We start from the raw sequence: 141,708 nt of genomic DNA, 5'->3' as shown, positions 1-141,708 counted from the left end.
AAACAAAGACTCTGTACTGGGGCGCCCGGGGGGCTCAGCGGTTGGGCGCCTGCCTTCGGCTCAGGGCATGATCCTGGAGTCCTGGGATCGAGTCCCACATCAGGCTCCCTGCGTGGGGCCTGCTTCTCCCTCTGCCTGTGTCTCTGCCTCTGTGTGTGTGTGTGTGTGTGTGTGTGTGTGTTGTGAATTAATAAATAAAATCTTTTTTAAAAAAGTGTTTAAGTAAATAAAATCTTTAAAAAAAAAACAACTCTGTATTCCTTCCATGGTAACTCCCCATGGCTCTCTCCCCTCTGCCCCCAGGAATCTGCTCTACATTCAGTCTCAACAAGCTTGCTTATTCTAAGGATGCAATGCTGTCCTTTTGTGTCAGGTTAGCAGCAGGGTTCTAAGGTTCACTCGTGTGGTCATGTATCCAAATTTTATTTCATTTTAATTAAGGCCAAATAATATCCCTTTGCACAGACACGCTGCATTTGGACTATGCATTCATTCACTGGGGGACACTTGGGTTATTTCCAACTTCTGGCTATTATGAATAATGCTACTATGAACATTGGTGTCCAGATATCTGTCCCTGTTTGCAATTCTTTGGGATATATCCCTCTGAGTGGAATTTCTGGGTCATATGGTGACCCTCTTTACCTTTGTGAGGAACCACCAGACTGGTTTCCACAGCAGCCTGGGCTAAGTATTCTTCACACCTCATTTCGTGGAGCTCTGGCACACGACCCCGGGGCCTGGCCCTGCCACCAGCCCTGGTTCACAAGGGAGGACACTGAGATTCAGACACGTGAGGTAGAGGCTCCCATGTCCCTCAGCTAATAAGTGAGCTGTGATGAAAACCCAGATTGGATTGGGCATGATGCTCCGTGAAGTGGCTCACAGGGAGGCTGTCCCAGAGAACATCAGTCATCTTCACTCTGTCTTCTTCCCCTAGGACCCCCACCCCCCGCCCACCCTGGAACCCCCCACCCCAGCCCAAGAGAAACTCATTTCCATTTAGCACCAAAGTTGTGTTTTTCCTGAGCAATTGGTTTGTCTCCATGCATGGACTTTGAGATTGAGTGAGTGGCTATGACAGACTCCCTTTGTGCCACGTGCTAGAAGCTCAGAACCAAGGGGTGGTCCTCCACAGCAAGAGTATAGTGGTGGGGAGCCCAGATCCCTCACAGCAAAAGACTTCACGCCATGTAGCTTGAAAGTGAAAAACTCAACTAACAGAAATCTCTTTAACACTTATTCTCTCAAAACAATACTCCCCTTGTTAATTTTTTTAAGAACACTGCCTTTTCAAATATATATCTGGATCTTTTTCACATGAATATCTTATTTGGTTTACCGTAACTCTCCTTGTTTTCAAAATGTATCACTTTTCAAATCGACATTATAAGGGCCTCTCTCCCTTCTGCATCCCAATAGGATTTCTGGAAAGAGGTGGTGAGTGTGTATGTGTGTTTATTCTGTGCATGAAATTGTGTACTGTACCCTGGTGTAAAGAACCTATAAACGGATGGGATAAGAACAAAGAAGAGTTATCACCTGGCCATGGCTGGTGGATGCTTCCTGCATTTCTCTGTCTCCAACAGATGACGAAAGCCACCTTCCAACTTTCTGAACCTGTGATCTTATTTCCAGAACAGTAGATCCTTATGGTCTGTATTTTAACTTCATCCCTGCCTCCTCCGTGTTCCCATTCTTGTGTTTCATTCTTCTTTCCCACACCCTGATTTTCTGCTCTGGTAGTGCATTAATGCATCCTTGGAAATTGCCTGAGATCTTTTCTGCCCTAAGGCAGAAAGCAAATCCAGCAAGCCGGCCTTCCTCCTAAGGGGCTGCTCCTGGGCCGGGCTCCTTGCTCTTCTGGCACTAGCCAGAAGGTGGCACTAGGATGCTCCCAAACGTCATACCAGTGCCAGGGCCCAGTGACCCCAGGTATTGAGTAGACCCTGGTGGCCTTGGAAAGGGGCTGTTAGAGGGAAGAGGCTGGGCCAGAAGACAGCTGAGAAACAGCAGCATCAATTGGCATCCTGCAGGCTGGGATGCTCTTCCAGGTCAATGTCAGGAGTGATGGAAAGAAGGAATAGATGGGATGTGCTCCGTGTCTGGCACACAGTAGATCCTCAGGAAGTGTTCATGAGGTCCTGGAGGAATGGGTAGCTTTGCTCCTTAGAGGACCAGTGTCTGGGGCCCAACCCGGGACCATGCTGCCACCCCGTATTTGTCCCCTGGTGATGGGATGCCCTCTCTCCCTGAGACAGACCCTCCCTTCCACGGTGAAATTCAGGGGATGGAGAGAGGTGGTAAGAACAGCAGCAGCTTGCCCCACTTCCCCTTGTCCTCCTGCTTCTTCTCCCAGAAGAGGAAACCAGCGGGAGGGGCGCTTTGTCAGCAGCCGGGCATCCCCAGCAATGAGCCTCAAGGGAAAGAACTGATAGAATTTGAAAACTTAAGTTTACAACCACTGCTCCGGTTAAAAGCCTGGACTTCGGGGTCCATCAGAGCTCAAAGAGGAGCTGGCTTCTGGATGTTGCTGCTTGGGGACTTTCTGACCTGGGGCAAATTACCTACCCACCCTCCACCGCCAGCCTCAGTTTCCTCATCTGTAAAACAGAGAGAAGAATCATTGTATTGATTCCATGAATGAATGTGAGTAGGGTGCTCAGCCTGGCACCTGAGCTCCTGTCCCAATCAATGCTGCCTAACACTGTGGCTACCTTTCTAGGAGTGACCTGGGACAAGCCCTTTGGTCCAGGGGAGCCCCGGTTTCCCTATTTGAAAAATGGGGCTACAGGTAACTCCTTCCCTGGCTTGTTGGGAGAATGAAGGGAGCCAAAATGTGTCTGCCCTCTGGACAGAGACCAGGACCCAGAAGATACCCTGTCACTGTGGCTGGATTGGGAACCTAAGAATGGATTGGGCATTGAAGAAAGTACTCTTTCTAACTCTTAGTAAATGTCCCCTCTAAGTGTGTGCCCTATGCTTGAATGCTTCCAGTGATGGAAGGCTCACCACTTCTGAGGAAGCTCTGCCTCTTTGATCTCTGTTAAGCTCTGGCCATGACAATGCCCTTCTTTTGGTAGGGCTGGGATTTATCACCCAGTCGTCTTCTAGCCAAGAGTTGAATGTATTCCAAACCTTGATCTCTGGGGGCCATCACTAACCCCTCACTTCCCTTCCCCATGACTTCTGCTAAATGGATTAGTCCTCCAGCCTTTGCAAAATTAGATTCTGGATCTGGCAAGCAAGAGAATGGGTAAGATACAGCTGAAGCATTCCTGTGGCTTGGAGGGCAGTTAACTGCTTCCATGCCAGGCCCGGGGTTGTCCTGCAGAGCTGGTGGCCAGTGTGAGAGGCTGATTCTGCTGGGACTGGGGACATCCACAATACACATCATGTTCACGGAGCCATTGTACATGTTGCCATGGCTGTTGGATGCCCAGGGTAGCACCCACTGCAGATGGGGAAACGTACTCAGGGCAAGTGGTCAAACTGGAGGCTCTGTCTGTAGATGAGTTTATTTAAGTCAAATGTTTTCTGAGCCCTGACTCGATGCCAGGCCCTGAGCTGGGTGCTAGGGATCCTACAGAGCACAAGACAAAGATGATTTTGTGCTCAGCTAATGTAAGTAAATACAGAGAGACAGAGAGGGAAATAATTTATCCTCCCTGGGAGCTGGAAAGATGCCTTCACCCACCCATCTGTCTGTCTGTCTATTCATCCATTCACTCATCCCACACATATGTACTGAGTGCCTAGAACTAGGGGTTACCCAGACTTCAGGGGTTCCCAGAATTAGGACCCAGTGATGGGTAGAGTCATCAGTTACGTTTGCTGCTCAGCATCTTCTTTCTTCTGGCTCCTTGATTTGCCTTTGGGGGACCTGGTGCCCCAGCCCATGTGCTTCATAGCAGAAAACTCCATTTCCCATCCTGGGGGTAGAATACATGGTGTAAGCTAAACCCATCAGCGCTGTCCATGATTCTGGCCATGATGATCAGTTCAGGGATGGACCCATGACCTAGAGGCAGGCCGATCAGGACCAACAGGGCTCTTTCCCAGGACTCTGGTTTGAGATAAGGAGGAAGAGCGCTGTCCCTTCCACCAGACTGTATGCTGCTGTCACGGGAGCTGCTGGGGGTCACCTCACAGAGCTGGAAAATGGACCCAACTCCGGTAAAGGAGTTAGGGGTCAGCCACGTTGGGGATATTGTCCTTAATCCACTTATGCTGCGGCCAGACATGTACAAGATGTGAGCCATTTTTTGTGTAAGCCAGTCTGGGTTTTGTGTCATTTACAACAGGAGAGGCTGCCTGATTGAGGCACAGTCCTCCTCTGTGCTGACCCTGGGAGGGCATCATGGTCTTCCGTTTCTGTTGCCATGTCACCACCTCTTGCCGCTCCTGGCTCTGACCTCCTGCTCCCCAGGATGAGGGACACCCTCTTCAGCCAGTCTCCGGGAGTAGGGCTTCTCAATCAAGTTCAGTTCTCCTTGGGGTCCCTCTGGGCAGCTTAGCTCCACCCTCTGCTCTCACCTCTGCCCCCAAACTTGGAACCAAACCCCTTGTCGCTGAGAATTCTTTCTCAGGCTATTCCCCAAGGATTCTGCCCCTGAAGATGTTTTCTGTGCTGGGAAATGGCCCCTCAGTCCTCACAAATCCCTCTCTCTCTCTCTCTCTCTCTCTCTCAGTCATCCTGCCACCACATCCTCACACAGTTTGCCTCCTAAATATCTCCAATATCTCCAGGCTCCCCTGCGGACCCCATGCCCTGGGGCCTGGACCTCATATCAGCCTCTTCCCACTGGCCTCCTGGCCTCTAGTCATTGGCACCAGTAGAGGTCCATCCTTCGGACCTAATTCCTTAAAAGACAATTCTTTCAACCTCTTGGCTGGGGTAGAGCATAGTGGGCATACTTCTGGTTGTTGGCATTCTGGGAGCTGGGAAGGGGAAAGAAGCCCAGAAGTCCTATCACTCAGGATGCAGGATTACTCTCTGCCATGCCTGATATTTGCAAGTCTTTGTGGCTCAACTCTTCCAAGGAGACATAGATGCCCTAATGCCTGTGTGTATAGCCATCTATGAACCCTGGGAACAACAGCTCTGAGTCCAGACTTCCAACCACACCTGGTCCCTCCATGACCCTAGCCTCTCAGATTCTTCTGGACAAACTGGCTCGGTCACTTTCAGCATCTCCTTTGCAGGGTCTTTAGGCTGTAGTCACAAATGTACTCACCACTTCTCCATTAGCCTCCCCTCTTCCAACGTTGAAAGTTTGTTGAAATCTTGTTTCTGCTGCTGCTTTCCATCCAAATTCTTTGCCATTATGAGTGAGTTATACCTGCTTTGTTCCTTCACTTGCGGTTTATTTGGGTCTGAGTGGGACCAGGCATCCATGGTGGTAGCCAATCCACCACATCCAAGTGGCTCGCAGCCAAAGTCCAGAAAAGAGTTGCCTCTGCCTCCCTGTGTCTCCTGAACACCCCCACCTGGCTTCTGCCCCCGCTACTCCACTGAAACATTCCTCATCAGGTCACTGGTAGCCAAATCCCCCAACTACTTTTGCTCTCTCTTGACTGGATGTGTGGGTAGCATCTCACACTTCTCAACTAGGCTCTCCTTCTGACTCTCTCCTGCTTTAGCATCAAGGGCCACACAGTGTCCTGAAGCCCCCATCCTGTTTCTCCAACCCCTGGCATTGGCCTCTGGGTCTAATCTGCCAGCTTCCTTTCCTTCCATGTCCTCTGAACAGTTATGTTTCCCAGGGTTCCAGCCTCAGTTTCCCTCTCTTCTCACCTTGTAGGGTTTCCCTGAGCATGCTCCTCCCTTGCTATGGTCTCAGTGGTTTCACTCCAAAAGATGCTCTATGCTAACCTCCTGCGCTGGCCCCTCACCAGAATTCCAGACCTCCAACTCCAATGGTCTCCTGGACAACTCTTCTAGAAGGCTCTTCATGTCCAAAGCTGGACTTGGCCTCTGGCTCCTCCCAATCCTGCCCCTCCTCCTTCGCTCCTTGCTCAGGGAAAGGTCACCACCATCTGTCTAGTTGCCCTGAAATGTGGATGCCAACCTGGACCACCCCATTTTCTCAATTTCCACACTCAGTTGGTCACCAAGGCCCATTGCCTTGACCTCTGTGATAAATCCCTGTCTGCCTACCCCCTCTTCATCCTGCCTGCCTACCCCCTCTTCATCCTGCCTGCCTCTCTTTTGGCTGGCCTCCCTGCCTTCAGTCTAGCCCTGGTCAGTCCCCATGCTGCCCATCTCCTGTTAAAATGCAAATTGTATCATGTCCTCCTTTCCTGAAAAGTCTCTGATGGCTCTCCACTATCTAGGATTAAATCCAAATTGCTCCAAGGCTGGAGTTGCCAGATTTAGCAAATAAAAATGCAGGATGTCTAGTTAAATTTGAATTTCAAATAAACAATGACTCGGTGTGTGTGTGTGTGTGTGTGTGTGTGTGTGTGTGTGTGTGTTTGTGTGTGTGTGTGTGTGTGTACTGAGCAATGTTCCCATCTGGACCATTGCCATACACCTAAGGACTTCGCTTCTTGCTACACTTTATCTCGCATCTGACTCTGAGGAGAGGGTGAACTGCTTAAAAATGAACAATAGGCTCCTCTTACCTGCTGTTCCCTCCACCGGAAGGGCCACGTCCCCTTCTTGTCCTGGCCAACCTGTGCTCATCTCTTGGGTCTCGGCACACTGGGGCCCCCTCCTCCAGGGAGCCTCTGAGCTCCTTGATAATGGATTGGACTCCTTTCCTGGGTGACCAGAGGCCCCCGTGCTTCCCTCGTTAGCAGCACTTTACTGGTACCCTGGATTATCATTCAGTTTGCTCTTTGGCTCCCTCCGTGGCAGACAAGGAGTCGCCAGGAACCTTTCCCGGCCCGCATCTGGCCTGGCTGGCGTGGCCCCCCTCATCCAGCTGGATGCTCCCCGGGGGCCCAGAACCTTGGCCAAGCCTCAGCTCTCTTCTCGCTCTCTTGGCCTAGATCCCAGCCTGATGGTTCACACTCCCTGCTTGCCTGAGTTCCCATGAAAAGTGGCCTCCACCCCTAGCTCCCTGCCCGGGGCCAGATTACAACATGCTGAGACAATGGAGGCTCCAAGCCAAACTTCCAATGGGCCTGCGTTAAATCCCCCACATCATCTGCCTATGTAGATCTAGGGATGGATGCTTGCAGCCGAGGCCGTGGCTCTCTCACACTGGGTATGCCTGGGCCCTTTGCAAGGGTGGACAGGAGGGAGCTTAGGCCTGAAATCAGGACACTTGGGTGTGAATCCCAGGTCTAGCGTCTTTCTAGCTGCCTGGAGATGGGGCAAACGAGCCTTAGTTTTCTTGTCTGTAAAATGGATACAATAATGCTTACCTCACAGGATACGCTGTCAAAGAAGAGTACCTAACACATACCAGGACATATAACAACAAAGAGTATGCTAGCTCCGACCTTCACTTGCCTTTCTCGAAGCTGCTGGTAACAGGGCCCAAGACCGGAGCTCTCCTGGTAGGGTTCTTCTCCCAGAATCACTAACCCATCCACCCCACACAGCTTTATTCAGAGAAGAAGGGAGGAGCATCATCAGACCCCCGCACAGGTTCTAGAAAGCAGCTCCACTGGCAAAACCGTCCCCAAATCAACAGCCCAGGTGAATGCAAAAGGCCTGATGGAGCCAGCTGAAGGCAAGATGTGTGAGTAGGGGCAGCTAGACAGGGGACTGAGCCCTGGGCGTGGAGTTGGAAACACTGGGCCTGCTGCCTCCTCCAGACAGTCGCCTCCTGCCTCTTTCTGCCCCAGCCACCCTTCAGACCCCAGCTGAACCCCCCTGCACAGCTGCAGGACCCGTTTGTGGCCCAGCCTCAACCGGAGTGGTCAGGGTCCCTCATAGACATTCCCAGGGCGGGGGGGGGGGGGGCAGGAGGCACTTCCCAGACATCCTCACCATTTAGATCCTTTACTTACTGACACCATGATATATGTTCCAGACTGCAAGGCGGAGAGATCAAGAATGAAAGAAAGGAACAGGGGCACCTGAGTGGCTCAGTGGTTGAGCATCTGCCTTCAGCTTGGGTCGTGATCCCAGGGTCCCTCCTCCAGATCCCTGAGGGAAGCCTGCTTCTCCCTCTGCCTGTGTCTCTGCCTTTCTCTCTGTGTCTCTCATGAATTCAAAAAGAAAAAAGTAAAGAAAGGAACAACATATCAAAAACAGAGGGACAATTTAAAGGTGCAACATATGTGTCATGGGAACACAAGAAGGAGGAGAAAGAGAGAAAGGAGCAGAAGAAATTGTAGAGGTGGGATCCCTGGATGGCGCAGCAGTTTGGCGCCTGCCTTTGGCCCAGGGCGCGATCCTGGAGACCCGGGATCGAATCCCACATCGGGCTCCCGGTGCATGGAGCCTGCTTCTCCCTCTGCCTGTGTCTCTGCCTCTCTCTCTCTCTCTCTGTGTGTGACTATCATAAAAAAAAAAAAAAATTAAAAAATAAAAAAAATTTTAAACAAAAAATAAAAAATAAATAAATAGATAAAATAAAAAAGAAATTGTAGAGGTAATAATGGCTGAGAATTTTCCAAAATTCATGACAATCTCTCGCTGCCTGCCCCTCCAAATGCAAAGGGCAGGAGTCTGTCAGCTTGTACATAACAATAGCCAAAAATGTTTAGGATGACACTGACTAAATGTTTAAAAACATTATATGCACACACCTACACAGACTTCCAGTTTCAATTCCAACACATAAAGAGCTCAGAAGTCATCCCTTCCATCCTCACAATAAGAAAAAGCAAAAACAAACTGCAAATCGCAGATCCATCAGAGATTTGGGGTCACAGGGGAAACCCTAAAACTGGAGAGACAGTTCTGCGGGCAGAGAATCACCCGCAGATTCGCCTCCTTGGGGACAGAAACCGCTGGAGAAGCCGGAGCCGTAACTGGCAGGAGCACTTGGGATAGTAACAGGTAGGTGGCTGGATGCTCCATGTAGACTAAGTAGAGTTAAAAACTCCAAGGGGCCCAGTCTTCAGGCCTCCATGTGTTTGTGGGTTTTATCTCCAGGACCCCACAGGGGCTCACATAGAAGACTGCGAAGACTGCAGAGAAATCCCCTCCTGCTTTCAGGGGCAGCAAAAGAAAAACCATTTTGAGAAATCCACCCAGATGGTTTCGGTAACAAAGGCTTGCCCCCGAGGAAAACTGCTTTAGCAGCATCTTATCTGATCTGGGCAAAGGGCATTAGACAGCTCCAGCCTCTTCCAGCCTTCCGGTCTCACAAGGGTAGGGGGTGTGGCAAGAAATGCCTCTGAAAGTCGCAGTCACTCCAGTCACTCTGTGGGGTCTCAGGCCTGCTAAAACAAAACAAGGCAAAACAAAGAAACAATTGAGATTTAATCATAAGATTATAGAAGGCTTCCCCTCCCAGAAATCTTACCAACATATCAACAGGTATAATAACAGTAGATTACAATGTAGGAAGCCTGCAAGGAGCCTGCTTCTCCCTCTGCCTGTCTCTGCCTCTCTGTGTGTCTCTCATGAATAAATACATAAAATCTTTAAAAAAAAAAATGAAGAAAGATTAAGATTAGGGAGGGCACCTGGCTAGCTCACGCTTGATCTTGGGGTTGTGGCTTCGAGACCCCCATTGGGCATAGAGATTACTTAAAAATAAGATCTTTAAACTTCTTAGGAAATACCAAAGACAACTAGAGAGAAAATAGCAAGGAACTAGAAAAAAACCAGAGCCTCTGGCACCTACAGCTACAACAAACACGAACAACAGTCCTACTCCGGAGCTGGGTTAACACAGAGCTCGCACTAAAAGCCTGATTGGGCACCTGGGTGGCTCAGCCCATTGAGCGTCTGCCTTCAGCTCTGATCATGATCCTGGCATCCTGGGATAGAGCCCTGCATCAGGCTCCCTGCTCAGAGGGGATTCTACTTCTCCCTCTGCCCTTCTCCCTGCTCGTGTACTCTCACTCTCTCTCTCTCTGTCTCTCAAATAAATAAAATTTTGAAAAAAATCTTAAAAAGACAATGGGGTACCTGGGTGGCTCAGTCAGTTAAGTGTCTGTCTTTGGCTCAGGTCATTATCCCTGGGTCCTGGGATCCGGTCTGCCTCAGGCTCCTGGCTCAGCAGGAAGTCTGCTTCTCCCTCTCCCTCCTCCCTTGTTCAGTTTCTCTCTCTCAAATAAATAAATAAGATCTTTAAAAAAAAAAATGGTAACAGAAGTTCTTCAGAAAGAAGGGAAATGATACAAGTGGGAAACTCAAATCTGCATGAAGAAAGAACATCAGAGAAGGTGTTTTGTCATCTTTTATGGAATCAGTCAGGTGTGACTACAAGAGGAGACACAGGAGAGGTCACTCCCAGGCCCTAGAGGTGGGAGGCACAGAGCATATGCATGCAGTGCCCCTTGGGAAGGGCACCAGGGTGGTCAGGAGGGCAGTGCTTAGCCTATGGCCTTCATTCGGGGGGTTCCATGGTGCAGAATGAACAGCTTATGATTGCCTAGTTTGAATAATTTGGGAGGAGGGAGGCTTCGGGCCGCAGGGGTGACCTCTAGCTGCCGGCCACCTGGCCCAGGGATGATTAAAGCAGAGGGATATTGTCTCCTGGGGCTTATGGATGAGGAGGAGCCGGGACTCTGAATTATAGTGTTGTAGGGTGACTTCACCACTCTGTGTTATTTGAAATTTGATTTAGATTCGTTGTGATTGTATATTGCAAACTCTAGGGTAACCACCAAAGCAGTTTTTTTTAAGCATAATCGATATGCTAAGAAAAGATTGATAATGGAAGCATATTAAATGCTCAATTAAAACCAGAGAAGTCAGATAAAGAAGGGAAGGGTTTGTTTGTTTGTTTGTTTGTTTGTTTTAAGACTTTATATAGGGACATCTGGGTAGCTCAGCATCTGCCTTCGGCTCAAGGCGAGATCCCAGGATCCGGGATCAAGTACCACATCGAGCTCCTTATGGAGAGCCTGATTCTCCCTTTTCTTGTGTCTCTGCTTTCTCTCTCTCTCTCTCTCTCTCTCTCTCTATCTCTATTTCTTTTTTTTTTTTCTATCTCTATTTCTATCTCTCTCTGTCTCTCATGAATAAATAAGTAAAATCTTCCCCAAATAGTACTTTATTTATTTGAGAGGAGTGAGAGCCAGAGAGATCAAAGAGGGAGAGGGAGAAGCAGACTTGCCGCTGAATGGAGAGCCCAATGCAGGATTTGATCCCAGGACCCTGAGATCATGACCTCAGCGGAAGGCAGACACTTAACTAACCGAGCCACCCAGGTGCCCCTAAAAAGGAGATTTTAAGTTATATATTTGTGTGTATGTGTGTATTACATACAAAGAAATATAAAGAAAAAACTTAAAATTGCCCATCATCCTATCTCCAATAGATGTTGAAATTATATTTAAAAAATCAGATTAGAAAATGCAAACTGTACAGAAAGCAGTAGAATGAAAGCCAAGGCTCTCTCCCCAACAATATTTCTTCCACTCTTAGTTTCTTGTGATCCTTTCTTGAGGTGTGGAGAACTTGATGCACATAAGTAACTATCTCTTACCGGTGAGTTCTCTTCTTGTTTATGGTTTCTCAGGGCTGCAAAGAACATTCTTTGGGCAGCCCGGGTGGAGTGGCTCAGGGGTTTAGCGCTGCCTTCGGTCCAGGGCGTGATCCTGGAGACCCGGGATGGAGTCCCATGTCGGGCTCCCTGCATGGAGCCTGCTTCTCCCTCTGCCTGTGTCTCTGCCTCTCTCTCTCTCTCTCTGTGTCTCTCATGAGTGAATAAATAAAATCTTAAAAAAAAAAATCTTCTTTATCTTTGTTTTTGTTTTTGTTTTCTTCTTTATCTTTTTAAAAACTCATTCTTAAAAAAAAAAAAACTCATTCTTTCGAAATAAGTGTAAACTTACAGAGAAGTTGCCAAAAAAATAGTCCACTCCCTTTGGAGCTTCCCCTAATGTTGACATCTTGCACGATCGCAGTGCACGATCGCAGCCCAGTTACCAAAATTAGGAAATTAACCTCACACACATGCTAGCCGCCCACGGTTTCCCCATCAATGTTCTCTCTGTGGTGGGATCCAACCCTGGATTCCACGTGACATTTAGGCATGCCTCCTCAGCCCCCTCCACTCCCTGGCAATGCCTCAGTCTTTTTCTTGACCTCAACACCTTGGCAGAGTTTTAGCCAATGATTTAGTAGAATATATCTCCATGTGTGTTTATGGCTGTTTTGTCATGATCAAATTGTGTGTTTTGGGCAAGAATACCACGGGAGTGATATTGTGTCCTTTCTTGGTGACTCATAACAGAAGGTTCATGATCTGGGCAGCCCCGGGGCCCAGCGGTTTAGCGCCGCCTTCAGCCCAGGGCCTGATCCTGGAGACCCAAGATCGAGTCCCATGTGGGGCTCCCTGCATGGAGCCTGCTTCTCCCTCTGCCTGTGTCTCTGCCCCTCTCTCTGTATCTCTCATGAATAAATAAATAAAATCTTAAAAAAAAAAAAAAAAGAAGGTCCATGATCTGTATTCCTGGTGATATTAACTTTGTTTACTTGGCTCAGGAGGGATCTGCCATGCTTCTCCTCCATAAAATGACTACTTATCAATTGTGATCAATAAGTGTCTTGTGGGGAGATACTTTAATACGACACAAATATATATATTTATACACACACACACACACACACACCGCTGCCTCTGTTTCAATCCAACATCACACCAACCTTCCTCCTCATCTGTTTTCTGACCTTTCTCTCCAACATCGTGAAGCCCGGCCCTGCAGTGGATGGCCTTATGTGCTCAATTCTAGTCTGAGCGTAAAGCAGTTTCAGAATGGCCAACCCATACTGCTGTGAGGAATAGATTTACTAACTGGAATACAATCCTGGCGTACAGTTGTCTTTCACCTCCCAAATGTTTTGTCTTTATCCAGTCAAAATAACTTTTTTCCAAAGTTGCTGAAGTTGATTTTTTTTTCTCCCCGTGGCTTTCAGTCTGGTGATGTTATTCATTTGTCCTACTGTCATGTTCATCTGTTACTGTCTGTACATCTGGGGCTCCCCCTACATCCTGGTTGCTTCTATCTAGTCAGTTAATTTGGGGGTTTGTGAAATGTTACCATGGCTCTCAGAGGCAGAGCTACAGAAAAGTAGATGCAGAGAAATGCCACTCGTCCTTTTGCTCCCATCTTGTTTCTATTCCCCCTTCTTTCCACCCTACCCTCATCTACACCCTGCAGATAACCAATCCCATTAGCGCTGGTTTATCCTTACTGTGTTTCTTTTGCTGCTCAAATGAGTAGATGCATGTGTATTTTCTTTCTTTTTTTAAGATTTTATTTATTTATTCATGAGAGACACACACACACAGAGGCAGAGACATAGGCAGAGGGAGAAGCAGGCTTCTCGCAGGGAGCCTGATGTGGGACTCAATCCTGGATTCTGGGATCCCGCCCTGAGCCAAAGGCAGACACTCAACCACTGAGCCACCCAGGGGTCCCAGCAAACATTTCTTTTAGGGAAATTCCAAGCATGAGATTTCTGGTGTGCACTGCATTCATTTCTTAGATCATGCAAATTGCTTCCACCTAGCAGAGTAGGTGCTCAATAAATAGCTGAGGAATGAATGAATTATTGGCTTAAGACTCATTCAAGAGGTGATCTGGGGAAAATCTCTTCATCTCTCTGAACTTCAGCTGTCTTAACTTTATGAGCAAGGTATGGCTCTTCCAGCTCCGATGTTGGAGGACACACAGCCAAGGCAGCGTACCTCTCAGGATTCATCCCACCTCTTGCTGTCTACCACTCCATTCCCTCTCCACAAACAATAGTAAACCAACAGCAAAGAGAGTAATGACCAAGACTATTTACAAATTGCTTGCTGTGTGCATTACTTCATTTCATCCTCACAAAAACCACCTGCCCTGCAGTCTTTTATCATTCTTACTTTGTGGATGAAGAACTGAGTTTGGGAAGTTCAGTTGCTTGCCCAAGGCTGTGTGGTTCTTAATTGTGGAGCAAGATGAAAACTCAGATGTGTCTGACATCTGAGTCCACATGGTTATGCACTGAGCAGAACTTTCTCCTGCTCCCCTGGCTCGTTTCCGTGAACCTGGCCATTAATAGATTGTTGACCACCTCTCCTATGTCCAGCATTTCCCATCTCTGCTGAATATAAATAGCTGTTTTATGCTCAAATTAGTCAAAGCTTCTCTCCCTGAGGACTTCAGCACTGCTGTGTACTCTGTGACTTTCCACAGAGCATCTGCAGGATGCCAAGTTGCTCAAATTTATGCAAGCACAAAACTGTTTTTCCTTTCATCATCTGCTAACGTCCCATGTATTAGTTCTTTGGGCCATATCTTAATATTGCCCTTGAATTTTCAGGGACAATGTGACCCAGATGGTCTGTCTTTGTGGGGTTAATTACATGTTCCTAGGAGGTTTGCAGCCTGGAAACCATCCATGGGCCAAAACGGTGACTCTGGCAGTGGGGATGTCAGGCCCTGCAGAGCAGATAAAGGCATCAGGACCTTCCTGGCCCCCTGAATGCAAAAGGCAGGCAATGCTGCTTCTTTTGCTTCCTGTGGCTGATTCTGGTTCGAGAGGCAAGATTATACTCTTCCCCCTTTTATGTGGCGTGGGGGAATTTGCTCTGGTTTGCAGGCAATCAGAAAATGTCCCCCACTTGGCATTATGAGAACCATACCAAAAGCCCCAGATATAAGGAAGTTCTATAAGAACACCTCTTTTTGATGAGAAATGCTGCCCAGGGCTGCTACCTCCCACAATTCCAAGAGGCACTGTTCATAGAATACGTGAAATACTAAAAATGCTGCTTCCCTGGAGCCCTCACTAGCCCAGTCTCCTGAAATTGTGTCCATTCCTGAGCCAAAAATTAAGACTTTGTTCTGCTGAAAATAAGGCAGAGGGCGAATTTCAAGCAACATTCTGCCTCCAAATTCTTGAAATTCCACCATTTCCTGAAATGTCTTAATAAGAGCTATTACCCCCAAAAAATTATTTTTAAAAATGCAAAAGAAATGTCCCAATCAGATATTTTCAGGAAATTCCAGGTTAAGTAAACTGTAGGAACTTCCTCTGCTATAGGACTTGTCAGAGCCTTTATAAACTATTTTTTTAACATTTATTTATTTATTTATTTATTTATTTATTTATTTATTTATTTATTTGAAACACAGAGAGGAGAGAGAGAGGCAGAGACACAGGCAGAGGGAGAAACAGGCTCCATGCAGGGAGCCCGACGTGGGACTCCATCCCGGGTCCCCAGGATCACTCCCTGGGCTGAAGGCGGCGCTAAACCACTGAGCCACCGGGCTGCCCAGTCAGAGCCTTTAATACACTGAAGATCCTGTAGACCAAAGGGGCAAAAATGAGCTGTGACTGTTTCTCAAACTTACTTTCATTATAGAATTTCCTTTTCCCCTTTTTTGGAAACTAAATAATTCAGAAAACACACTTTGAGAAACCCTGTCACGAAAGAGTGTGTTTCCCCTCCAAAAAGCCAGCTTTCCCCAACCACGTGTAGAAAACATCTTTGTCCCTGTCCTGTCCCTCTCAGCTTAAATCACGTTCCATCCCAGAGACTGTTGGGACCCTAGCATGGCCCAGCCCACCAGCCTGTGGGGGCTGGAATGAACTGAGGATTTGCTGAAGTCTCAGGATGTGTGGTTGCTGAGCCCTGGTGCGATGTTCTCTGCCACCCCTCGCCCCCTCACCATCCCCTGCAACCCCCACCACTTTTGCTCAGGCTTTAGCACTAAACAGAAGTGGGTTCTCCTTCTGAATCTGCTACTCCCCCACCATGTGAATCTGGGTGAGTGATAAGACGCCTTTTGGGGTTCACTGTGCCTACATCCTAAGGAAGCTACAAGACCTAGCCTAGATAAAGTATGTAATGAGGTTAACCTAGTGCCAGGCACATAGTAGGTCTTCAAGCTCTCTGGCTGAGTAATCCCAGCTATGCTACTTCCTAGACTTGTGAACTTGTGCAATATACCTCTTGACCCCTAACTTCAGTTTTCTAGTTACTAAAGGAAGAATAATCGTGCATGTTTCAGCGAGTCATTGGGAAATTGAAAAGATAATGCATGAAAATGCTCTTTGGAAGCTGCAGAGCCCTATGTAGTTACAGTAACCATGGTAACAACAATGCATTAGTGAAATGTAAAGCTGATGTACCAACCACAGGGAGCCCATTCTAAATCCCAGAGGAATTCTGTGTACTTGGCAGCAGTTCCCCCTGGATTGACAACCATTCATTTCACAGATATTTGGGGCTGCTAACTCTATGCCACGTTCCAAGCTGAGGCTGGAGAGACCTATCACAAACTGGGAAGGGGTATGACATTTTGCCCTATTTCCTAACTAATCTGGATGCTGGCAGAAATCATCGGACTCCTGAGTCAGAGACAAAGGGCTTTATTACTCACGGCACAATCATCTGCGTATTTGGACCAGTTCCTCTTTCCCGCAAGTCCCATGGGGGTAGAGTCGCCTAGCTTCAAAATAAACACATAGGGCACCCATTTAAAGTTGAATTTCAGACAATGAATACTTTTTGTGTGTAAGTCTCAAATATTACATGGGACATACTTTTATTTTAAAAAGTATTCATTGTTCATTTGAAATCCAAACTTAACTTGATGTCCTATAGTTTAATTTTTTAAAGACTATATTTATTTATTCATGAGAGACACAGAGAGAGAGGCAGAGACACAGGCAGAGAGAGAGAGACAGGCTCCCCCCGGGGATCCCAATGCAAGACTTGATCCCAGGACCCCGAGATCATGACCTGAGCCGAAGGCAGACACTCACCCAACTGAGCCACACAGGCATCCCTAGATGTTCTATATTTGTTTTTTGTTTTTTTTAAGATTTTATTTATTTATTCATGAGACACAGAGAGGGAGAGAGGCAGAGACACAGGCAGAGGGAGAAGCAAGCTCCATGCAGGGAGCCTGACGCAAGACTTGATCCCAGGTCTCCAGGATCAGGCCCTGGGCTGAAGGCGGCGCTAAACCGCTGAGCCACCCGGGCTGCCCCAATGTTCTTTTTTTTTTTAAAGATTTTATTTATTTACTCATGAGAGACAGAGAGAGATAGAGAGAGAGGCAGAGACACAGGCAGAGGGAGAAGCAGGCTCCATGCAGGGAGCCTGATGTGGGGGACTCGATCCCGGGTCTCCAGGATCATGTCTTGGGCTGAAGGCGGCTCTAAACTGCTGCGCCACCCAAGCTGCCCTGCCCCAATGTTCTATATTTGAATAGGAGACTCTACTCAAGAATGGCATCAAAATGTCCATCTGGTTGTAGTACAAGAGATGAACCCTGAGCTGAGAGAAACCAAAACTTTTATAATGGGCAGGAAGCATGCCTTCCTTTTGATCCAGAGAAAGGTCCTTATTCCAAGGCCATCCATTATACAAACATCCTTGGAAAAATAGTTTAGAACAAGGGGCAGTCAGGGGGTCTGCTTACAAGGCTTGAAAGCCCCATGGAGAACAATCCTGTTTACCAGGATATTACCAGTAATATCCTGGTAAACAGGTGTGGGGAAGAGGAGATGGCTATGATCTCTGTCCCCTGGAGTTAGAATCTAGACGTCACTGCTGATCAGTGGAGCTGAGTTCTATCCATGTCCCTCCCCTAACCTCCCTCTCGCCACCCAGCCATGACAGCGCACCTGCCTGGTGGGGGGAGAGGGGATTGTATGACCACCTAGGTGCAGTTCTGCCAAATAAGTTGGATGAGGATACATGCCCTCTCTCTTCCAGTTCATTCAGGAGGTGTTCGTCTGGTGCCTGCCATGGTGGGTCCAGACACCCAGAGGGGAGGCTACTGATCTAGTCCTTGCCCTCATGAAGCTTGCAGTCCAATGGTTTTGTAGAGGGGTCCCTGAGAAAAATGGCTGCTCCTTTCTCTAAGGAGAAGGCTCCAGTTGTGACGTCGCCACCAGATCTACCTGTTACTCCCCTATCTGCTCCATGTCTCTACACCCCTGCCTTCTCTCCAACTGTAGCAGCTTGGCAGTGCCTCCCCTCCACCTCTTTCCTCCTGCTCAGATTCCACTTGTCCTTGGAAAATTTCAGCTCAAACCCTGCCCCCTCCAAAGACTTTTCCCGGGACAGTGCTTCCTTTCTTCCTGCTCCCACTGTAGATTTCAGCCTCACTCTGAGCACCAACACCCACTGGCTTTATATCCCAAGTCTGGGACTAGACCCGTCGGAGCCTGCACACCGGGGTCAGGCTTTCTGTGCTTCAGGTCAGGCGTGGACACTTTAAAGCTGAGCAATCGGGGATCCCTGGGTGGCTCAGCGGTTTGGCGCCTGCCTTTGGCCCAGGATGCGATCCTGGAGTCCCGGGATCGAGTCCCACGTCAGGCTCCTGGCATGGAGCCTGCTTCTCCCTCCTCCTGTGTCTCTGCCTCTCTCTCTCTATGTCTATCATGAATAAATAAATAAATAAATAAATAAATAAATAAATAAATAATAAAATGAAGCTGAGCAATCTAGGAAAATTACTCTGACTCTCTGGGCTCTGGCTGTCTCATCTGTCAAGCAGGGTCTTAGAGAAGATTCAATAAGATAATTCAGGGGAAGGGCCTGGCACAGAGCAAATGCTCATTCTTTAAGTTACAGTGAGAATGATTATGACAGATCCCTTTCATATTCTCTTTCTGCTGATTCCCCACAATGGCCCTACTGGGCAAGTATCATAATCCCCAATTTACAGATAAGGAACTGAGACTCAGAGATGCGAAGTGATTTGGCCAAGCCCTGCTGGTATGCAAAAAAGCTGGGCCTCCAGCCCTGGCTGGCCTGACTCCAGAACCTGTGTTCTTCCAAAGACAGAAAACCTTATGGGGCATGGGAGCCAAGTGCCCTGGGAATGCTGGCTGTGCCTTCTGGAAGGCCAGGAACCATGAACTCCAAGAGGTGCCGATTTTCCATCCCCAGCTTCTGTGTACAGAACTCGAGTTGTCTCCCTCAACATCTTTTCATGCTGCTCCTCATCTCTATCGTGGAGAGAAATGGGCTTATCCAAAAGCAGAGTGGGCTTGGTGGACATTTGAGCCTTGGTCATCTTGGTGATGGCTATTCACACACACCCCTCCCTCCCAACTCGAGACATTTGCTTAAAAAGTCATTTGAGCCTTCATGGAACTTGGTTCATTTCCTTCCCCTGTGGCTCTGCTGCCGGCTCTGTGGTCTTGCTCCGGAGCCCAGAACACTTGTTTGGGCTGCCCTGAGCTCCTGCTTGCTCAGGGACAGTCAGGTCTCTAAGGTTCCTGAGATGCCAGGAGATGCTGAGAGATTCAGCGTGCGGCAGGACTGGGCCAGGGAAAGTGGGCTTGGCTTGAGCCAGTGGACCCAACTTGCCCTTGATCCCCCAGAAGTCACCAGGGACCAGTGGCCCCCTCTTCTGCTAAGTTTTGCTAAGAAATAGGGACTCTGCCACTTCCAGCAGCAAATCCGATTCCATCTCTGTTCTTCAAGTTCAGTTAAAACTAGCTGCACCCCCTCTTACCCCAAACTGACAGGAAGTCTGATCACCCTCTTGGATATGCAGCCAGGAGTCTTGCCTGTGCTGCCAGTGTGTGGTGGAGGTCACTGCTACGTGGTGCTGCTTGGGTGATGGTCCTCCGCATCTGTAGGCTGTGGCTGACTCACAGCAGGCCACCATGACCCTTCCAAAGAGAGGGTGCAGCTTCATCCCCCCGTGCCAAGCTCAGCCACCAGTGCGCCTCTAAGCCTTGGTATCCACACCACACAAGGCCTGAGCGACAGTGAAAGGACCCTCAGGAGCCTTCCTAGAGGCAGGGTGCTAGCCATGTCACCCTCTAGACACATGAAGGGCATGTTCTGTCCCTTTCTCTTTTGTGGGGCCAAGGGACTTTTCAGGGACGCCAGGATCTTAGAAATGCTCCAAACCTGTCTACTCTCCTTAGTGGGAGGGTGATCAGACCTCCCAGGGGTAAGAACATCTTTCATTCCTTCCTGAGCCAAACAATCTGTGCTCCCTGCATCAGGCATCGGCTCATATCTGCTCAGTGAAGGAGACTTTCCCCCTAGCATCGAGAAAACAAAACTCAGGTTAATAAGTTCTCTCTGTACTGACTCCTCATGCTAATGATACTATCCATAGCCCATAGCCCAAACCCCCAAAACAATCCCAAGAAGTGAACCCCAAGAATTATGGATCCATTTTAGGTATAGACACACTCGTTTAATGAACATTATCATAATCAGAATTGCTCTCACTTGTGGGATGCATACAAAACCTAAGATTAACTTAGGTAATCTACCTATCAGTTGGCTTTACCCATCCTGGAGATCCATAGTTGGAATGTGTCCAACACCATCCACCCTGACTCTCCATACCTATTTCAGAGTCCTGGAAAGTCTAAAGCCTTCTGCAAGTTTCTTGTTTTGTGTAGGTTAAATGTCTTTAACAATTAGACCCAGAATGTAATGACCTAACACAATAGAAGTTTATTTTTTCTTTGCTGATAAGATCTAGGAGGTTCCGTGCTGGTGCGGTGGATCTGCCATTGTCAACACAGGACTCCCAAGGCCCTCCCACAGGCAGGAAGGAGAGGCAGGGAGGGACTGGTGTGGGAGGTTTTCTGGGCCAGGCCTACAAGTGGCACTCATCACTTGCACACACATTCCACTGGCTCCAGCTCCATAGTTTGGCCACTCCCAACTTTGGGGGAGGCTAGGGGAACACAGGGAGCTGTCAGCCCAAGAAGTGGCAGATGGATCCCCATGTAGAGCCAGTGGTCTCTGACAAACCCAGCTTTCTCAAATTCTTAGCTCTGTCTTCCTTATGTGTGGTCTCTGTTTCTCATTGCCTTCACTCAGGAAACTTAGCACTCTTTGATTTACACACACACACACACACACACACACACACTGTTTGTATAGGCACTTGTGGGACTGGCAGATGTTCCTGATGATTGGGGATGCAGAAGGGATGGGGTGGTGGTAGAATATCTGGGGAAGGGGAGCAGAGCTCTCCTTCAGTCCCCCAGCCTTGTGGGCTCTTCCACCTACCCTTTCCTTTCCCTTTCTTTTTAAAAAATTTTAGGGACATCTGGGTGGTTCAGTGGTTGAGCGTCTGCCTTTGGCTCAGGGCGTGATCCTGGAGTCCCTGGATCGAGTCCCACATCAGGTTTCCTGCATGGAGCCTGCTTCTCCCACTGCCTCTGTCTCTGCCTCTCTCTCTCTGTGTCTCTCGTGAATAAACAAAATATTTTTTTTAATTTATTTTTAAGTCTAGTATAATTTACATGTTATATTAGGTTATATTAGATTCAGGCGTACAATACAGAGCTTTAACACTTTCATACATCATGCCATGCTGATCACAGTAAGTACCCTCTTTAATCCCCGTCACCGATGTCACCCATCCACACACACACCCCACCGCCTCCCCTTTGTCAATCACCAATTTGGTATCTATAGTTAATTGTTTTTTGGTTTGTCTCCTTTTCCCTTTGTGTCGCTTGTTTTGTTTCTTAAATTCCACATCTGAGTGACATCATACGGTCTTTGTCTTTCCCTGACTTATTTCACTCAGCATCATACTCTTTAAATCCACCCATGCTGTTGCAAATGGCAAGATTTCATTATTTTTTATGGCTGAGTAGTATGCCATTATATATCTATATCTCCCTCATCTTCTTCATCCATTTGTCAGTTGATGGACACTTGGGCTGCTTCCATATCTTGGCTACTTACTGTAAATAGTGCTACAATAAACATAGGGGCATATGTGTCTTTTCGAATCAGTGTTTTTGTTTTCTTTGGGTAAATACCCAGTAGTAGAATGACTGGATCCTATGGTACTTCTGTTTTTAATTTTTGAAGAACCTCCATAGTGTTTTCTCCAGCTCCCACTCCATTTCTTCTTCTCCCTTTCAAGGCTTCCCTGCCCCAAATAGAGCCTTCCCATGTGTCATGCTGAAGAGGTGCCCACCTTACCACACCCAGCCTGGCAAGTCTCGCCAAGAAGCTAATCAAGTTGTTTTCCCTGAACAAAGATAGTTCCCAGCTGTTATAAGGTGCCAGCTGTTGGGACAACTTTCTTTGTTCATGTCCTTAATAACTCCAGGGGTAGGCATTGCTACTTCACTTTACACAGGAAAAAATACTAAAGAGAAGGAAAAACCTGCTTAATGGAACAGCTGGTAATTCATAGAGTCTTGGCTCTAGAACACTAAGCTGTGGCCTGGGTGTGGCTGGAGAAGGGCACTGCTGTTTCTCAGGTGGTCTGCATAGTTCTAGGCTGTGCATTTCTTATTTGACCTAGAAGCTCTTCCCGTGGTGCAGATAAAGAAAATGAGCATCAGAGATGGAGAAGCAACTTGCCTGAAGTTAGCAGTGTGCCAGGCCACTGTCCCCTGCCCGGGTAGTGTCTACACTTTGGGGGCAGAAGCCTGGAAGTCTGAGTCTTAGCTCCAGCTCTGCTCCTGATAACTCTCTGACCTGAGATAAATCCCTTCCTGGGACTGAACTAACAGAGTTGGATTGAGCAGTTCCTTCCACGCTGATGACTAGGAGGCTGAAATTCCATCTTCATTGAGCCTGCTGATGCTTCTTTAGCCCTATCTGGAAGGGCAGGAGGCTGGGAAGCACCTCCAACCCCTGCCCAGCTCCATGAATCTGTTTTGACTCCCTGTCCACAGACTCCCCCTTTTGCAGGAAAGGAGTTGTAGTTCCTGCTCCCCCTTACCCACATCTCCCCCAACCAAAGTCCCTGTGCAGACAGCAACCAGTGGAGCTACAATGGAACTGCAAAGCAATTCAAAATTGCTTTCCAAACAACCTGGAGGGCTGAGTTTCTGAAAGAGGAGGAATTGGATAACAAAGCTAATTCAAAAGCTCCCTCCTTATTCTGGTCTTGGGGGGTGGCTCAAATACAAGGCTTCAGAATGGCCCATCCCTGGGCTTCCAGTGCCTCTCCCACCTTTGAACAGCCAGAGTAGTCTCTCATAGGGTGACCAGCTCATCCTTGTTTGCCCACTTTTCAATGGAAAACCGAGGATTGCAGGAACCTGCCTTGGTTCCAGGCAAACTGAGACCATTGGTAACCCTGCACTCACTGCACTTTTAATATTTTCTACCTTAATAGTTGTTTGGTGATTAAGAATTTTGCCTCTAGGTCAGCCCCGGTGGCTTAGCAATTTACCGCTGTCTTTAGCCCAGGGTGTGATCCTGGAGGCCCAGGATCGAGTCCCAAGTCAGGTTCCCTGCATGGAGCCTGCTTCTCCCTCTGCCTGTGTCTCTGCCTCTCTGTCTCTTTCTCTGTGTCTCTCATAAATAAATAAAATTAAAAAAAAAAAAAAAAAGAATTTTGCCTCTGGAGTCAGTTGAATCCTGCCTCTGCGCCTTAAATGTCTGTGTGACACCGAGCAGGTGATCTCTCCTCCTGGTCTCTGCTGTGACTGAGATATGCTTAATATTATCTAGTCCCTTGGGTCACAGAGATGACCTAGATCCAGCCTCATGGGTGAGGGCAGCTCTCTGAAAGGGTTGTGTTAAGGTTCTAAAGGAGGTTGGTACTGACAGGCCAGGGGGCATAGGGAGGGCTGATTGAGGCTGCCCAGGGTTGTTGAGAGACACCTGTGGGATGAAGAGCCATTTGTTTGGAGCCTTGATAGGTGAGTAGGAGTTATTCAGGAGGAGAGTGGGGAAGAATATTCTACGTAAAGGAAACAGACTGGGGAAGTATGTGTCTGGTCAAATTTAGCTGAGCTGGAACTCAGCTGTTCCAGCTGAACGTCTTTTGGAATTTCCTCTGGGTTAGAGTTGGCCACAAGAGAAAATGTGCATGAGGTTTGGAAAGTGGAAGTGAACACAGTGTTTATGCTCAGGCCATTAGCAGAGGCACTTGCAGCTCATCCATATTGGCGTAGATGGACTGACTCTTCGTGTATAGGTGTGTGTGTGTGTGTGTGTGTGTGTGTGGTGAAGGGGGAGGGAGAGAGGGAAGGATGTGGCAGCAGCTTTTACCTGCTCCAGCTCCTGCTGGATCTTCTGGTCTCTTCATCTTTTGGGCTAATTTTGTCAACAAAGTCTCCAGCTTCTCCTGCAGGTCAATTCCATGTTGGAAACTAGAGCCTTGGATACAATGAGAGACCAGTAAGGGCTCTAGTTTGTTGTCCTGGGCTCCAGCTTGTCCTTACTCTCCCCAACTCTATAACCTGTCCTGCTGGCCTCAGACCTGGCACTGGATGCAGAGGCCACAGCTGTGTATGAACTGCTCATGTGGCTCTTATGCTCCTATGATTGCATGAAGTCCACTCCTTATAATACATTCCCATTCTCTATCACTCCTAGTGGTCTTGCTTCTCCAAATGAACTCCAGCTGATGCCCTGAGTCCTGTGTGAGTGGGGGTGTGTGATGGAAAATGAAGATAGAGAGGTGGGCTGGCCCCCCTCTGCCCAGACCTTAAAGCCATGAATGTCTGGCCAAGGGTTTACAATTTATCCTGCTATTAATGAGGAGCCATTGAAGAGTTTTGAGCAGGGAAGTGACATGGTCAGACCCCAGATGTTTTTTCCCTCTCCAACATTCTTGGTTCCTATGGTTGTGTATTTATTATGAGCCAAGCCCCTGCCTGGGTTCTGGGAGAGATAGCAGAGGGTCAAACATGGATCCCACCCTCCAGGGGCTCATAGGCACACATGAGTGAAGTGTCTCACATCAAGGAAGGACTCTGAGGCAGACAATGGTTAGAACCACAAAAAGAGAGCTGGCAAAACACTGCATTTCCTCAGCTGGAATATGACTTTCTAAAACATTTCTTCTGTACTTCCCCTACCCAGGGCTGAGTAAGTATATAGCCCTGACTTCTCGAATTGACTACTTTTCAATCTCTCTTTATCAGGAGGAGATGGAAAACTCTTAGGGGCTTATACTAAACAAGCAGAAGTTTCAAGCACTGTCTTTTCTCCTCCTGTCTTCACATGCTCAAAAGTGTGGGCGCATCTGGTGATTAGCAGGAGCTAGGACAGGGGGACCACCGTCTCTGTGTCCCAGGAGTCCCAGCTGGTCAGAGCTGAGATTCTGACACCTTTGTACATGTGCTCTGTTAGGTGACACTCTCCATCCTGCCTTGGGCTCTTTGTACCTACTGATTTACAAGAGGGCGAGGGAGCCTCCCTGGGAAGAGACCAGTGGCCACAATCAAGGCTCAGATGTAAACACGTGTGTGTGGAAGAGCAGGGGGCAGCAGGCAAGGCACTCAAGCCTTTCTTCCAGAAGGCAGGGGATTTAGTGCGGCATAGCTGACTCAGCCACAGGGTCAGAAAGGGGGATACAGGGATTAGTGGCTGTGGTTGGAACCTGCCCTCACCCTGGTAGTCCTCATGGGAACCACAGGAGCTGCCCCCCCACCCCGAATGCTAATACAGCCTTGCTGTGGGGTCTCTAGACTGTGTGCAGCCCAGAGAGGAGCGAGCCTTCTCTTCTGCAGTCACATGACAAGCAGTGGCAGTGCTCCAAGCGAGTGTGAGTGGTCATGCTACAGGCTGAACCTTGATGGCAGTGGAGCCTCAGAGAGGCAGAGAGATGACTGTGCCAGACGATGACTTCTGCTCAGTCAGCAGCAATGATGCCATCAGTATCTCTCACTTTCTAACTGTGAAAGCACTGACCATGGATGGCTGTGACAGGAAGTGGCAGCCAGGACTAACTCATGAGTAATTGTATCACACTCCTTGGGATTGGGACTGCTGCATAAGCAGGTCTCCAACTCAACAGCATTGAAGATTAACTGTTTAGCAGGACGTGATCCATTTCCAGAGTTGGCAAGGCCTGAGAACACTGGATTACACTAAAATAAGATTGGAGCTGGTGCCAGGCAGCAACTGGATGCATGGGGAACTGGGAATCCGGCCTTGTGTGAGGGAAGAGCATGGGATTTGGTAGAGCCTGGGGAGAGAGCGGGGGTGTGGGTGGTGGGCAATGCTGGAGGTAAGAGAAAACTAGTGCTGTCTTCTGCATGGTTGTCCTGGTGCAGAAAGTGCAGACAATCTACAGCGTCAGGGCAGCAGGAAAGAAGCAGGACCAATGGGAGAAAGCCATAGGGAGGCATGTTCTCCTTCAACCCGAGAAAGAATTTTCTAGAGCCAGCGGCCTTCAGGAGAGAGTGAGCACCTAGCTTCACAGGATTCTAGCAGAGGTGGGATGGCTGAAGGATCAGGATGCTGAGGACCATTGGACTCCAGGCTCTCAGTCTCATGAACCAATAAAATTACACTTTAAAAAAAATTCTGGGTACCAACATAAGTTTCACACCAAACAAGGGAGAACATACTTACAGCCTTCCCAAGAGAGAATTTATCAATCACATTCCAAGAACAAGAAATAAAAAACCCAGAAGAATAGACCACAATGTACATCTCCAATTTCTATTCCCACAACAGGCTATGATGAAGCAGTGACTAGGAAGAATCACATCTGGAAGCAACACTGTGGATGAACCTTAGGGACAAAATATCAAGGGAAAGAAATAAATCACAGAGGGCTATACCACCACACTGTGTGTATTAAAGGTTCAAAATCAAGCACAACCAAAAATATATTGCTTAGGGACAAGCAAAACTGTGGCAAAACTATTTTTGAAAAATGAGGGGATTGGAAATACAGCTTTAGGTGGTGGTTACAGCTGCGGGGAGGCCAGGGGCAGGCTGTGGGAGCACCCAGGTGCCTCTGATAGCATCAGACACTTCTGGGGTCTGGTGCAGGTGGCTGAAGTGCAGGTGTTTGCCTTATGACTTCATAACATGACGTATATTTTTGTCTGTATAAAATATGCAATACAAATTTAAAAACCACCAAAGGACATATACAGAATTATACCAAAAAATGCATTTATTTAAAAAAAATTGGGGGGCGGATTTCATGGTTATATCATTGTTTTCTATCCAGAATCCTTTCTTTTTGGGGACCTCCATTGACGATAAACACAGAAATGAAGCTCATATGGCCAATGTGTTCCAGAACTTCCACTTTTGTCTGTCCTTTGCACCATTCCCGTGTCACATGGGTGTTTGAATGCCATTCTGTCATTTACGCAAACACAGGAAGTTGAGGACCAGTAGCTGGGGGGTGGGGGCAGGCTTGGGGGAGGGGCCATCCGGGCTGGCTGGAAAAGCTGTGGAAAATGTGGAAAAATGTGGAGGCAATCTGGAATTTGGAAACCCTGGCAGTGGTAGGAGGGAAGCAGGCAGTGCGGCCCGTGGCCAGGGGAGGGCCGCTGTAAGAGGCCTTCTGGAAGATGGGAGGCCCCTGTGGTGCACCTATCAGACCAGAGTTACACTTTGGTCCTCCTCCAGCCGTGCCCTTTCTGCACAGTGAGGAGTCCTGGGTCTGGAGATTGCCTTGTTCTGTTCTTGGACCACACCCTGGAACCCGGGAGTTCCCTGCCTGGTGGTCCTGGGCCTGCCCCATGACAAGGGAGCCACACTGTCCTGTGGGGCCCCGGGGATGGTGGAGCATTCAGTTTCAGAGCAAGTGTGCCCTCCATGTGAGGGGCTATCTCTCACTCCCTTGCTTCTGACTCTGCAGGAAACCAATTGCCTTGTATGGCCTGCTCTGTGGAGAGGCCCATGAGGCAGAGGGACTCAGGAAGGCCTCAAGGAACAAGGGCGGGGGACGCTAAGACCCTTAGTCCACAGCTCCTGAGAAATGGAGTCCTGCCAACCTCTGCCTAAGTGACCTGGGAGATGGGTCCTCCCCCAGGGGAGGCTTCGGTGGAAAGCACCGGTTGCTGCCAACATTAGGAGACACCAGAGCCAGAGGCACCCCACCTAAGCCACGCCCAGCTTTCTGACCCCAGAAACTATGAGATAATTAGTGTTTGTTGTTTCAAGCCACTAAGCATTGGTATAATTCGTTAAGCGACAATAGATAAGGACTCAAGTGGCTTTCTCTCTTACCTCACCAGCCCTGGCAGTCCATGGTTCCTCTGTCTTCTGCTTTGCTTGCTCTCCAACCATCTCTCCCTCAATTTTCTAGGCTCTTCTGGGGCGGGGGCAGCATGTGTCCATCCCATGGGGACTCTCAGGGCTTCTCTTTGTGCCACCCTCTGACTCTGGGGCTTCTCCCTTGGACGGAGGGGAACAGCCCAGCCCAGAGCTGGGTCCTGGAGGATGCCAGTTCTCAAACTTCCGCAGGTTTGCCCTTTAACTCTGGGGGCCTTTTGAGTCCCCTCCTGTTCCTTCCCTCTGGGTGGCAGGATTGCCAGGAGGCGCTGCGCACTCTCTGCAAACCACAGAAGAGTGTCTACAGCTTCTCCTCCCTAGAAAGGCGCCTCTGGTTCCCTGGTCTCCTGGGCCAGCTGCTTTCACCGTTGCCATGGAAAGAAAGGATTGTCAAGGGAAGCTCAGAGAAGCAGTCAAATCGTGGGAGAGGGAGTGAGACGGTGGCCAGGCCCCAGGCTCCGCTTTTGGCTGGCACACAAGCTCATGTTCCTCATTTCCTTGTAAATGCTCCTCTGAGGCTGCCTCAGCCTTATTTTTCTGTCTTTCCTGTGCAGAAATTGTGGGGTCTCCCCCAGAGCAGATTTTCCCAAAGGACACTTGGAAAGAATGGAATGAAGCTATTGGGAGAACATGACCCTCACTGGAGAGTCAGACCTGGGTTCAGATCCCAAGTCTGCTTTTCTCTAGCCACCGCTATGTGGGGCAAGCCAATTAATCTGTCTGAGCCTCCTTTTCTCATCTGTAAAATGGGTCAAAGCATCTACACTTTAGAATATTTTTTAAAAATGTTTACTGTGGTTAGAAAATTATATATATTTCCCCCTTCCATCATCCCTGATTACCACTCTGCTCCTTCCCGTCTCTTTGAATGTGACTACTCAGAGTTCCTTATGCAAGTGGAATCAGACGGTATTTGTGCAATATGTCTAGCTTAGCTCATGAAACTGCTTCAGGGTGTTTAAAGAATAATTGGAAATATGCGTGTGACAGCTCCAGCTGGAGGTGAGCATGTACTGGGTGCCTAGACATGTTCATGGATGAGCAACTATCAGGACAGCACCATTTGTCTCCCGCGTTTCAAGGCAGAAGGAATAGGACAGAAGGGGAGGAGTCCACCTTCCATGTGGGGAATCTAAGCCCCGGGAAGGGAAGCAGCTTGCCCAGGTCATGTAAGGCCAGGATTCTAGATTGTCCTGTTTCAAGGCAGGCCGTGTGGTTTATGACAGAACCAGGAAGGTTCCCTTGTGCCTTCAGCGCTACTGCCAGTTGTTCTGCCATTGGGACTTCATTATTCTGGGTCTTAATGGTTTTTGATTCTCAGCTTGTTCACACATCTGTCTCTCCTCCTGCCCATCAGCTCCTCAAAACCTGGGCCCATCACTTCTTCATCACTATGTCTCTTGAACTTTCAGGGCAATGCTGTGATCCATACCTCCCGGCATTAACTGGTGTACACGGTGCCATAATAAAAAGTGAGTGTTCGTGGGAAGTGCCTGTGTCCATCAGGGCCCCTAGAGCGGCACCTCCCCCAAACCAGAGGCGTCTTTCCCCAGCCTGCCTCTGCCAGAGCTGGAGAGTCACATTCCTACAGCCGAGGCTGGGTTGGACTGGGGAGGCTGGCACGTCCTACTATGTGTGCCACCATTGCCAGGCCCCCCGGGATGTGTTTATTTCCTACTGAGACTGTGACAATCACCAAACACTTGGTGGTTTATAAAAACAAGTGTGTTAATTATCTCCTCGTTCTGAGCTCAGAGGTCTGATACAGTCTCCTTGGCCTAAAATCAAGGTGTCACCAGGGCTGTGTTCCTTTCTGGAGGCTCTAGGGGAGCATCTGTTTCCTGGCTTTTTCTGGTTCCAGAGGCTGCTTGAATTGCCCTCGTCCTCAAAGCCACTGGGGAGTGACAGTCCTGGCATCACACCATTCCAACCTCTGCTCCTTCCTGGATTCTTCTGCCTCCTACTTTTACTGTTAAAGACTCTTGTCTTGGGCTCACCCAGATAATCCAGAATTTCGCATTTTATTTTTCAGGTCAGCTGACCAACGACCTTAATTCCTCCCATGGCCTCAGCTCCCTTTGCCATTTAACATGACATACTCAGGTTTGGGGGGTTCATTTGTGGATGTGTTAGGTGGCCAGTATTCTGCTGCCTTGTTGCAACAGGCCCCCTTGCAGATGTGGGTGGAATCACTTTCTGTGGCTCAAGCATCTGCATTTTACACCTGGGCAGAGGGGAGGCAGGAAGTGGGGAGTATGAGAAACTCATGGCAGGTGGAGCTGAGGTTGGGGGAATCTCTGGTCGGCGCTCCATGGAGCCTTCCAAAGGGCCTTGTTCACCCATGGCCTCAGCAGCCCTGTCCCCTTCCTCCTGCTCAGAGAAACCAGAAACCTCAGAGAAGGGTCAGGGTGGGCAGCCTCATTAAGGGCCGGTGAATTAAAACCCAGGTCTGAAGTATAAGTGTGTGTTTGTATCAGGAAGGTGGGGAGGTAGACAAGGCACCCCGGAAGAGACCCCCGGGCTTCTCAGGTGGGTTCTCCTGACTCCTGGAAACTTTCTTTTCCCAGAGCCCTGTCCACCCTGGTCACCTGCAGGCTGTGGATGAGCCCCTGGTCATTGATGGAGCTTGTGGTGACAACAGATATTTCTAGGTGTGTCTCTCTGAGATCCTTAAATGCCTTCATCCTGAGTCATGGAGAGCATGCAGGGGGCTCTGCTGGAGTATGCAGAGGAATCCCAGTAGGAGAGCGATGTTGCAATCATTTGGAGAGGAGTCATTTCATTAGAAGAAGAGTTAGAAAGTGAGACTCTGAAGATCGGATGGGAAGGTGCCTGAAACCCTCAGCCTCCACTGCTCTCAGGAGAACAATGAGTGTGAGCCCCATGCTGCACCGCCCCCCCGGCCGTGTCCGACCAGGTCTCCCCTTGCCTGTTTCTGCCTCATCAGCTTGCACTTGACACCACATGCGTGCCCTTCTCTCCTACCCACCTCGGGCCTTTGCACCTGCTGTTCCCTCCTTGAACGCCTTTCCCTCTCTCAGCCCCTTGTTACCTTCGACTTGACTCATCCTTTAGAGGCCAGCTTCATGATCATGTCCTCAGGAAAGTCTTCCCGTTCCTACAGGAGCCAAGATGTCCCCCACGCAAGGCCCTCAAGGGCCTCCTGTGCTGTCTCTCACACCACTTTTCATGGTTGCAATTCCTATTTCTGTGGTTGTTTGTCCTTGGTTATATCTCCTAACAGTCTGTAAGCTCCCCAAGGGCAAGGGCTGCTGTGCCAGCTTTCGCTCACTGCTGCATCTTCAGTTTTTAGCTTCATGCCTGGTAGATTCTTAACAATATTTGCCCAGTGAACAAGAGAAGATGGACAATTGCACTGTCCAAAAGTAGAAGATGTTTCTTTGGAGGGAGTGAGTCCTCCATCAGAGAGGAGCATTCAAATGCAACTTGATATTTGCCTGGAAAGAATATCTGTGTGGGGAGGGGGGCGGAAATTAACCATAGGATGAGTGCTTCAGATGAGCTTTCATGATCCCTTTGATCCCAAGAAGCTAGAGGAATGGGAAAAATGGGATGAAACAGCCCAAGTTGTCAACTCAATTATAAAAATTTTGCTCTTTATTATTTCATTCTTTTCCTCCACTAACTTCCATCTTTTCATCTTAAAATGGGATGATAATAGCTAACTCATACCCCAGCTCCTGGAGTCATCATGTGTACAAAGTAAGATGAGTCTTCCTACAAGGTTTCTTAGAAGTAGGGCCTTGGAGGGGCTTCTTGTGAAACCAATTTGCTGGTCTTGGCTGGTGATCACCTTAATCTGATCCCACGGGAGCTTTAGAGTGCAAATCATATCGTAGAGTCAGTTCCTTCTTGAGACAAGAGGGAGAACTTTCTGTAGCCCATTGGAGGCCGTAGTCCTTGGGTGCTGGGCACCCTAGAGGAGCGACAGGACCTCCCAGACAAACGGTATCCATCTGGCTGAAGTCAAGAAGGGGGCAGCTGTGACCTGAAGAGTCAATGTTCACAGAAGCTAGAGATGGGTGCACCAGTGGCGGAGCGGGGCTGGGGGGGAGACAAGGAGATGTGGGCAGCACTGGGAGCATCGACTACTCCATGTTCAGCATCTCAGTGCAGACCTAACTGGAATCAGCGAAGTCACTCTTGGTATTAGGCACCCCATTTTGCCAGTGAGGATGTGGAGGCTCAGAGAGCTTCAGCTACTTGTCTGAAGCTTCCCACTTCACTCAAGGGTGGGACAAGGACTTGAACCCCGCTTGTCGCCTCCAGATCTCTTGCCCTGTTCATTCCTGCTGCCGGTACCGAGGCTTACCTGCCTGGGAAAGGTCCTAGCCCTGCCACCCAGCAGAGGAGGTGAGAGCATCATGGGAGAGGGACCAGTGGAGTGGGAGGAGCTCCCTCCTTGGGGCTAGAGCTTTGGTATTCTTCCAGATTCTCAGTGTTGAGGTGTGGAAACCAGCTTTAGCTGAGTTCTTGCAAATTAGTCCTTTCTGGTTCCCACAAAGGAAGCAAAAATAACTGAGTGGGGAGAGAGGCTGTCAGGGACCCTTTGGGCCCCCATAGATGTGAAAGGGAAACTAACCAGTGGTATCAACCACCAGTCTTTCCTGACTTGGGGAATGCACAAGAAGCCCAGAACTGCCAGGCTCACCTGCAGGTGTCCAGGCTCACACATATGCACACACGCACACACAGCACACACCAAAGAGGTGTGCTCATGAACCACCCTTGCAGACAAGCTCACAAATGCACACAAGCCCCCACTCCCTCATACTCAGCCATGTAGCCACACACACTGAACGAGCACTCACCCTTCAAATGTATTTACACACCTGTATGAAGACAGCACATGTTCAGACACCAACATGCATCCATGCCTCAGTCCTACCACAAGGCACAAACAGACATATTTAGATGAATATACAGGACTATACAAGTAGCCACACACATGCATAACTCTACAGACTCACTCAGGCACACACATACTCTCTCATATATATTCATTCAATTATCAAATATTGATCAAGCCCTAATATGTGCCAGGCATTCTCTAGGCATGCAGATACATGGACACAGACATACTCAATTGTATCTGTATGCACATCGATGCACACTCAAGCATACACAGAGTCCCAGAGACACAGACACATACACAATCACAAGCATCAAAAACCAATATGACTGCTCTCCAGAATCACACCTGGGTTTTCTTTCTGGCTTTATTGATATAGAATTGTCCATACACCCAATCTGATTCCTCATGTAATTGAATACGACAGAGGGGTGTTGTTTCTACCTCTTGGCTACCTCTCCCTGCGACCCCTCCCACATCCTTTCTCTTTTTCCTACTGTCTCCTCTCCTCCCTGCCCCCGCAAACCCTGTTTCTCTGGTTGGTCTCCTATCAGGGGAGGGGGCCACAATGCTGTTAACATTTGTAAGAAATCAAACCTGAAAATCTTGTGGGCCTGGGTTTCTGTCTTCCCTTGCATTGTTCCAACCCTTTTTCTTTTGTTCATATCAACCCAACTAATTTTAGCTGAGGGGAGTCCCAGACCTGATGACCTGATAAAATCTGTCCTGGAACTCAAAGTTGGGAGAATTTGGTTGGAAAGCTCAAGGGACAAGAAAAGGATCGAGTCTGTGGCCACAGGATGCATCCCTCACTCCAACTGTCAGACCCAATCCCCTTACTTTAAGAAGAAAAGATAGAGGCTAGGAAAGAGGCAGAAACTTGCTTGAGCAAGGGCTTGTATCTGCGTTTCTGTCCATACTTTCTAGGCAGTTGTACCCATGCCAGGCACACTGACCAATAGTCTAATGGGGCCGGATGATGAAGATGATGGTGGCAGTGGTGGTGGGTTGGTGATGATGATGACGGTGATGATAATGGTGATGATGATGGTGATGGTGATGATGGTAATGATGGTGATGATGATGATGATGATGATGGTAATGATAATGGTGATGATGATGGTTGTGAGGGTAATGAAGAGGCTATCAGTTCACATATTGTGCCAGGCTCTGTTCTAAACTCCAGTAAATTATGATTCTCTCAGATGAGGCACCTAAGGCCTGCAGAGGTAATGTGTCACTAGCTTAAGATCCCACAACTAGGGATTCCTGGGTGGCTCAGCAGTTTAGAGCCTGCCTTCGGCCCAGGGTGTGATCCCAGAGACCCGGGATTGAGTCCCATGTCAGGCTCCCTGCATGCTTCTCCCTCTGCCTGTATCTCTGCACCCCCGTTTCGAATAAATAAATAAATAAAATAAAACTTAAAAAAAAAAAGAAAGGTCAACATGCTGCCAACATGCAGATTGCCCTCCCACTGCACACAGGTGTGTGAACCTATATCCTAGGAATAGAGTCTGGCATAGAGTAAACATACAGTATCTTAAATGAATTGTGCCCACTCTGTGCCCACAGAGAGAAGAAAGTCATAGTTGACTCTATGATGGGCAAAAACATCAACATCCTTTAGAAATGATCTGTGGTCACAGCAGTTGATCAGTTTTGTCCAGGACCCCAGCACATGCATTAAACAGCATGGGGAGAGAGCAGGTCCCACAGTCATCATTAAGAACAGAGTTGTGGGCAGCCCTGGTGGTGCAGCGGTTATTTATTATTATTATTATTTATGAATAAATAAATAAAAATAAAAAAAAGTGAAAAAAAAAAAAAAACAGAAGTTGTGTCCCTCCACCTTCTGTAAAAGAGACATGCCGGACCAGATCCCTGGCTACCACCAGTTGGTTGTTGCCTACAGTGACAATGGAGATAGCCCAAGAATGCCTATCCCCCCACCTCATATCTCCCCAAGTTCCTCTTTCAGTTCCTGACATTCTACCCCTTGAGGCTCATTCCTCGGTGTCCTGATAATCAAAGCTCCCACATATTACCAAGTGGCTCACACACCCCCTCTCATTGGATCCTGCAGGGGTAGGATTCCTTGTTACACAAAAAAAGAGACTGATTTTCTGAAAAGGGCAGCATCTTGCCCGAAACCCCAGTTAGTAATAATCAAACCAAGAAGGAGGACCAGGTTTGTTACAATTTGGGACTTTCTGGGATGCGTGGGTGGCTTGGCATTTGGGCGCATCCGCCTTTGACTCAGAGCATGATCCCGTGGTCCTCAGATCGAGTCCCCCATTGGGGTCTCTGCATGGAGCCTGCTTCTCCTTCTGCCTGTGTCTGTGCCTCTTTCTTTCTTTCTGTGTCTCTCATGAATAAATAAATAAAATCTTAAAAAAAAAATAAAAAGAATTTGGGACTTTCTGTTTTTACTGGGACGGCCGTTGGTTACTCTGGCTTCCTCCTGGCTGTGACTTCCACTTCAAGGAATGGGGTGGCTCAGAGCTCTCCTGTGGGATCTCCAGCAAACCAGGTATGGGAGCCGTGGGCATCACAGATGTAAGACAGAAGGCAGAGAAGTGACACTGCCTAATGGGGGACATACAGACCCAGGCACAGAGCTTCTTAGCAGGGACCTCCTGACAGGGTTACAAAGCAGAAACATAAAACAGGCTCTCAACACATGTTTTCTTGACAGCTCCATAGATCTTAAAACCAGCACCTGCAGAGGAAGATTTTAATAGACTTCCTTATTTTAAGAAGGTTTTTTGCTTGTTTTTAATAAAAAAAAAAAAAAGAAGTTCATGCTGACAATAAGTAGAGAAGTCACTTTGGAAGGGGTGGTGGGCGGGGTGGGGGAGCATTCCAGGAGCCTCCCAGTTTTCTGGAACAGGAGGTACAAACGCCCAGGTTTGCAGTGTGCTTGACCTGAGGGACAGCACAGAGAGTGTGCCTGGAGCCCAGGAGGTAGAGGAGGGTGGCAGGAGGTATGGACCCCCGAAGCTGGTTGTGCCCGGGTTGAGATCTGCTGGGTGAGGACAGGGTAGCTAGGGGCAGAGGGAACAGCAGGTTGGGCAGAAAGACTCCATTCCTGCCAGGTTTAGTGACTGAGAATTAAAGAAATCTCTTCATATAATTGTTGATAAAAGCACCCATTTATTTAGTGCCTTATTGTCTTCAGAGTCCTTTTGCAAGAACACGTTATCTCATTTTTTACCTTTACAGATCCCTGGAAGATAGAGATAAGTATCCCATTTTAGATAACTGAGACTCAGAAAGGCTGATAAATTTTTTTTTTCTTCCCTCAAGGTTACACAGCTTGTAGAATGTAGGAAATGAACTTGAGCCCAGACTCCTCCCAGGCTTGTTCAACTACAATTTAATTTTTAAACACCCAAAGATAGTGTTTGAACTTTTTTTTTTTAAGATTTTATTTATTCATGAGAGACACAGAGAGAGAGGCAGAGACACAAGCAGAGGGAGATGTAGGCTTCCTGTGGGGAGCCTGATGTGGAATTCAACCCAGGACGCTAGGATTAGGACCTGAGCCTAAGGCAGACACTCAACCTCTGAGCAACCCAGGCATCCGGCATTCGAACTCTTGAGAAGATCCAGTATATTATCCTTTTTTTTTAGTTGTGGTTTTTAAAAATTTATTTACTTAGATTAAAGCATAGATAATATCGTCTCAAGGAACAACACCCAAAAGTATGAGTTTACAGTGAAAGCTTCCCACCCACACCTCTCCTCCACTCAAATGGATCATCTCTAGGACCTGTTTTGAAGGTTCAGCAAGACACGCTTTTTTTTATATTTATTTATTTATTTATTTATTTATTTATTTATTTATTTATCAATCCCCTAATTCAGTGCGGGGGGTTGTATATTTTTCTTATTGGAGTTTGATATCCCAACATACAGTGCTCATCCCATCAAGTGCCCCCCTCAGTGCCCTTTACCCAGTCACCCTCCCACGTACCTCCCCCCACTCCTCCCACCCACCTCCCCTTCCACTACCCCCTGTTCGTTTCCCAGAGTTAGGAGTCTCTCATGTTCTGTCACCGTCTCTGGTATTTCCCACTCATTTTCTCTCTTTTCCCCTTTAATCCTTTTAACTATATTTTATATTCCCCGAATGAATGAGACCATATAATGTTTGTCCTTCTCCGATTGACTTACTTCACTCAGCATAATACCCTCCAGTTCCATCCACGTTGAAGCAAATGGTGGGTATTTGTCATTTCTAATGGCTGAGGAATATTCCATTGTATACATAAACCACATCTTCTTTATCCATTCATCATTCGATGGACACCGAGGCTCCTTCCACAGTTTGGCTACTGTGGTCATTGCTGCTATAAACATTGGGGTGCAGGTGTCCTGCCGTTTCAATGCATCTGTATCTTTGGGGTAAATCTGCAGCAGTGCAATTGCTGGGTCATATGGTAGCTCTACTTTTAACTCTTTGAGGAACCTCCACACAGTTTTCCAGAGTGGCTGCACCAGTTCACATTCCCACCAACAGTGCCAGAGGCTTCCCTTTTCTCTACATCCTCTCCAATAGTTGTTGTTTCCTCTTGTTAATTTTCCCCATTCTCAGTGGTGTGAGGTGGGATCTCATTGTGGTTTTGATTTGTATTTCCCTGATGACAAGTGATGCAGAGCATTTTCTCATGTGCATGTTGGCCATGTCTATGTCTTCTTTGGTGAAATTTCTGTTCATGTGTTTTGCCCATTTCATGATTGGATTGTTTGTCTCTTTGCTGTTGAGTTTCATAAGTTCTTTATAGATGTTGGATACTAGCCCTTTATCTGATAGGGCTATCTTCTATCTTCTCCCATTCTGTAGGTTATCTTTTAGTTGTGCTGACTGTTTCTTTTGCTGTGCAGAAGATTTTTATCTTGAGTAAGTCCCAATACTTCATTTTTGCTTTTGTTTCTCTTGCCTTCATAGATGTATCTTGCAAGAAGTTGCTGTGGCCAAGTTCAAAAAGGCTGTTGCCTGTGTTCTCCTCTAGGATTTTGATGGAATCTTGTCTCACATTTAGATCTTTCATCCATTTTGAGTTTATCTTTGTGTATGGTGAAAGAGAATGGTCTAGTTTCATTCTTCTGCATGTGGCTGTCCAATTTTCCCAGCACCATTTATTGAAGAGACTGTCTTTTTTCCAGTGGATAGTCTTTCCTGCTTTGTCGAATATCAGTTGACCATGGAGCTGAGGGTCCACTTCTGGATTCTCTATTCTGTTCCATTGATCTATGTGTCTGTTTTGTGCCAGTACCACACTGTCTTGATGACCACAGCTTTGTAGTACAACTTGAAATCTGGCATTGTGATGCCCCCTGGCTCTGGTTTTCTTTTTCAATATTCCCCTGGCTATTCGGGGTCTTTTCCGATTCCACACAAATCTTAAGATTATTTGTTCCAACTCTGAAGAAAGTCCATGGTATTTTGATAGGGATTGCAAAATACGCTTTTAAAACTAATGGCAGGCAGCTTTGGAAGTTTTGGGTCCCTAAGTAAAGTTCTATTTCACCTGGTAGAATTGTTGGATCCTGAGAGCCCCATTTTTTTTTTTTAAGTGAACCCAAGAGCATTGAAATACTTGGCTTTCTCTCTGTTTCTGCCTTTTAAAATTAGATATATGTATCAGAGGCAGGATTTAATATCATAAGAAAACAAATGAGGGATCCCTGGGTGGCGCAGCGGTTTAGTGCTTGCCTTTGGCCCAGGGCACGATTCTGGAGACCCGGGATCGAATCCCACGTCCAGCTCCCGGTGCATGGAGCCTGCTTCTCCCTCTGCCTGTGTCTCTGCCTCTCTCTCTCTCTCTCTGTGACTATCATAAATAAATTAAAAAAACAAAAAAACAAAAAAACAAAAAACAAATGACTTCCAAATACAGAACCAGGTAAAAAGAGGATATATCCCTCTATGGAAATGGTGATTTTTTAGCAGCATCTCCTTGGTGCAATAAAGGACAGAGAGGTTGATGGGCCTCTAAGGAGCCAAGTGAGCCTTCTGTCTCCTGGAGTCTTCAATTCCTCCTGGTGTTGTTTTTGGAATGCTGGTGAGGTCCAGAGCCCGCGGCCAGGAGAGAATTCCTGAGAGGTCTTTGGTGCAAAAAGGTGATTTTATTAAAGCAAGGGGGCAGGATCCGTGGGCAGGAAGATCTGCTGCCCCGGGGGCTTGTAAGGATGGCTGATTATATATCCTTGGGAGTTGGGGGATGTAAAGAAAAAGGGAAGTGTCCTAAAGGTCTTTGTAAGAAGAGCCTCAGGACCTGGGAGGCCTGGCTATTGTCAGGTAAAGGTTGTTTTTCTTTCTAGTAAGGCATTGACGTTAAGACAGTTGGGAGCTTCCTCTTTCTATTACAAGCCCTTGTCCATAGGCTGAAGCTCAGGAAGAAACTTAACTTTGTTTACATTTCCTTTGCCTCTGTTTTCTACATCACCTGTAGGAGGGAAGGTGAGTTAGAGGTCCAGGAGATGGAGTTATGGGTCTCTGAAAGGCTATTGATAAGAATGCTTTTTCCTTGTTTATCACTAAGAATTGGTAAACTGGGGGAGACTTCTGCTTGCAGGGTTGGGATCTTTTTATTTTTATTTTTTTTCTGGGATCTTTATCCATTAACCACTGTGTTTCCCTCCCCTTAGTTTTAAGGTAGCCATGGGTGCCTGGGAAATGTCACACAGATCCCACACAGGGGTCAGGTGGGTGGGGGGTTAGCTTGTGCTTTGTCCTCAGCCAGCCTTCTGCTCCCTCATCACTTCCATCTTATTTATCGTCAACCTGGAAGAAAGCAATTATCTAATGCTAGTTCCAAGTCAGAAAGCCTGCCCTTTCTTCCTTCCTGCCTGCCTTCTTGCCTGCCTTCCTCTCTTTCTTCCTTCTTTCCCTCTTTCCTTCCTGGCTCTCACTTTCTCCTTCCTTACTTCTTTCTCTATTTCCTTCCCTTGTTTTTTCTCTCTTTTTTAGAGATTTTATTTATTTATTCATGAGAGATACAGAGAGAAAGGGAGAGACAACCCGAGATCACAGCCTGAGTTGAAGGCAGATGCTCAACCTCTGAGCCACCCAGGTGCCCCTATTTTCTTCCCTTGTGCCTTCATTTTTCAGAGGTGATAAGGAAGGTGGGAGTAATCCTTTAAACACAAGCTCCATCATGCCACCCTCCCTTCCTGGGGATCCTCCAAAGGCCTCCTTCTATGGAAAGGACAAAGTGACTCCCCGGGCATCCCCTCCAAAGCTTCTCTGCTAGGACTCCAGTTTGACCTCCGAGCCCCAGGTGCTGTTCCCCCAGTAAGTGCCATCCTGCTTGGGGACCTGCTGGTCCTGTCTTCTGAGCCTGTGCACAGGCCACTCTCCCTGCCACCTCCTCCTGGATGCTCCCTGCTCCACTCTACTTACTCCAAGATTTAGCAATTATATTTGCCTTCTGCTTCTCTGGACTCACATGATCACTTCCAGGAGCTGCTGTTAATCACCTTTCCTTCTGGACCTGGGACTTTCTCTACTCGTCTAGGGCACAGGAGCGAATTGACGATAAAACGCAGCTCTGAAAATTCCCAGTTTGTGATTTTGAAGCAATCGCTCCCCCACCTGCATCTCATTTCCTCATCTATAAATTGAACAGCTGCACTGACTATCTCCAGGGGCTCTGGGGCCCTTGTGTTTTGGTTCTGTGAAAGTTTCCCATTTCCTGGGTCTAGTATTTCTGTGGGAAGGTCTCCTCAAACTTTGGGGACTTTGGTCTTGACCCCCCAAACCTACCCTTACTGACATTTTGCTTTCATCTCCCTCATCCCCACCGAGGCCTCAAGGCAATTTTCCCTGCCAAGTACCTTCCTTTTTTTTTTTTTTTTTAAGATTTTATTTATTTGAGAGAGAGAGTGAGAGAGCAAGTGAGTACAGGCGTGGGCGGGGGGCAGAGGGAGAGGGAGAGGGAGAAGCAGGCTCCCCACTGATCAAGCCCAATGCGGGACTCGATCCCAAGACCCTGAGATCATGGCATGAGCCAAAGACAGATGCTTAACCTACTGAGCCATGCAGGTGCCCTTGCCAAGAACCTTCTGGATTTACATTCTAAACTCTGCCTGCCAGGGGTCACCCCCTTCCATGTTTCTGACGGAGAGAATCTGAGGAAGGAGGCACCTTGTCAAGAGAGGAGGTGAAGCCTAGCTCAGCATCTAGAATCTCATTACATCTTCTTCTTCCATATATGCACACCATGTTCCATTCAGTCAACAGATTTCCTGCCAAGTGTCTCGTGTGCCAGGTAGGTGCTGGGGACCCCATGTGGAAGGATGCACGTGGCTGTTGACTTATGGGGCATGCTGCTCACAACAGGTTGGTTATTCCACACACTTGTGAGGAGTGCTGTGAAGGGGACACACAGGGACTCTGACCCAGTGACATTTCCTGCAGGACTCGAGTTGGGTGTGAAGATGGAAGAATATTTGTCTTTTCCTGTTTAATTGCGGGAGCTCCTTGTACTTTCTGCATATCAGTTGTCTCTTAGTTATCTAGATTATAAACATCTCCCAAACTGTGGTTTGTCTATTCATCTGCTGTGGCATCTTTCCCATGTGATTTCCATTTTAATGTGGTCAAATTTACCCATATTTTTCTTTTTTTTTTTTTTAAAGATTTTATTTATTTATTCGTGACACACACACACACACACACACACACACAGAGGCAGAGACACAGGCAGAGGGAGAAGCAGGCTTCATGCAGGGAGCCTGACGCGGGACTCAATCCCGGGTCTCCAGGATCATGCCCTGGGTTGAAGCCCCACCGGGGCTGCCCAATTATCCATATTTTTCTTGATGATCAGTGCTGTGCCTGCGTGTTTAAAAAATTCTTGCCTTTTTTGAGGTAATAATGATTGAAGTAAAATAATGATATTTTCCTGTGAAAGTTTTTTTTTTTTTTTTTTAAGATTTTATTTATTTATTCTTGAGAGACAGAGAGAGAGGCAGAGACGCAGGCAGAGGGAGAAGCAAGCTCCACGCAGGGAGCCCAATGTGGGACTCAATCCTGGGGCGTGATCCCAGAGCTCCGGGATTACACCCTGAGCCAAAGGCAGGCGCTCAACCGCTAAGCTATCCAGGCATCCCTCCGGAGAAAGTTTTAAAGTTTCTCTTAAGGTTTACCCATCTGTTATGTAGTGTGTGTGTGCATGTGTGTGTGTGTTAGGAATCTAATTTTCTTTTTTTTTATGGATGGCCGATTGTCCAGGAACACTTCTTTTAATTGTGGTAAAATTCATATAACATAAAATTCACATTTAAAATAGTTAAGTTGGGGATCCCAGGGTGGCTCAGCGGTTTAGCGCCTGCTTTCTGCCCAGGACATGATCCTGGAGTTCCGGGATCGAGTCCCACGTCGGGTTCCCTGCATGGAGCCTGCTTCTCCCTCTGCCTGTGTCTCTGCCTCTCTCTCTCTCTCTCTCTCTGTGTCTCTCATGAATAAATAAATAAAATCTTTAAAAAAAAAGTTAAGTTATGGGACACCTGGCTCAGTGGTTGTGAAGTGGTCCTGGGATCAAGTACTATATCGGGGAGCCTGCTTCTCCCTCTGCCTATGTCTCTGCCTCTCTCTGTGTCTCTCATCAATCAATAGATAAAATCTTTAAAAATAGATAAATAGGGACGCCTGGGTGGCTCAGCGGTTAAGCATCTGCCTTTGGCTCAGGACGTGATCTTGGAGTTCCAGGATCGAGTCCCACACTGAGCTCCCTGCATGGAGCCTGCTTCTCCCTCTGCTTGTCTCTGCCTCTCTCCTTCTGTGTCTCTCATGAGTAAATAAATAAAACCTTAAAAAAAATAAAATGGTTATGTTTAAGTGCACAGCTTAGTGCCATTTAGTGCATTTACAGAGTTATGCCACCATCCTGTCTAGTTCCGGAGTGTATTGATCAGCCCTAAAGGAAACCATATACCCATTGAGCAGTCACTCCCACTTTGCCCCCATACCCGCCCATGGCAACCATTTACCTACTTTCTGGCTCCAGGAGCCTATTTTGGGTATTTCATATAAATTGCATGTAAATTTCATATAAATTGCATCATCTACTATGTGGCCTTTTGCATCCTGCTTCTTTCACTTAGCATTTCACAAAGTTCATCCATTTTACAACATGAATCAGTATTTCACTCCTTTTTATGACAGATAATACTCCATTGTGTGGATGTGCCACATTTTGTCTATCCAATTGTTGCATATGTGGGTTGTTTTCACTTCTTTGTTATTACAAATAGTGATGCTGTGAACATTCCTGTACCGATTTTTGTCTGCGCTTGTTTTCAATTCTTTTGGGTCCAGGAACACCTTCTTTTCTTTCTCCATGGATTTGCAATATCATCTCTGTCAGACAACTGATTTCCCACACATTTGGGTCTCTCTCTAGGCTACTTATTTTGTTCCATTGGCCTAATAATCCATCCCTATACCAGTGCTCATTGTCAGAGTTTCATGGTATCTCTTGATATCTGGTTGAGCAAGTGCTTGACACCTCCTTCCCCCCACTGTTTTGCCAGAACTGTCTTGGTTAAATCTGGCCCTTGGCTCTCCCACATGAACTTTGGGAGTAGCTTGTCAAGTTCCACAAAAAACTCTGTCGAGCTTTGTTTTGGATGGAGAGGTTGGTTTGAAGAGCATAAGTTGCTACCTTTACAGAGGTGAAGCTTCCCAGCATACATTTGAGTCCTTATCTTCCCACTTCAGGACTTGCGTGGGGCCCTCTCCCAAGCCTTTCACCCAGCAAAGTCCTCCTTCTTCCAGTCTCAGGGTCTGCTCTGTCTTTCTCCCTCAGAGCCCTGGTCATTTGTCCTGAAATCATTAAATAGGTGGGTCTCAGTTTAATGTCGGGGCTGCAGACTCCTCTAGGACTATGAAGCTGACTTGCTTGTTTGCCTCGCTTGAAGAAGAGGGGCTGACACATAGTAGGGTTCCAGTAAATATTCATTACAAGAATGGAGGAGGTAAAGAGAAGAAGGTCTTTGGGTCCTGGAGTACCTTGGCCATACTGATGCAGGAAAGAAGTTAGAGTTCGAAGCTGATGGCCAAGAAAGAATTCTTGAGATGTCTTTGGTGAAAAGAAAAAAAAAAAAAAGGTTTTATTAAAGCAGGGAGACAGGACCAGTGGGGCAGAAAGAGCTGCACTGGGGTCATTAGGAGTGGCCCAGTATATACTTTCAGGTTGGGAAGGGGTCAGGGACAGTGTAATTTTCTAAGGAATTTTGAAAGCAAGGTTTCCAGGACCTTGAGAGGGCTAGCTATTATTGGGCAAAGGTCATTTATGAATGTCTAATAAAACCTTAGTCATGAGACCTTTCAGATGTATATCGGTGGGTCATACGCTTGGGGGATGATTGTCAACACATATCTTAAGTAAGTAAGTAAGTAAGTAAGTAAGATAAAGGAAGTTTCCAAAGGAATTTTTATATGTTAAAGTAGATTTATAGGATGCTGGGAATCAGGCTAAGATTGCCTTTTGCCCTTAGCAAAGTAGTGACATTGAGGCAGCTGGGTTCCTAGAGGAATGTCACTCTGCCTGTTTTTAAATACTTGTCAAGGGGCTCTAAGTAGTAAAGAAATTTCATAAAATTTCTCCTGTCTTTGTTCCTCACATCAATACCTAGGGAGACGGTGAACAAAGTTACTTCACTTGTCTATGCCTTGGCTTTCTTCTCAGGAAAACGGAGATGTGATTAGGGCATGCTGATTAAGTGGGCTCAGGTATGGGTGGAGTGTTTGGCGCAAAGTTTGGGAAATGGTCAGAGCTAGCTAAGTGCCTACCTGACATTCTCCTTCCTGTCCACGAATTCAGTCTCACACTCCTCTGTGATGTGACGCCTGGTTCCAAAGCCTTGTCGCCAACCATTACTCATTTTGGTTCTGCCTCCCCCTTGAACTAGTCATCTTATGCCATTTTGCATATAAGGCAAATGAATCTCAGAAAGGAAGAATGACTAATCTGAGGACTTAAACCTAGAACCCCTGACCCGAAGCCCAGTGAGAAGAATCTTCAAGGTGTTTTCCAGCTCAGATATTGTTAGAACTTAGGTTGTGAGAACTACATGGATCCACTCAAAGCAGATCAAGAAAACTTCCAGACCCGCAGAGTTGGCTTAAGTTATATATTTATCTTATCATTACTGACATAGGGATAAACCTAAATTAAGCATGAACTCAAGTTCCCAGGTCTATAAAACCGTAAAGCCCACACGAATCTTCTAAGGAAACAAAAACAACCATGAATCAGGAAAATCCAAATTAACAACAGTTAATGAACGGGACTGGTGATGTGTTGCTGACATCAGACGTCTGACATTGGGTTTAACAATAGCAGTAATGTTTTTACATTACTGACAGTTTCCGGTGTCTCTGTCAGAGTTACTGTCATTGTTTTCTTAAAACAATAATAACAACACAACAGAACTCGTATATAATCCAGTTTTATGGGCCGAGCAACTTAAACAACGCATTCTCAAATGCAACACGAAAAATAGGAAATAATGCACTTAGTACATCGCTCATTGTATATTTACAATGGTACTCACTACTGATGAGGGGCTACAGATGTGCTCACCAAAGACAATAATGGCCCAATTTATGACCTAGTAAAAGACCCATTGTGCTGCTGCCATGGAGCTCCTCATCCTGAGCTGCTGCGTGGGGTCAAGGATTCAATTCTCCCACCATTTTACTCATTGGACCTGTTGTAGTTTTTGGAATGTTTGTGTTCGTGAGGTCCAGAGCTGATGGCCAAAAAAGAAATCTTTTTGCATCTTTGGTGCAAAAAGGTGGTTTTATTAAAGCAAGGGGGACAGGACCCATGGACAGAAAGAGCTGCTGACCTAGGATTTGTGAGGAGCAACCAGTTACATACTTTGGGGTTGGGAGCAGTAGAGATAAAGGAAGTTCCACAAGGATTTTCATATGCCAAAGAAGACTCACAGGATGCGGGAGGCCTTGCTATTGATGTAGGAAGAGTCAAGGGCAGATAGGGCTAGGCAAGGAAAGATAAGGAAAAGTCTCCAAAGTCAGGCTCCTACCCATCCCAAGAAAACAAAGATAAGAGTAAAAACAACAACAACAACAACAACAAATAAACCTGGCTCCCTAGCTCTAAAATGTTAGGGATCATCTCCCTTTAATGGCTACTAAGTAATCCCAGAAACTCACCAGACTACAAAGAAATATGTCACTAAATAGTCTGCTCAAACCAAGAGGGCACATGAATCTCAAGGCCATGGGCTACCTGACTAGGTTTGCAGAAATCACAGATGTAGAGAAATGTTATGGAAGAGATATTAACCGCAGAGAAGGTAATACCTTGTTTGGGCTCAGGATATTTATAAGAACATCTTGTTTGTTATTATGATAGTTAGGAGTCCACCACGTTTGTTCTAAATATAGACATGATATTTACTAACACACCCTGATATTGCCAAGAAATTTACCAAGTTCCCTGGTCAGTTTCCTATAAAAGACAGAGGGTAAAAGCCCTCAGTGACCACCTTCTCCGGGGACCTCTCTCACTTCTGATAGCTTTCTCTGTATCTCTTCTTAACAATCTATCATTTCACTTACTGTCTGTTGTTCCTGAGGTGAATCTTTGACTCTGAGGAGAGAAGCGAGCTCTTCTGTATTACCTATCATCAAGCTAAAGTTGTTTATTCCCCTAGTAAGTAAGTCATTAAGACAGGTGGGAGCTTCCTGAAGGAAGGGGCATACTCAGCCTGCTTCCAAGTGGGCTGCAGGTTATAAGGACATTAGAGTTTATCTACATTTTCCTTCATTTGCTTCCCACATCAGACCCGTCAGGAAACTACTCTCCCAGGCTCCCAAGAGGGCACCTGGCCCACTGGCAGCTTTTGCGCATCCTTCAAGTATTCAGTGAGGTCTCTATTAAAGTTCTACGTTCCACTCATGGTTTTTGCCCAAAGTGTCGTTTCAATGCATTACAATACTTCAGTTGATTTCTGTCTCTCCAACTGAGGTTCGGCAGCAGGTGACTCTGGCAAAAGTCTTGAATTTCCAGGGGCAAAATGCCTGGCGGGGAGCCCCAGAGTGGGAGTAGGATGCTTCCTGTCCTGATCAGTGCAGGGCAACCCAGCAGGGGCAGCCGGATGTGCCTGTACCGACTTCCCAGAAGGGAGTTGTCCCCCCCGGCGCAGAAAGCACAAAGTCTCAAACAGATGGGGGGCGGGGGGGCAGGTACTTTTTATTAGACAATTCCAGTGGAGAAACCCGGGCTCCTCCCGTGAATGTGCGGGGGCGGGACAGGCGCTGGGCGCCCCAGCTGCCCCGGGGCCAGCCGCGTCCGGAGCTCGGGACCTCGGGGGCTCGCGGGCTCCAGCCCGCCCCGTCGCTGTCTCCGTCTGCGCCCTTCCTTCCCCAGGAAACAAACGGTGGGACGGGACCTCCCGGGCTCTAAGCCTCCCAGCCCCGGCAGCGCGCCAGGGCCACGGCGCCCCTCCCCGCGGGGCGGCCCCCCCCGCGCTCTCCGCGGCCCCCGGCCCCCGGCCCCCGCCCCCCGCGCGCCGCCGAGTCGGCAGAGGCCCGGCCGCTCTCGCAGTCGCCGGGGGGGTTCTTTTTTTTGCTGGTTGCAGGCTTTTTTCTGCCTGAGTGGAAATGAAGCAGACACCCCCGCCGCTCCCCGCTCCCGCTCCCGCTCCCGCTGCCGCAGCCGCAGCCGCAGCCGCCCGCCCCCCGCCCCGAGCGCCGCCCCGCGGCCCCACACCCCGCCCGGCACGCCCCGCGGGGCTCGCTCGGCCGGAGGCGGCCCAGGGCGCGGCGACTGCAGGCGGCCCAGGGCGCGGCCGCGCGGGGGCCGGAGCGCGGGGGCCGGGGCGCGGGGGCCGGGGCGCGGGCCAGCCCCGAGTGCGCCCGGGCTCTGCGGATCAGGTGGGTCCCGCGGGCGCCGCCCGACCCCGGAAGGCGGAGGGGGCGGGGGACGAGCAGCGGCTTTGTCCTTGTCGCGGCGCGCCTGCCCCAGCCCCTGCCCGCATCCTGTGCCTGCCCCACCCTGACGCGGCGCTGCCCCTGCACTCGCGGGCGGGTCCCACGCGGTCCGCGGCTGCGAGGGCGGAAGACCGGGGGCCCGGGGTCCGCGGGTCGGCTCGGTGGGACCCCCCCGCCCCAGGGAATCCCGAAAGGAGTGAGGGGGCCGTTGCCTCCGGTGGGGCAGGACAGAGGATGGCTCTCGCCCGGGACCAGACGGTAAGAGGATGCCCCTGGGAACCGGGCGCCCGGCAAGGCGGAGAGAGGGGCTCGCGAGCCCCTGGAAGTAGCCGCCCAGAGGGGAGTGGTCGGATTGCGGGGACCCAACCAAACATCGGCTTGGGGAAAGTTCAGACGCTTCTAACTGGCAGCAAGAGGGTCTGCCCGCTGCACTAGGTGAAGAGGGAAAGAGGCAGGGTCCCTTCAGCTTTACAAACCACCATCCCTCCTTGGAAATGGCAGAAAAAGAGCTAAGCAGTATGATTGCACAAACTCTTGAAAGGCATCCAAAAACAGTAAAGTGGAAAAAATGGTCAGCGTTCACGGGTGGAAAGCAGGGCAAATGGAGATTTCCCAATCTTCTCGCTGGCGGGAGGGAAGGAGGAGGAGGAGGAAGGCGAGGAGGGTGTAAGCGCTCCTTCCTCCTCCCCCACCCCCCGCCCCCCCAGGAACGGAGACCCGGGCTGCTGCTCTTGTGGCCTTGTTTTGTCGTTTGCACGCCTTCTGGCTCCTGCTGGCTCCTGCGAAGGCCTCGTTGTCTCCTTGATTTACCTGAAAATAGGTATGTCTCAGGAGTCAGGATATGCCCCCAGGGAGAGCTCCGGCCTCCTGCTTCTTAGCTGGGAGACACTTGCTTAGGGGGAAGCCTTAGTTTCTACAACTATGAAATGTGGATGCTGCTCTGGGTAAGAAAACGCTAGTGAGGAGGGGCCAGTGTGTGTTGCGGGGTGGGGACATCGTTATTCTGTTGTACTCCTGTGCCTCTTTGGCTAGCGAAGCAAGCACTCTATCTTGTTCCAAGTCATTGCTGGGTGTACCTTACCTGCTCTAGCAGATGAGGGGCAGGTGAAAATCTGTTATTGTTACAAGTGGCATGTACTCGACAACTATGGCAATAAGGCAGTGCTGAAAAAAATCCCTAGGGCTTATCTCTTATCCAAGAGATTTCAAACTCCCCCTGGGAGTCTTGCGATCCTGGCTCAGGAGCCACCATAGTGGAGGAGGAGAGCCTCCAGGGCAGGGCTCTGACCCCTCCCTTCCTTCTTTCAGACTGGAGTTTCCTCCTAGAAGTTTTTATCTCTTTGTTGGGAAACCCCATGAGCTGTTTTTAGTAACAGATTCCTCAGATCCAGTCTCACTTGGTCATCTTCAGTGGAGAAACTGAGTCAAGATGTACGCAAAGTGATTTGTGTAAGATCTGGTGGCCAAACCTTGGCAGGAAACCTGTGTCTTGAATAATAGGCCAGGAGCCCTTTACCTGCCCATGGTGGCTCTGAGCATCTATTTCTCCAGCTGTTAGCACCAGCTCACGAGGACCCTAACTCCAGGGCCTCAGGTCTACCTTATTACCCTTCTGGGAGAAGAAGCCAAGAATTACATCCTTGTAGATATTTTTAAAGGACTTTTGTGGGATCTTCACATGGGAATTGGTTTTACAGGCTGAGATAAAAAAGAATTACGTTCCCCAGGAGCTAGTCAGCCCCTATCAGCTCAGCCTGGCAGGGTGTGCAGGTCAGAGAGGCCAAGCAACTTGCTCCTGGGCACTCAGCATTTAATTCGCAGCTGGGATTGGAATGCAGCTCTGCCTGACTCTAAGGCTTGTGCTCTTTACATTATGTTATCCCTCATGATGAGGGAAAAATGGCTGATGGACAGATGTCATTCAGATGGGAGCTAGAGTGAGAAGAGAATGGCTGACAGCGGGGCAGCATTAAGTGGGAGACTGGGCATTCATGGGCGTGTGTGGATGTTCATACCATAAATGTAATTGTATTTGAAATGAGTGTGTTTTCTGCCTTGTATTTTTTTCTATTTCATTGTTTTTGGGTTTGTTTTTGTTTTTTTTGTAGATACTTGAAAGTTTTATTTTTCTAATTCTTAAAGTTTAATCTACATACAATAGCATCCATAGATCTTAAATGTTCGGTTCAAACACGTCTTGACAGTTGTTTATGGTTATGTAACCACTACCCAAAACGAGATGTAAATATTTGCATCAACCTAGAAAGTTCCTGTGTCCAACTAATTTTCCTTCTGTCCCTCTAGGCAGCCATTTTTCTGATTTTATTACCGTTGATTAATTTTGCCTGCTCTTGGGCTTCACATAAATGGAACCGTACCATATATCTCTGGTTTATTTCACTTGACAAAGCAGTTTTCAAGTTCACCTGTGTTGCTGCATATGAGTATATGTTCCTTTTTACGCTGAGTAGTATTCATTCTATTGTATGGGTATACCACGGTTTGCTTATTCATTCTTTCGTTGATGAACGTTTTGGGTTATTTCTAAATTTTATTACCTTTGTCCCCCTTTAAATACCAAATCTTAACTGTGAAGAATGTTTTGACTCTTAAATTCATACTTGAAAAGTCGTGTTTTAAGTTTCCATACATAATATCTCTAAAATTTAAAGATTTTTCATGTTTTGGTTATTTCTAATTTGAGCTCTTAATTCTTATAGAATTCTTTTGGGGACATTTGTTTTCTTTTCATTTTATTTTATTTTATTTTATTTTATTTTATTTTATTTTATTTTTCTTTTCATTTTAAATTCAATCTGCCAACATATAGTACAACACCCAGTGCTCATCTCATCAAGTTTGCTTGTTTTCAAGTAGAAGTGAAACCCTTGGGTCACAGGATATATACCATTTTACCTTCCCATAGTAATGTGTGAGGCGTGTGATTATTCTGCACCCTACACGATATTTGATGTTGTCAGTCGTTTTGAATTTAACTTTTAGTGGCTGGGTGATGGCATCTCATACCTTCTACTTTATAATGGAATTTTAAGGATTCTTGGAGAAGAGAGCATAAACAGGAGGCAGAATATGAAACAAGATGGTAGTTTGGAGGCCAATAGTTGGAATTATGACCTTAGGAATAGGAGTTTCTGGGCTCCAGAGAGCTTTCTGCATATCACCTGAGATTTAAGAGCTAGTACTTAGACTCTACAAATTAGGCGAGTTCGTTTCTGCTTAGGGCTTTATTTATTTTTTCAAAAGATTTTATTTATTTATTCATAAGAGACAGAGAGAGAAAGAGAGGCAGAGACACAGGCAGAGGGAGAAGCAGGCTCCATGCAGGGAGCCTGATGCAGGACTCGATCCAGGATCACTCCCTGAGCCGAAGGCAGACAGTCAACCGCTGAGCCACCCAGGCAACCCCAAGCTTATGGGTTTAAACGCTACCTCCAGGACTGTTGTCTTTATCTCCAGTTCACATCTCCATTTGGGGTCTTCGATTCACATATTTAACTGCCCACCGGGCATGTCTTCTTGGACGTCTCAATGACACTACAGACTTGACAAGGCTGGAACACAACTTATAATCTCATATTGGCTTTCTGTCATGGGTCACTGGATGAATGATGGCACCACTAACTAAGAATATATAAAGAAGGACATTTAGGTCAAGGGTAGGGATAATGTATTTGGTTCCATGCTAAATGGTGTGGAGTGGTCTGGGAAGATAAGGAGAGGAAGTTGCACTGAACCGTTAGGAGATAATTGACCTCTGTTGGGAGTAGTTTTGGCAGAATGGAGGGCAGGCAAGCTAGATTGCTGAGACATGAGAGAGAAGGAAGTGGAGGTGGCGAGTACAGAGGCAGCTTTTTCAAGAATTATGTTTGAAAAGACCAGAGGGAGATTGCACTACTGTGGTAGAAAGATGGTGAAGGGAAGGATTTTAGGATGGAAAAGACAAGAGAGATGGAGGCTCAGGGGAAGGACTCAGTCCAAGAGAAGGAGGGAAGGATGGGTGATAGAGCAAGGTGCTAGAGGAACAGGAAGAAATTGGGAGGTTGGCTTTGAAAGGAGGATGGATGCCTCCATTCCTGAGACTGGATGTGAGTGGATGAAAGTGAGAAAGCTTGTCAACAACAGAATTCTCTGTTGACCCTAAATGTGTACAACCTTCATGATCATCACCGTCTGCTCCCTGCTCATCTTGTGTAGTGTGTATCAGTTAGCTTTTTCTGCAGCTCTGCTGCATAATAAACCACCCCCAAATCTCAATTTATGATCACAAAAGTGTATTGTTCATCTAAAATGATGACTGTAGAGCATTTGGTTATGTGGTTTTGTGGTTGAGCTCCAGGTGCCAGCCAGCCAGATCTGCTCCATGTGTCTTCTCACTGCAGGATGAAGACTGAAGGAGCTCCATCTAGCTGATATATATTATTTTCATGGTTGGAGCTGGAGGAAGAAAGGAATGATGTGATACCTTGTAAAGCCTCCACTCTGAACTGGCATGCTATCACTTCTACCTACATTCTGTTGGTCAAAGTCAGTGATGTGACCAAGCCCAAAGTCAGTGGGACAGATGAATGGATATATAAGCATGTTTTGTTTTATTGGTTTTTTTGTTTGTTTGTTTGTTTGTTTTTTATTTTTTTATTTTTATTTATTTATGATAGTCACAGAGAGAGAGAGAGGCGCAGAGACACAGGCAGAGGGAGAAGCAGGCTCCATGCACCGGGAGCCCGATGTGGGATTCGATCCCGGATCTCCAGGATCGCGCCCTGGGCCAAAGGCAGGCGCCAAACCGCTGTGCCACCCAGGGATCCCTGTTTGTTTGTTTTTTAAAGATTTTTATTCACTTGAGAGAAAGAGAGAGAGAGTGCATAAGTTGGAGGAGGGGAAGAGGGACAAGCAGACTCCCTGCTGAGCAAGGAGCCCAATGTGGGGCTCTATCCCAAGACCCTGACTTGGGGCTCTGTCCCCAGACTGAGATTGTGCCCTGAACTGAAGTCAGACATTTTTTATTTATTTATTTTTTATTTATACTTTTTAAACTTTATTGAGAGACACAGAGAGAAAGAAGCAGAGAGTCACAGGCAGAGACACAGGCAGAGGGAGATGCAGGCTCCATGCAAGGAGCCCCACTCAGGACCTGATCCCGGGACTCCAGGATCATGCCCTGGGCACAAGGCAGGCGCTAAACCGCTGAGACCCAGGGATCCCATGAAGTCAGACATTTAACCAACTGAGCCACCCAGGCCTCCCCCCACTTTTTAAAATTTATTTATTTTATTTTATTTTATTTTTTAAAGATTTATTTATTTATTTATGATAGACATAGAGAGAGAGAGAGGCAGAGACACAGGAGGAGGGAGAAGCAGGCTCCATGCTGGGAGCCTGACACGGGACTCGATCCCGGGACTCCAGGATCGGGTCCTGGGCCAAAGGCAGGCGCTAAACCGCTGAGCCACCCAGGGATCCCCTATTTATTTATTTTAGAGAAAGAGAGTGAGAGAAAGCATGTGATCGAAGGTGGGGGGACAGAAGGAGAGGGACATAGAGAATCTAAGCAGACTCCCTACTGAGCATGGAGCCTGATGCAGGGCTTAATCCCACCATCATAACCTGAACTGAAATTAAGAGTCGGATGCTTAATGGATTGAGCCACCCAAACGCCCCAACAGGCACATTTCATTTTATTGTGCTTTGCAGATGAATTGTGTTTTTTACAAATTGAAGGTTTGTGGCAAACCTAGATCCAAAAAGTCTATCTGTGCTTTTTTTTTTTTTTTTTTTAAGAGAGGGGCACAGAAAGTAGTAGCACAGGGGTGGGAGGGACAGTAGGAAAGAGAATCCCAAGCAGTCTCCATGCCCAGCTGAGAGCCCAAGGCTGGGCTCAGTATCATGACCCTGAGATCATGACCTGTGCCAGTCTCAAGGGCTGTACGTCTAACCAACTGAGCCACCCAGGTGCCCCAACTGGCACCATTTTTGCAACAGCATTTGCTCAGTTTGTGTCTCTGTAGCACATTTTGGTAATTCTTGCAACATTTTCATTATTTCAACGAACTCTTCTGTCATTACTTTATTAGAATTGCTGCAATCTCATGATAGAACTTTTAACGGGTGAGGAGGTACTTCTTATGGGCGAGCAAAGAAAGTGGTTTCTTGAGATGGAGTCTAGTCCTGATGAAGAGGCTGTGAAGATTGTTGAAATGACAAAGGATTTAGAATAATCACATTAACTCTGCTGATAAAGCCAGTGGCACGGTTTGAGAGAGAAATAAAAAAACCACTATTTTATTTTATTTTATTTTATTTTTTTATTTTATTTTATTTTTGAAGATTATTTATTTATTTATACATGAGAGACATACAAAGAGAGGTAAAGATATAGGCAGAGGGAGAAGCAGGCTCCCCATGGGGAGCCTGATGCAGGACTTGATCCCAGGACCCTGGGAACATGGCCTGAGCCAAAGGCAGATGCTCAACCACTGAGCCACCCAGGTGTTCTAATGTGGGTAACATGCTATCAAATAGCATCTCATGCTGTAGAGAAGTCATTCATGAAAGGAAGATTCAGTTGATGCAGCAAAGTTTACTGTTGTCTCATTTTAAGAAATTGCCAGAGCCACCCCAACCTGCAGCAACCAGTTACCCTGATCACTAGCCATCAAGATCAAGGCAAGACTCTCCTCCACCAGCAAAAAAATTCCAGCTTGCTGAAAGCTCAGATACTGGGTAGCATTTTTTTTTTTTTTTAGCAATAAAGATTTTTTTTTAGCAATAAAGAATTTTTAAATTATGGCATATGCATTGTTTTCTTAGACATAATGCACTTAATAGACTACAGCATGGCATAAACATAACTTTTATATGCATGAAAAAAAAACAAAAAATTCATTTGACTTGCTTGGTTGCAATATTTGCTTTATTGCAGTAGTCGGGAACTGAACCTGCACTACCTCGAGAGTATGTCTGTAGCTGCTTTTTAGCAGGGAGTGATAGTTAAGAACAATAATCCAATTGATCACATGTATTTGTTAATAACTCCCTGATACAAGTCTGCATTGATTTTTCTCTCTCCAAACTAATCCCCATTGCACAGGCTGCTCTGGTACAGTTGCCCTCTTTTCAGGCATGGTGATGCACTTTCAAGTTGCTGTGTCTTTGTACACATGGTCCTTCTATCTGAGAGCCTCCCCCTGAACCAGATCTATGGCCCAGTGCAGGCAACCCTGCCTCTTTGTTATCCTTGTACTTTGGTGCCATGGTTCTTGCTTAGTTGAGGTGCAGCCCTCTCCACCCAGACCCCTGCTGCTATGACCTCTCTGTTCTCTGCTCCAGGCTCCTGTCCTCCAGGACATCTTGTTCTGTAACCTACGCCTCACCAGCCACCGATTGGGGATTTGATCTTTCCCAGGCTCCCCTCTGGCTCAGGGTAAGGCATGTGTTTCTTTACATGACATCCAAGTTCCTGCACGAGCTGCTCTCTGAACAATTCTTTATTCTCGTCACTCTATCCCTTAGGATTTCTGCAGCCTCTGGGAACTACTGCTAATTCCTGAAACCCTCCCCTGGTTTTATGGCTCTGGGCTTTTCCCCATGGTGCCCGCTCTGCTTGGAACACCCTTTTTACTTCCTCCCCAAATCCACCTGCAGACTCCTCCTTCATGACCCAGCTTAATCATCATCCTCTCTGTGAAACCAGTCGCCCCCTGCATCCCAGGAGTTAGGTGCTACCCCCAGCAACCCCAGGGAACCTCGACGGTGCACTGCAGAAGCCAGAGGGCACGCTGCACACCCCAATGGCTCTCTTTGCTGATCCACGCCGGTAGTTAGGTAGAGGCCGACTGCATTAGTTTGCATCCCTAATGACTGTCAGTCCTGGAGCAAGGCACCTCACCTCTTGGTCTGGGCTGAGAGGTCTGCTCCCAGGAGCTTTTACCTTCACTCCTCAGACAGGGTGGGCAGGTAGCTTGCTTAGTTTGGAAAGCCAAAGCAATGTAGATTTGGTATGTGTACTGAAGGCAAAGAGGTCATCATTTAGTATACTTAACCCAGAATTACTTTTAAAAGTCTTCTCTTTTGAAAAAGAGGAAGTAAAAATATGCCATTTAAAACTCCAGCCAGAGAGCTGTTCTGCTCAACTTGTCCAAACCCAGTGTGGAGGCCACAGACCTCAGCTGCATGCAGTCAGACCCAGCTGAGGGAGATGCCAGGATATGGGCTCTGGCAGCCACTCTGCTAATTTTTATTGCCAAATAGAGTTTCATAAGGGATGGCAGGGTGGAGATCCAGCACTGTGTGCTCCTGTTTTTATGCACCAGGGGAAAGACTGGACCAGCGTTCACAAGTGGGCTGGGTGGTCTCCTGTGCTTCCTGTGGCTTCTCTCTCAAGCCACATGTGCTTGGCAGGTGTCAATGGTAGGAGAAGGCATGGTGCTGCTGCTTGCACCAGGTTCCAACTCGGAGAGTGAGTGATCTTAGGGGGAGGAGGAGAGTCCAGGGAGAGCGTATCAGGGAAGTGAGGGGCAGAGCGAGGTTTCCGGGAGGATGTTGTCAGGAGGGCTGAATGGTGCTGAGAGGTTGGGTGGAATGAGCCCTGGAAGCGATCAGTTGGCTATGGGTTGACAGCAAAACCCCAGGGAAAACAGAAAAATAATTACAGAATTATTATTATTAGAGTTCTCTACAGTAGTTGACAGTTGGAAGAGTGAGGTCATATTTCCATCTTGCTTGAGCAACACAAATGCCCTGTGAGGTTAGCAAGTTAGGAATTCTGCCCCCATTTTATATAGGGAGAAACTGAGGGATGGGGTTTTAATGTTTTGGCTAAAGCCTTTCAAGAACAAATAGCAGAATAGAGACATGAAAGGCCAGTCCTGACTCCCAACAGTGTGGCTTAGAGACCCTGGTGGTGCGCAGGCAGGGGAAGCAAAGGTGGCTCTAGGTTTCAGGGGTGCTTGGTATAGATGCACATCCAGGCCGGGGCAGGGCTGCTACGTGGTGCTGCTCAGACAGAAATCAACCAGATGGAGTGCAAGATAACCTCTGGAAGAAGCCAGGAAAGAGAGGCCAGATCTTGTGATTAGTTCTTAATGAAAGTTTTTTTTTTAATTTTTATTTTTATTTATGATAGGCACACAGTGTGAGAGAGAGAGAGGGGCAGAGACACAGGCAGAGGGAGAAGCAGGCTCCATGCACCGGGAGCCCGACGTGGGATTCGATCCCGGGTCTCCAGGATCGCACCCTGGGCCAAAGGCAAGCGCCACACCGCTGCGCCACCCAGGGATCCCCTTAATGAAAGTTTTTAATTCTATCCCAGGCTGTGTGCTCTTGTCTTTAGGAACCTTGCTTTAAATGCTCACTTAGAACAGGACACTGGAAAGTGTCTGGGCTGAAAGTGAGCTGATCTGGCCACTCCATGTACTGGGGCTGCCAGCGCCTCAGTTTCCCTGTCAGCAAAATAGCCTGAAGCCGTGATCTAGCAAACTTCTCTCTGAGCAACTCTTGCTGTTTTTTTTTTTTTTTTTTTCAACTCTTGCTGTTAAACAGTAAGTCCAAACCCCCAGGAAATAAACATTCAGACTAAAAACCGAAAGGGAGAAGCAGCTATCGTGGCCAGAGGGAGCCCAGTGTTTTTGGCTCCTACTTGCCAGATTGGACACCAGGGACTGTGGTTCTAGGAGATACACCTGTTACAGGGATCCCAGAGCTTTGAAATTAGCTGGTCATTCAACATTCACTGAGCCACCATGAATTCATGCACTCATTTATCAACACATCCAGAATCCGTTGGGCAGCTCCTATGTGCTCTTCTAGATACCTGGAAGGTAGCAGAGAAGGGAGACACAATCCCTGCCCACCCAGAGGCTGGGGTTTGGCTTAGGAGACAGTCGTTAAAAAAACTGACTGCATAGCAAGAGCCATGATGAAGAAGAGCAGGGTGGGTGTCACAGGGGCCTGAATCTGTCAGGGGAGGTGGTCAGGGAGGGCTTCCTTGAGGAAGTGATCTGTAAGCTGAGCCCCACAAGAGTTAGAGGGTGAAGAGGGAAGAGTGTTTCTGGTGAGGGGAAGAGGTTGTAAGAACCAAACATCCTGCTATCCCGTTGGCTGTTCAGAACCTAGACAGCCTTAATGGCTAGGAGAGCAGAGGAGGGAGCAAGCCTGGGACAGTGGGCCAGCTGCCCAGAAGGATGGTATATGGTTGGGGTTGGTAGCATCTGTGTGCAGAACAGCAGCTGCCCTCCTATCTCCTCCCTCAGGGAACCATGAGTCCGCAAGTGGCTGGCCCTCCAGCTGTCCCCAAGAGGAACTTGCTCAGCATCTATGGGGAAGGCAGAGACACTTCCCAAAATCAGGGGCAGGGGTCTTGCTTGGTTCAGTTGGCTAAATCTGTGGATATGTCTACAGTGGTCTTTCGTATAACAAATTTGGTTTTCAGATGTTAACCAGAGCTGTGCAAAGGAAGGGAAAATTAAAATTCCTATGTGCAAATTTAATTGAGTGCTCAGGAATCGATTCCTGAGCATGCAAGTGCTCAGTAAATGTTTGGGGCTGATAACTCTTGAGTGGCACCTGAGAATGTGTCCCTGTCAGAGATCGTCGGTGTAAGCCACAGATGGAGGTTCTAGCTCACAGAGGCAGAAAAGGCGTGCATTGGAAGGATTTCTTTTGTTGCTTCACAGTATGCCTGGGGTGGCTGGGAAACCAAGCTGGCCAGAAGCAGTAGGGTCTTGCCCCGGAGCTGGCTCTAGCCTCTGCTGCTTCTAGAACTGCTGGAACCTGTCATGGGCATCTGAACTCTTGTGCCACTTCTCTAGGATGTAAACCCACTAATAGGCCAGGCCTAGATGACTCTGCTGCATTCTGGGTGCACGTGGGCAGACAGGAGAGTGTTTGGCCCATCTGTTCTGGTGGCCAGAGGGGATTCCTGACACAAAACTGAGAAGCCAGAGTCCACCAGTGTTGGGGCACCCTTAGTGCCACAAGATCCTGCCACCCTAAGGAGAGTCCCAGGGCTGTAGGTGCGGGACAGAGAAGGATCCTGGAGAGCTAGCTCTCAAAGGGGCAGCCTGGCCTTGGGCAACTTTTGAACCTCTGGGCCTCAAGATTCTCAGGTGCACAGTTCAGAAACAGACGTGCCCAGTGGCATGGTGTTATTACATGGGAGCGCCCCTCGTCATTATTATCAGTAGAAGTAACAGTAATTTCACTCAGCTGTTATCAGAACAGTTTTGTCTGCAAAGGAATGAAACCCGTGTGAAAATCTAAAAGTTAGAGGTGACCACACACATTTCTACAGATTCCCTGCAGGGGCTCCTTTAAACTTTTACGTCCCCAGGATACTTACCATAGGACTTCATTGACCAAAATTAAATAAACAAATTAATGAGCGAGTCACCATCTCACAGATCCTTGATAATAAATGCTATTAAGGAGAGCAGTTGTATTGCAGGGACAAACAGATCCTTTTAGAGATCCCAGTCTGGCTTCCTCACTGTGGAAGCCCTAAAAAAGGAAGAGAAAGTTCGGGCCATGTGACTGGAGGCGCCCCCCCCCCCATCCCCAGGAGAGTTGGGGCCACACCACCACACCCTCTGGCCGGAAGAACACAGACTCCCTCAGACACAGAACGCCCAGGTTAGACCTTGACTCGGAAGCACGCTGGTAAATGTTTCATGACTAGCAACTCAATAATTGAAAGACCCTCCTCTTTTCCTGTGGTGTTCAGAGCAGTGATAGGAACAGGGCTGACCCCACACCTGGCATCTTGTGCTGCATCTCATTGATCTGCTTTCCAGGAGGTCATCCTCTCCAGGGCCAGCCAACGAGGGCCCCGGCTACTGAATCTGGTGCTCGGCAGCCTGGGGCAGTAGCCAGACCCCGCATCCATCTGCTTTGGGGAAGTATCCTAGGATTTTCCGCCATCTGTGCTACAGTTTTCTTTTCCTGCTGTGCTTGGCTGCACCTGAGCTTCTGATTTCCTTTCTCTGAGGGATGGGGCTGGATGTGGCTGGCAGGGCCAGTAGGGCTGTCTGGTGAGACAGGGAAGTGATCCAGAAACCAGAGTGATAATAAAAGAACAGCTCACACTCACTGGGCGTTTACCCACTTCAGATGCTGGCTACCCACTTCAGCTCTGCGGGAGCCCTGGCTTTTCGCCATCTAGAAACCCCAGTTTTGGAATTGAGGAAACTGAGTCACCACCCAGAATGAACAGATTAACGGTGTTGAGGTGCTCTTGTGACTGTACCTCTGATGCCTGACTGAGAGTGGTAAAAGGTTTAGAAAGGTTTAGAAATTTCCCAGGGGCCACATTAGGAGAGATCTGGGAACCAGATACAGAAGTTGTGAGCTGGTGGAAATCTAATAGATGCCCTATCTACCTCCCCATGTTGTCTGGATGAGAACCTGAGGATGGGGTGGTTGTGGGTGGGGATGGGAGGATACTTTCTGAAGATCAGAGCCCTGAGAAGAACTCAAGTTTTTTTTTTTTTTTTTTTTAAGATTTTAGTTATTTATTCAGGAGAGAGACACAGAGAGAGAGAGAGAGACAGAGACAGGAGACAGACAGGAGAAGCAGGCTCCATGCAAAGAGCCTGATGTGGGACTCAATCCCGGGACTCCGGGATCACACCCTGAGCCAAAGGCAGACACTCAGCTGCTGAGCCACCCAGGTGTCCCGAAGAACTCAGTTTTTGTTTTTTGTTTTTTTTAAATTTTTATTTATTTATGATAGTCACAGAGAGAGAGAGAGAGAGAGGTAGAGACACAGGCAGAGGGAGAAGTAGGCTCCATGCACCGGGAGCCCGACGTGGGACTCGATCCCGGGTCTCCGGGATCGCGCCCTGGGCCAAAGGCAGGCGCCAAACTGCTGCGCCACCCAGGGATCCCAGAACTCAGTTTTTGAATCAACATGCTGTCTGCCAGCTGGCAAACGAGGAGTCTTCCATCTTGTGGTGAGGCGTGTATGCCCACATGTCCAAATAGTGGTTAGTACCCCAAAGGAGAGGCATAGGGTGCTTACAAGGGAGGGTAAGAATATAACACAGAAGACTTCCCCTGGGGAGTGACATCATCATCAGAGCCTACAGGACAAGGAGGAGGGCATATGGGTGTGAGGGGGTGGGGGAAAGGCTTCTCAGGCAGAGGCAAGAGCATGTGCAAAGGGCTCGAGGCAGGAAGTGGCTCATTTTACAGATGAGGATGCCAAAGCCCAGAGATGGAAACTTACCTAATTTAGTGCCTCAAAGAATTTCCTGTCCCCTCCCTGCCTTTTCTTTAAAACTTTTTTGGGATCCCTGGGTGGCTCAGCGTTCAGCGTCTGCCTTTGGCCCAGGGCGTGATCCTGGAGACCTGGAATCGAGTCCCATGTCAGGCTCCCTGCATGGAGCCTGCTTCTCCCTCTGCCTGTGTGTCTCTGCCTCTGTGTGTGTGTGTGTGTGTGTGTGTGTGTGTGTGTGTCTCATGAATAAATAAATAAAAATCTTAAAAAAAAAACCCACAAAACTTTTTTTAAGGAAAGATGCAAGAGGGAAACAACTAATTGAACAAAGGAGTTAGTGGCAGAGCTGGAATTATCAGGATCCTTTGTCCCTCACCTCTTTTAGAATTTTAGAATTCCCATGTATCTGGGAATTTTAGAAAACCATGTATCTGGCTATTCCCTAACTGTGTGACCTTAAATAAGACAGAACCTCTTTAAGGCTCTGTTTCTTCATCTGTGAAATGGAGCCCACCTTCTTGCTCTGAGGATTTCACACGGATCCCTGTGAAAGAGCTTTGTGCCTGCCAATGTAGGACTTAGATCTGGGGTCCATGGGGCTACTGGGCTCCTTTCCCCTGCCTTTCAAGGCCGCCCCTGAGCTGCACATCTGAAGGATCCTCTTTCCACCCCACTGTTGTATGTAATCTGGAAACCTACCACTTAGTATTAACTACATTAACTACCTTTGGTACCACCACTCTCCAAGCCACCACCAGGACACACATGAATCTTGAACAGGGAACTTCTGAGATAAAAAGGAAGAAGCTTGTGAGTACTTACTATGCGCCCAACATCTCAGTGACACTGTACACTTTACATTTAGCCCCCACAGTAACGCAGAGGGCCCAGGAACCAGGAAAGGTAGACACAGTTGGCTTAGGATAGAGGGCATCTGGCAGGTAGACACATCAGCTGCCCTTCCAACCAATATCCTTTAAATATCAACAGTTATTTGGTGTGAGGGGTGTTGGAGGAAATGGATTTGCACTGAACACAAATGGCAGGCCTTTTCTGGATTCGTAATTCTTTCTGCCTGAGAAAGTATTTCCAGAAGCAGGAGGGAAAGAAATTTACAGGCAAAGTCACTTTCCCAGCTGTCTGTGTGTTAATGTCCTGAAGAAAACACGGGCTGTCCCCCACTTTTCTGTAGTGTTCTTTTGTCTTCAGTTTGCATTTGAACTTTCCCAAGCCAGCCAGCTTCTTGGGAAGCTCTTTAGGGGATTCTATTTTGGCCCTGTTTTTATTTGAAATTTATTTAAATATAGGTGAGAACAACTAGTCTTAAAGAAGGGAAGCACTCTGCCTGTCCTTTATTTTGACTCAGTGGCTTGCTGTATACTAGAGTTGGCATCCTTGGACTTGGCTCCTTTCATTAATTAAATACATAAAGTATTGCTTCCATTTACATAAAAGGCAACAATGCATTTTTGGGAAGTATCAGAGAACTGCCAGATTTATTTAATTAAATAGCTTTTTGTCCATTTTTGAAAGTAATTTATTCTCATTGTAGGATATTTCAAATGTGGAGAAGTGGAAAGAATAAAGTGATGGCTCTGCCACAATCGTATCACATGATTCACCCACTACCACATGAATCTAGTTCTGGCCAGTATTTTTTTTTTTTTTTATTGTTGTGAAATATACATAACAAAATTTACCATTATAACACTTTTTGGGTGTACCATTCAGTAGCATTAAATACATTTACATCATTGTGCAACCATCACTTCCACCCATCTCTGGAGCATTTCCATCCTCCCAAATGGAAACTCAATACCTGTCAGGCAGTAACTGCCCGTTCCCTCTGTGCCCCAGTTCCTGGCAACCACCACTCTACTTTCTGTCTCCAAGAATTCAGCTACCCTAGGCACCTCTTCTTTTTCTTTTTCTTTTTTTTTGTATATTTTTATTGGAGTTTGATTTGCCAACATATAGTATAACACCCAGTGCTCATCTCGTCAAGTGCCCCCTTCGTAGGCCCCTCATCTAAGTAGCATTGTCCAGTCTTTGTCCTTCAGTGTCTGGCTTATCTCACTGGGCATAATGTTTTTAAGATTTTTAAAAAAGATTTTATTTATTTATTCATGAGAGACTCACAGAAAGAGAGGCAGAGACATAGGCAGAGAGAGAAGCAGGCTCCATGCAGGGAGCCCAATGTGGGACTCGATCCCGGGACTCCAGGATCACGGCCTGACCCAAAGGCAGACACTCAACCGTTGAGCCACCCAGGCATCCCAAATGTTTTAAAGATTTATCTCTGTTGAAGCAGGTGTCACAACCCCCTTCATTTTCAAGGTTGAATAATATATCATTGTGTGTATATACCACACTTAATGTCTATCCGTTCGTTCATCAGTGGACACTTGAGCTGTTCCCACTTTGCTGGCTATTGTAAATAATGCTGCTTAGACATTGGTGCACAAATACCTCTTCAAGTCCCTGTTTACATTTATTTTGGATATACACCCAGAAGTGGGATTGCTGGATCATACGACAATTTGATGTTTGAGTTTTTGAGGACCTGCCATACTTGTCCAGTAATTTTGATGTATTAGATCCAGAGTTGAGATTGTAGTCTATGCGCAGTGTGGTATCTGGCTTTCTCATTTAATTTCCTAGTTTATTAACTATTCTTCAAAAATATAGTTTTTTTTTTAAGGTCGTGTATTATTCCATTTAATTACTGTCCACATTTTCCCCTTCCACTCATTGATTACTGCTCTGCAGCAAAATATTTTAAATTATGATGGTAAAATAAATAAGTCTGGTGAGCAGGCTTATGCTGTGTCCATACTTGTTTGAGGAATACTTAACAAAAGTAGGTTGTTGCCTTTAAGGAATTTAAAAATTTCTATTTGGGGATTCTTGGATGATCATGCAATTCAGTGTTTTTTGTTTTTTAAAGATTTATTTATTTATTCATTCGGAGAGAGAGAGATAGGCAGAGAGAGAAGCAGGCTCCATGCAGGGAACCCGACGTGGGACTCGATCCCGGGTCTCCAGGATCACGCCCTGGGCTGCAGGCGGCACCAAACCGCTGCGCCACCGGGGCTGCCCAATTCAGTGGTTTTGAAAGTACGTATAGCCAAGAAACCTTTACTACAAACAAAATAGCACATGGAAGCCTAGTATATGATAGCAGATAGATAAAAAGAGAAGATGATCAAAGAGAGTGTGGATGGGGGCTTAGAGTCCTGCTCTCAAGGTCTCCTCATCTCTGCTCTGTGGTTCCTGAGGGACTTCGGGAGATTCTAAGGTTTTCTAGAACACAGTTTGGAAATCACCAAGGTGACCCAGTGCCTTTTTTTTTTTTTTTTTTTTTTTAAGATTTTACTTATTTGTCAGAAAGAGAGAGCAGCAGCAGGTAGAGGGAGAAGCAGACTCCTTGCTGAGCTGGATATGGGACTCGATCTCAGGACCCGGGGATCATGGCCTGAGCCGAAGGCAGATGCTTAACTATCTGAGCCACCTGGGCATCCACCAGTGTGTTTATTTTAAAGAAGAGAAGACATTTTGAGAGAGGAAGGGACTTGTCTGAGGTTAAGTTCGTTTTGTACTCATTAACTTTTTTTCCCCAACACATAGCACTTACTGCCTGCATGTTGGAATCACTTAGGGAGCTTGTTAAAAATACAGGTTCCAGGGACTCTTTTGGACTCCAAAGCAGTAGATGTGGGGAGAGACCACATCTACTCCACAGTCCACACTGGGTTCAGTGGGGTGCCCCTATTCTATCCCTCTGCATTTGCAAATGCTTGTCCTTCAACTCGAGAGCACTCTTCCCCACCCTCTCACCGTTTGAAGCCAGGTTCAAATGTAGCCCCTTCCTGTTTGAAACCTGGCCACACAGCCCTCTGCAGGATGGCGTCCTCCTTCCTCTGTGGCCCCAGAACAGAACACAGTGCTTCCATCTCCACTTGCACTGACTGCTTTCTTCTGTAGGGAAGGCCTACAGAGGAAAGGCTTGGCTCCTCTACTAGAATATAAGCTCCTTAGGGAGCCTGTATAATTTCTCCATTCCCTATAGCTCTAGGTGTGTGTGTGTGTGTGGGGGGGGGGGTGATTCTTGATTGACCCATTGAATCTGGTACACACCCCATATTTGGAAGATAAAAAATTAGGTAGCCAGCTACTTATGGAAGGTCATATAGCCCACGGGAGTGGTGCCAAGAGTGGCACTGGGTATCCTGAGGTTCAGCCCTCAGCACTGGCCAGCTGCCAAGGAGGACAGCTATCTGGTCTGGGCAGGGAGCACTGGCCCCAGCTGCCTTAACCCTAAGTCTTGTAATTTTCTAAAATTTTCTGAAACCTGGAGAGCTCTACCTGGTTGGTGATTCAGTGTGTCTGTTTAGATGCCTGAAATTTACTTTTTAAAAGTTCAGCATATATAGGATAGGCTGTCGTGTTAGTGCTACTTATTTAGACTGAGCCAGTGCACAGATGCTAAGAAAGCAAGCCTAGTGGGGGATGGCCAGTTAGTCTGCCCTCAGGGATCCTTAGCTGAGGCTGGGGATCAGCCCACATTATACCCAGAGGCAGCTGCTACAAACCCTCCTGTTATTTCAATTTGTGATCCACAACTCAGATGCTTTCCTAATGAGCACACTGGACACACTGGACTTTAAAAATTATTTAATTGGGGAAACAAGTGACTTGTTTTTTATGAGGAATGTTATATGTGGGCTCATACTGCTGAAATCAAAGTATTTATGACACTTAGGTATTTATGATGTACGGATGGGTTAAAGTAGCTAGTATTCATTCCCAGCCCTCGCATGAAGATGGTATAGCGTCCCTTACCCTGCTTACCCTCTGCCAGCCAGAAGCTCTGGGTTCTGTGGGATTGAAGGGGGACAGAATCAGACCTCTGGAATCTTGGCACTTGCCTCCACTGTGAACTCCTTTGGCACCCGGAAAGGCCCATAGATCCTTCTGAGAGTGTTTTAAAATATAAAAAATAGGGGCACCTGGATGGTTCAGTGGTTGAGCATCTGCCTTCGACTCAGGTTATGAACCTGGGGTCCTGGGATCTAGTCCCACATTGGACTCCCTGCAGGGAGCCTGCTTCTCTCTCTGCCTATGTCTCTGCGTCTCTCTGTCTTTTTCATGAATAAGTAAAATATTACAAAAATACATAAAATACGAAATAAATGAGATTATAGAAAAAATGACTCAAATTGAACTATAGTTATTAAAATAGTAATATCAGGGGTTGAATTTCAGCTCACCCAAATGGAAATGTTTCCGCATCTGCAAAATGGGGATGATTACAGAACGAGTTTCACAGAGTTTAGTGAGAATTGATTAATGAGTGTAAAGTGCTTAGAACACAGCCTGGCATGCTGTGCATTCATAGAAAGTAACATTTGCTGCTGCTACTCCTATTATTAATTTTTATATAAAATACTGATGCCTGCTCTTCAGGAATTCACTATCTGCATTGGGAGACTATGTACATACGAGATAATACTTAAAAGGAGAAGTTAAGGTGTAGAAGAAAAGTCTGATAAAGGGCCAAGGGTTGCTCAGAGGGAGTGACATGGCTTCTGGCTGAAAGAGTACCAGGTAGCGGCTAAGCTTTTGGGCTGGCCAGGCTCTGATAGTTCTGGCTCTGACCCTTAACTGTCGGAGCTGGGCAAGCGATATCCTGTCTCTGAGTCCCGATTTCCTTCTCTGTAAAGTGGGGTAACAGCAGAATCTCCTGTTCTGGGTGCTGTGAGCTCCACCTACCTCCTCGCTTCATCTGGCCAATTGGTTAAATCACATGACCTTTATGGCTTGAAGCAAAACCCCCTTCTCATCTTTCTGGCCCACCGTCTGGCCCGTCAGTCCCGAGGTTCAGTGAATCTGACCCATTTCCATCTCTGTCACTGTCTCTGGGCTGATGAATGGGACTGTGTGGCTGGCTCAGTTTAACCCCAGGAAGCCTCCGGTGTTGTTCGGCCACCCTGCGTTTTTATCCTGGTCAGTGTTTCTCCACCCCTTGTCCCTGGCATCTCCTGCTAACCGGGGGGCTCTCAGACTGCACTCCCACTTGCTCTTATCAGGTGATCTCGCTTCTTACTTCATAGGAAATAACGTCTGTAGACAACCACACACTCAACTTCCTTCTCGTTCTTTTGAGATGTAGCTGAACGTTCACCCGTCTTTGGGACTTAAGGAGAAAATTTCTCCAGGACATCAGAGATGTGTTCTTGCCTCCATTCTACTTACCTCTGTTCATGCAAGACTCTTGGTGATGAGAAGGGTGATGGAGGACGGGGAAGAGGGTAGACGAATCCCTAGAGAATCTCCTACTCTGTGTGAGGTGGGCAGTGTATCAAGATGCAGTAGGTTACCTTGCAGCAACAAACACCCCCTAGATGCTAGGGTCCAAACTCATAAAGATTTATTTTCTGTTCTAATTAATATGCACATCCTGGTTCAACTGCTGGCTGTGCCCCTCACTCAAGGAGCCAGGCTGCTAGAACTTACCTTCTGGAATGTACTCCAGGGCACTGAGAAAAGAGAGTCCCAGGGGGGTCTTCCCCTAGCAGTTGAGTAGCTCACTTTTGTTTTGGACAGACTAGTCTAGTCACTAGTCCTCCACCACCAAGGGGACCAGGAGATGAAATCCTACAGTGAGAATGGGGAGAGCTAGAACTAGTTGATGGAATATATCTCCATGGGATATATTTTCTGCTGTGCTAGCTAAGGTGAGCAGCCTGGGTCATGCAGATAGAGCAGCCTGTGGACTTTCCTTTGTGAATGCTAGGAAGCCACACCCAGAGAAAAAACCCCAAAGTCCCTTCTCAGTCCCAGGCGCTAAGCAGAACAGAGAAACACATACCTTGGCATCTCGGGGGTGAACAGAAGCAGAAGCTTGGTGAAGAACGTGGCTATGAAGAGGGCAGGTGAAACCTCCCAAGAGCTAGAGGCCCTAAGCTCGTGGCCAAGGCAAAGACAACAGGGTTGAATTGGGGCTTTCATGTTAGGTTTTTCTTAACAGACTCATGTGATGTGTCCTTAGTGGAGCTTGTGTTAAGTGTTTTTGCTCCATTTCTGATTTTTTTTTAATATTCTATTTATTCATGAAAGACAGAGACACAGAGAGAGACAGAGAGAGAGGCAGAGACATGGGAGAGGGAGATGCAGGCTCCCTATAGGAAGCCCATGCAGGACTCAATCCTGGGACCCCGGATCACGTCCTGAGCCAAAGGCAGACACTCAACCACTGAGCCACCCAGGCATCCCAGCTCATTTCCGAACTGTTTTATGTTTATGCTTGAGTGAGGATGTTTTTTCTGAGTTGGATACCTCTCTTAGCTTCAGCCCATCCATGCTCACCTTTTCCCAGTGACACTTCTGTGCCCACGTCAGAAAGCTTGCCATGGCATCCCCAAATCATTCAAGAACAGTGTCAGGGGAAGGAAAAGACAGTGATGTGGCCATCCCTGACAGAGGCTTCTGGAATTTTCTTGGCCATAAATAAGGAAATTTGGGAAGAGGACCGTTGGCTGCAGCCTCCAGCCCCTCCCTGAGCTCTTTGACTTCCTTGTGCTGTGGTTAAGAGGCTTCCTGTCTTGGAGAGTTGCCAGACATCTGGGCAGCAGCCGTGGTCTCCTCATATTATTGTCAGGAGGCCCTGGATCAGTCGTTTTCATTCCTTAGGGCCTTAGTGTTCTCATGTACAAAATGAAGTAGCTCAGAAGATGGGGGGCATGCTTGAGAGTAGAGTGAATTTGGGTAGTAAGGATATTCCTACAGCCACATGGGCAAGTGGCATGTGAGATTGCTGTCTGATTCCTCCAGAAATCCGGGGAGCTCAGAGTAAGGGAGTGACTGAATGTTGGGGGGCTCCTTTGTTTTTTCTGTCTCATGACATTCACGTCAATCACAGGATGCATTTGGTGACATGATAGTTGGGATTCTGGACTCAGCTTCTCATCAGAGTTACATGAGAGAGAGAGGCTGGCCATCTTGGCTAATCCTTGTAGATCTAGTGGGCTGAGCAGTGCCTGGCACCAATATTGGTGCCAATATTGACACTAAGTCAGTACATATTTAATGAATGAATAAGCAAGTGAATACATAATTCTCTTTAACATTGAGTGAATCAGTGACTTTCAGACTTCTGAAAAGTTCTGGCTCCGGAACTTTTGGAGCAGAAACAGGCTGGAGAAATTCTTGGCTCAATCCAAACACAGCTTCTCATCCAAATTGAGTCACCCTGTGCAAGTCACCAGATTCCTCTGCTGGTGGACAGAGTAGCACTCACCCTGCCTCACAGGCTAAGGAGGCTCCAGCAGATGGAAGATATGAAAATACCTCATCCAAAGGAAGGACTGGTTGTTTTTAGGACCCTGGAACATGGTGGACTCATGGAGAACACAGAACGGGTGATCCTAGAGCCTGTGATATGGAGAGTTCTAGGATAATCATGATTAGGAATTATGTAGCTGACATTGGGTACTTTTTCCAACATCAGGCCCTGTGCCAAGCATCTCCTCCACCATGGTTGAAAAGAAAGGCATTGTTACTCTCATTTACAGAGTAGAAAAACCAAGTCTCAGAAAGCTCATGTGATTTGCTCAAGGTCACACATTTAGTCAATGCCTGTCTCACTCCAATGCTTGCTTTAACCTCTGTGCCATGCTGCCTCCTGCCACTATGATGAGGTGGAAACTGTACTTGTCTCTTAGACATCAGTGAAGATAATGCCAGTTCCTTTTTCCTAAGTACTTGCAAGGGACTGGAAGCATTACAGATACTATTGTTCATCCTTTTAATAGCTCAAGGAGTAAGGAATTATTATCTTTACAGATAGGTAAACTGAGGCTCATAGAGTGTGGAGTGCCTTCTCTAGGGTCAAAACAGCAAGTAAGTGGATGGGACTGGGATATGAATCCAGGCCTGCCTCATTCCAAGAACAGGAGAAGAAAAAGCCATCTCCATTGCTATCTCAATTAAGAGTTGTTTTGCTTTTTTAGCTTATGGCTAGGATTCCTAGAACCTCGTCTGTAGAGATTAGTTTTTGAAAGTCTCAACTTATTACAGGAGACCTAGGAAAACCTAGTTGGGGTGGGGGTGGAGTGGGGAGAGAAACAAGATTTGTTTCTTCAGGATTTTTCAGTAAATTCTTAGTTTTTGAATACCTCCTAGCCTGCAAAGAGGAAGCAGCCGAGGCACCAAGCAGGACAGGTGGAGGGCAGGGGTGGAGCAGATACCCATCTGGAGGAGTTGGGCTTGTACCACCTCTGAGCAGCTCTAGGCAAGACTCTGTACCCTGGAGAGGGGGATCCTAAGGGACCAGCAGGTGGTGACACAAGCTTTGGATTCTAGCTGGAAGGGATCTTGAAGAGGACTTCACTGAACTCTATTTTGTTGAACCATTTTTACATAGAGTGACCCTAGGATTTATCCTCCAGACTGGCACACCTTTGAAAGTGAAAGGGGGCACAGGAACATTAACCTGTTAACTGCCTCACAACAGATGTAAACCAGAACTGCCCTAGGTCAAGCAGTCAGTTATGTCCACCTGAGTTTACAGACCTTTCTCAACCAACACCAGGCAAAGGCTTGTAGAAAGGCAAAGCCCAAGTAACAATAATAGGAGGATGGTATGAAAGAAACAAAGAAACAGGAGACTGACCCTGTAGTTAGAGAGAAGTGCTGACTTCTGCCAAGGGACCCTTGCTCAGGCCAGCCTGGGTAGCCTGATAGCTATAGCTGACCTCTAAACAGCATTTGGCGTTTCGAGGGGCACGTGTCCCTCTCACCGGACTTGGACTTGAAAAGTACAGGCTGTGGGTCTGATTCTTTGCATTCCCTCTGTCCCCACCCCATCCTGATGCAGTCCCAGGTCCTGAGGAAATGCCCTCCAAATATGTATTGCTGGAATAAATCCTGGTGGGCACAGCCTTCCTGAAGTGTGGCAGGGAAGATGGGGTTTTGCTTTAAGGGGAAGGAGTAGGGGGCCTTGTCTCTGAGGAACTGTCAGGTTGGGTGGGGAAGGCATGTCTACATGGACAGGTAGAGCTTATCGGCTGTGTGATCTTGTCTGTGTTACGGACTCTCTGAGCATCGGTTCCCTGTCTGGGAAATGAAGAGTATTGTCATTGATTTGTAGTAAGGTTCCAATTAAATTGTGTATGTAAATGAATGATAGCCTTTATTGTTATTAATGACGTTCTAGGAAGCAGAAGTCAGTTCTATACTGAAAAGATGTGCCTTAAACAATCAGGAAAGTCTAGAGATGGGGCTCCTGGGTGGCTCAGTTGGTTAAGCATCTGCCTTTGGCTAGATCACGAACCCAGGGTCCTGGGATCGAGCCCTGCATCTGGCTCCCTGCTCAGCAGGGATCCCACTTCTCCCTCTCCCCCTGCCCTTTCCCCTGCTCATGCTCTCTCTCAAATAAGTAAAATCTTTAAAAAAAAGGAGAAAGTTCTAGAGATGAAACAGTTCTCCATCTCTAGAACCCTTCAAGCAGAGGCTGTCTGGCATGGATGCTGTAAATGGGGAACACCTTTGGAAGGGAGGCTGGCTATCGAGATGCTGGGAGAGTTGACAGGTTGCCAGTGGCATGAAAGCCAAGGGACTTGAACTTCTGCGAATGAGAGTGACTTGTTTACTGCTCTCGTGTCATCTGGCAGACGTTGGCCAGCCAAGGGAACACACAAGGGTGACAAGACTGGGCCTGGCAGTGGGCCCTGCGAGAGACAGGCTCTGCCTCTGAGAGGAAGAACAGCCTGGAAACCTTCCTTTCTCTCCACATGTAATGTTCTCTTACTGGTTCCAGGGCTTCCCACTGTGACTGCATAGAACTTGCCTCTCAGTGGTTCTGATCTCAGCCAGATAAAGCCTTGGGTGAGGCATACCTGTTGGCTCTGACCCCCTCCCCAGCATGCTCTTCCTCCATCCAAAGGCTGGGACCTCCCCTTCTGTCTCTGGTCTTGGGACCCCCATTGTGGCCTAGGGTCTGAAAGCACCAGCTGCTCTTCTACAGGGGTCTGCAGTCAGAGTCTGTGGCTGGGCTTCAGGGGTACCGTTGACCCCTCAAGCTGGGATGCAGTGCAGAGTAGGAGATGCTAGATCAAGCTTTTCATCTGCCAGGAGGTGGGGGGTTGGAGGGACAAGGTGGGTAGTGTGGAAAACAACCCCACACATGCAGGGATTTGCCTGAAGTCAGATGCAGAGCCAGGAACAGAACCTCTGCTGCCACACCTCCATGCCTGGCACTCCTTGGGATTCTCAAGATACCAGCAACCTTGCCCAGAAACATGTTTGTAGCCTTCTCTTCTCTTCCAGAGGCCAGAGGGCACAGAGGTGGTCAGAGGAGAGCATGGCCCCCAACTGGGACTCCAAATGGCCTCACTGGATTCAGCAAGCAGCCCTCACATTGCTGTATTGGCACTGGATCTTTTCCGGCTTTCACTATTCCTTTTGTTCCTGGCTCCCTGCTGCCTCTTAGAGGTGCCCCACTGGTTTCAGGGCGGTGCCTGTTAGGGATGCCCTGCTTTGACTTCTATGCTTCCTCTGCTTCAGCACCCAGCAGACCTGCCTGCTCTTGCCTGCATGCTGGCAACTCCTAAATGGGACTCCTCCCGGCCTCACTCTCTAGGATGCTGCTGCTGAGCTGGCTCTAGCAGGTTCTTTAAACTCAGTGCATCTAGGATAGAGCTCACCAGCTCCCCCCACTCCTGGCCCTTACATTGATTCTTTAGTATCAGCAATACTATTTCACTCCCCTCCTTCACCCAGAAACCTGGGCACCAGCCCAGAGCAGAGCTTGCAAGCATTGGTGAGCGTCTGCTTCACTGGACTCCTTGTGTATTCATCCTGAGCCCACACTGGACACCCCAGGGTTCACACCTAGAGCAGCATGGACTACACTCATCTTTGCCTTGTTCACTTTGTCCCACTGCTCACTTCTACTGTTGCTCTTAACTTTGCCATCCGTGTTTTAAATAGTTAACATTTATTGAATGTGTAGTTGCCACACATCGTTCTAGACATGTGTTGTAACCTATGAAGATGCACAGAACATCAGTAGATCTAATAAGCATGTTCACTTTAGTACAAAATGTACAAAACAGATAGGGTACAAAATAACTCTATCTGCCCCTAATGTTGACATTCTGGTAGAAGAAGAAAGATATTTCAAAGATAAATAAGGGGGCGCCTGGGTGGCTCAGTCGGTTAAGCATCTGCCTTCGGTTAAGCATCTGCCTTCAGCTCAGGTCATAATCCCAGGCTCCCTGCTCAGTGGGGAGTCTGCTTCTCCCTCTCCCTCTGCAGCAGTGCCTGCTTGTGCTCCCTCTCTCTCTCTATGTCAAATAAACAAATTCTTTAAAAAAAAGGGGGGGGGGCAGCCCCGGTGGCCCAGTGGTTGAGCACCGCCTTCGGCCTAGGGTGTGATCCTGGACACCCAGGATCGAGTCCCACATCGGGTTCCCTCCGTGGAGCCTGCTTCTCTCTCTGCCTGTGTCTCTGCCAATCTCTCTCTCTCTCTCTCTGTCATGAATAAATAAATAAAAAATCTTAAAAAAAAGATAAATAAGGAACCTACAAAAAGAAAGTCATTTTAAATCTGAGAATTTCTCCCCAATGAGGTGACACACTTAAGCAAAGTTGAAGGAGAATGTACTTCATGTAACCCAATTCATTCTATCATTCTCAAGCAACAATGTCTTTTGTGACTGCCCTCAACACATTTAGGATGAAACAAATATTGACAACCTGCAAACATTTTGTCTGTAGGGTTCTTTGTCAAGAACACTTAATCCTCACACCTCTGCAGAAGTAATCAGGGTGGGATATTGACCTGCATTTTTCCCAGCCAGAAGTGGTCTTGGGTACCAAGGCAGGGCTTCCCACACCTGGGCTGCAGCCACCTTGGCCATGACTCTGAGGCCCTGCAATCCTTGGCCTTGAGGTGTGGCTTGTGGACAGCTGCTGAATACTGGCTGCCAGCTCATAGATCCATGGGCTGCCAGGATTGGAAGGGCCCTAGTGACCACGAATGATGAGATTAGGCGGCCTGGCCAGGCCAGGTGTCAAGCTCTTACCTGAGAGTCTACCTCCTTCGATCAGCACAGCTACATGACCCGAGGCTCATTTGCTAGGTTCTCTGCCTCTCAACTAAGGAATGACCACGGGTATGTGCTCCTTTGCTTTGAGAGTCTAAGCATGACAGTGCCGTCAGGGATAGAGGAAAATCATGTCAGATCCTTAGGTGAATTGTCTGCTTTCCAGGTTTGCATACTGTGTCCAGCTGTGGTTAACCAGGTTGGAGCCTGGAGCCTGTCACTCAACTGGCCTGTAGATGGTCCCCTGGAAGCAGCTAGGGAAGAAAGAGCAGCATTAGACTCACCAGCCGGCGACCTTGAGCAAATCACTGAGGCTCCCAGAGCCTCCCTCTGTTCTGACCACTTTGTAGGTGATCCCGAGGATCACCAAGAGAGGCTGTTTTGTAAATTGTAACGTGGGAGACCCCTGTGACCTGAGAGAGGTGCTTGCTTGCGAAAAGGACCAGTTTATCTTAGTGTCCAGCCTCTGTTATCTTTCCATTTCACATTGACCATCGCTCCAGACATCTGGATCATTTAATGCAACAGATCATCCCTGGACCCCTAGTGATGTGCTCGGTGGTGCTTGGTATTGGGATGGGGAACCCAAAAGACGGAAAAGGTAGGGCCCGCCCACAATCCTCTGGCCCTTGAGCCAGGGGCTGGAGAAGATAGAATGCCCAAGAGAAGGCAGCTTTCAGAAGAAAGTTTTCTGTTCACTTTTGTTCTTAACAGTCACATGGAAAAGACACATTCGTGATGAATTTTCACAAAGTGGACGTGCCTTGCAAGCACTACCCGGCCTAAGAAGCAACATGACCAACCTCCCAGGAACTCCTTTGGGCCCCTTCCGAGTCTCAGCCACTCCCATCCTGAGTTCTAGCACCACAGATTGGTTTTGACTGTTTCTGATTTTTAAATAAATGAACTCATCCAGGGCTTCTTCCTTTCTACATTACGTACATGACACTCATGCTGTTGTTAGCTGCTGCAGCTGGCTCATTCTCATTGTCATGTATGGCGTCCCACTAGGACAGGACTGATCTGCTCCGATGATGGGCTTTGGGGTTGTTTCCAGTTTTTGCTGTGTTACAAATGTTCCAGTCCGTGTCTCTTGGTGAGCTTACAGACATTTTTCTTTTGCGTCCAGATCTAGAGCATGGTGACTGGGTTGCAAGCACACCTTTTGTTCAGCTTTCCTAGATTTAAGCACGTTGTTGGGACTTCCAGACCCTAACACCATGGCCAACCAGCTCGTGTCCCCAGAGGAAGGGGTATGAAATTTTGTTAAGAACAGCTATAAGATTAGGCATCCCTTGGCGGGGCCCCTGGACTTTGATCCCTCTCCTAAGTCTGGGGTTTCCAGACTGTCCACCCAGGAGGCATGTGGAACCCCTCCGGAGGGCTGAGATGGGGTGGGGGTGGGGGGTTGCTTTGAGCTGCACTTCCCTGCTTCAGCCAAGGCACTCTGTGTGCTCTGTTTTGCTTAGTGGGGTTCTGAGAAGGACTTCCTGTGGTTTTTTTCTCATTAAGAGTTTTAGCTGTTCGACATTTGAAAATCCACTGCTCTAAGGTCCTTTCCAGCTGGACAATTCTATCTTTAGGAGCAGGAGGTGGGTGTGGGAAGGGTTAAGCATTATTCAGCCAAAGAGCAGGGTTGGGCCTCGGTGACCTTTTAAAGTTCTTATAGCTCGGGGTTTCCATGCGGGAGATCTCGTATCTCGTAACATTCTATAAAAGTAGCGTTCAAACAAAACAACTTCTGAAGTTCAAAAGATGTGGAGGGGAGGCTTCACCTTAAGGAATATCTAGATAGCATTTTGACAAGGGTCTTGAGGACTCTCTCCCCTTCTCCCACCCACCCTGCATTTTTTTTTTTTTAATAGACTCCTCCATTGGCTGTTCCTTCTAGTAGTCACTTGGGGATGTCTGGGCTCAGAACAGTTCCCATTTTTGCCAAGGAGTGGGTGACGTGGGCAGCCAGTGTGTCCCTCTCAAGGGTGGTGGCCTCCCCTCCCCCAACACCAGGCCTAGTTTGGGCCTGTAGTTTCGTTTGGTTAGGGAGGCCTGGCTGCTTGTGGGCCCAAAGAGAAACATCTCTGCCTTGGCATGTAGCTCTGAGTCAACAGGCCTTGATAAACAGCCCATTTCCCAGGGCCAGCGAGGAACAAAGCCCCTGGCTGCTGTGGGATCTCTCTGCCCCCCTCTTCCTGAAACAGCTGTTTATTCTTTTGACAGGAGTTGGAGGGCAGCACCTTCCCTTCCTCCAGCCCAGCCTCCTTCTGTAGAGCGGAGCTCAATAGAACTGTGTTGTTTTGCCTTTTACTCTGCGGGGAGAGAAGCAGATGATGAGGTATGTGAAATGTTGGAATGATTTACTTGGGCTTGGTCGGGGTCACTGGGGGAGCTGTGTGGGAGCAGGAGCAGGCTCCGGCATGGACCCACCTGGGGGAGGAAGCAGGCTCTCCCCTTAACCTCTTGCTGGTGCCCCCAGTAGTTCTGGAGGGAGACAAAGTCCTGCTCTCCCTGCTCTAGAAGCAGGAGCTGGTGGGGTGTTGGCTCAGGGACTTCACTGTAAGTTCTGCTTTATTTTGCTCCTGTTCTTGGCAGAACCTCATGGGGGCCATGGCTGGCTGTCAGGGGCTGCGGCTGGGGTTTTCTCTCTAGGATTCCAGGTGACAGCGCAGAGGCAGGAGGGAGCGGGGCTGGCCTCGCGGGTGGACCTAGAGAGCCCTCCCAGGGCAGTGCAGACACTTCATTTACCGTATGTCTCTTGGGAAAACGCTGGCATGGTGACTCCTGGGCCAGGCGGCAAGGAAGAGCTGGCTGGATCCAGGCTTCAGATTTCCTGAAGGGGATTCAGGAAGAGGCACCATAAGAGGTACTGCAGAGGACAGGTTGTTCCGTCTGTGATGGCTGGAGCAACAGTTAGTCGTGTGTTTAGTCTGAGACCTGACTGGTTTCCTCTGCCTGTTGTTTACTCTGACCCTCATAATGGAAAACATCCCTGGAAAGAGCCTTCTATGCACTTTTTCCCCACACAGATTGTCCCACGCTTCTTCCAGTAGGGAGCGTTTCCCTGTAACGCCCTTCATTTCAGTGGGGGATATGGGATAAAGTGCCCCCCCAACCCTCCCCAGCCCCATCCTCTTCGAAGAGCTAGACCTGGTGGGCAGAGGGTCTGATTTTCAAACTCACCCTCTGTGGGAGCCCAGTGACCTCAGCCTGTGCTAAATCTCGTTCCTCAGCTAAACGGCTGCTACTCTGGGGTCATCTGGGTGGTTCAGCCATTGTGGGTCTACCCTCAGCTCGACATGATCCTGGGGTCCTGGGATCAAGTCCCAAAGGGCCTCCCTGCAGAGAGCCTGCTTCTCCCTCTGCCTGCATCTCTGCCTCTGCTTATCTCTCTGTGTGTCTCATGAATAAATAAATAAAATCTTTAAAAAAAAAAGCTGCTACTCTGACCACAATGAGGGACGAATGAGGTGGAGTGGGCGAGGAAGGTCCCATGGCTCACAGAAGGCCCCTGGAAATGGCAACATGGTGGCCAATGCTCACCAGCTGGTCCAAGGAGAAGCTGGCCCTTCAGTGAGTCCGGCCTGTGGGTGACCAGCTCTGGGGCAGTTGTGACCTAAGTGATGATCATGTGATAATCAAGAGAGACAAAATGAGAGGATGTGTCAGAGACCCAGGTGGTTAGTCCATGGATATGCTTTCATGCTTATTGAGAAGAGAGTGGTTAAAAGGGTGGACATTCCCTGGACCTGAACCCCGTCTCCACCACTTTTGCTGTGTGGTAACTGTCAAATTACTTAGCCTTTCTGAGCCCCCATTTTCCTGTCTTTTAAAATGGGGATGATGCTAGAGAGACTTCACAAGGTAATTGTGAGATGTAGCTGAAAGGCTACTGGTGAAACATTTGGTCCAGAGCCTGGCCTAGTTGAATTGGGGAGCATCCAAGTGTTGGAGGGCCTGGAGCTTATTCCATTTTCAGGGCCCTCTTCAAGAAAAAGAATGCAGAGCTGTGAATCCAATTTTAGCATAGAAGTGAAGATTGGGATATGAGAAGAGAGAACATAGCAAGTAATACACACCGACATAACTTCAGTGGGACTAAATTCCAGGAAGCAACATCCAAATAAAATGATGTGAAAATAATATCACGATGATTAGGATGATTTGGCTACTTAATGCATCTGCCGTCCTCAGGCCGCAGAGTGTCGGACTACCTCTTTATCTGATGATGATTCTGCAGTATCATTTTTGATTGAGACAAAGAATGAATCCGTTTGGTCCCTGGCACAGTTAACCAACATTTCTTTTTGTTACTAAGAGTTTAGAAATGTTTCTTCCAGCTTCCCAACTTAATATTGGTGGTTTTCCATCTGTAGATCTTTTGGGTGTTTCTCCCTCTGAGGACCCAGCTCTTGGACCCTGGGGTGGTGGTGAGGGGTGTGGCACGAGGTGGCTGTGAAGCCTGGATCGCCATGACCCCTGGGCAGGACAGAGAGCAGCATCTGAGTCGCGTCCTTGCCCCTTGGGACCCAAATGGGAGGCTCCTGGGTGCTGAACATGGTCTACCTGGGGCAGGTTGTTACTGAGACCCAGGTGGGCTTGCAGGGAGTGGGGTGAATTTATTGGCCCCACCAGCAGCCCCAGGACAGCCCTCAAGACCGGAATGATTCCCCAGATGGGAGCAGCACTCCTTGCTTCTAGCAAACGTAGGGGCCTTCCTGATCTACCTCCCACCCCAACGGAAGATCAGGCCAAGGTTTGCAAGGGGGCAGGACGCCTAGGCTTCATTAGCTTCTGGGTAAGTGAGCCTCTGCTCAGTGCACGCTGGTTTGTGCCCCCACCATTCTGTTGTCACTTCAAATAATCCACCTGGGTGGTGGCAGCAGGAGCTCCCTGTGTCTACATGAGCCACCTGCATACGATGAGATTTCTGTTTGATTTCTCTTCCATGTCCTGGGTCAATCAGGAAAGACTCTCCTGGAAGGTGAAGTATCAGAACTTGTTTCACAGACAGGGAGACTGAGGCCAGAGAAACTCGTGACTCCGGTTTACCAAACCGGCTTTGTGTGGGAGCTACAGGTGTCTGGTCTGTAGGTCTGCTACAGGTGTGAACCTCACTTCCTCTCCTGCCCACCATGAACACCAGGCACTGGGGGCAAACGCACTGAGTAGTTGTGTCCCGAGCTGGGGGCAGTGGGAAGAGGAGCTCTCATGACGGTCACTGATCGGGGTCGGGGTGGGTTTCACTCCGACTCTTCTGTGTGATGCAACCCTGGAGGACCGCTCTCTCAGATAAAGTCACAGCTATATTTGAGAGCCATGAATTTCAGAACCTCTCCCATGAAGAAGCATCATCATCCCGATGGCTGCCATCTGTGGAGCACTTACTGACCACTGGGTACAATGTGCTTCCTATACATCGTCTCCTTTAGTTCTTTCCAGAGAACCCATGAGGACGGTGCTGAAAGCTCCATTTTATATATTTAAATCGAGGTTCAGAGTACTTGCCTGAGGCAGGTGTCCAGGGCCGCTGATTTCAGGATCTTAGTGCTGGCCTGGGTTACACCTGGAATGCCACGTCTGAACATTACAGTGGAGGACTGAACAGAGTTTTGCCCAAGGTCATGAACACCCAGTTGGTTCCTGTACCCTCCCCTCCCCTGCCTTCCCCTCCCCTGCTTTGTTTGCCTTTGTGACACTTGTCACTACCTGACCTTATCCTTTTGAGCGTCTTGACTTGAGTGCAATAGTACAGAAGCAGCTAAGGCTGGTGGGGAGGATGGGGCTGGGTTCCTGGGGCTGAGGGAGGAATCAGAGGCAGAGAGGAGGATTCTTCAGGTTTGGTTTTCTCTACCCAATTCCTGTTCTTCTGAGATAATGGCTTTTCCAGGGCTTCTGAGTGCTCTGTTATTCAGCTGAGACATTCACCTTTTCCCCCTGACACACGGAGAAAACATGGTCAGACCAGAATTCCTTTCAGAGGGGGAATTCAGTTTGAAAGGAGTACTTTGACTTAGCCCAGGTGGGGTGGAACTCCGAGATTCTCTGAATGGGGTTTGTGTGTGTTCTGTGTGGGACAGGATGGCGGTGGGTAGGGAAAAATTTATGGGCCACGGGGAGAAATCTATCTGACACTTCATGTGGGAACCGTTAAGAGGGCCACGCTCTACGAGGAGCCCAGGGGCCACCCCATATATGGGGTTGGATGAATTCAGGGAACAATACAAGTGTGACAAGAGACAAGAGGGCCTGGAAGATAGTGGGTGGGGGGGATTTGGTGGAACTGGGTGGGCTTGGCTGAATCTTCTGAAGGTGGTGTCCAGGTGACCTGGAGTCCCACTCTCCCACGTGGGTGTCAGTTTTCAGCAGATCCCAGTTCTGCGCTCTACCCCTGAAATGGAGGAATTTAGAAGCAATCCCACATTTCCTGCTTGGTGGGTAAGAGAGCCAACCACCAATTTTCAGAATTATACTGTTTTGAAAATTCTGAGACAGAAACAGAAGAGAAGACTTTTAGACCATGTTGACTGCCAAATGTCTCATTTAGGCCCAGAGAGAAAAATTAAAGTGTTTTAAAAGATCTGTTGGCCACCCTGCCAACCCTTCCTTCCTTGGGGATTTAGATCCAGATTCCAGGAAGCATGGATACGCCCATTTCAAGTGCCTTACTAAAGGACAGTATTGGCTCACTTGTGCAGCCTCCAGTTGTCAATTCTTCAGCAAGAGTCATGACTGTTGGGAGCAAAAAGTAAGTGAGTTTAAGTGATCTGTGAAATCCAGAAAGCAGTGGGCTTCCAGAGTTGCCTCTGATGGGAGTTCCTGGAATTTTTTTTTTTTAAGATTTTATTTATTTATTCATGAGAGACACACACACACACACACACACACAGAGAGAGAGAGAGAGAGAGAGAGAGAGAGAGAGGCAGAGACACAGGCAGAGGGAGAAGCAGGCTCCATGCAGGGAGACCAACGTGGGACTTGATCCCGGGACTTGATGCCGGGACTCCAGGATTACTCCCTGGGCCGAAGGCAGGCGCCAAATGGCCAAGCCACCCAGGGATCCCCTGAGTTCCTGGAATTCAAAAACTATAAACCTATTTGGAAAGGGGATTGGGAGGTGGGTCTGATTTGGGCTCTGCCTGGTGTGTCAGTGTTCTCCACCCTGAGAATTTGGTTGTTTAACATTTTGTGTTTTTTCTACTGGTAAACAATTGGCATTGGAGCCTCAGCAGGTGGGGCTGGTAAAGCCCTGGATGCTTATGGCAGTATTTTCACCTCCTCTGCACACACACAGGGTGTTGTATCAGGGTCTTGGGTTTGGGCTTGATCACGGAAGCTCCACTTGCATCTTCTGAGGAGCCTTTTTTTTTTTTGAAGATTTTACTTACTTCTTTGAGAGAGTGAGGGGTGGGGAGGGTGGAGAGCATGAACAGGGTGAGGGGCTGGAGAGCTTGATGCAGGACTCGATCCAGTGGATTCTGGGATCGTGATTTGAGCCAAAAGGAAGATGCTTAACTTACTGAGCCACCCAGGTGTCCTCTGAGGAGCTCTTAATCAGGCTTTGACACAGAACAGACCTTTAAAGATAAACCTTTAGAGTCCCTGATTTGCATTCATTTGCACTTCATTGTTTAACAACACATTCTTAGTTCTTTCCTTCAAATGTGTCTTGGGCTCTTGCTAACTACCCGGCACAGAGCTATCTCATTGGAGCCTCCCAACAGCCCATGTTATGGACACTGGTAATAAGAACTAGCATTTTTGGAGGAACATTTTTACAGCACCAGGCACAATGTGAAGCATTTTGTGGACCTCGTCTCATATAATTATTTTCATCCCCATTTTAAAGATGAGGAAACCAATTCAATTAGAGATCCACAGTCCTTTTTCTGAAGCCCCAGGGCCAGGTGTGTTGGAATTCAGAGTTTTTTGGGTGTGGATAATATATCATGTATTGTGCAATGCCCCAGTGCAGCGGTGCCATTTAATAAAATACATCAGTGTTTCTGCAAAGAAACATTTAAACAGCCTCCTTAAGTGGGATAAAGATTATAAATAGCTTATCAATTAAAGCCTTGATGCCAATGGAACTATTAAAAGACTATTGGTTCTCAGAGGTTTTTGGAGCTATGCATGAGGACCCGAGGATCTGCCCTGAGTTTAGGGTTCCCAGCTCTGTGCATCAGAGCTGGTGCTCACATCCACACTTCTCTGGGAGTGAAGACGTCTCAGTATTATGAGAGGTGGCCACAGTCCCAATCTAGATATGTTTGCTCCCAAATGTAGGACTTTTCTCTGGTACTTCTCATCCAGGATCCCAGAATCGTGACCTGAGCCAAAGGCAGACACTCAACCACTGAGCCATCCAGGCATCCCTGGTACTTCTCCTCCTTTTGCATCCTGTCTTTATCCCTTGGGAAGCTTTGGTCACCCCCTCATTGAGAGGCCTTCCCTGACCACCCGAATTAAAGTACTTCTTAACCTATTATTTACCACCCAGCACCTTGTTCCTCTTCAACCACAAATTCATGCAGCAATCAAAACCTATTTAGGGTACTTACTGTGTACCGATGGATTGACTGATTGATTGATTGCCTGTGGGTGTGGTGGGGAAAAGCTAGAAGTCAGCCTAGACTTTAAGGGACTAGGGTTGTCTTCCCTACTGAGGAGGGGGCATGTGGTCAGTATATTAAAGGCAGCAGAGCTAGGGAAGGGATGTCTTCCCACAATCTTGAGTCAGGAGGCATCTGGAGCCCATAAGAACTATTTGTAGCTACTCCCTCACCCACCCAAGTCCACAACCGGTCCCATGGTCGGTCACTACACTACTCCTCTGAGCCCCAAAGTGGCCTCTAGCATCCTTCCCCAATTGGGGGAACTGTCAATTCATTAAGTTAGCCAAATTTGCCACTGCACGCCTGCTCAGTTGAAGGTAGAACACATTCCATAACTCTGGTTAAATATTTACGAACTTTTCCCCTTCGAGGGTGGAAGCCTTGCTTTAAAACTGTATCTCACTTTGCATTTATTTAATCTATTTTTCCCATTCTCCTTTTTTGTTTCCCCAGGAGAAAATAATGAATGTCAAAGGAAAAGTGATTCTGTCAATGCTGGTTGTCTCAACTGTAATTGTTGTGTTTTGGGAATATATCAACAGGTAAGTGGGGAATGCTGTATCCACCTTTGACTCGAAATCTCTTACTATCAGCCAAGTCACTAGGTTGAAGTTAAAACTGAGATTAACTGAATCAATGAAGAAGAGATTCCACCCTTCCTGTATGTATCCCTGAGCCTTAGACTATTTAAAACCATTAGCTCTCCAAGTACCTTCTGGCTAAGTTATCTTCCTTCCTGCTATGTCCTCATGTCATGATTTTTGTACCTTTGCCGATCTGGGTGAGTTCTATTTAGAAACCGTGAGACCATATTAAACCCAAAATGTGACTTAACATGATTTGTGTGATGAGCTGTGAAAATTACCTTAAGAAATTTCAGACAGGAATTCCACGAGAAATCCACCCTGAATTTTGCAATTCTCAGATATTTTCAGGGTTTATTTTATTTTATTTTATTTTATTTTATTTATTTATGATAGTCACAGAGAGAGAGAGAGAGAGAGAGAGAGAGAGAGAGAGAGGCAGAGACACAGGCAGAGACACAGGCAGAGGGAGAAGCAGGCCCCATGCACTGGGAGCCCGATGTGGGATTCGATTCCGGGTCTCCAGGATCGCACCCTGGGCCAAAGGCAGGCGCTAAACTGCTGCGCCACCCAGGGATCCCTATTTTCAGGGTTTAAAGGAACAACTCAAAGTTACTGACTTTTGCTGTAAAATACACTCTGAGTTGCTGGTGATTCATCTGTGCCTGGCTGCAATGCTTGGGTGTTTGTTTTGTTTTAACTCTGGAAAGCAAAATGAATTAAACATTTCTGGGTTTTCAAATTCATCAGTGGATTCACTCCAACTATATATGCTTCTGTGCTTTTGAAAAATGCAGCATCTCAGAGATTCCAGCCAGAGAGACTCCTGACAGAAAGAAGTCTCTGCAAACAGCTACAAAAATGCATGATCCCTTTGACTTAAGAGGCACTGGTACAGCTCCGCCTTGATCTAGAAAGTCCATGATGCAACTCTGGGCAGGGAGAGCTGTCTTGGCACCAGTACTGTTTTCATGGCAGAATGCTTTAGTAGCTCCTAAGTTAAAGACGATCACCTGGATTAACATTTGAATTCTTCCAATTCTTAAATTCTAAGTTTTGTTTGTTTGTTTGTTTGTTTTTTAATTTATGATAGTCACACACACACACACACACAGAGGCAGAGACACAGGCAGAGGGAGAAGCAGGCTCCATGCACCGGGAGCCCGACGTGGGACTCGATCCCGGGTCTCCAGGACCGCGCCCTGGGCCAAAGGCAGGCGCTAAACCGCTGCGCCACCCAGGGATCCCAAATTCTAAGATTTGATGAGCCAGCAGGACCATCTTGGCTCCTAAAAAAAGGTCCTGTACCTTTAAGTACATCAGTAGGAGGAGGACACCCCAGAATATGGGAGCTATTATTCCCAGGAATGCAGTGTAGATCTAACTGGTTCTGGAGGGTTATTCTGTTTTCTTTTTTTTGTTTGTTTAATTAATTATTTATTTATTCATGAGAGACATAGAGAGAGAGAGGTAAAGACACAGGCAGAGGGAGAAGCAGGCTCCATGCAGGGAGCCCGATGTGGGACTTGATCCCAAGACTCCAGGATCACACTCTGGGCCAAAAGCAGGCGCTAAACCACTGAGCCACTCAGGCATCCCGGTTATTGTTTTCATCCTGAACAACTTGTTTTAACAAAATCAAGACAAGCTATAGAGTGGTCAGGTTCAAGGGGTCTACAAACCAGAGCTTTTGAATTGAAGAAACTAGGGGTACTTAGTCTTAAGAGAAGAGGATTCAGAGTTGGGTGTAGGGAGTCTGGGATTACTTGGGTACTCAAGGGCAGAGGAAAGTCTGGAGCTAGGCTGTCTGGAACTGCTCCTGTGCCACCAGTTACCTTCTCTGTGACCTTGGGCAAGTTTTTCAGTGATTCTGTTCCTCAGTTTTCTGGTCTTTAAAAATGAGTGATAATAGTACCTGTTTCATAGGTACGTTGTGGGGAGGATTAAATAAGTTATTTTATTTTACTTTTTTAAAAAAATATTTATTCATGAGAGACACACAGAGGCAGAGACATAGGCAGAGGGAGAATCAGGCTCCCTGTGGGGAACCCGATGTGGTACTTGATCCCAGGACCTCAGAATCACGACCTGAGCTGAAGGCAGACACTCAAGGACTGAACCACCCAGGTGCCCCAATAAGTTACTTTATATAAAATATTTAGGGCAATGCCTAGAACTTAATAAGCACTCAGTAGATGCTAACTGCTGTCGTCATCATCATCATCATCTGCTTGAGGACAGAGTAGGACAGGGGCTTTTGACAAATAGAAAGAAGGATCTAGCAGTTGGAAGATTCCCAGCAGAAGCACAGGCACTCCTTGGGGTCCCTGCCCTGAGTTGAGATGCTTGTGCAGATAACATGCAAGCTCTGAATGGTTGATTGTTTAAGCTTGGTGATTTGAATCCTAGCCAGAGCTGTACGTTCATATTTTGGGTGGTTCGCAAAATTAAAATATGGGAGCCAAAGTCCCAAATGTGCATTTTGGCACTGAGTTCCCATAAAAGAGGGTTATTTTGCAGTGCTGGGCACTCTGAACAGTAACTGGAGCAGGTTCTGGCTTTCTCTGGTTTCGCACCAAGACTGGGCACATCATTCTTCAAGGTGAGGAATCTATTGAATGTCTGCAAGAGGCGTAAGAGGCAGCAGATCCTTTGCCACCTCGTGAATTGCCCTGTGGTAGCTTGAGGTGAGCTGAGGGCACTAACCTGAGACAGGTGGACAGCCCTGAGTGAGAAGGGATTTTAAGATAACTAAAGGGAACACATCAATCAACTGGTTAGGGATACAGTGTGACCCAAGTAGATCTCCTATCCTCAAGGGGTTATGATCTAGATGGAGCAGGAAGACATGCATATAAATAACCAGTGCCAGAGGTAGAGCAAGAATATCTAGATAGAGAAAAGGAACCATCAGAGTTAAGGAGGCTAAGATTGTATTTGGCTTGGAGGGGGATCTATTTTTTTTTTTGTTTATTTACAACTGTTTATTGAGCACCTACTACGTGCCAGGCACTATACTAGAATTGTATCAAGAAAGGCGCAGAAGAGATGGCATTTGAGCTGTGTCTTGAAGGATGAATATGTGTGAAATGTCATATACTATAGGGTGGATGTCATTGTGCTGTTGAGATGTTGAAGGATTCTGAAAGAGGAGGGTGAGAAGAGGAAGGAGAGGTTAGAGAGAGAGAGGTGACAAAGAAGCAAAGCTGAATTTAGAAACTGGTGCCCCAAGTGCCAGGTGGCCACCTGAAGGATGGCCTCCTCATTCCCCTCCCCCTTATGCCTTTTGTAATCAGATTCTCCAGGCTCAAATCCTGGCTCTACTCCTTGTTAGCAGTATGACCTTGGGAAGTCACCTAATGATTCTGTGCCTCAGTTTCTACCTCTGTAGGATGAAGAAGAGGAGAACCTACTTCATGGATTGTCATGAGGTAATATATGTCAGTTGCTTAGAATAGTGCCTGACCAAGTATTCGCTATTATGAATATTCATAATATTATGCCTTTTTTCCTTTAAGTAGCCCTTCTTGGAGTTTGAGGTCATGTAGCTGTGTGATTATGGGCATAGGATCTGCCTTCCCTGCTAGACTGAGTGTACGACAAGGACATATAGCCATAGGACCTGTGTCTGTCTTAGCAAACACTGTGCTTCTGGCACTCGGGATGTAATCGTGCTCAGCAAGTGCCAACTGAATGAGTACAGATGGCTCACTGAAGGAGTCATATATTCATTGGCCCAGCCTTCTAGGTGCCTACAGACCATCTCACTGTCTTCATTAGCTTAAGAAATGCCCCCTGAGGGGGCACCTGGGTGGCTCAGTGGTTGAGCATCTGCTTTCAGCTCAGGGCATGATCCCCAGGATCATGCCCTGGGATCGAGTCCCACATCAGTTTCCCCACAGGGAGCCTGCTTCTCCCTCTGCCTATGTCTCTGTCTCTCTCTCTCTGTGGCTCGCATGAATAAATAAATAAAATCTTAAAAAAAAAATAAAAAGAAAAAGCCCTCTGAGACTGCTATAGAAGGTTCTACAGTCATTGCTTTGTTTTCTATGGAAGATAACTCCTTGGTGCAGGGTCACTGGGATGTTCCTGATTAGATGGCAGGAAGGAACCTGTCTATGCAGTTCTATCCTTGGTGAAGCCACCCGTAGACAATGGGACAATGGACAGCAGTTGTCTTTTTTTTTTTTTTTTAAATTAAGGTTTGAGATTCTCCAGTGACCTCTTTCCCACCTCTTGTTCTGAATAATCCTGAAGTGACTAATAAAATTTCTAGTCCCTTGATACCATGGGCTTTATCTCAAAAGGGAAGTAGAAACCTAGGAGTAGTCAGGATGCCTGGGTGGCTCAGTAGTGGTTAAGCATCTGCCTTCGGCTCATTGCGTGATCCTGAAGTGCCGGGATCGAGTCCCACATTGGGCTCCCTGCATGGAGCCTGCTTTTCCCTCTGCTTCTCTCTCTGTGTGTCTCTCATGAATAAATAAATAAAATCTTTAAAAAAAAAAAAAAGAAAGAGTAGTCAAAACACAGGTTCTCAGCTCAGCCCAGGGCTTCAATGATAATGGTTGCAAAATAACTTTCCTCGGGAATTACAAGTAACATACGTTTTTATTTCTCATTTGCTTCCAGCCCAGAAGGATCTTTCTTGTGGATATATCACTCAAAGTAAGTGCTTTGAATTCTGGAGGTCTATGGGATTCTTCAGTGTCCACTCTGGCACCCCCTACAGTCTATTTTTAGCATGGTAGCGGGTGGTGGAGCCCTGGTCAAGGGTGGGGGGGAAAGAGTACTTTCCCAGGGAGGCGCCTGAACTACCCACCTCCCATTCCCTTGACTGGCCTTTATAGAACTAGGACTTCTATTTTGCCCTCACTTCTCATCAAGGGTTTCTTTAAGTGGTATCATTTGGAGAACATTCTGTCCTACTGATGAAAAGAATCAGGATAAATAATCTGTTATGTTGCACAGTATATGTTATATAAAGACACTTGCAAGAAATTCCTTTGAGACAAAGGATCAGGAAAAAAGTCAAGGTCTCCCGATGAATTAATATTTTTTAATTATTATTATTATTATCAAAGGCAGTGAAAACTATGTAAGCCTTCATTTTTTCTATCTTTGACTTGGTTGCCAGGAAGCTCAAAGCAAAATCTTGGGCTTAAAAGCTTGTACTTCCTCAGCCTTCATTTCTGATGTAATTTATTCCCTGGTGTTAAATCCTAGCTTGGCCAAGTTCTCAGCTATAAAATGAACGTAAAGGTAAAACCTTTATTCTTGTGAGTAGCTGGGATGACTAAGATCATATGAAAACATCTACCCGAGTGACTGAAGAAATATTTCTCTTTCTCTTCCCTTTTGTTTATTTAAGTCTTATGTGGTCTCCCTGGGTATGGTAACCACACCTAAGTCATCAACCATCTGAAACACCTTCTGAAAGTAGATGGGCTTTAAAACCCATTTCTTCACATTATGCCTGTTCATGCCTCACCACCTTATTTGTCCAGCCAGAGGCCAGTGCACCCCCTGGTTTTCCCCTCTTTTCCCTCCTCCAGAAAGCCCCCACTTTGGAGAGATTCTCACAATGAGAGAGTATGGAAATTTCCACGTGTGGGTGGCAAGGGTGGCTTCTGATGAGTTTCCTGAGTTTCTGGTTCAGAGACCCCCAGATTTCCTGAGGCTGTCCCTGCTGACCTATATACAACGTGAACCCTGAACTCTAGTTTAGCAAAGGAGATCATTCTTGTAAATATACACTGGTTGTTGTTGTTGTTTTTTAATTAAAAGTACAGCTTGTTAACAGTAATTTTCAGCTTTTATAAAGCTCTTTGATGTATGCTATTTCATTTACTTTTCAAAGCCACCTTCATGGTAGTTTATTATCATTCTGGTTGTCACCGTCCTTATTATATATCTGACTTTTCAGAGGAGAAAACCAAGATTCAGAGAGGGAAAAGGTCCCATCATGGTCATACTACCAGTAAGTGGCATATCCATGACTCAGGCTTATGTATCAGCACTCCCCACCTTGTCATTCCTCTTCTCTCCTCTCTCCCTGCCAGGGCCCCCTGGATGAGTTGAGTGCCGCGGGAATGCCCAAGGGAGGAGAGGTCAGGGCAAGGGTAGGTCCATCTTCCCTCATTTTGCTAGAGCAGCTTCACTTTTTTTTTTAAGTTTTTTTTTTTAAGATTTTATTTATTTATTCATGAGAGACACACACATAGAGAGAGAGAGAGGCAAAGACACAGGCAGAGGGAGAAGCAGGGTTCCTGTAGGGAGTCCTATGTGGGACTCGATCCTGGGACTCTGGGATCATGCCCTGAGCCAAAGGCAGACGCTCACCAGTTGAGCCACCCAGGCGTCCCTTTAAGTTTTATTTTAATTCCAACTAGTTAACATACAGTGTTATATTAGTCTCAGGTGTGTGATATAGTAATTCAACATCTATACATGACCCAGTATAGAGTAGTTTCACTTCTGTCTGTTTTATGAACTGGCATTTTTTGTTTAAAGAAATGTAAGTGATTTTCTGCCATAAAAAGAGTTTAGAGGGCATCCTGGGTGGCTCAGCGGTTTAGTGCTGCCTTCAGCCCAGGGTCTGATCCTGGAGTCCCGGAATCGGGTCCCACATCAGGCTCCCTGCATGGAGCCTGCTTCTCCCTCTGCTTCTCCCTCTGCCTTTGTCTCTGTCTCTCTCTCTGTCTCTCTTTCTCATGAATAAATAAATAAAATCTTTAAAAATAAAAGGGTTTAGAAACCCTTCCTCTCTCTCCTCCTCCCCCAGTTTAGGACTGTCTCATTTTCCAAATATGTCATCTTTTTCATTTCTTAGAAACCCAGAGGTTGGTGAAAGCAGAATTCAGAAGGGCTGGTGGTTTCCGAACTGGTTTAACAATGGGTAAGGCAATAGGATGACCCTCTACATTTGTTCATCTACCCAGCGCTTATAGATAGTCCAAATAAAATGATTTAATAGTCATTCTTCTTGGTCACTCGTGACTTCCTACTGAAGTCATATTAAGAATCTTATTTCATGGTTGGGACTAGGATATTTAAGTTTGGGGATTTTGTTTGGTGTCACTTTTCCATTTTACTTGAGGGTAAGTGGGGCTTGGGCTGAAGTTTGGGCTGTGGGAAAGATGATCACAGCTAACATGTTCATAGAAGGATCATTCCAGCAAGTTCCCGTGCTCCCTGAAATAACCTGAGGGTTCTGGGTCACTAAATTGCTAACTGTGCTGACTTGGAAGGAAAATAAGAAAGTGAGTCCTAAGCCTTTTCACCAAAAGTATGTGTTTATGAATAAATGTATCATATCATGAAACTTTCTCCAGACATTCCCTCACTGCACACATTCTCAACCTGGGAATGAACATGTGTTCACGAGATATTCACCAGCTGTCCTGGTGCCATAGATCGATCGGCCTCTCTGCCTCACACAGCTTACTTTCTTTCCCTTTGTATGTAGGACCCACTTTTACCAAGAAGAGGAAGACATAGATGATGAAAATGAACAAGGAGAAGAAAATAACGCAGAGCTTCAGCTATCAGACTGGTTTAACCCACAGTAAGAAAAAGTGTCCCCCCAGCTGCCCTTGGTGGTGGCGGGGCTGTGTTGGTAACAGTGCCATTGAGAACATTCCTGATTGGGGATATAGAGTCTTAGCATATATCAGCCTTTCACCGTAGACTAGATGAGAAACTGAGAGTCTGAATATTTTGATTCATATGCTTAAGCAACAAGTGATTCTGACTGGTTGTTGAGAGGCAGCAGGCAAATCACAAAATACTGGAGCTGGAATGGGTCTCACTGGTCATGGGGTGTCATGGAAAGTGGCAGCACCTAGAGCTAGAGCAAGAAAATTCTCTCTGAGATTCAGCTAACTCATCTGAAAATTGGCAGTGATGATGAAAAATCTCATGAGGCCACACATGCATTCATAAAGTGATAGTACAACAAATGGTTATCGAATACCTATGTATGACATGCCCACTGGTATTTTTCATACTACCAGTCACTGTCCATTAATGTGTTCAGAAACTAGCTTAATGAGGGAAAGTGAGCTTTCTTTTTTTTTTAAATTGGAATCAAAAAGAAGATCAGGGGGCATCACATGGAGTAGAAGGAAGATTAAGTACTGTGTAGCTGAATTATTGTTTCTGTATATACATGCATGTATTTGGTTGTGATGTAAAATGCATTTCTCATTGAGTCATGCTCAAAAATACTGTGCTAGATGTTGTGTTAGGCACAGGAGATAGAGGAAATCAACCAATTTGGTCATATTCAAGAAGTTCCTAGTTTTATAGGGGCAGGAGATGTGCAAGTAGTATTCATCAAAATTGGGAAGGAGGAGTGGTCAATCTGACTTAAAAGAATGTGGGTTGGGGTAGTTAGAAGGCAGGAGCTGTCCAAGATGACCGTGAGGCCTGAGAGCCTAGTAGGTGGTGGTGTTGACCAGGATAGGACTGGAGGAAGATAGCCAGGTCTAGGGGTGGGAGTAGGTGAAAGGCTGTACTAGGGACGTTTGTGGGTTTGGGTACTTGTCGGGCATCAGGACTGAGATTCACAGAGTGCCTGTCTTAGTCTGTTCAGGCTGCTATAAACAAATTTATTTCTCACAGTTCGGGAGGCTGGGAAGTCCAAGATTGAAACACCAGCAGCTTTGGCGATTGATGAGAACCCTCTTCCTGGGCCATAGACAGCCATCTTCTCTGTCCTCTCATGATGGCGGAAGGGGCGAGGGAGCTTTCTGGGAGCGCTTTCATAAGGGCACAAGCCCATTCACGAGGCCTCCACCCTCATAAACTATGCACTTCCCAAAGACCCTGCCTCCAAAGATCAGCACACTGGGGATTAGAATTCTGAGAGGCACAGACATTCAGTCTGTAGCAGGGACCACGAGCTCAGTGGAAGATGCGTGGTAGAGATGTGGGGCGAGGAGTCGTTAGAGTGCAGATGGCAATGGGACCTGTAGGCCTGGAGGGGGCCATCCAGGCAGAGGACTAAAACAACATCCTATCTGATATCAGCATTTAAAGGGCTGGTGAATGATGAGAAGTCTGAAAGGGGGAGGAAGAGCTGTAGAGGAGTATCAGGAGAGAATAGCAAGTGCTCCAGTGGGAGGGGTATGAGTTCTGGAAAGACTAAATATATTCTGGCAAGCTCTCTTTTCGTTTTGGGGTAAGGGATCACACTAGTGTGGAAAGATGGGAATTTGGGCCTCCACGTGTGTCATTTGATGAGCTGGGCAACAGGGTAGCCATCCATGAGTTTGCCTTACTGGGAATGTGAGAATATGGAAGCTTTGTTACAAAAGAATATTGCTGCTTTGGTAAGCCCCTTAAATGTGTGTGTTGGGGAGAGGGGAGACCTCCACTAGGCTAGGTGGGCTAGATGACCCAGAGATAGTCACCAAGTTCCCTTCTAAGGAGGGTGGTGCATGTTTACTGTGGCATTTATGTTCGCTGAGCGGGACTTTGAAAGCAGGGTGAGGGCTGAGTTACTGTAGACAAAGGAGAGAGACAGATCCTGGCCACCAGCTGTTACTCTCTCTGCTCTCCCCATGCATGGCTCAGCTTCTCCTCCAAACAAATGGCAAACAGATAGGTAAAGAATATCAGTTTGAAGAGGCACCAAATTTAAGCCTTCCCAGGGCATAAAGTATATTTCCTGCATAAATAAATGATGAGATGAACGACTGCCTGAAGCAAATATATACATTTACATAAGTGTATCCTTTCCTGGAAACGACCTACAACATACTACAACATATTGTGTGCACATTTCCAAGTCTAGATCTCTTAGCTTCTGTGACAGTATATCCTCTGGATTTCCCTCCTACTTGTCTGTTCTTCCTTCTCTGTTCTTTATAAGCTCTTCTCCTGCTTGCCCAGCCATCATATATTAGAGTTTCTGAAGGTTCTCATCCATTTCCATGGCCTTAGACACCATGGTGTGAGAGTGATACCCACCTTCCCACCTTCAGCCTGAAGGTCACCTAAGCCCTGACTTGGGTCTGACTGCCTGCTTGACATCTCTCTGCACACGTCTCCCATGACCCAAATGGATTTCCACATTCAATCCTACCTACACTTCTTTTGACTTCCAACCTTAAGCCAGAGTCTGGGATACCTCTCAGATCCATCCTTTCCTTCACCCACCCCACAGTCTCACTGATGTATCCTGCTAATCCTTCCTCCAGAATTCTTCCTGCATTGTGTCCTTCTCTATACCCTACAGCCCGTACTCTTGTCCCTGTTGCCATCAGGTCTTTGCTGGATCATGCTCTGGGGTACTGATGCTTAGAGGGAGTTCGGTAAATAACACAGTGTGTGCACTTCACATCTCTTTGGCCTATGTGATGATTCATAGTTTATCATATTAATACTTAAAATATTCGATTTGAATACTTCCTCTACCCAACACTTGGGGAATCACAGGGAACCCATTAATAATATGTAAAATTAAAAAGTTACCAATAGCCTAGGTAGGTGTGTGTCTGGAGCCCATTTTACCTTGTAGGAAGCCTCACAAACTGACACATGGGTGCTGTGCTTGGAAGAAAGGCATTTTGGTAGCTCTGAGTCTGTCCTGGCACATTTCCCTCTTTATAGAGCCCCATCTCTATGATTTTGGACATCTCTGGCAATTGACAGTAGTAAAGACTAGCTCTTAGGGGGATCCCTGGGTGGCGCAGCGGTTTAGCGCCTGCCTGTGGCTCAGGGCGCGATCCTGGAGACCCGGGATCGAATCCCACATCAGGCTCCTGGTGCATGGAGCCTGCTTCTCCCTCTGCCTGTGTCTCTGCCTCTCTCTCTCTCTCTCTGTCTCTCTCTGTGACTATCATAAATAAATAAAGAAATTAAAAAAAAAAAAAAAAAAAAAAAGACTAGCTCTTAAACATGGGTGGCCTGCCCTGTCTCCCTTCTTTCAAGGAGGAGTGGTGTTTGCTGATTAAGACTCTGATGTACAAGTTCATCCCGGAAGCTGATCTGATTCTCATCTGTCCTCCTCCCCCACCTCTCACTGCCTGCGTTTTCAAGCTGTCATCTGGCTTCTTGGTCAGGGTCAATAACATGTTGGAATTGTGCATGAAATTTAATAATTAACAGCTGGGAAATAGAACATTTTAATTTTTAAGTGAATGTTAATTTTTAAAATCTTTTTTTTTCCCCTGCTTGGAGGAATCTTCCCAGCCAAGCAACCAAACTGGACACTGCTTTTCTGAGTGTCTTTCTAGAAGATGTGGACTGAATAGGGGTATGGTTGTATAGCAGCTGACCACCTGTGGGGAGTGTGAGATTCTTAAGTGGGTAGGACCGAGTCTTCTTTTCTGATCTCTGTGCTCAGCAATGGGTCTGGTGTGCAGTGCAGGGGCTTAGGAAATGTGCAGTGAGGGACTATGTGCACTGGTCTGCCCCTTCCTATAAATCAAGTGCCTGAAGACTCAGATCCCTTCTGCTCTTCTCTTAATCCTCCTTTCTTTGTGAAATGGGGATGAGGGTAGCACCCACTTTGTAAGGTGGATTTTAGGATTAAATGAGAGAGCGAAAGTCAAGTACACTTAGTCCCTGTGCACCATAAATATGAAATAAACACACCTGCTACCTGCCTTCCCCCCACTTCCTGTTTTTTAAAAAAGACTTTATTTATTTAAAGTGTGAGGAGAGCTAGTGTGGGGAGGAGGGTCAGAGAGAGGGAGAGAATCTCAAGCAGACTCCCTGCTTGAGCTGGAGCTTAATATGGGGCTTGATCTCATGACCTGAGCCAAAATCAAGAATTGGACACTTAACTGACTGAGCCACCCAGGTACTTCTCTCTCTCTCTCTCTTTTTAAAGTAATGTCACCTACTTACAACATGTCCAGCTGGTAAACAGTTGCAAGATTTAGTTAGCACGCTGGGTCAGACCTTTAAAAGATCCTTGCTGAGCTAAAACTAAGGATAGCAATGAATGAGGCAGCAACACAGGACAGAGTTTAAGTTCAGAAATGTGGGCTGTAGATGTGTAAGCTGAGCCTGTGAGTGTGTGTGTGAGTGTGTGTGTGTGTGTGTGTGTGTGTGGTGGTTTGTGGTTTGAAATCCTGTCATTCAACAGAGCAGGGGGTTTTATGTGACTAAAATCATCACATAAGCTTCTAAAACCTAACAAAACAAAAGCTCATTATTATTCTGCACTGATAAAAATGTCAGGGTAGCAAAGGTGAGTGGAAATGATGATAAATATGGATTGTAACCCCGGCTTCATCAGCAGAGCTAGTCAATGTCCATATAAGAAGCAATACAGACAGGACGCCTGGGTGGCTCAGAGGTTTAGCATCTGCCTTTGGCTCAGGGCAGGATCCTGGATTCCCGGGATTGAGTCCCACATCGGGCTCCTTGCATGGAGCCTGCTTCTCCTCCCTCTGCCAGTGACTCTGCCTTTCTCTCTATGTCTCTCATGAATAAATAAAAAATTAAAAAATCTTAAAAAAAAAAAAAAAAAAAAAGGAAGCAATACAGAGTGGTAGCTCAGAGCATGGACTCCAGAGTCAGACCATCTGGGTCTGAGAACCAGCTTGGCCCCTTACTAGCTGTGTGACCATGGGCAACTTATTTAACCTCTCTGTGCTGCTCATTGACAAAATAATAATCAAAAGAGCACCTCTGAAGGATGATGCCTTTAGCACAGTGCCTGGTCTCACAGGAAGTGCTCAGCATATGTTAGTTACCAGCAGCAGCAGCAGCAGCAGCCAACTGTGTGGCCGTGGACAAGTTAGCAAGTCTTTCTCAGCATTGATTTTCTTAACTGTGCAAGAGACTTAATATGTGGCAGGGCTGTTGCCAGGAATAAATGAGGAAGTGTATGTGAAGGTGCCTGGCAACTGGTGCTTTCATGATTGAAGGAAAGAAACCAAGAGCAGCTCTTCTCTCTGTGTGGTGTGAGGGCAGAGCTGAGACTCTAGACAAGATGGGGAGGGACAGGGGAGCAGCCTCAAAGTGTCCCCCCCCAAATCTCTGGGGGAAATTCTGCTCTGCAGGGGGAAGGGGGAGGTCAGAAGCAGGGCACAAGTTGGAGCGAGAGAGACTGTCATCTCAAGAATTAGAGTGAAGAGCCTAGTGACAGATGGACAGAAAGATGAGAGTCTAGTGAGGTTCTTTTATACTTTGGGGTTGGGGCTGAGGCTGGGGCTGGGGCTGGGGCCGGGGCCGGGGCCGGGGCCGGGGCCAGGGCTGGGGCGAGGTGAGGTGGGGATTGACCCAGCCTTGCCCAGCCTCACTATGAAAACCCAGCTTTGCTGACGGGATACAGGCAGTTTTGTGAAAACGCACCCTCCACTGATGTATAGGACCAAGGAAAGTTCTCATTGGCTCCATCTATAGCAAACAGATCTCCCCAGCAGCCTTGCCAGGGCCATGTGCATGCAGCCAGCAGGGCCCCAGTGGGGATGCCTAGCCCTTTGTTTTGCCTTCATCATTGGCCTTCTCCCCTCAGTGGATGAAGGACAAGCAGATGCCTAGTGGGGACAGGCCCATTTGTGCTGGGGTTTGAATCTAATGAGTGTTTCAGTCTCTGCTTCCCAGCAGGGGAAGTGAAGCCACTTCCTGAGCAAATGGGGGTCAGAGCTGAGTTCGTGTCACCCTCCTCCTATTGGGCCCCAGCTGCTATACAGCCTGCCTTTCCAAATCTACCCTCAGCTGTTGGTCAGTTTGCTGTCATTCTTGTGTTGCTTCCTGTGTTTGTCTTGGCTTTGCCAAGTCCCTTTCAGGCATTCTAAGCGCAGAAAACATGCCTCCCCTTTGCCTCTTTGCACTCCTAGCAAAGAGGTAACGTGGTCTGAGGAGGGTCTGTGCCAGAGCCCCATGTTCTAGCCCTGGCTGTTGAGGGGCTCTATGGAGTCCTTGCTTTTCTGGGTGACTCTGTCTCCTTGTTTGTTTGTTTGTTTGTTTGTTTTAATAATAAATTTATTTTTTATTGGTGTTCAATTTGCCAACATACAGAATAATACCCAGTGCTCATCCCGTCAAGTGCCCCCCTCAGTGCCCGCCACCCAGTCACCCCCACCCCCCGCCCTCCTCCCCTTCCACCACCCCTAGTTCGTTTCCCAGAGTTAGGAGTCTTCCATGTTTTGTCTCCCTTTCTGATATTTCCTACCCATTTCTTCTCCCTTCCCCTGTGTCCTTGTTTGTAAAATGAATGATAACACCAGAACCCTCTTATATCTGGGGCACTTTTTGGCCTATAACCAAGTTTTTTACCTAGAAATCCCTTTCTGGTAAAAGGCACATTATTATTATTATTTAAAGATTTTATTTATTTATTCATAGAGTCACACACACAGAGAGAGAGAGAGAGAGGCAGAGACACAGGCAGAGGGAGAAGCAGGCTCCATGCAGAGAGTGCAGTGGGACTCCACCCAGGGTCTCCAGGATCACGCCCTGGGCTGCAGGCGGCGCTAAACCGCTGCGCCACCGGGGCTGCCCTATAAGGCACATTAAAATAGCTTTCTCTCTTTTGGCTCCAGTGTCACTCTCTCATCCTCCCAAATCAAGGATTAGGGCCTCTTTAGGCTCAGATGACACCCACAGGGATAAAACTCAAAGATGCCACTGGCTGTTTAGGAAGAGGCCGAGAGGTATGGGGAGGGATCCAGAAGGAAGAAGAGAACTAGGAAAGCAGCAAAAGGGGACAGGGTATGGAGATGTGCAGGTAAGAATACCCTCAGGGCCCCAAAGTCAGCCCTCAAGGCACCTGGCCAGAGCCTCCTGTTCCTCACCCAGAAGATGCTGCCCCTGCAAATGTCATACCACCCCACTGACTCCCTGGGGCTAAGTCAGGATTCAAGGACTGTCTCAGCAGATCACAGCTGATCCCAGTTTTCCCTTGGACAATATCTGCCCCACCTTAGGAAAGCTGGCCTGACTCATGGGGCCTTATGTCTTGTCACCAGGAAACGTCCAGAGGTTGTGACAGTGACCAGATGGAAGGCACCAGTTGTGTGGGAAGGCACTTACAACAGTACCATCCTAGAAAATTATTATGCCAAACAGAAAATTACCATAGGTTTGACAGTTTTCGCTGTTGGAAGGTAAGTGTTCCTAATAAAATTGACCTCAGCTTTTTCTTGTTTCATCATAAGAATGTTTGTGAGGGGCCCCTGGGATTATGGAGCTGGGCCTACCTTGTTTGAATTACTAGATAGGAGAATGCTATCATGGGACGTTTTCCATCTCTGTTCTACTGAGGCCCCAAAAGGGCTGGAAACAAAACAACAAACAGTAGGTGAGTCGGACTCCTCACCTCAAGGTAAAGGTCCCCAGTTACAAGTAAAAATGTCCCTACATCCACAGAGCCTAGGGTCTCTAGCACACCCACAACTACCTCCTCCCTGACCTCCATGGCTTTCTCTGGAAATTCCAAAAATAGCAGTTGTTGGCCCAAATGTGCATCAACCATCCTCCTTCACTCTCAGACCCAGGACCAAGGACAGAAAGATTTACAGTCTAGAGTGATCCAAGTGTGGTGGTTCTCCATGTCTTCATGGGTTCCTCATGTCTTCCTTGACCCCCAGAGATTCAGCTAGCCAGAACTTCCTCTTCCAGAGATTGGGTAGGCAGTCATTTTTACTTGAAATTAGTAGCTGGATATTAGTTTTAAAATGTAACCCATTTTGCTCTTTTGGAGAGTTTTGGGTTTTTTGGGTATTTTTCCAAGACAAAAGCAAAAGTTCGATCTTCCTAGTCCCTCTCTTCCCCCAGCCATGGGCCTTTCCTTCTGTTCCTTTCCTGAAAACCACATGGAAAGTTGATCCCATGGCCTGTATGAAGAGTGTTAAAGGCCCAGGTTGATCTGAGCTTCAGCTCTACCTGCTATAGGGCCTAAAGGAGAGCTCCATGAAGATCCGATGGTTCTCCTAAGATCTCCAACCCAGAGCCTAGAAGCCATCCTTGTCACCATACTAATCAGGTATGGTGACTTAATTAGTCATCTGGGTGGCATCTCTAATAGATAAGTGTGACTCTGGAGTGTTGACATTTTCCTCAGGAGACTGTACTGTTCTGAGTCAGGAGCCAATACTCAGCTAACCTAATCCCATGGCATGAATGTTACAGAGTGATTTGATCTTGGTGTTCCCTAAAAGAACAGAATACTGCCTATGGCTTCACACTGTCTTCACTGTCTAGCTACAACTCTGCAGAACCAAACTGTAAATCACATATCCTGGGGAAAGCCCTATGCTCTCCACCCTGAGGCTTGAGAGGACTGTTTGTGCACTCAGCAGCAATAAATCCTTGTTAAGAATGGGTTTGGACTTTTAGTTAGGAGGTGTGATGTTTGGTTGGCTTTCAAATAACAATGCTGGAAGTCAACAACAGTATTTTAATCTCTAAACAATGCTAAACCTCCGGCAGCTCCCTCCCTTGCCCTAGGATTGTCTCCCAAGCTTCACAGCACAATAGATTTTTCTTAAAGTTTTAGACCACCTAAGAATTTCCTGACAACCAGCTACAGAGCCATGTTGAAGTCCCTGTTTATATTGCTCAGATATCTTCTTTCCATTTAAATAATCAGTACTGTAAATTCTTGGGCTTCTAGTGGCCAGCATTAAAAGCATACTTTATTTTGGTAGTAAAGAAAGGAAATCCAAGCAGTAACCAAAAAGCGAAACAAAGTACCAATTATTATGGCTCACAAAACTTCTTGATTGGCTGTAGCTGTCATCAGCAAATTAAATTCAATCCACATTCACTGAGCAACCATGAGTCTGGGGTCTGCATGAGTTCTGTTAAGCCATCTGACTACTACTATCTCCACTCTATGATCTCCATGGTTTCACAAGGGCATATGGCTTGGGTACAGAAGACACCAATATAATGTGTTTGGAATGAAGATATACGTAGCTAAAATATCACCACCCACCCATTAGAATTGCCCAAATCCAAAACACTGGCAATACCAAATGCTGGTGAGGATGTGGAACACCAGGGACTCTCATTCATTACTGGTAGGAATGCAAAATGGCACAACCATTTTGGAAGACAGTTTGGCAGATTCTCACAAAGCTAAACATAATCTTACCATGCAATCCAGCAACTTTCTTCCTTGGTATTGAGCCAGAGGAGGTGAAAACTTACATCTACATAAAAATCTGTACACAGATGTTTATAGCAGCTTTATTGATAACTGCCAAAACTTGGAAGCAAACAAGATGTCCTTTAGTAGGTAAATGGATAAACTGTAAGTGGATAATCCTTACATTGTAACAACTGGGATATTATTAGTGTTAAAAAGAAATGGGTTATCAAGCCATGGAAAGACATGGAGGAACCTTAAACACATGTTAAGTTAGTGAAAGAAACCAATCTAAAAAGACTGCATACTGTATGATTCCAACTACATAACATTCTGGAAAAGGGAAAACTATGGAGACAGGGAAAAGATCAATGGTTGTCAGGAGTGGGGTGGGGTTGGGAGGGAGGGTTGGATGAACCGGCAGAAAACAGGATTTTTAGGGCAGTGAAAATACTCCGTATAATATTATAATACATAGCAATAGGTACATGTCACTATACATTTGTCCAAATCCATAGGATGTACAACACCAAGAGTGAATCTACTGTAAACTGTGGGGTAATAATGATAGTCCAGTGTAGGTTCATGGATAGCAAGGTATGTGTCACCCTAATGCTGGATATTGATACTGGGGGAAAGCTGTGGGAGGGTAGGGGAGCAGGGGGGTACATGGGAACGAACTCTGTGCTTTCAGGTCAATTTCTCTGTGAACCTAAACATGCTCTAAAAAATAAAATCTGTTTTGAAAAACAAGGACAAATAGTTAAACTGAGGTTAAATCAGAGGCTGTTTGCTTTGGTGTTTGGACGAGTCTTACAGTGATGGCATCTGAAAAATGGGATTGGTGTGTAGGATAATCAGTGAGATGCTTAGAGGATGAGTAAGTAATAGAGAAGGATATCCATATCTTATCACCCATTCTCTGGGTCCCAGGAGTGGCTTAATATGTCCCCAAAGGACCCAAAGGTCATGTCCCTCTTGCATCTAATAGGGCAGTAGCAACATTGGGTATAGTTTGAGGGAAAACTAGTGCCCCCTGATGTTGGTCAGAGGGTACAAACTTCCAATTATAAAATGAATAAGTTCTGGGGATCTAATGTATATCACGGTGATTATAGTTAAAATACTGTATTATATACTTGAAAGTTGTTAAGAGAATAAATAATTTTTTTAAAAGATTTTATTTATTCATGAGAGACACACACAGAGAGAAGCAAAGACACAGGCAGAGGGAGAAGCAGGCTCCATGCAGGGAGCCTGATGTGGGACTCGATCCCGCATCTCCAGGATCATGCCCTGGGCCAAAGGCAGGCGCTAAACTGCTGAGCCACCCGGGGAGCCCCTGGAGAATGTTCTCATCACAAAAAAGAAATGGTAGTTATGTGGCATCATGGAAGTATTAGCTAATGCTATAGTGGCAACCACTTTGTAATATAAAAGGGATTAACACTCTGTGCATCTTAAACGTAAATGATGCTATATGTCAATTATATCTCCGTGAAGCCAGCACCCACTCTGCCTGTCCAGATTCTGAACCAACTGATAAATAAGACAAAGGGCTAAGTAAGGTAGATGATGCGAACATCATTTTATTATAGTTAAAGCTGGTCCTGGGGAATGTGGCTTCTATTTGCAGACCCTAGACCTCCTGGTATTGAACCACGGAATTAGAAAGATTAGGTATCCAGGCTTCCAGATGTGGAGTAGGGCCTGTACCCCTAGGCTTACTTCAAGGCCCCAAGCAGTTGAGAGCACAGGCTCCCTCCAGCTGGCTGGTGGCCATTTCCAAGAGTGAGAGTAGTTGGGGTAGGGCTGCAAATACCCTGTCGCTCTTCCAAAATCAGCAGGTAAGTCACTCCTCCTCTCCAAAGTGGAGCGAATGAATGGTGGAAAGCAGCCAGGAATGTTACCCTATACAATGTGGGAAACATGTCTGGGATGGGAAAAATCATTCCTCCCCTAAACTGCCAAACACAGACAAGATGATTAAAACAGCACGTAGACTCCTGCACAAATTCCATCGGTGACATTTGTCCCCTTCTTCTTTGTTTCAGATACATTGAGCATTACTTGGAGGAGTTCTTAATATCTGCTAATAGGTATTTCATGGTTGGGCACAAAGTCATATTTTACATCATGGTAGATGATGTCTCCAGGATGCCCTTGGTAGAGCTGGGTCCTCTGCGTTCCTTCAAAGTGTTTGAGATCGAGCCTGAGAAGAGGTGGCAGGACATTAGCATGATGCGTATGAAGACCATCGGGGAGCACATTGTGGCCCATATCCAGCACGAGGTGGACTTCCTCTTCTGCATGGATGTGGACCAGGTCTTCCAAGATAGCTTTGGAGTAGAGACCCTGGGTCAGTCAGTAGCTCAGCTACAGGCCTGGTGGTACAAGGCCGATCCTGACGAGTTCACCTATGAGAGGCGAAAGGAGTCTGCAGCATACATTCCATTTGGCCAGGGGGATTTTTATTACCACGCAGCCATTTTTGGAGGAACACCCATTCAGGTCTTAAACATCACCCAGGAGTGCTTCAAGGGAATCCTCCAGGACAAGAAAAATGACATAGAAGCTGAGTGGCATGATGAAAGCCACTTGAACAAGTATTTCCTTCTCAACAAACCCACTAAAATTTTATCCCCAGAATATTGCTGGGATTATCACATAGGCCTGCCTTCAGATATTAAGACTGTCAAGATATCTTGGCAGACAAAAGAGTATAATTTGGTTAGAAATAATATCTGACTTTAAACTGTGCCAGTAGGTCTGAATCTGAGAGACCTGGCTAGTATTATTCTGGCTACTTCCTCAGAAGAGTAACACTTAACTTTTAAACAATACTAACAAAACACCAACACAGCAAGTACTTGCTCTTCTTCTTTATAAGTTTGCAGTATGGGAGAATGAACCTATGGTAATCAGATGTAAATTCCCAGTGATTTCTTATCTACTCTGGGTTTGGGGAAAATACTATCAACTGAACAACAACAACGACAACAACAAAATTGACACAGGCAAAGAAAAAGCCAGAAACACTCTCTACGTGCCAGATAATGTATTGGAGAAAAGGGTGCTAAGGAAGTATTTGGCAACAAGATATAATTATGGTAGGGGTGGGGGTCATCCCCATGACTTCAGTGTCTGCTGAATCTAAAGCAACATCGAGTTGCTTGGCCGCAGCAGAACTCTGAATAAGAATACAATCCACCTGGGCAATTCTCAGATGGTTTCAGTAGCAGTCTGCTTCAGGCCATTTGCTGTCCATGTTTTCCCATCTGGAAAGTGCTGTTTGGCTTCTGTGCAGAAGATTGGTGGAGATTCTCAATGGTTATCATGGTGATGAAGGTTTGGAGTCCAGTGGGTGTTCGGCATGGAGTGAAAACACAGACTCAAAGTGAGTTTTCCACGAAATGGCAGAGAGTGGCAAAAGAGGAGACTGATCACTATGGGCCACCTCTGAGGGGCACACGGCATGGGTCTGGTGCTTAAACGCAGCATGGATCCAGGCACCAAGCGGGACGCAGCGCGGGTCATCTCCAGCCTCCTCAGACCCACAATGACCAGAGCGGAGGGGTCTTTGCATGGAAGATGCTTCCTGTTTTTGCCTAAGTTACATTCACTCTGCCAGATCCTGCAACTTGTGCCTTCAGTTCCTTAGCTAGAAGTGGATGGTGCCAGAGAAGGCAAAGCCCTGCAGTGGAGAAGAGGCTTGCAAGGAGTTATATTTCCCAAACTTGGGGTGCAGGACAGTAAGCCGTCAACATGTCCTGTTGCCACCTACTCTAGCTCTCAGGGCCATTCAGCCCATCCTGCCCCCAAGTGGAGCACTGACATCAAGGAGTAGATTGATTTTGAAAAACTCTGCCATTAAGGAACTTCCTTTTCCGCTGCCCTGTCTGCACTACTGAAGCCTGAGAATGAGACATATTGAATAAAATGGCTAATTGATTGATTTTATATCTCAAGCAGAGAGGATGGCAATGGGAGGCCCAGTCCTCATAACTGAACAGCTTAACATAGAGTTCCCTTCTCTAAGAGAAGCTATGAAATCCTACATATTACTTAAAGTTAAGCGATTCAATGTCAAGGAAGTTGGGAGGCAACATCTACATATGCAGGTATATTTATAGTTTGCTTGTGTTCCAGTTTTGATAATTTTTTTCCCATTTTTAAGTGATTTATTTGAAGAGCCACTGCACAGGCGCCATGTTCAGCACAGTGGGCTTATGTGATAAAATGAAGCCCATGTTTTTTCTACCATTTCACTGTGCCTCCTACTCTTCAATCCTTGCCAAAAAAAAATCTCACAACTAGCAAAACCAAACCAAACCAACAAAAATCCTGAAGACGTGGAGTTTGTAAAAGAAAGTGAAGACCACACATCAGTTAGGACACTCTCTTTCCAGGACTCAACTTCTGAGATCCATTCTGGAGTAGACAATTGAGCATTTAAGTCCTAAACCAAAGAAATGATCTATCTTAAAAGATTTAGGGGAAAGGGTTGATGTTTAACTTTAGAGAGAATATTGATTTCTTTTTGCTTAAATTTAAATCCCAAATGAACAAACTCAAGATATCATTCATAGTTATTCCTAAACATTAAAAAATAATAATAAAATTCCGATTCCAATTGAATAAATTATTTTCTCAGATTCAGGTCTGGTCATGGATTGTGAATTTCCTCCCAAAGATGTTCAGAATAAACAATTACAAAATTTTACATTTTTGGCCCCAAAAAGGCCTGATGTCCTTCTAAAAACGTGTTCACTATTACGAAGATAAAACATGGTTGAGAGTCCCAAACTTTTAAAACAACAAATACTTATGGAGTACTTTCAAAAGTGGTGCATTGGAGTAATTAAGTGCCAGTGAAAGAACCAGAAAGAAAAAGCTTGTCTCTGGAGCCCAGAGTGCGGTGTCAGGACAGAGACAAAATGCCAGAACTGCATCTGGGGGTTATTATTCCTGACCTCTGGGCATTATATGTGGCAGAGGGAACCCCGGGAAAAGGCTGAATTTCCAGCCAAGTCAGGGTGGGTGGATTTGTCACAAATATAAACATGAAAAGTGACTAGGTGAATGAATGTGGAGCATCACACTAAGCTTTGCTGGGACTAAAGTCACACTGCCGGGAGGTCAGCCCAGTACTGGCAGATGGGAATGTCCAAGCTCCTGGGCCCTAACCCTAACCCTAGATTGTGTTCTGTCTGACCCCAGTCCCAACCTTGGCTCCAAATTCCAAGGCATTGAGGACACATGAGTGACACCAGAAAGCTCCCCCATGCACCCAGATGAAATTCTGTGATTTGGAATTCCAGCAGTTGATTCCAGCCTGAAAAATCAGAAGAGCCTCCTAAGCCCAGTCAGCATGTTCCACGGCCCCGTGCACATCCATTCCTGAGTCTGAGCCTCCCACTGAGCATTGCCTTCAACTCAGGCCTCCTGGAAGGTCTCCACCCTATGGGCATATAGGACCCTCCGAGCTCCTGGGTCCTAATCCTAATTTGGGTTTTGCCCTGACCATACCCGAAAGCCTGGCTCTGAACTATGAAGGATGGGGGGACTAGTGAGCGACACCATAACAGTCAGCCAACCCCCCAGGTGGAAAAATTGCCGTTCAAATGAGGGGCAGAGAAGGAGAACCTGAGATGGATTATGGGCTCCCTGAGCCTAGGCCCATGTTCAATGCATGCCTGCACATTAGCTGCAAACCTGAGCCTTATGCTGAGCTTTGTCCTCAACTCAGCCCTCTGGGGAGGTCTCCACTGTGGCAGCAGACAGGACCTTCCAGGGACTTAACTCTAACCCTAGTTTGGGTTCTGATTCAAACCAACCCCAGGGCCTGGCTCTAAATCTCCATGGATTGAGAACATATGTGAGTGATACCAGAAAGCTCAGACACCCACACAGGTTATATCATGCTATTTGGGAAAGCGGCACAGAGATAGAGCTTGAAAAATCTGAAGGGCCCAATGAGACCAGTCTCAAATCCAGTGCCCCCTGCATCAGAGTCCTGCACCTGAGCCTCGCGCTAAGCCTTGCCCTGAAGTCATCCTGCCAGGAGATCTACACAATGCCAGCAGATTGGAGCGTCCAAGCTCCTGGGCCCTAACCCTAACCCAACCCAGGCCCCCAAGCCTCGCTCCAAATTCCAAGGCATTTGAGGACATGTAAGTGACACCAGAAAGCTTGTCCATGCACCCAGATGAAATTGTGTGATTTAGAATTCCAGCAGTTGATTCCAGCCTGAAAAATCAGAAGGGCTTCCTAAGCCCAGTCAGCATGTTCCACGGCCCCCTGCACATTCATCCCAAACCTGAGCTTCACACGGAGACTTGCCCTCTACTCAGGGCAGATACAACCATCTGAGCTCCTTGACCTTAACCCTAATTTGGGTTTTGCCCCAACCACACCCCAAAGCCTGGCTCTGAACTTCAAAGAATGGGGCACTAGTGAGCAACACCATAAAGGTTGGCCAGCCCCCTCAGTGGAAAAAGTGCCCTCGAATTAGGGGTAGAGAGGGTGAGCTCAAGATAGATGGAGGACTCCCTGAGCCCAGGCCAATGTTCAGCACCTGCCTGCACATCAGCTGCAAGCGTGAGCCTCACGTTGAGCCTTACCCTCAACTCAGTCCTCCAGGGAGGTCTCCGTCATAGAGACAAATAGGTCCTTCCAGTCTTTGGGGTTTTAACCCTAACCCTAGTTTGGGTTCTGATTCGAACCAACCCCAGAGCCTGGCTCTAAATCCAGAGGGATTGAAGACACATGAGTGAAACCAGAAAGCTCCGCTACCACCCAGATTGATGTGCCATTCGGGAAAGAGGCACAGAGATAGAGCTCAAACAATCTGAAAGGCCCGATTAGACCAGCCCCAAGTTCAGCAACCCTGGCACCTGAGCCTTGCGCCTGAGCCTCTGGCTAAGCCTTTCTCTCAATTCAGCCTTGCCAGGAGGTCAACCTGATGCCGCCAGATTGGGACATCTGAGCTCCTGACCCTAACCCTAAACCTAATTTGGGTTCTGTCCTGATGCAGTCAACGAGCCTGGCTCTGAATTGCAAAGCATTGAGGACCTGTGAGTGACACCAGAAAGCTCACCCATGCACCCAGATGAAATTGTATGATATGGAATTCCAGCAGTTGATTCCAGCCTGAAAAATCAGAAGGGCCTCCTAAGCCCAGTCAACATGTTCCATGGCCTCCTGCCCATCAACAGTTGTTGGGTAGGTGCAATGAAAATGAGACATACTTAACTCTGTGAACCAAGTGTTCCATGAATGCAGCCTTCAACTGACATCTCACATAAGGAAGTTAGATCCTATCTCCAAAGTAGGTGTGGAGGCGCAATGGAAATACTTAACTCTGAGGAAAATGCTTTCCTTAAAAGTAACTTTCAACTAGCCTCTCACACAAGAGATTTAAAACCTTTCTCAACAGTAGTTGCAGAAGAGAAATGGAAATGTGATGTACTTACCTCTGAGAACCCAACTTTCCCTGAATGAGGTTTTCAAGTAGCCTCTCACATAAGGGAGTTAGAATCGTAGGTGCGGAGGCCCATTGGAAATGCCACATACCAAATTCTGGGGAAGAGAAACCATTCTCTGAATGCAGATTTCAACTAGCCTTCACAGAAGGTAGAGTCTATCACAAAAGTGGGTGCTGAAGTGCAATGGAAATGCGTTTCCTTTAACTCTGAGAAACAAGGGTTCCTTGAGTGCAGCATTCAACTAAACTTTCACTTAAAGGAGTCAGAACTTTTCACAAAAGTAATTGTGAGGGCACAGTAAAACATGTGCTGTGTTTTTCTTAGTAACAACTTAAATGCAGCTTTCAACTAGCCTCTTACATAAGGGAGTTAGAACCTCTCGCAATAGTAGTTGTGAATGTGCGATGGAAATGTGCCATAGGTACTCCTTGAAATGTTTTTTGAAGGTAGATTTCAACTAGTCTCTCACATAACAGAGTTAGAAACAATTGCTACAATAGGTGGGACTCAACATGAAATGGGCTGTCTTGAACTCTGATAATCAAGCATGCCTTGAACGTAGCTTTCATCTAGTCTCACAGAAGGGAGTTAGAACCTATCTCAGGAGTAGTTGTGCAGGACAGTAAAAATGTGTTTTTTATATCTCTGGGAAATAGCTCTTGCTTGAACACACTTTTGGCTAGTCTCTCACATAAGGGGGTTAGAACTTATCTCAACATAAGTGTGGAAGTGGGCTCTCCTTAACTCAGGGAAGTGGGCACTGGAAGTGGGCTCTCCTTAACTCGGAGAAGTGGGCAGTGGAAGTGGGCTCTCCTTAACTCGGAGAAACAAGCATTCCTGGAATGCAGCTAATCTCTCACATATGAAGGCTAAAAACTATCTCAACAGTGGGTGTGGAAGCACAATGGAAATGGGCTGTCCTTAACCCTGAGAAACAAATTTCCTTGAAGGCAGCTTTCAGCTAGCCTGTCACATATGAGTTAGAACCTAGCTCAACATGAGGTGTGGAGGCACAATGGAAATGCACTGTACTTAACTATGAGAAACAAATGTTCCTAAATTGCAGCTTTCAAAAGCCCTCTCATATAACAGAGTTAGAACCTATTTCAAATGTTGGTGTGGAGGTGCAAGGTAATTGGGTTGTACTTGATTCTGAAAAACAAGTGCTCCGAGAATGCCTCATTCAAACGCTCTCTCATACAAGGCAGTTAGAACCTATCTCAAAACTAGGTGTGGAGGTGCATGGAAATGGGTCGTATTTAATTGTGAGAAACAAGCGGTTCTTGAATGCAACTATTTTTTTCTTTTGCATTCAACCTTCAAGTAGCTTCTCACATAAGGGAGTTAGAACCTATCAACAGTGGTTGTCGAGGCCCAATGGAAATGGGCTGTCCTTGGGATGCCTGGATGGCTCAGCAGGATCGAGTCCCACATTGGGCTCCCTAAATGGAGCCTGCTTCTCCCTCTGCCTGTGTCTCTGCCTCTCTCTCTGTGTAGCTCATGAATAAATAAAATCTAAAAATATATATATATATTGGCTGTCCTTAACAGAGGAAAATGTGTGCCTTGACTATAGCTTTCAACTACCTCTCACATAAGGGAATTAGATCCTATCTCAACAGTAGTTGTGGGGGACAAAGGAAATGCGATGTCCTTAACATCTGTGAAACAAGCTTTCCTCTTTTGGAGCTTTCAACTAGCGTCTCATATAAGGTAGTTAGATTTGATCTCAACAGTAGCTGTGAAGGCCTAGTGGAAATGCGATGTACTTAACACTGAGGAACAAGTGTTCCTTGAATGCAGTTTTCATGGAACCTCTCACATAAGGGAGTTAGAATCTATCTCAACAGTAGCTGTGGAGGTGCAATGGAAATGCTATATACTGAACTCTGAGAAAAAAATGTTTCTTGAATGCACCTTTAACCAGCTAATCATGTAAGGCAGTTAGAACCTAACTCAACAGTAGGTGTGGAGGCGCAATAGAAATGTGATCTACTTACCACGAGAACCAAAAGTCCATGAATGCAGCTTTCCAGTAGCCTCTCAAAAAGGGAGTTAGATTCCAGGTCAACAGTAGTTGTGGGGGTGAGATGGAACTGCCATCAACTTAACTTTATGACACAAAGATTTCTTGAACTCAGCTTTCAACTGGCCTCTCCTATAAAGGCACTTAGAACCTATCTCAACAATAGTTAAGCAAGACAGTAAAAATGCATTGAATATCTCTCTGGGAAATAACTCTTGCTAGAATGCAGCTTTCAGCTAGCCTCTTACATAAGGGGGTTAGAACCTATATCAACAGTAAGTGTGAAGGAGCACTAGAAATGGGCTGTCCTTAACTCTGAGAAACAAGCATTTCATGTATGCACAAGCCTGCAGAGCGTCCCCTGGAAGCAGCTAGGGAAGAAAGAGCAGCATTAGACTCACCAGCCGACGACCTTGAGCAAATCACTGAGGCTCCCAGAGCCTCCCTCTTTTCTGACCACTTTGTAGGTGATCCCGAGGATCACCAAGAGAGGCTGTTTTGTAAATTGTAACGTGGGAGACCCCTGTGACCTGAGAGAGGTGCTTGCTTGCGAAAAGGACCAGTTTATCTTAGTGTCCAGCCTCTGTTATCTTTCCATTTCACATTGACCATCGCTCCAGACATCTGGATCATTTAATGCAACAGATCATCCCTGGACCCCTAGTGATGTGCTCGGTGGTGCTTGGTATTGGGATGGGGAACCCAATAGAAGGAAAAGGTAGGGCCCGCCCACAATCCTCTGGCCCTTGAGCCAGGGGCTGGAGAAGATAGAATGCCCAAGAGAAGGCAGCTTTCAGAAGAAAGTTTTCTGTTCACTTTTGTTCTTAACAGTCACATGGAAAAGACACATTCGTGATGAATTTTCACAAAGTGGACGTGCCTTGCAAGCACTACCCGGCCTAAGAAGCAACATGACCAACCTCCCAGGAACTCCTTTGGGCCCCTTCCGAGTCTCAGCCACTCCCATCCTGAGTTCTAGCACCACAGATTGGTTTTGACTGTTTCTGATTTTTAAATAAATGAACTCATCCAGGGCTTCTTCCTTTCTACATTACGTACATGACACTCATGCTGTTGTTAGCTGCTGCAGCTGGCTCATTCTCATTGTCATGTATGGCGTCCCACTAGGACAGGACTGATCTGCTCCGATGATGGGCTTTGGGGTTGTTTCCAGTTTTTGCTGTGTTACAAATGTTCCAGTCCGTGTCTCTTGGTGAGCTTACAGACATTTTTCTTTTGCGTCCAGATCTAGAGCATGGTGACTGGGTTGCAAGCACACCTTTTGTTCAGCTTTCCTAGATTTAAGCACGTTGTTGGGACTTCCAGACCCTAACACCATGGCCAACCAGCTCGTGTCCCCAGAGGAAGGGGTATGAAATTTTGTTAAGAACAGCTATAAGATTAGGCATCCCTTGGCGGGGCCCCTGGACTTTGATCCCTCTCCTAAGTCTGGGGTTTCCAGACTGTCCACCCAGGAGGCATGTGGAACCCCTCCGGAGGGCTGAGATGGGGTGGGGGTGGGGGGTTGCTTTGAGCTGCACTTCCCTGCTTCAGCCAAGGCACTCTGTGTGCTCTGTTTTGCTTAGTGGGGTTCTGAGAAGGACTTCCTGTGGTTTTTTTCTCATTAAGAGTTTTAGCTGTTCGACATTTGAAAATCCACTGCTCTAAGGTCCTTTCCAGCTGGACAATTCTATCTTTAGGAGCAGGAGGTGGGTGTGGGAAGGGTTAAGCATTATTCAGCCAAAGAGCAGGGTTGGGCCTCGGTGACCTTTTAAAGTTCTTATAGCTCGGGGTTTCCATGCGGGAGATCTCGTATCTCATAACATTCTATAAAAGTAGCGTTCAAACAAAACAACTTCTGAAGTTCAAAAGATGTGGAGGGGAGGCTTCACCTTAAGGAATATCTAGATAGCATTTTGACAAGGGTCTTGAGGACTCTCTCCCCTTCTCCCACCCACCCTGCATTTTTTTTTTTTTAATAGACTCCTCCATCGGCTGTTCCTTCTAGTAGTCACTTGGGGATGTCTGGGCTCAGAACAGTTCCCATTTTTGCCAAGGAGTGGGTGACGTGGGCAGCCAGTGTGTCCCTCTCAAGGGTGGTGGCCTCCCCTCCCCCAACACCAGGCCTAGTTTGGGCCTGTAGTTTCGTTTGGTTAGGGAGGCCTGGCTGCTTGTGGGCCCAAAGAGAAACATCTCTGCCTTGGCATGTAGCTCTGAGTCAACAGGCCTTGATAAACAGCCCATTTCCCAGGGCCAGCGAGGAACAAAGCCCCTGGCTGCTGTGGGATCTCTCTGCCCCCCTCTTCCTGAAACAGCTGTTTATTCTTTTGACAGGAGTTGGAGGGCAGCACCTTCCCTTCCTCCAGCCCAGCCTCCTTCTGTAGAGCGGAGCTCAATAGAACTGTGTTGTTTTGCCTTTTACTCTGCGGGGAGAGAAGCAGATGATGAGGTATGTGAAATGTTGGAATGATTTACTTGGGCTTGGTCGGGGTCACTGGGGGAGCTGTGTGGGAGCAGGAGCAGGCTCCGGCATGGACCCACCTGGGGGAGGAAGCAGGCTCTCCCCTTAACCTCTTGCTGGTGCCCCCAGTAGTTCTGGAGGGAGACAAAGTCCTGCTCTCCCTGCTCTAGAAGCAGGAGCTGGTGGGGTGTTGGCTCAGGGACTTCACTGTAAGTTCTGCTTTATTTTGCTCCTGTTCTTGGCAGAACCTCATGGGGGCCATGGCTGGCTGTCAGGGGCTGCGGCTGGGGTTTTCTCTCTAGGATTCCAGGTGACAGCGCAGAGGCAGGAGGGAGCGGGGCTGGCCTCGCGGGTGGACCTAGAGAGCCCTCCCAGGGCAGTGCAGACACTTCATTTACCGTATATCTCTTGGGAAAACGCTGGCATGGTGACTCCTGGGCCAGGCGGCAAGGAAGAGCTGGCTGGATCCAGGCTTCAGATTTCCTGAAGGGGATTCAGGAAGAGGCACCATAAGAGGTACTGCAGAGGACAGGTTGTTCCGTCTGTGATGGCTGGAGCAACAGTTAGTCGTGTGTTTAGTCTGAGACCTGACTGGTTTCCTCTGCCTGTTGTTTACTCTGACCCTCATAATGGAAAACATCCCTGGAAAGAGCCTTCTATGCACTTTTTCCCCACACAGATTGTCCCACGCTTCTTCCAGTAGGGAGCGTTTCCCTGTAACGCCCTTCATTTCAGTGGAGGATTTTGGATAAAGTGCCCATCCTTTGGATAATGGCTCCCCACTTTGGCTTCAGCTTAAACCGAGTCTGTCACCAGGGTGAGTTAGCATACCCTCTCCACAATGGTTGTGGAAGTGAAATGACCCTGCAACCTCCTGAATGCAGAGGAACCTGCCATCCTTGAGTGAAACTTTCAGCTAGCCCCTTCCAGGTGGGAGGTAGGCACTGGCACCATTTTAGGCCGGAGTTCCAATGGAACTCACTGACCTGAACTTTGGGCCCAAGCGTCCTGTGACGGCAGCTTTCCACTGGCCTCTCCAGGAAGGGCTTGAGAAGCAGCTCCTCAGGAAGTTTGGAGGGGCCCTGCAAGGCACTATCCACCTCCCAAGGACCTAGGCCTTCCTGGAATGTCTCTCTGACAAGCTTCTCACATCAGGGAGTTTAAAGCATCTGTCTCAGCAGTGGTGGCAGTGCAAAGGGCAAGCAGTCTACTTATATATGAAGAACAAGATTTCCCTGAGGGAAGATCTCCATTAGGCCTCTGACATAGGTGAGGTAGACCCTACATCCACAGCAGCTGTTGGAGGCGCAATGGAAATGACTTGGCATTAATTGTGAGACTCACTCATTCCTGGCCAGCTAGTGTCTCTATCAAGGGAGTTCAAATCTATATCTATGACAGGTTTGGAGGTGTGGTAAATATGGGCTGGCGGGCCTCTATGACACCACAGATCCTTGAATGCAGGTTTCCACTAGCCTCTTGAGAAAGAAGGTAGAGACCCCTTCTCCAAGGGTTGCTTACGGGCAGTGGAAAGCTGGTCTACTTCACTTTGAAAACCAAGCCTTCCCAGATGTGCTTTCAACAAGCACTCATTCCTGAAGGACATTAGAAGCTAATGCCACACGTTGTTGCGTTGGCACAGTGGAAAGGCCAGGTATTTAATATTTAATACTGTGAAAGAATCTTCTGGCCTGCAGCTGGCAAGTAGCCTACCACCAGAGTGTGTTAGAATCTCTCTCAAAGGCTGGTGTGGAGGTGCAATGACAAGGCGATACAGTGTACTCTGTGACACAGGTGTTCTATGACAGAAATTTCAGCTAGCTTCTGCCTTGTGGGGGGTAGGCCATTGCTCAAAAATCAGCAGGAGGCCCAATGGATGTCACTGTTCAGAACCATGGGCACAAGCTTCCCTCGAGGACAGTTTTCCAGTGGTCAATTAAGGGCTTTAAAACCCAGCTGACAGTATGTTTGGGGGAGACTTAAAATGTGCTACACAGCTTGTTGGTGACAAGCCATCCTAGAATGAAACTTCCCACTAGCTTTCCACATCAGGGAGTTGAAACCCAATGTCCACAGCCGGGTTGGAGGGGCAAGAGAAAGCAGTTTTTAGCTCTGATGACAAACCTTTCCCTAAGGGAAGCTCTGCACAAGGCCTCTCACATAGGCGATTTAGACCTTATGAAGATTTCACAGCAGCTGTGGAGGTGCAATGAAATGAGCTGGACTTAATTCTGAGACACAGGCCTTCCTCACCAGATACCCTCTCCATCCAGGAGTTTAGGTCTATCTCCCCAGTAGGTTTGGAGATGCGATTAAAATGGACTGGAATACCTCTAGAATGCCATAGATCCTTTTTTCTCTTCATATTTTTTTTGAAGTATGATTTGCCAACATGTAGTGCAACACCCAGTGCTCATCCCGTCAAGTGCCCCCCCACAGTGCCCATCACCCAGTCACCCCATCCCCCCTGCTCACCTCCCCTTCCATTACCCCTTGTTCATTTCCCAGAGTAAGGAGTCTCTCATGTTCTGTCACCCTCTCTGATATTTCCCCTAATTTTCTCTCCTTTACCCTTTAATACCTTTCACTATTTTTTATATTCCTTTTTTTTAAATAATAAATTTATTTTTTTATTGGTGTTCAATTTGTCAACATACAGAATAACACCCAGTGCTCATCCCGTCAAGTGCCCCCCTCAGTGCCCGTCACCCATTCACCCCCACCCCCCGCCCTCCTCCCCTTCCACCACCCCTGGTTCGTTTCCCAGAGTTAGGAGTCTCTCATGTTCTGTCTCCCTTTCTGATATTTCCTACCCATTTCTCTCCCTTCCCTTCTATTCCCTTTCACTATTATTTATATTCCCCAAATGAATGAGACCATATAATGTCTGTCCTTCTCCGACTGACTTATTTCACTCAGCATAATACCCTCCAGTTCCATCCACATTGAAGCAAATGGTGGGTATTTGCCTTTTCTAATGGCTGAGGAATATTCCATTGTATACATAGACCACGTCTTCTTTACCCTTTCATCTTTTGATGGGCACCGAGGCTCCTTCCACAGTTTGGCTATTGTGGACATTGCTGCTATAAACATTAGGGTGCAGGTGTTCCAGCATTTCACTGCATCTGTAAATCCCCAGTAGTGCAATTGCTGGGTCATAGGGTAGATCTATTTTTAACTCTTTGAGGAACCTCCACACAGTTTTCCAGAGTGGCTGCACCAGTTCAATTCCCACCAACAGTGCAAGAGGGTTCCCCTTTCTCCACATCCTCTCCAACACTCGTTGTTTCTTGTCTTGTTAATTTGCCCCATTCTCACTGGTGTGAGGTGGGATCTCATTGTGGTTTTGATTTGTATTTCCCTGATGGCAAGTGATGCAGAGCATTTTCTCATGTGCTTGTTGGCCATGTGTATGTCTTCTGTGGTGAAATTTCTGTTCATGTCTTTTGCCCATTTCAGGATTGGATTGTCTCTTTGCTGTTGAGTTTCATAGGTTCTTTATAGATCTTGGAAACTAGCCCTCTATCTGATATGTCATTTGCAACTATCTTCTCCCATTCCGTAGGTTGTCTTTTAGTTGTGTGGACTGTTTCTTTTGCTGTGCAGAAGCTTTTTGTCTTGATTTAAGTCCCAATTGTTCATTTTTGCTTTGTCTCCCTTGCCTTCATAGATGTATCTTGCAAGAAGCTGCTGTGGCCAAGTTCAAAAAGGCTGTTTCCTGTGTTTTCCTCTAGGATTTTGATGGATCCTTGTCTCACATTTAGATCTTTCATCCATTTTGAGTTTATCTTTGAGTGTATGGTGTAAGAGAATGGTCTAGTTTCATTCCTCTGCACTTGGCTGTCCAATTTTCCCAGCACCATTTATTGAAGAGACTGTCCTTTTTCCAGTGGATAGTCTTTCCTGCTTTGTCGACTGTTAGTTGACCATAGAGTTGAGGGCCCATTTCTGGGTTCTCTATTCTGTTCCATTGATCTATGTGTCTGTTTTTGTGCCAGTAGCACACTATATTGATTATCACAGCTTTGTAGTACAACTTGAAGTCTGGCATTATGATGCCCCCGGCTCTGGTTTTCTTTTTCAATATTCCTCTGGCTATTCAGGGTCTTTTCTGATTCCACACAAATCTTAAGATGATTTGTTCCAACTCTCTGAAGAAAGTCCATGGTATTTTGATAGGGATTGCATTGGTTGTGTACATTGCCCTGGGTAGCATTGACATTTTCACAATATTAATTCTTCCAATCCATGAGCATGAAATATTTTCCCATCTCTTTTTGTCCTCCTCAATTTCTTTCAGAAGTGTTCTGTAGTTTTTAGGGTATAGATCCTTTACCTCTTCGGTTAGGTATCTTGTGCTTTTTGGTGCAATTGTAAATGGGATTGACTCCTTAATATCTTTAAATTTGGGACTTTGCTTAAACTTTAAGTTGAATTTGACCATAATCATATTCATTCTTTTTGTATGTATATCTCCATCAGGTCTATAATGTACCAGGTAGTATTATATTATATTCTGTATTGAGTTTGAAAATCTCTTTCAGTTAAATTTGTTATTGTGGCTTTTTTTTCCCTCTTGAAGATGAAAGCAGAGGAATCTGCCATTTGCTACTGTTCAGTTTCTCAAGATTGTTTGGTAATCTAGAATTCTTTTGACTTTCTACATAGCGTCTTCAAAGATTGACAGTAGCAATCTCTCCCCTCCCGCCTTCTTTAAAACTGTCTCCTTCCCTGTGCTGGGTATATAGACAATAAATGTGTGATAACAGACAGTTATAAAATAATTATGTTATATATCAGGATTATGTGTTTTTGAGCAACATAGCTACTCCTATCATGTAATGATAAGTGAAATTTATGCTAGAAATAGACTGCTTAGTGGCAGATTTGAAACCATTTCTCTTTTTAAAAAATCTGGCAAATTCTATCAAAGGATAGAATTTTTAGTTAAAATAAAGTACCAAAAATAGGTTCATAGAGCAAAAAAAAAAAAAAAAAAAAAAGTCTCATTGTTAGTCTGTAGTAATGCCACTCATTTCTGGGCATTGATTTTGTATCCTGCCACACTCCCGAATTGGTGTATGAGTTCTCGCAATCTTGGGGTGGAGTCTTTCGGGTTTTCTATGCCCAGCATCATGTTATCGGCAAAGAGGGAGAGTTTGACTTCTTCTTTGCCAATTTGAATGCCTTTTATTTCTTTTTGTTGCCTGATTGCTGAGGCTAGGACTTCCAGTACTATGTTGAATAGCAGTGGTGAGAGTGGACATCCCTGTCTTGTTCCTGATCTTAGGGGAAAGGCTCCCAGTGTTTCCTCATTGAGAATAATATTTGCTGTGGGCCTTTCTTCGATGGCTTTTAAGATGCTGAGGAGTGTTCCCTCTATCCCTACACTCTGAAGAGTTTTGATCGGGAATGGATGCTGTATTTTGTCAAGTGCTTTCTCTGCATCTATTGATAGGATCATATGGTAAAGGAAAATTTTATGTATTTATTCGTGAGAGGCATAAACCTAGGCACAGGGAGAAACAGGCTACTTGCAAGGGAGCCCAGTGTGGGACCTGATCCATGGACCTGATGATGACGCTCTGAGCTGAAGGCAGACGTCCAACCATTGAGCCACTCAGGAGTTCCTAGTCCAACCCTCTTACTCACCTTTGTCATCCACAGTCCTGCGTGTTCATCATTCCCACACACAACCTCATGCTCTACTTCTATCTCTAGACACATCCTATGATACCCGTCTAGGGAATAGGTAAGATGGGACCAATTTTTATTTGATCACTCTTGTGTTGAGGACTCTCTTTGTATGCTGTAGTGGTGATGGTGAGAGAAAGGGTCTCTCTCTGCAAACGGTGCCAGGTCATGGAAGATGGTGCAGGAAGGACAGGTTTCAATTTACGGACATTTCTATATCCAATCAGGAACAGCTCCCAGTGTCCGGTGTCCTGAGTCTTTGGGGGTGAGGGCTGCAGGACACCTTGGATGACATTTCCAAGTTCACCCTTGCCTAGGGTAGTGGCTGGAACCAGAACCGGAACTGGAACTGGTACTGGTGCAGCCTGGGTGGTTTGGAAGGCAGTAGCGGCATCTGAGGCTGCGGGGTGGAGGGGTGGCGGCAGTGGCGGTGGGTGGGTGGTGTACCCCCTAGCAGTACAGATGTCCCTGTCCCAGGGAGGAGGAGGAAAACATCCCCAAGGCCCTTCTTTGGCTGTTGGAGTGCGTGCGTGTGTACAGGAAATGATGTTGACCCAGGTGGATCCAGATAAGACTGCATCCCATCTGCCCTGAGATCCCATATTCGTCACATCTGGACTCACTGGAGTGCTGTTTTTCTGGCCCTGCCTGCCTTCCTATCTCTGCATCCAACTTGCAACTCTAAGTAGTGAGGTTGGGAACTTTAGCTCTCTGGTTCTTGCTGTATCTCAAACATAGAAATGTGTTTGCCATACAATGGCACTTTCAAATAAAGCATCTGTGAAATGAATACTGAGGAAGGAAATTCTCAGCCTTGAACATTTCTGGGCCCTGCTCCCTTGGCTTTCACACCGACCCAGGTCCAAATGGCTCAGAAAAACCTCAGCATGCGGGCTCTATTTCTGTCCCTCTGAACACATGTTGCCTGTATGCTTCCTTTAAAAATAAGGAAACAGGGATGCCTGGGTGGCTCAGTGTTGAGCATCTGCCTTGGGCTCAGGTAGTGATCCCAGTGTCCTGGGGCCTACTCCTCCATGGGGCTCCCCGTGGGGATCCTGCTTCTCCCTCTGCCTCTGTCACTGCCTGTCTCTGTGTGTTTCTCATGAATAAAGAAAATCTTAAAAAAAAAAAAAAGAAAATCTTTTAAAAATGAATGAATGATTGATTAATTAAAATGAATGAATGAATGAATAAATATATAAATAAGCAAGCAAGGAAGGAAGCAAACAAATAAACAAATAAAATTGATCAAGGAGTGCCTGGCTGCTGGCTGGCTCTGTTGGGGGACTGTGGGACTCTTGATCTCCAGGTTGTGAGGTCGAGCCCTACCTTGGGTGTAGAGATTGCATAAATATAAAATCTTAAAAAAAATTTTTTTTTCAATCAACAGGTCATTAAAAAGGAACCTGGCAAACCTGAGGATGAGAAAACAAAAGAAAACCTTCCTGGTGCCCATAAGGTTCAAGTCCTATGCCTTGCACATACCAAAAACAGAAAATAAACTGTCCACTTTCTACAATGTCCTTCATCATGAGGACACCCCAGCTCTTTATGGAGAATGCACATGCACACACACACGCACATCCACACGCATGCAGAAAACCAGACTGAACCGACCCAGACCCTATAAAACCCTGCACTGAAGGTTGAGAGCATGACCCCCTGCCACCCATAGGAAACTCTAGCAGCCTACTTGTATGATGCTTAGGGGGCCTATACTTGCAAGTGCTCGCTTACCTGGGACACATGGAAGGATAACCTGATGGCCCGAATGGGGTTCTTTGGACATGCCTGAATGCTGTCTATGATTAGAGAAAGCCGACAATGAGACCATCCAAGGGACCAGAACCTAAGAAGCCCTCTGGTTCCATCAGGAAAGCGCCAACTTTTGGGGAGGAACCAATTCTCAGCTCCGTTGAGGAGATACTCTGGTATTTGGTTGGTTTGTTGCTACAGCTTTTGGTATCTTTGCATGAAACCAGCCCTGTTCTGATTGGAAATGGAAAACAACGGATGGATGGGATCCATATGGGGTCACGCTACCTGGCAACTGGAGTTGTTTTCATTAAAGGGGGAGATTGGAACATTGGGTCTTTCATGACCTCTCCACAAGTAGGAGTGAGACAAAGGCTAGAGTTCATTGGCATCTTGTTTGTGTCCATGTATCCATATGTGTTCTATGTGGAAGAAGTTTCCTCTGCCTCCAGATGCCATTGCAAACAACAGTTTGTAAAGGAACTGTAGCTCATAAGTTGAAAGGCAGGCATGGGTAAAAATTGGGCACCATACAGCTCAGAAAGATAAAGATGAGCCCCAGTGTTTTACAAGTTCCCATGATCTGGGATGAAATTCCTTACATTTGGGATGCCTGGGTGGCTCAACAGTTAAGCTTTTGCCTTTAGTTCAGGTGTGATCCTGGGATCCAGGATCGAGCCCCACATTGGGCTCCTTGTGTGAAGCCTGCTTCTCCCTCTGCCTGTGTCTCTTCCTCTCTCTCTCTCTTTCTGTGTCTCTCATGAATAAATAAATCTTTTAAAAAATACCAAAAACTAAATCTGCCTCAGGCCTTGCTGGCAGCTCCCCAGCCTCTCCTCCTCCCCTCTTCCTCCCCCTCCCCCTGTTTCTGCACCACTCCTGTGGCTGGAGTGGTCAGGTCAACTCTGCCACCCCAGGTGCCTCCAGCGCCATTGCCCCCTCCACCTTCCCACCCCCATCAAGGAGCAAAAATCACTCCAAGCTGTTGGGCCACCTCCTTCTGAGGTTCACATTGGAGTACCTCCCAAATCAGCAAGCAGGAAGAGGCTGGGGCTCTCCTGGACTTAAACTGCCCACGGGAAGCCTGACAGTGGGAGTGGGGAACAAATCAATTGACTTTTTAGTGGACAAAGGGGCAACATATGGCTTTCAAGCCAATTCAAAGTTGTTGGTTTATTTTAAAAAGACGTATCTTTGGATATATCAACATCACACATTATACAGATAATCAGCTTTGTCTCCCCTCCCCCTCCCCCAGTCCCCTCGAGTTGTAAAATTGCTTGATTTTTCACTTCTGTCTGCCTTACAAGCCCTTGGGGTGAGCAGTGGGATGTGGGCACTCCTGTTAGTTTGTGAGCCTAGAATGGTGGTGATCGAAATAGACTCCTCTGTCACCTTTATACAAAGAAATCATGTTTGCTGTATTGTTATACAACAGGCACAAAAAAGAAAATGAGAACGACTTATGCTCTTGTTCCACCTGGACTGACCCTGACGCTGGAGGGTCCAGGCCGAGGGAGGGCCCTACTCAACTTTGCTGTTACCTTATTGGATTAGTTAAATTGTACCTGTTGTGATTTGTCCACAGAAACTACTTAAAATGGCCGATTTTGTCTGTCTCATATACTTTTCATTGTTAAGACCAAATAGGTAAAATAAAAGAAAAAATGTTAATAGGTAAACATTTACAATAGCTTCCAAAGTCTTTGGTGACCTGAAATTTGAAGTTGTGCTAGGTTAATTGATAAATTGGGTTGAATTCATCAGATTCCCCTATCTTTTCAACATAAGATAAAATACTAAAGCATGAGTCACCCAAGGTGGTTTTTTGTTTTGTTTCATTGTGTTTTCCTTCCTCTCTCCTTTTTCTTCCCTCCCCACTTTTTTCTTTTTGTCTTTTGTCTTATTCAGGAAAACTGCAGATACTTGGGTGTGTTAATAAACATGTTTCATGCTTTCTTAAAAATTGTATTATAAACACATACACACACACGCAGTGTTTCTAAAAACTATGACATATATTCATACATTTATTTGTCAATCTAAAGAATTCTGGTACAATAGACAGTGCGCCATTGGATCCTAATGACTTTTTACCAGAAACTGAGGTTTCTAGAGGTTAAAAGTCTGCCACATGGGGGACGCCTGGGTTGCTCAACGGTTGTGCATCTGCCTTAGGCTCAGGGCCCAAACACGGGGTCTGGGATCAAGTCCCACATCTGGCTTCTTGCGGAGAGTCTGCTTCTGCCTATGTCTCTGCCTCTCTCTCTGTGTCTCTCATGAATAAACAAAATCATTCTTTAAAAGAATGTCTGTCTCTTCCTCCCTTCCTCTCCCCCTTCCCCTCTTCATACAAGTGCTATCTCTCTAAAAAAGTAAATACAATTAAAAAAAAAAAGTCTGCCACATGGAATCGAGGCTGTTGGAAAACGATAAGGAAAACAACTCCATATGTGAGAAGGTAGGAGATGTGTAGAAGAGGTACAAGGCATGAGAATACATATTTTGTTGAGGGAAAATAAAATACTTTTATCCTGAAGTGAGCGTCGCTATTTTTTTTAAATTTTTATTTTTAAAAAGATTGTATTTATTTATTCATGAGAGACACAAAGAGAAGGCAGAGATATAGGCAGAGGGAAAAGCAGGCTCCCTGCAGGGAGCTTGATGTGGGACTGGATCCCAGAACTCTGGGATCACACCCTGAGCCAAAGACCCTGAGCCCATCCGCTGAGCCACCGAGGCATCCCTATTTTTTTTTTTTTTTTCGTTTTTAAAGATCTTATTTACTTATTCATGAGAGACACAGAGAGAAGCTAAGAGAGAGAGGCAGACATAGGAGAAGCAGGTTCCATGCAAAGAGCCCCATATGGGACTCGATCCCAGGAATCCAGGATCACACCATGAGCTGAAGGCAGACACTCCACCACTGAGCCACCCAGGTGTCCCTGAAGGAGACTTTTTGAAAAGGAATTGTATGCATGGTCAGGACTGACTGAGATTGGAAGAAGTGAGTTTTATAGGTACACTTGTACAACATTGAGATTTGGCTCTTCTCTCTGTTAAAACGACAAGGTTTTCTTGCATTGTTAGTCTACTCTTGATAAGAGATCGTGAACAAAGAAGAAAATACTTTTTTTTCTTTACGTGCCTGGAACAACAAGGTTTGTTTTTTTTTTAATTTAAAAAAAAGTATATTTGTCTGAAAAGGAAACGACCATGGTTTAAAATATATTTGAAGCCATTTTGTGTTCAACTTTGGAAACCTTAAACTGACATATGAAATAGGAACTGAGTGGAGGCTGCATGACTGCGTCTGTCGAGACAAATGTGCAGAGCACGCCCAGGCCAGGCCCCAGGACACCCACACCCTGATGTTGCTGACTGCAGCCCCGTGCGCTTTCTGCCCTCCGCCTGCCGGAGCAGTGGCCGTAGTTTGGCGCATGAAGCGAAATGACCAACTTCCTAACTCTCTTTGTGACGCCGTTGTGACCCTTAGCAGGGGTCTGCTGCCTCAGGAGCGCAGGACTCACGTCCCAGGTGATGAGAAGAAAGCACGGCCGCCAGCTCCGAAGCTGCAGGCAACACGGAGCCGCTGGGGGGGCCGCTGACCGCAGCGTGCGGGACACCGGGGGCCGCGTGCGTGGCGGACTCAGTGCGGGTGCGTCCGGTGTCTGTCGCAGAAACAGCCTAGGGTTAGGGTTAGGGTTAGGGTTAGGGTTAGGGTTAGGGTTAGGCCCTGCATCCTGGGGCTGGGGGGCGACCGCAGACAGAACTCCCTGCGCAGCGGCCCCCACCGTCCCGCGGCCCCGGTGCTGCAAGGTGCTCAGAGCAGGTGGCAGGTGCGGGCCTGGGTGTGGAGGATGAGGCTCCGGGCTGGAACACGGTGAGTCCCCCCGCCGGCACGTCCACCGCCTTCCTGCTCCTGGGAGTTATTAGGGACTCATGGATTTTGACAGACCACACGTGTCTGAGTCAACTAGTCATTTTTTCTTGCTGACGCCCTGGCCGTCCCCACGTTGCTCAGTGGGATCCCTGTGAAGCTCACTTCATCATCCTTCGTCCTAATTTGGGATTTGTCATGACAGACATTCTTTGGGAACAAATCTGAAGACTTTGCATTTATTTCAGTCGGACCTGACCTGTTGCCTGAGGCCGGTGAGGCAGTGTCATAGGCCTGGGGCGGGCGCAGGCCCAGCCCCCACATCTGCCAGCCCGCGGCACCTGCAAACGTGGCAAACGGCTTGCCGGCAGCCCCACGCGTGGAGAAGACACACGTCCACGCGCCCAGACCCGTCCGTGGCACCATTTGCCCTCAGCCTCGCGGAGCATGAGATGTCCCCGTGGGCTGGAGGGTCACCTCCTGGCCCTCAGGAGGAGCTGCCCGGAGGGGGTCTGGGCGGACTCAAAGCCTGTGGTCACGCCAGAGTCACCCTCGTGTCCCCTGAGAGCTATGGGTTAGGTGTGTGGCCCACTGTGGGACTGGCCCGCAGTGGGGCTGCTTGTGTGCAACAAGGTTTTTATATTCCTTTTTATCCAGTCTTTACCTAAGTAAGAGAGTGAAAACTTCTCAATATTAAAGAGGCTACATTTCAATCAGACAACAAAAAGAAATAAAAGGCATTCAAATTAGCAAAGAAGTCAAACTCTCCCTCTTTACAGATAACATGATACTGTACATAAAAAACACAAAAGACTCCACCCTGGGGAGCCTGGGTGGCTCAGTGGTTTAGTGCCGCCTTCAATCCAGGGCCTGATCCTGGAGACCCTGGATCGAGTCCCACGTCAGGCTCCCTGAATGGAGCCTGCTTCTCCCTCTGGCTGTGTCTCTGCCTCTCTCTCTGTCTCTCATGAATAAATAAATAAAATCTAAAAAAACAAAACAAAACAAAATGATTCCACCCCAAGATTGCTAGAACTCATACAGCAATTCAGCAGTATGAGTATCCTGTATTCGGCAGGATACAAAATCAATGCCCAGAAATCAGTGGCATTTCTATACACTAACAATGAGACTGAAGAAATAGATTTTAAGGGTTCAATCCCATTTACAATTGCACCCAAAGGCACAAGATACCTAAGAATAAACCTAACCAAGAAGTAAAGGATCTATACCCTATAAACTACAGAACACTTCTGAAAGGAATTGAGGAAGACACAAAGAGATGGAAAAATATTCATGCTCATGGATTGAAAGAATGTTGTGAAAATGTCTATGCTACCCAGGGCAATGTACACATTTAATGCAATCCCTATCAAAGTAACATGGGCTTTCTTCAGAGAGTTGGAACAAATCATCTTAAGATTTGTGTGGAACCAGAAAAGACCCTGAATAGCCAGGGGAATTTTTAAAAATTTTTTAAATTGGAGTTCAATTTGCCAACATATAGCATAATACCCAGTGCTCATCCTGCCAAGTGCCCCCCTCAGTGCCCATCACCCAGTTATCCCAACCCCAGCCCACTTCCCCTTCCACTACCCCTTGTTCATTTCCCAGAGTTAGGTGTCTCTCATGTTTTATCACCCTCACTGATATTTTCACTCATTTTCTCTCCTTTCTAGCCAGGGGAATATTGAAAAAGAAAACCAGAGCTGGGGCATCACAATGCCAGACCTCAAGTTGTACTACAAAGCTGTGATCATCAATATAGTGTGCTACTGGCACAAAAACAGACACATAGATCAATGGAACAGAATAGAGAACCCAGAAATGGGCCCTCAACTCTATGGTCAACTAACAGTCGACAAAGCAGGAAAGACTATCCACTGGAAAAAGGACAGTCTCTTCAATAAATGGTGCTGGGAAAATTGGACAGCCATGTGCAGAAGAATGAAACTAGGCCATTCTCTTACACCATACACTCAAAGATAAACTCAAAATGGATGAAAGATCTAAATGTGAGACAAGGATCCATCAAAATCCTAGAGGAAAACACAGGAAACAGCCTTTTTGAACTTGGCCACAGCAGCTTCTTGCAAGATACATCTATGAAGGCAAGGGAGACAAAGCAAAAATGAACAATTGGGACTTAAATCAAGACAAAAAGCTTCTGCACAGCAAAAGAAACAGTCCACACAACTAAAAGACAACCTACGGAATGGGAGAAGATAGTTGCAAATGACATATCAGATAGAGGGCTAGTATCCAAGATCTATAAAGAACTTATGAAACTCAACAGCAAAGAGACAATCCAATCCTGAAATGGGCAAAAGACATGAACAGAAATTTCACCACAGAAGACATACACATGGCCAACAAGCACATGAGAAAATGCTCCGGGTCACTGGCCATCAGGGAAATACAAATCAAAACCACAATGAGATCCCACCTCACACCAGTGAGAATGGGGCAAATTAACAAGACAAGAAACAACGAGTGTTGGAGAGGATGTGGAGAAAGGGGAACCCTCTTGCACTGTTGGTGGGAATTGAACTGGTGCAGCCACTCTGGAAAGCTGTGTGGAGGTTCCTCAAAGAGTTAAAAATAGATCTACCCTATGACCCAGCAGTCGCACTACTGGGGATTTACCCCAAAGATACAGATGCAGTGAAAAGCAGAGACACCTGCACCCCGATGTTTCTAGCAGCAATGTCCCCAATAGCCAAACTGTGGAAGGAACCTCGGTGCCCATCGAAAGATGATGGATAAAGAAGACGTGGTCTATGTATACAATGGAATATTACTCAGCCATTAGAAATGACAAATACCCACCATTTACTTCGACGTGGATGGAACTGGAGGGTATTATGCTGAGTGAAGTAAGTCAATCAGAGAAGGACAAACATTATATGTTCTCATTCATTTGGGGAATATAAATAATAGTGAAAGGGAATATAAGGGAAAGGTGAAGAAATGTGTGGGAAATATCAGAAAGGGAGACAGAACATAAAGACTCCTAACTCTGGGAAACGAACTAGGGGTGGTGGAAGGGGACATGGGCGAGGGGATGGGGTGACTGGGTGATGGGCATTGAGGGTGAGGCACTTGATGGGATGAGCACTGGGTGTTATGCTATATGTTGGGAAATCGAACTCCAATAAAAAAATAAAAATAAATAAAGGAGCTAAATTTTGGTGATAACTCTATAACCTCCTGTAGAATCTCCTAGGGCCACCTTGGTGAAACAGATGCTGAAGTTTTCAATTTTGTAATGATCTGTGATCCTTTGTAGGCATGTGCCTTGAAACCTTCTGAGATGTTGGTTGGTTGGTTGGTTGGTTGGTTGGTTGGTTGGTTGGTTGGTTTGGCTGGCTGGCTGGCCAGCTGGCTGGCTGTTTGCTTGTTCCTTCATTCATTCATTGATTGTCAACAGATTCCCAGAAAGTAAAACCCTAAATAGCATCTCTTGACTAATTAATGTAGTTTACCTGCTATGTTAAATCACATGAGAAGCATTGTCAAACAAATAATGATAAGCCCTCTTAGATTATATTAATTGTGTGAATGCTGTCACTGTTCCAAAACTTAAATGTAATTCCTAAAGTTGTAACATGTCCTGGTACAGTGTCATCACTTGACATTTGAATTGTTAAATGCTGGGTGTTACAAAAAATAATCAAATTTTAAAGTATTTTCTATTCCCAACGTAGGGCTCGAACTCAACCTTGAGGACAAGAGTTGAGCTCTCTACTGACTAAGCAGGGCAGATGCCCCTGGAATCTCATCCTTAAGACACATGCATAGACTCAGATAGAATCAGACAGCTCAAAGAAACTCAGATAGACTTTCTGGAGCCAATAAAGCCCCTTGGAAAATGTTGGCCTGATACCTTCCTTACAGCTCCCCACAGCTTTACCAGGTGAGTCAAGAATGCCACCTCCTGGCAGATGAAAGCAAGAGTCAGATGCTTAACCAGACGGAGCCTCCCAGGTGCCCCTAAAAGGTACTTTGAAATGCTGAAGTTCTTCCTTCTTGCCTTGCCTTTATAGGGATGACATCAGTGACCATGTCTGTCTACCTGGAGAGGAAGAAAATATTCCTGCTGAACCCTGGTTTTCCACACTGTGGACAACAGGACCCCCTCCAACCTGACCCAGGAACTCCCTTACTCTGAGCCAAGGACAGGGGGTCTTGTTTTGTTTTTAGGTTGTGGTTAAATATAGACATCACCTACAATGGAGCATTTTAGCCTTTTCTAAGCCTAGAGTTCAGCAGTAATAGGTACGTCTGCATCCTCCTCACCACGTTATCTTTCCATTCCATTTTTTAAATTTAAATTTTTAAAAATTTTACTTCTTTATTCATGAGAGACACACACACACAGAGGCAGAGACACAGGCAGAGGGAAAGGCAGGCTTCCCGCAGGGAACTCGATGTGGGACTCTATCCCAGGACCCAGGGGTAACGCCCAGAGCCGAAGACAGACACTCAACCACTGAGCCACTCAGGCACCCTATACATACTTAATTTTTAAAAAGTTCATTCATTTTTTATTATCTTTAGACCTAACATAGGGCTCAAACTCATGACCCTGACTGAGATCAAGAGTTGAGTACTCTTCTGAGTCAGCCAGGTGTTCCTTCCATTTCACTTTTTCAAGAACCCTGGGATCATGGGTCAGAGTTATCATTTGTCTGGTGAGTCCCCCAACCCTACCCCTCCATGTGGAGGTGCCATGTGTCAGGCTGGTTCATGTTTTTCCATCTTCTTTCCTCCTTTTAGTAGATGGAAGGTGGCTTGTGAAACAGCCAGTGATTATGGCAAATGAGACTGAGGATTTCCCTTAGGAAGTGGGTGAAAGAGGAAGGACAGGTCTATGGAGAACCAGTAAACTGTTGGTTCCTTTAGAGGAAAGAATGTGCTTGCTGGGCCCTCACCCAGGGTGAATGAGTCAGAAATGTCCCCTGCCAGGCCTCCCTTAGTCCTTCGCCCTTATCTCTCCATGCCTATGTTTGGCCTCTGAACCCTAAGACACCACTGTCATGTGTTTAAGTCCCCGTCAGACTCAGCAGGTCACACCATGCCATGCCCTCCCAGATACACCCCCACTACTGGAAGGCATTATAGTGAGACGTCATTCTCCACATCCATGATTCCCAAAGGGTTTATTGGGGTTTCCTGGGTTAGGAAACCAGGAGGGGACTCTTTGGCCCCGAGATAAGGTGAGTTCTTCAGATATCCTCTTTCTCCTTCCCTTTCCCCTTCCTTTTCCTATTTCTCTCTCTCTCCCCTCCCCTCCCCTTCCCCTTTCTTTTCCCTTTCTCTCCCTCCTCCCCTCACCTGCCCCGCAGCTTGGAAGCTGCAGCCTGAGGTTTGGGGGAGTTGAAGAAGGCCATTCAATGGAGAGAAGTCCCAGGCTCTGACTTTAACAGGCAGCCTTGTGTATTTGAATGAAATGATTGAATGAGGCCCATTGGAATGGATCACCTGCCGCTCCCCCATCCCCCCACCAACCCTGAGTCCTCCAGTGGATTTGGAAATGGAAGGTCAGATGTGTGTGTGTGTGTGTGTGTGTGTGTGTGTGTGTGTGTGTTTATATGTAGACACAAACTGAGGGCAGTGGGGGCAGGCTCATGCTGGCTCCTGCAACTCAACTCAATTCATTCTGAGAATGTTCTGTTGTTGCCAGTTGCTGCGATGAACAAAACTAAATTTCTCCCATTGCCTATTTCTTAAAAAGCCTGATTCTCCTGTTTTCTTAGTGAATGGACTGACCCACACCCTCCCATCCCGCCAGACCTCTTGTGCAAATACTTCCACTTGAAGAGTTCTTCCACCTCGTCCAGAAAACAAGCAACTACCCACACCTACCCCATTGCCACAGATATGCAACCAACAAAACAAAAATCCAGCTGGCCTCCTTTTGTCTCAATGTACTGTAGAGAGTCACTCTCTTAGACATGCCTTAGGCTCAACGACTTGATGCTGTCTCCCTTTCTCTGGCACAATTCCAACCCCCATTAAGCCCATATTATAATTGCATGACCACACTGCTCACGTGAGCTGGAGACAATATGCTAAAGTGACCAGATGGTAGTACCGTTAATTTGAAATGACTTACACGCCAAGGCATCCATAAACATGGTCCCCAGAAATATTTGACATTCACGTGCCTCTGATGACATCATTGCTCTGGAAACTCCAGCATCTATAGCTGCTCTTTTTTTTTCTCTTTTTCTTTTTTAATTTTTATTTATTTATGATAGTCACAGAGAGAGAGAGAGAGAGAGAGAGAGAGGCAGAGACATAGGCAGAGGGAGAAGCAGGCTCCATGCACCGGGAGCCCGATGTGGGATTCTATCTCGGGTCTTCAGGATCGCGCCCTGGGCCAAAGGCAGGCGCCAAACCGCTGCGCCACCCAGGGATCCCTATAGCTGCTCTTGTCCCTGTTCTTCTAACCTTTCCTTGCCCTCTTTTTGCCTGATATTTTTCCTGATTGGTCACAGAGAGATTAGATCCCATCCCACAAGAGCTGAATCTGAATCTTCTGCTCACCGCCATGACAGAAAAGAATATGCACAGGTCTGCACTCATCTTATCCTTCTCCTCCATGGCAGAGGAAAATGTGGCCCACCCTCCCCACTCCTCTCAAAAGACAAATCTGAGATGAGACTTGGATATAAAGGAAATGAGTATACTTTTCTGAACTATAGACACTTTTAAAAAGTAGCCATGGCAGCAAAGAAACACACACAAAACACACACACCCAGCATGTTGAAGGAAGGTGTGCTGACTCCCCTCCTTTTCCTCCCAAGAAGCACACCGCCTCCCATGCCCCTGGAAGGTGCCTTGGAGGGGAGTGCCAGGAGGGGAGAGAATGACATTCTTATTTTCAAGGACAGGAGGTTGAGCATGAGAATGAGAATTCTGGACAAACAGATCTTGTTATTAAAAAAAAATCTTTATGTTCTTTTAGCCTTCTCACATAGTTGAGTTACTCTTCCATACTCTCTTCTCCTTATTAAACCCAATAGACAAGCATTTGGGGTTTACCACTCCTTGGGGTCTTTGCTCAGGAGGCCTCTGTCACATGAAGCTTGTCAGTGACAAACTCGTCTGCTCCTTTTCCCCATTCATCGGTCTGATGTCAAGGTTAACCTCGGGATTGGGCCCCAGATACTGAGAGGGTGGAGGTCAAGGTGGTGCCCCGGGACACCTTCCTTTTCATTGTCTTTGGATTAGACCTCCTCCATGGCCTTCATCTTCGCTCCCTTCAGGGTGCTGCCCGCTCACAGCTGCCATCTCAAGAAATGCCCTGGATAGGAGTGATGCCTTTGAGAGCTGCACATGTTCCTACTGGAGGATCCAGCAATCCCACTCCTGGGGATCAGTCCCAGGTGACCCAGAAGAGGTGAAAGCAGAGGGCCATGGCATCTCTAAATCCTCTGTCTTTGGGCTGGCTCCACAGGGAGGTGGCTGTGCCCCATTACCTTCAGGAGCCACAGCACCCAGGAAGGAAGGCGGTTCCAGCAGTAGAGGGCCCTGAGTCCCAGGGTGACCAAGCAGACAAAGCCAGGTATCCTGCATTCCCCCCTGGGACAGGAGGAAGCGGGGAGGGCACAGGACAGCCAGAACTCTCTTGCCACTGGGCGCCCCCAAGCTGTGCAGATCAGTGCACCTGCACCAGCTCAGGAGCATCTAGGCCAGTGAGGACTGGGAGACTGCTGTTAGTTATTCAGGGGGTGCTGACTCCAGAGCTGAAAATCTGGTGAGTGCCATTGTTTTTCCTCCTTGTTTCACCTTGTGCCTGGGAGAGGCGGGGCCACCAGGGAACACAGGCCTCATGGCGTAAACAGCTCCCATTGAGCCCAGCACCTGGCGGGGGGTGGGGCAGCTCCACCCAGGCACACACACACCTGAGAATCAGCACAGTGGACCCCTCCCCCAGAAGACCAGCTGGAAGAACAGAGAAAAAGCAAAGTTTTGACCAAGCAGCACTGAAAAGCTCCAGGACAAAGGGGAAATCGAGGGAACATAGTATATAGAAATAGAGGGTCCCATCTTTAAATTTTTTTCTTTCCTTTTTTTCCTTTTTCCATTACAACTCTTCTTCATCAGACTAAACATTTCTAATATTCTTTCCCTTTTCCTACCTTAACTACAATATTTTACCACCTCCTCATTTTTAAGTTTCTTCCTTTTTGACTTTCATATTTTTACTATTACATGTCTTAGATATATTTTTCACTTCTGGATTCCTTTCAACATATGCAATTTAATTTTGGGAGGTATCTGAGATACAGGTTTTTATTTTGTGTTTTTTTGTCTCATCTGCCTCATTTTGTTCTACAATATCAGAAGTTAATACCAGCATGCACTCAGAACCAAGTGGAATACCATGCCGGTTCATTCTGCAAGATTATATTCTCTCTTCCTTCCTATTCTGCCACCCTATTTTATCTCATTTATGTTTTGGTGGTTAATGTTGGGGACTTCTACAAGTATTTCTTGTTTATATAAATTTGGGATTGAGAATCTTCTAACATACAGAGCTTAATACACTCAGAACCAAGAGGATTACCCTCTAGCACCCCTCAGGTAGACTACATTCTCCCTACACTACAAAATTGTCACCACCACTAACTCCCAGTCCCCCCCTTTTTTGTTCTCCTTTTTTTCCCTTTTTACTTTTGTCCCCCCCCCCTTTTTCTTTTTCTTTTTTTTTTCTTCCTTGGGATTCTTGGCCTTTATTTTGTACTACTTTGTTTTAAAATTTTGTTTTTCACTTTAGTGGTCCTTTTGTTTTATTTTGTTCTGATCTTTGTTTTCAATTTCTGGTCTCTGACCTCAGCAGAGACATCTAGGGTGAAATTTACTTAGATCATGGTTGGCAATCTTGACTCAACCCACTCATACGGCCACTCTAAACTGAGAAAAATGACTAGAAGGAAAACCTCACTACAAAGAAAGAATCAGAAACAGTACTCTCTGCCACAGAGTTACAGAATTTGGATTACAATTCAATGTCAGAAACCCAATTCAGAAGCACAATTATAAAGTGGCTCTGGAAAAAAGCATAAAGAAATCAAGAGACTTCACGACTGCAGAATTTAGATCTAATCAGGCCGAAATTAAAAATCAATTAAATGAGATGCAATCCTAACTGGAGGTCCTAACGATGAGGGTTAATAAGGTAGAAGAATGAGTGACATAGAAGACAAGTTGATGGCAAGGAAGGAAGCTGAGGAAAAAAGAGAAAAATATTAAAAGACCATAAGGAAAGGTTAAGGGAAATGATAGCCTCAGAAGGAAGAATCTACTAATAATTGGGGTTCCAGAAAACACAGAGAGGGACAGAGGGATAGAAAGCATATTTGAACAAATCATAGCTGAGAACTTCCCTGATTTGGGGAAGGCAACAGGCATTCAGATCCAGGAGGGAGAGGTCCTCCCAAAAAATCAATAAAAACCATTCAACACCTCGACATTTAATAGTGAAACTTGCAATTCCAAAGATAAAGAGAAAAATCCTTCAAGCAGAGAGACAAGAGATACTTAATACTTAAATGGGGAGAAATATGTTAACAACAGGTCTCTCCACAGAGACCTGGCAGACCAGAAATTGTTGGCATGATATAATCAAGGTACTAAATGAGAAGAACATGCAGCCAAGCATACTTTATCCAGCAAGGCTGTATATTCAGAATAGAAGGAGAGATAAAGAGCTTCCAAGATAGGCAGAAACTGAAAGAATATGTGACCACCAAACCAGTTCTGCAAGAAATATTAAGGGGGGACTCTGTAAAAGAAAGAGAAACCCAAGAAATCATCCATAAAAACAGGAACTGAATAGATGTGACAATGACACTAAATTCATATCTTTCAATAGTAACTCTGAACGTCAATGGGTTAAATGATCCCATCAAAAGACGCACGGCTTTGGATTGGATAAAAAAGCAAGACCCATGTATATGCTGTCTACAAGAGACTGATTTCACACCTAAGGACACCTACAGCCTAAAATGAAAGGTTGGAGAACCATTTACCATTCAAATGATCCTCAAAAAAAAGGTGGGGTAACAATCCTAATTTCATAAATTATAGTTTATTCTGAAGACTGTAGTAAGAGATGAAGAGGGACACTATATCACACTTAAAGGATCTATCCAACACGAGGACCTAAAAATCATGAATATTTATGCCCCTAATGTGGGAGCTGCCAAGTATATCAATCAATTAATAACCAAAGTAAAGACATACTTAGATAACAGTACACTAATAGAAGGAGACTTCAACACAGCACTTTCTGCAAATGACAGAGTACAACAACAGCAAAGAACCAATACTTTAAACGATACACTGGACCAGATGGATTTCACAGATATATACAGAATTTTGCATCTGAATGCAACTGAATACACGTTCTTCTCAAGTGCACATGGAACTTTCTCCAGAATAGGCCACATACTGAGTCACAAATCAGGTCTCAATCGATACCAAAAGATTGGGATTGTCCCCTGCATATTTTCAGAACACAATGCTTTGAAACTAGAACTCAGTCACAAGAAGAAATTTGAAAGACTCAAACACGTGGAGGTTAAAGAGCATCCTACGAAAAGATGAATGGAACAGGAAATTAGAGAAGAATTAAAAAGATTCATGGAAACTAATGAAAATGAAGATACAGCCATTCAAAATCTTTGGGATACAGCAAAAGCAGTCCTGAGGAGAAAATACATCTCAATACAAGCCTCCCTCAAAAAATTGGAAAAAGCACCAGTACATAAGCTAACCTTGCACCTAAAGGAACCGGAAAAAGAACAGCAAGTAAAACCTACACCAAGCAGAAGAGAGTAAATAAGGATTCAAACAGAACTCAATGAAATAGAGACCAGAAGAACTGTGGAACAGATCAACAAAACCAGTAGAAGCTCCTTTGAAAGAACTAATAAGATAGATAAACCACTAAGCAGCCTTATTAAAAAGACAAAAGACTAAAATTAATATAATCATGAATGAAAGAGGAGACATCACAACCAATACCAAGGAAATACAAACGATTTTAAAAATGTACTCTAATTTCAAGTCCATTGTGGTCTGAGAATATGCAGGGGACGATCCCAATCTTTTGGTATCGGTTCAGACCTGATTTGTGACCCATGTGGTCTATTCTGGAGAAAGTTCCATGTGCACTTGAGAAGAATGTGTATTCAGTTGCGTTTGGATGTAAAGTTCTGTAGATATCTGTGAAATCCATCTGGTCCAGTGTATCATTTAAAGCTCTCGTTTCTTTGGAGATGCTGTGCTTAGAAGACCTATCGAGGGTAGAAAGAGCTAGATTGAAGTCACCAAGTGTAAGTGTATTATTATCTAAGTATGTCTTAACTTTGGTTATTAATTGATATATTTGGCAGCTCCCACATTCGGGGCATATATATTGAGGATTGTTAAGTCCTCTTGTTGGATAGATCCTTTAAGTATGATATAACGTCCCTCTTCATCTCTCACTACAGTCTTCGTGGTAAATTTTAGTTTATCTGATATAAGGATGGCTACCCCTGCTTTCTTTTGAGGACCATTCGAATGGTAAATGGTTCTCCAACCTTTTATTTTCAGGCTGTAGGTGTCCTTCTGTCTAAAATGAGTCTCTAATAGACAGAAAATAGATGGGTCCTGCTTTTTTATCCAGTCTGAGACCCTGCGCCTTTTGATGGGGTCATTAAGCCCGTTCATGTTCAGAGTTACTATTGAAAGATATGAGTTTAGTGTCATCATGACACTATTCAGTCCCTGTTTTTGTGGATTGTTCCATTGGACTTCTTCTTAAAGGGGAATTTTGAGAGTCCCCCTTAAAATTTCTTGCAGAGCTGGTTTGGAGGTCACATATTCTTTCAGTTCCTGCCTGTCTGAAGCTCTTCATCTCTCCTTCCATTCTGAATGAGAGCCTTGCTGGATAAAGTATTCTTGGCTGCATGTTCTTCTCATTGAGGACCCTGAATATATCCTGCCAGCCCTTTCTGGCCTGCCAGGTCTCTGTGGAGAGGTCTGCTGTTACCCTAGTAGTCCTCCCCATAAAAGTCAGGGATTTCTTGTCTCTTGCTGCTTTAAGGATCTTCTCTTTATCTTTGGAATTTGCAAGCGTAACTATTAAATGTCGAGGTGTTGTACGGTTTTTATTGATTTTAGGGGGGGGATCTCTCTATTTCCTGGATCTGAATGCCTGTTTCCCTTCCCAGATTAGGAAAGTTTTCAGCTACGATTTGTTCAAATACATATTCTGGACCTCTGTCGCTTTTGGCACCCTCGGGAACCCCAATTAAACGTAGATTTTTCTTCCTCAGGCTGTCACTTATTTCCCTTAACCTGTCCTCATGATCTTTTAGTTGTCTCTTTTTTCCTCAGTTTCCCTCTTTGCCATCAACTTGTCTTCTATGTCACTTACTCGTTCTTCCACCTCGTTAACCCTCGTCGTTAGGACCTCTAGTTTGGATTGTGTCTCATTCAATTGATTTTTAATTTCTGCCTGATTAGATCTAAATCCTGCAGTCATGAAGTCTCTTGAGTCCTTTATGCTTTTTTCTAGAGCCACCAGTAGCTTTATAATAGTGCTTCTGAATTGGCTTTCTGACATTGAATTGTAATCCGAATTTTGTAACTCTGTGGGAGAGAGGACTGTTTCTGATTCTTTCTTTTGAGGTGAGGTTTTCCTTCTAGTCATTTTGCTCAGTGCAGAGTGGCAAAAACAAGTTGTATTGGGAAAAGGAGAAAAAGAGAGAAGAGAAAGAAGGAAAGAAAACAAAAAAAAAGAAAAAAAGAAGAAAAAGAGAAAAAAAGAAAAAAGAGAAGAAAAGAAAAGAAGAAAAAAGGGACAGGAAGCAAACAGAAATCAAAAAAAAAAAAAAACAAGGGGGAGTACCCTCTGATTCTGTATACTGTAAGTCCCTCACTTCCCCTAGAACTTTCCAGTGCTGCTTGGTCAATAATTTGTTTTTCCCCTGTCCCTCTAGCTGGTCTTCTGGGGGAGGGGCCTACTGTGCTGATTTTCAGGTGTTAGCACTTGGGGGAGCTGCTCAGCCCCCTGCCTGGTGCAGGGCTCAGTAAAAGATGTTTAAGCTGTTTATCCGGTGAGGCCCCAGGAGGAACAACAACAGTGGCGGCAGCCAGGTCTCTAGCCCTGGATTCAGTTCCCTCTGTAACTACTAGAGCTCTCAGCCTGCAGGGGCCTGGATGCTCCGGGGGCGGCGCCGCTGAGCTGCTCAGCTTGGGGCAGGAGCGTCCTTGCTGTACTGTGCCCTCCCGGCCTCTGCCTGTCCCAGGGGGAGCGCCGGATCCAGGGCTGTGTCCCTGGTGCCCTGGGCTCCTGTGCCTGCGCTGTTGGATTTGCACCCCTGGCCGAATCCCCTCCTGCGCGGGCCTCTGCAGGAGCCGCCTCCGAGCTGCTCCGGGTCCCGCCGTGCGCGCTGCAGCCCTTAGGGAGCTCGGCGCACTCTCCCAGGGCACAGGTGTCTGTTAGTGTCCCCGGGAGCCCGAGGGCATCCCTGCCCTCCTGGGTCCTGCTCCAGCTCCCTGCGAGCCCCTTTCCGCCCGGGAAGGTCGGTGCAGCTCCTGCTCCTCCGGGACGGGGCTCTCCTGTCCTGGGGACACTCGCCCCGGCCTCAGCCCGGCTCCTCGCGGGGCCCCTCCCCCTTGGAGGCCTTTTGTGTCTTTATTTCCTTCCCCCCCCCCCCCCCCCCCGTCTTCCTACCTTGATAGAAGCGCGAACTCTTCTCACTGTAGCATTCCAGCTGGTCTCTCTGAATCTCAGGCTGAATTCATAGATTTTCACGACGTTTGAAGGTTATCTAGATAATTTGGCGGGGACAGGTGACTTGGGGACCCTACTCTTCCGCCTTCTTGCCCCTCCCTATACAACCCTCATAAGTTCTTTATAGATCTTGGAAACTAGCCCTTTATCTGATACGTCATTTGCAACTATCTTCTCCCATTCTGTAGGTTGTCTTTTAGTTTTGTTGACTGTTCCTTTTGCTCTGCAAAAGCTTCTTATCTTGATGAAGTCCCAATAGTTCATTTTTGCTTTTGTTTCTCTTGCCTTCATGGATGTATCTTGGAAGAAGTTACTGTGGCCGAGTTCAAAAAGCGTGTTGCCTGTGTTCTCCTCTAGGATTTTTTTTTTTTAGATTTTATTTATTTATTCATAGAGACACAGCTAGAGAGAGAGAGGCAGAGACACAGGCAGAGGGAGAAGCAGGCTCCATGCAGGGAGCCTGATGTGGGACTCGATCCCGGGTCTCCAGGATCACACCCCTGGCGGCAGGCGGCGCCAAACCGCTGCGCCACCGGGGCTGCCCTCCTCTAGGATTTTGATGGAATCTTGTCTCACATTTAGATCTTTCATCCATTTTGAGTTTATCATTGGGTATGGTGAAAGAGAGTGGTCTAGTTTCATTCTTCTGCATGTGGATGTCCAATTTTCCCAGCACCATTTATTGAAGAGACTGTCTTTCTTCCAGTGGATAGTCTTTCCCCCTTTATCGAATATTGGTTGACCATAAAGTTCAGGGTCCGTTTCTGGGTTCTCTATTCTGTTCCATTGATCTATGTGTCTGTTTTTGTGCCAGAACCACACTGTCTTGATGACCACAGCTTTGTAGTACAACCTGTAATCTGGCATTGTGATGTCCCCAGATATGGTTTTCTTTTTTAAAATTCCCCTGGCTATTCGGGGTCTTTTCTGATTCCACACAAATCTTAAGATAATTTGTTCCAACTCTCTGAAGAAAGTCCATGGTACTTTGATAGGGATTGCAATAAATGTGTAAATTGCCCTGAGTAACAGTGACATTGTCACAATATTAATTCTGCCAATCCATGAGCATGGAATATATTTCCATCTCTTTGTGTCTTCCTCAATTCTTTCAGAAGTGTTCTATAGTTTTTAGTGTAGATCCTTTACCTCTTTGGTTAGGTTTATTCCTAGGTATCTAATGCTTTTGGGTGCAATTGTAAATGGGATTGACTCCTTTTTTTGAAAAATAAATTTATTTTTTATTGGTGTTCAATTTGACAACATACAGAATAACACCCATTGCTCATCCCATCAAGTGCCCCCCTCAATGCCCGCCCCCCAGTCACCACCACCCCCCACCCTCCTCCCCTTCCACCACCCCTAGTTCGTTTCCAAGAGTTAGGAGTCTTCCAGTTCTGTCTCCCTTTCTGATATTTCCTACCCATTTCTCCTCCCTTCCCCTCTATTCCCTTTCACTATTATTTATATTCCCCAAGTGAATGAGAACATACACTGTTTGTCCTTCTCCGATTGACGTACTTCACTCAGCATAATACCCTCCAGTTCCATCCACGTTGAAGCAAATGGTGGGTATTTGTCGTTTCTAATGGCTGAGGAATATCCCATTGTAGACATAGACCACATTTTCTTTATCCATCATCTTTCAGTGGACACAGAGGCAACCTCCATAGTTTGGCTATTGTGGATATTGCTGCTAGAAACATCGGAGTGCAGGTGTCTCGGCGTTTCATTGGATCCGTATCTGTGGAGGAAATCCCCAGCAGTGCAATTTCTGGGTTATAGGGCAGGTCTATTTTTAACTCTTCCAGGAACCTCCACAAATTTCAAAAAGGGTTAGGGTTAGGGTTAGGGTTAGGGTTAGGGTTAGGGTTAGGGTTAGGGGTTAGGGTTAGGGTTAGGGGTTAGGGTTAGGGTTAGGGGTTAGGGTTAGGGTTAGGGGTTAGGGTTAGGGTTAGGGGTTAGGGTTAGGGTTAGGGTTAGGGTTAGGGTTAGGGTTAGGGTTAGGGGTTAGGGTTAGGGTTAGGGTTAGGGTTAGGGGTTAGGGTTAGGGTTAGGGTTAGGGTTAGGGTTAGGGTTAGGGTTAGGGTTAGGGTTAGGGTTAGGGGTTAGGGTTAGGGTTAGGGGTTAGGGTTAGGGTTAGGGGTTAGGGTTAGGGTTAGGGTTAGGGTTAGGGTTAGGGTTAGGGTTAGGGTTAGGGTTAGGGTTAGGGGTTAGGGTTAGGGTTAGGGTTAGGGTTAGGGTTAGGGGTTAGGGGTTAGGGTTAGGGTTAGGGTTAGGGTTAGGGTTAGGGTTAGGGTTAGGTTAGGGTTAGGGTTAGGGTTAGGGTTAGGGTTAGGGTTAGGGTTAGGGTTAGGGTTAGGGTTAGGGTTAGGGTTAGGGTTAGGGTTAGGGTTAGGGTTAGGGTTAGGGTTAGGGTTAGGGTTAGGGGTTAGGGTTAGGGTTAGGGTTAGGGTTAGGGTTAGGGTTAGGGTTAGGGTTAGGGTTAGGGTTAGGGTTAGGGTTAGGGTTAGGGTTAGGGTTAGGGTTAGGGTTAGGGTTAGGGTTAGGGTTAGGGTTAGGGTTAGGGTTAGGGTTAGGGTTAGGGTTAGGGTTAGGGTTAGGGTTAGGGGTTAGGGTTAGGGTTAGGGGTTAGGGTTAGGGTTAGGGTTAGGGTTAGGGTTAGGGTTAGGGTTAGGGTTAGGGTTAGGGTTAGGGTTAGGGTTAGGGTTAGGGTTAGGGTTAGGGTTAGGGTTAGGGTTAGGGTTAGGGTTAGGGTTAGGGTTAGGGTTAGGGTTAGGGTTAGGGTTAGGGTTAGGGTTAGGGTTAGGGTTAGGGTTAGGGTTAGGGTTAGGGTTAGGGTTAGGGTTAGGGTTAGGGTTAGGGTTAGGGTTAGGGTTAGGGTTAGGGTTAGGGTTAGGGTTAGGGTTAGGGTTAGGGTTAGGGTTAGGGTTAGGGTTAGGGTTAGGGTTAGGGTTAGGGTTAGGGTTAGGGTTAGGGTTAGGGTTAGGGTTAGGGTTAGGGTTAGGGTTAGGGTTAGGGTTAGGGTTAGGGTTAGGGTTAGGGTTAGGGTTAGGGTTAGGGTTAGGGTTAGGGTTAGGGTTAGGGTTAGGGTTAGGGTTAGGGTTAGGGTTAGGGTTAGGGTTAGGGTTAGGGTTAGGGTTAGGGTTAGGGTTAGGGTTAGGGTTAGGGTTAGGGTTAGGGTTAGGGTTAGGGTTAGGGTTAGGGTTAGGGTTAGGGTTAGGGTTAGGGTTAGGGTTAGGGTTAGGGTTAGGGTTAGGGTTAGGGTTAGGGTTAGGGTTAGGGTTAGGGTTAGGGTTAGGGTTAGGGTTAGGGTTAGGGTTAGGGTTAGGGTTAGGGTTAGGGTTAGGGTTAGGGTTAGGGGTTAGGGTTAGGGTTAGGGTTAGGGTTAGGGTTAGGGTTAGGGTTAGGGTTAGGGTTAGGGTTAGGGTTAGGGTTAGGGTTAGGGTTAGGGTTAGGGTTAGGGTTAGGGTTAGGGTTAGGTTAGGGTTAGGGTTAGGGTTAGGGTTAGGGTTAGGGTTAGGGTTAGGGTTAGGGTTAGGGTTAGGGTTAGGGTTAGGGTTAGGGGTTAGGGTTAGGGTTAGGGTTAGGTTAGGGTTAGGGTTAGGGTTAGGGTTAGGGTTAGGGTTAGGGTTAGGGTTAGGGTTAGGGTTAGGGTTAGGGTTAGGGTTAGGGTTAGGGTTAGGGTTAGGGTTAGGGTTAGGGTTAGGGTTAGGGTTAGGGTTAGGGTTAGGGTTAGGGTTAGGGTTAGGGTTAGGGTTAGGGTTAGGGTTAGGGTTAGGGTTAGGGTTAGGGTTAGGGTTAGGGTTAGGGTTAGGGTTAGGGTTAGGGTTAGGGTTAGGGTTAGGGTTAGGGTTAGGGTTAGGGTTAGGGTTAGGGTTAGGGTTAGGGTTAGGGTTAGGGTTAGGGTTAGGGTTAGGGTTAGGGTTAGGGTTAGGGTTAGGGTTAGGGTTAGGGTTAGGGTTAGGGTTAGGGTTAGGGTTAGGGTTAGGGTTAGGGTTAGGGTTAGGGTTAGGGTTAGGGTTAGGGTTAGGGTTAGGGTTAGGGTTAGGGTTAGGGTTAGGGTTAGGGTTAGGGTTAGGGTTAGGGTTAGGGTTAGGGTTAGGGGTTAGGGTTTGGGTTAGGGTTAGGGTTAGGGTTAGGGG

The 141,708-nt window shown here is 46.7% G+C and overlaps 1 protein-coding gene and 2 long non-coding RNA genes across 24 annotated transcripts; 2 read left to right on the top strand and 1 right to left on the bottom strand.

Annotated features, from left to right (window-relative positions):
• Positions 1-8,440: 8,440 nt before the first annotated feature.
• LOC140605659 (uncharacterized) lies at positions 8,441-28,404 on the bottom strand. The gene is made up of 3 exons (XR_012008231.1): positions 27,978-28,404; positions 24,045-24,152; positions 8,441-9,348 (listed from the first exon to the last, which is right to left on the bottom strand). It is a non-coding gene; the product is annotated as an uncharacterized lncRNA (long non-coding RNA).
• A 19,335-nt stretch (positions 28,405-47,739) lies between these two features.
• Positions 47,740-105,110, top strand: GGTA1 (glycoprotein alpha-galactosyltransferase 1 (inactive)). 22 transcript variants are annotated; one of them, XM_072777762.1, is made up of 11 exons: positions 47,748-47,812; positions 48,577-48,689; positions 55,217-55,310; positions 76,427-76,541; positions 83,272-83,360; positions 86,779-86,833; positions 88,032-88,067; positions 90,232-90,297; positions 90,868-90,966; positions 98,333-98,470; positions 102,510-105,110. In XM_072777762.1, the coding sequence occupies exons 6-11, from the start codon at positions 86,829-86,831 to the stop codon at positions 103,201-103,203; spliced, it is 1,038 nt and encodes a 345-aa protein (XP_072633863.1). In that variant the 5' UTR covers positions 47,748-47,812; positions 48,577-48,689; positions 55,217-55,310; positions 76,427-76,541; positions 83,272-83,360; positions 86,779-86,828; the 3' UTR covers positions 103,204-105,110. The 22 variants fall into 22 exon arrangements, with proteins under 22 accessions (XP_072633845.1, XP_072633852.1, XP_072633863.1 ...); XM_072777748.1 differs by lacking the exons at positions 48,577-48,689; positions 86,779-86,833 and adding an exon at positions 89,326-89,379 and having other exon boundaries at positions 47,786-47,812; XM_072777763.1 differs by lacking the exons at positions 55,217-55,310; positions 86,779-86,833 and adding an exon at positions 89,326-89,379 and having other exon boundaries at positions 47,797-47,812.
• A 5,115-nt stretch (positions 105,111-110,225) lies between these two features.
• Positions 110,226-126,905, top strand: LOC140605658 (uncharacterized). The gene is made up of 4 exons (XR_012008230.1): positions 110,226-111,181; positions 112,303-112,417; positions 119,517-123,539; positions 125,441-126,905. It is a non-coding gene; the product is annotated as an uncharacterized lncRNA (long non-coding RNA).
• Positions 126,906-141,708: the final 14,803 nt, after the last annotated feature.

This window comes from Canis lupus, chromosome 16 (genome assembly GCF_048164855.1).
Source record: "Canis lupus baileyi chromosome 16, mCanLup2.hap1, whole genome shotgun sequence".
Lineage (NCBI taxonomy): Eukaryota > Metazoa > Chordata > Mammalia > Carnivora > Canidae > Canis > Canis lupus.
Note: the sequence above shows the minus strand (reverse complement) of the source record. Positions and strands in the feature narration are given on the sequence as shown.

Coding starts and splice junctions, on each gene's coding strand:
- GGTA1 (XM_072777742.1), top strand. CDS start 48,104: ATGGCTCTCGCCCGGGACCAGACG. Junction 48,128..83,271: donor CTCTCGCCCGGGACCAGACG/GTAAGAGGATGC, acceptor TTGTTTCCCCAG/GAGAAAATAATGAATGTCAA. Junction 83,361..88,031: donor TTTTGGGAATATATCAACAG/GTAAGTGGGGAA, acceptor ATTTGCTTCCAG/CCCAGAAGGATCTTTCTTGT.